This window comes from Odocoileus virginianus, chromosome 6 (assembly GCF_023699985.2).
Source record: "Odocoileus virginianus isolate 20LAN1187 ecotype Illinois chromosome 6, Ovbor_1.2, whole genome shotgun sequence".
NCBI classification, from domain to species: Eukaryota; Metazoa; Chordata; class Mammalia; order Artiodactyla; family Cervidae; genus Odocoileus; species Odocoileus virginianus.
In genome coordinates this window covers 73,065,733-73,174,202 of record NC_069679.1, presented here as the reverse complement: position 1 = coordinate 73,174,202, position 108,470 = coordinate 73,065,733, and the positions used below count along the sequence as shown (strand labels likewise).

The window sequence follows — 108,470 nt, the reverse complement described above, 5'->3', positions numbered from 1 at the left end:
TTCCAAAACTGGGCTCCTGATATTCCTCCCCAAGTCTGCTTCTTCTGTAGCCCTCCCTGTCTCAGTTCATGCAACTCCATCCTTCCAGGCCAAACACTTTGGAGCCATCATCAGTGATGCTTCTTTTTCTCTTGGTCCTTACATCCAATCTGTTATTAATAGTAAACCCCACTGGTTTCAACATTGACATATATCCAGGATCTGACACCACTTCCCACTTCTGTTGCTGTCACCCTGGTCCAAGCTATCTCATCTGAATTATTATCATCTAGATGATCACAAGAGCCTCCTAAGCCTTTGTTTCAACCCTTGCTCGCCATGCCTAGTTTATTCCTCACCCAGTAAAGAACGAGCCTTTTAAAACCAAGTCAGGTCACGTTGCACATAGCGTTCCAATGGGTCCTCATTTATCTCAGAGTAAAGGCCAATATTTTCACAGTTATCAACAAGGCCCTGTATATTGGCCTTCCATTCCTTACTAAGTTATTACATCTGTCCCCCTTTGCATGACTGTTAGCTCCACTTGGGCAGAGGATTTTGTTTGTTGTCACCACTCAGCCCATATTTGTTGAATGAATAAATGAATGAGTGTAGAAAAAGGACCACAGTGAGGAGAGGCTAGAGGATGGGGACCAGTCATGAGGTATTGGAACTGCCCAGGTGAAAACTTACGAGATGCGAAGTCAGGAAAACATAATGGGAATAATATGGCCGAATGTAGTTCAGAGCCATTTTTTCCCAAAATTTACCAGCCATAGTGACTGCATGTTGAGGATAAGAAGATGGGCAGGGGTCAAGGAGGCTCTCCAGCTTCTGGACAGAGCAAGAAGATAGGTGGCAGAGAGGAAAGGCAGAGGGCAGCCATGGAGTCTGGGTTTGAAAACATTGAGTTTAGGAAATGTTCACTAAGAATAACTATAACCAAACCCTTCTTCTTTTTGGAAGCTGTGCTGTGCTTTGTCACTCAGTCATATCTGACTCTGTGCGACCCCATGGACTGTAGCCCACCAGGCTCCTCTGTCTATGGGGATTCTCCAGGCAAGAATACGGGAGTGGACTGCCATGCCCTCCTCCATAGGATCTTCCCAACCCAGAGATCAAACCCAGGTCTCCTGCATTGTGAGCAGATTCTTTACCAGCTGAGCCACCAGGGAAGCCTATGACTGGAGTGGGTAGCCCATCCCTTCTCCAGGGGATCTTCCCAACCCAGGAATCGAACCAGGGTCTCCTGCCTTGCAGGCAGATTCTTTACCAGCTGAGCTACCGGAAAAGCCCCTTTTAACTGAAAATATACATGGTTTGTGTTATTGTTATTTAGTCCCTCTAAGTTAAAATATCAATTGTGCCAGTGTAGTGATCATTATCGCTTAGAAAGCAGCTAATGTATATGCAATGATCCACTTATGCTTATTAGATGATATGATTTAAAAAAATTTTTTTTCATATTATACAAATAGTGTATATTCATTGCCAAATGATCACAGGAAGTTAAATGTTTCTCCAAGAGGTGGTAAACCATCAAAACTGTTGGTAAAACTTGGCAATAGCAAATTCTTTCATTTATATTAATTTGGCAAATCAGTGGTTTTTGTTTTTAGTAATTTACAAGTGTCTTACTTATTCAAAGCCAGAATCTTCTAATTGACCTGAGAACCTAGCCTTCTTTCAGTGGCATTTTCCTCAAAATGGCACTGCAGCTGCCATTTGCCTCCTACCCTTCACCCTCTTGCTGACATGAAGTTGCCCTCAGAGAGCTTGTGTTGAGTGTCTGCCAGCTGCCCGCCAACTCCAAGTGGAGGCTGTGGTAAGTCTACCAACTAGAACCCCCTGGCTCCAGAAGAGCTGGGATTTCCTAAAGTATAAATTCCAAGCAAGCTTCAAGATGTAAATGGAAAGAAAGCAAAATCTCTCCTACCAGCATTTGTACTCGAGAAGCAATCAAGAGTGGAAATCTCTAGAGAAAAAAGAAATTCATTTAAATTTTCTAGGAAAGGATGAATCTGCTTAAAAGACAGAGAAGTCAGTCTCTTATGCAGGTCTTCTTATCTTTGGGGAGGGAGCTGAGGTGTGTTTGCATTAGAAAACTTGGAACCTTAGTAACTGAGAGCCATTCTTAACCTCAATTTCCCCGTCTACAAAATGGGAGAATTACACCAGCCATCAAGGTTGGTGTGAGATGTAATGACTTTACATATATGAATGTTTCATAAACTCCAAGTGCCTTATACCTGCTACCCAAAACCTCCTGCACACACATTAGCTCCTGATTCAAGTGCAGCGCACTTTGATATTCATGGGAATAAAACAGCTTTATGCAGTCTTTTCTAATATTGCTCCCTCATTCTCCCATACCTTCATCCCAGTCCTTATTGTGCTTTTTCTTCATAGCAGTTATCACGACCTGAAAATGTACTTATTTATTCTCTCTTCCCCTGCTAGATGTCCTGCTCTATGAGAGCAAGACTATGCTGTTTTACTCACCACAGACTGTCCAAGTGTCCAAAAGAAGTCTTGATGTACAGTATATGCTTAAAAAGCAGCTGTGAGAATGTTGAAAGATAAATGCATGATCCGACTCTTTCAGGAGCAGGATTGCATAGTGGTCAAACAGCATGTTCTCAAACTTCAGTTTGCTTGCTTTAGAGGCAGGTGCCCTAACACAGCACCGAGGACTTCTGATTAAGCAGGACTGGCGAGCCTACTGGATCTGCTATTTTTAACAAGTGCCCAGGGTGATTCTATTGCAGAAAGTCATTCTAAATCAAGATAAATCTTATTCTGACTCCAGCCTGACACTAACTGTATGACCTTAGGGAGGTAACTTCTTAATTCCTCTGAGCCTGTTTCCTTTATCTGTAAAATAGGACTGACAGCATTCCCACGGAGCTGTTATGAGAATTAAATCAGGTAATGGGTGTAAAGTTATTGGCACAATGCCAGTTATGCAACTGACTGCCACAATCATTACTATGGATTATTTTATTTTTATGTCCTGGCAGAATAAGAACTTTCTCCTGGGAGGCCTGCTCTTGGGAATGCCTTCAAAGTGTGGTTGGAACCAGCAGCATCATCACCTGGGAGCTGGCTGGGGATACAGAATCAATCGATGCCCCACTCCAGACCTGCTGACTCAGAATCTGCCTTTTAACAGGATTCAAGCTGATTTGTTTGCACAGTCAAGTTGGAGAAGCACCGCTCAAAGTCACAGGTCCTGTTTTCTCCTGTCTCTATTTTCAGAGTCTGCCAAGGAGGTGGGTGAGTGCCCAGAATCCCAGAGTCTGAATCCTTCCTCTAAGCGGAGAGGAGAAAGCCCCAGCTCCCTGGAGGTGTACCTCCAGCTGAGCCAGAGAAACTCTCTCGCAGAACCCTGACTACGGCGTCTGTGGAGCCAAGAGATGGATCCAAACTCCAGCTTGCTTTCGGGTCCAGCCCAATATCCGACAGAACCTTGTATGGAAGGTGGAAGAAGCCTGTCCCCCAGGGAGCAGAGCAGATGCTCCCCCTTTGCCTGGAGTCAGGTCCCCAGCTCCAGCCTCTCCGACCCTGACTGCTTTGGGGATGAGCACATCCAGGCAAAGAGGGCCAGAGTAGAGACCATCGTCCGAGGCATGTTCCTCTCCCCAACCCCTTTGGGGCCAGGCAGGGCCCCTGCCGGGGACAGCCTGAGCTGCCCAGAGAAGGCCCAGGGGCGGAAGAGGAAGCAGAGCCTTCCCGCGCAGCAAGGTCCCCTGGAGCCAGGCCCTGCCGGGAACCGGGGCTGCGGCAGGAAGGGGGGCCCTCGGGTGAGAGGACAGCTCCACCTGCTGAGGCAGCAGGTGAGACACCTGCAGGAACGCATCCTGCGGGCCGTGGAGCCCAGGGCCGCAGCTCAGGGCCCTCTGACGGCAGACCAGAGGAACGGCCCTGGGCCTGGGCCCTGGGGGGTGGACAGCGACCACCACCACTGCCCGGGGTCCATCGGGGACCTCTCCAGACTGGAGAAACACAGAGTGTCTGAGGTCCAGTACCTGCCTGAGGGGCCCAGGTTTCTTCCCTCTGAAGCATGGGCCTTGCTGGAGAGTCTGAAGAAAGAACTGACGGGGGCCATATCCCAGGCTGTGGACTCGGTGTTACAGAAGGTACTGGTGGATCCATCGGGGCACCTGACTCAGCTGGGCGGGAGGTTCCAGGGGCCTGTGCCAGACGGGAGGAATGAGTCCTCGCCTCCCGAGGGCGGTGCCCGTAAAGATCCGCTTCCTCTGGCAGCCTTGCCGAGGCGGGTCCAGCCACCAGCAGGGGCTCCGCTGGGAAGCTTAACGCTGGCCAAGTCTCTAGATCCTCCCAGGTACCCCACCTCTCCGAGAATGATCCCCAAACCCTATCAGGCTCCCCCAGCAGACTGTCCCTTGGCGGTTGCACCTGCCCACATCCAGGAGGAGCAGATTCTTGGCCAGCTACTGGGCCATGGGCCCGGGGGCCACTGGAGGGGCGGTCTTCCTCAGGACCCATCTGCCCGGAGCCAGCCCTCCTCGGAGGTGGCCCTGCAACCTTGGGGAGCTGCCAGACTGCGACCTTTGGCCTCGGGCCGGCAGCAGTGCCCCTGGCCCTTCACGTCCACCTGTTTGGAAAGACTGGCCCTCGTTCCCCCAGTGAAAATGGAGCCGGGTGGCCTGCAGGCTATCACGGACACGCTTCCTTTCTCTGCGGCCCACATATCCTTTTCGGGTAATCGGGGTTCTCATTTGTCCCAGCCCAGGGAGACAGGAACTCCAGACGCTGAGGGGAGGTTAGGGGACAAACAACTGCTTGGCACGGGGAACTGCTCTGTTCTCCTGGAGGAGAGGGGCATCTTCTTAATGTTCGTTCTGGGGCTTCCGTCCCCTGTGGCTCATAGCTGTTAGGTTCCTGAGAAAGTGGTGGCCATGTTCTGAGGTCCAAGGGTCTGGGAGGGTTCCTTCACCTTCTTCTGTAACATAGATTCTACCACTACTGAATTAATCCTTTGGGTCTGGAAGGGTTTTGTTTATTTTTAAACCCAAATGGGCTCCCAAAATATGACAGAAACACCCTGTGGAAGGAAGAGCCCCATCACTGAGATGTCAGCAGCTCATACACCTTGGCAGAACAGGTCAAAGCAATGGCCTTACCTGAGGCGTGGCTCCCGGAACCTCTTGTCTCTTCAGGCAAAAAGAGACATCTCCTTAATTGAGACATCTCATTAAATTGCATCTCCTTGTGTCTGTGGAGTCACACAAGCAGGGGTGAATAGTCATGCCCCCTCTACCTGCACCGACTAGATAACTCATGGGCAATACATGAGGGGCCAGAAACTTGCAGGGCCGATGGGAAAAGGGGAGATTTTCTTCAGGGACAAGACCTGAGGCCAGGTGAAAGGGGTAAGAAGACTTCAGTTTAAGGACTAGCTTCTAAGCTGCTGCTGAGCAGAGAGCTGGGTGCTGCATGAGTGTGGAGGGAGTGGGGGGTCCCCCGCCGGGCAGGCTGTGGGGCCCAGGCTGGTCTGCAGGGGGTCTGAATCTTACTGCATCATCTTTGCAGGCCTTAGGGAGAGCCCACTCAGAAGCAGACGTTTCTCCAGAGTAACCCTCCCTCAGGAATGTAAAAGTTGTTGAAGCAAGAGAAGTTGCTTGGGTAAACACTGGGTAAACGTGAAGTCTGATGAAAAATGTTAAGAGGAGAATGTATACAGTCCCACAGGCATCTAACCAAAGAGCCCTCTTTCAACCAGCATCTTGTGAGATTTAAGTTCCTGAGAACGTATTTTGGATGTGGCTTTTTTAGTGAGCCAAGCTCACGGTGCTGCTTCTCAGGGACAGCCTTAAATTGCATCTCCTTGTGCCTGTGGAGTCACACAAGCAGGAGTGAATAGTCAAGCCCCTTCTACCTGGCAAGCTGTGGTGAAGGCGGCAGGATGGGGTGGAACGCGCTCACGCCACACCAGGCTGGCTCTTGTGTCCTAAGCTATGAGCGCCACCTGCTGGTCACAAGTGTTGGCAACACTGCCCAAGCTTGGACACCCCCCGGGTTCTTTTCCTGGCAGGCAGGGAGCAACAGCCACAAACAAACCCAATGCTGAGAGCATCTCGCCAGCCACCAGTACCCCCTTCAGGCAGTAGACACGGAGAGATCACCGTAGACAGATTTTCTCGTCAGGTGAAAGCCCTGAGTGAGAGAAGCTATCTGTGCAGGCCTTTGACAAGAGGCCACTGATTAAGACCTGTCAGAGTCAGGTTGTGGACGAACCTCAAGAACTCAGTCCCCGAAGATTCTCCGCTGATCTTCCCCTGGGAAGGGTATTCTGCTATTTCAGAAAAGCACCTCCTGCGTGGCTGGCCCGGCCTCGTGAAATGAGGCTTGGGCTCCGAGAGCTTCAGGTGGTTTTGGGGGGCCACCCACAGGGCCTGGCTGCCTCGATCAGGTATTGGGCTGCCTTTGCAACGATTGAGGGTCCCCAGGAAGCATCCTGGCCCCAATTATTCCCTCATTCTAATATTATAGATTTATTCTTCTGGGGCCATGAAAGCCCAGAAGAGCAAGATGCTTACATATAAAAGAACTTTCCATTCACATGATGCCCCTGTGACCAGGTGGAACAGGTATGATGATGAGGCAATGATTAGTGACCACACACCTCCTGGGTGGCAGGCACTGGGACCGACAGTTCCCCTGTGCAATGCCACCTAGCCACAGTTCTGAAACTCAAAACGCTCTGAAAACCTCTGATTTCTTTCTCCTAAGGTCGATGGGAAATCCTCTTGGTTGCAAAACCTGCAAAGCACAGGTTTTGACCTGCGCTGCGTGCTAAGTCGCTTCAGTCGTGTCCGACTCTTTGTGACCCTATGGACTGTAGCCCACCAGGCTCCTCTGTCCATGGGGATTCTCCAGGCAAGAATACTGGAGTGAGTTGCCATGCCCTCCTCCAGGGGATCTTCCTGACCCAGGGATAGAACCCAGGTCTCCTGTGTCTCCTGCATTGGCAGGCAGGCTCTTTACCACCAGCGGTACCTGGGAAGCCCTACGTGTGCTGATAGGAGGCCTTTTATAGACTATCTCACTTAGCACAATTAGTCATTGATTTTGCTGTGGGAACTTTAAACTATCTGATTAGACAGCTGCCACAGACCCTGCTGTGGGCAGTGACTAACACATCATACACACACCATATTGCCTTGACAAGATAAATTCTGAAACCTGGCATCCATTTGGCCCACTGTTTCAGAGAAGGGGTTGTGATCCCGAGTTACCTCGCCATCCTCAAGTATCCACTTTAGATCAGTATCCGAGAGGGACAAAAGCAGGCTAAGTTGCTCAGAGTGAGACAGACACATGCAGAGCCAGGATTCAAAGCCAGCTCTGACTGCCAAGCGCATTTCAACCACTACACTCCACAGTTTAGAAATAGGGCCCAGCGAAGGTAAGCGGCTTGCCTAGGGTAATACAGGACTAGGTGGCAAAATCTATGATCTGAAGCTGGGTCTTTGAACTCCCAATCTGGGATTCTTTCCACAGCACTTATGAATGATAAGAAGTAGGACTAGTGAGGCAAGGGGCAGGGGCCTCCTGGACAGCGGCCTGGGTGCCTGGGCCAGCTATAGTTGAAATCAGTTGTCTGGTTTCCTTTGGGTAAACTGACATGTCCTACTGAGAAGCCTTCATTGTCCTAAAGCTACAGCTCTCAGGCTTCAGCTCCAAGGTCACCCTGAATGCTTCCCACACAGCCCTAGATTGTTCCTGGGAATGCTAAGTGTTCTAGTGTAAGACTCTTTATTTCCCTACCACCCTGGTGCTAGATTTTCATGCCACAGCCCCCTGCTCTTACTAAAGGGGGAGGGATCTGTTCCCAGAGTGAGAGGCATGGGTTGGAATAGAATCGCCATACTTAATCATGGATCAAAGTTGAAAATTCAATCACTCATTCCTTCATTCACCAAACATTTATTGAGCACCTACTCTGCTCCTAGCACCGGGCTAGGCACGTGGAATACAAAGATGAACGGGTAAGGCCCTTGCTCTCAAGGAGCTCACAGTCTAAATGGGGAGACAAACATGCAATAAAAACCCCAATCACATCATTCTTACAAAAAACGGCTTATACAAAGAGCATTGGCAGCCCAGGGTAAGGAAGGCCCAATTCAGCGAGGAAGGGTTTCACAGCACAGGGCCATCTGAGTTGAGGTGGGGAGGGTGTGGGGGAACTTCTGCCAGGCAAACGGAGGGAAGTGCAGCCCAGCAATTTGACCTTCTTGAGCCAAAGCAAACTGTGATCTGGTACTCAGTCTGGTTAGGTGCCTGTTGGCATCAACACCACAAACTCAATGATGAGGGCCAGAAAGGGGACCATATAGTTGACTCCTCTCATTTTACAGATGAGGAAACTGAGACAGAGAGGAGAAGTAAGTCTCTACTTGGGGTTTTGAAATGGTTTATCCGGGGGACAGCTGGCATCTCTTCCCACCCTATTGTGATAGCATGCATGCACGCGCACACACACACACAAAGTACAACAGATTGTATTTGCTATTACATATGCCATAGATCTTTAACACATCAAAATGTTTTTTTAAACTCTGCAACTTTACTGTACATAGATGGTATTCAGCATCTGGAAAGAAAGAAGTTTATCTGATCATACTTGCTAGAGAGAGAATAATGGAGCAAATACATCATTCAACCAGAAAAAAATTAAATAGAAACCATAAGGAACAGGACAATTTACCATTTGGATAATTTGACAAAATCATTTGATAAGCTGGTCTTAGTTTTCCTTGACCCTGGGCCAAATCCAGGAGGGCCTCAATCCTGGTCACTTGAAGAAGGCCAAACTAATGTTTTTCTTCACACGCTACCCCAGCTCCAACCTCCTGAAGGCTTACTTCCCTGATGTTCAGGTAAAGTCCTTCAACTGAGTTTCAGTCTCTGCAAAACTCCCAAGTGGCCGCAGGTGTTTCCCACATTGAGTCAAATCCTAGGTCATCATCTGCGCACTTTAGCTCCTCTTCTTGTGGCATTTTTGTCCTGGGCTGAGAAACTGAATAAACAGGGGTAACTTTGGGGGTGGGAAGGTTGGGTCTCTGAATCTAAGTTTCTGAGCTATAGTTAAGACCCAGAAACACTTGGGGAGGGAGGCAGGGTTACAGAACCAAGAGTAAATAGCATCTTTAGCCTAGTGTTCTTTGCTGGAGACACCATAAAAAAGAAAGGATATATCCAGAGTTGGACACTGTTGCTGTTAAATTTACCTTTGAACTTTAGTGTTTCAAAACTGAGTGAAGGTGCATACAAATCAATGTGACAATAAGAAAATCAAGCTCTGGGGGTTGGAACCAGGCCGTGCATGTTTTCATAGTTTCCAAGAGGGCCTCCTTTACCCTGGGTGTTGGCTTAGGGGCTGTGGATACTTTGTATCTCAATCATCCCCCCCACCCCACCCCCCCTTTTTTTTTGAGCTATTTCCCTCATATCCAATCGCTTGTTTCATCTCTGAACCAAGTTCTCATTTTTGATTCATTGTGCAACTCTGAGTTGCCAATACATAGTCCTCCGATCTATACCATCACCCCTTCCCTTGGCTCTTTACCTTGCAGAGCACACCAGCTGTGATGCAATCTACCTGGGTGGCTGCAGAAACTGGGACCACACTGATCTTGACTGTGGGCCCTCCCAAAGTCACATTTAAGGAGTGACAAACCTTTATAAGTCTAGGCTATAAGATACATTTGTTTTCTACTGGGCATTACAGCTAATTCAGATTTTTCCATGTATAACTGTATAGGCTTAGAAAATAGCTGTGACTTCTTTTTTTAAAGAAAGCCATGTTTAGTATGAATTGAAGCCACTCTTGCTAACCCCTGTGTTGAATTGGAAGCTGACAGTTCTGACTCTGAGCACCTTGTGACAAATGTCTGATTTCATGGATCCTGTTGTTTGCACAGTTCAACCGCTGCATCACCTCCCAGATGATCAAGTGGTTCAGCAACTTCCGTGAGTTTTATTACATACAGATGGAGAAATTTGCCCGGCAAGCGATTTCCGATGGTGTCACAAATCCCAAAATGCTGGTGGTTCTCCGCGACTCAGAACTTTTTCGAGCTCTCAATATGCACTACAACAAGGGAAACGACTTTGAGGTAAGACCATGCACTTGGGTCCCAGGAGGTCTGACGAGCGCCTTCCCTTTGTCACTGGAGTTTTAGAAAAGATCCCCGTCCATGTCTGTCCTTACGTCACTGAGAGCAGGGCAGCCTGGGACCCATCTCTGTACCATCCACAAAGATGATAGCCTCCGCATCTTCTCATAGGCAACAGGTAGATGCCACAAACTGAATCTCCAGCCAGTCTTTATTCAGAAACATGGGCTGAGGTCAGGTGTTATGCCATTTTAGACAATACTCTGTAATGACTGGGTTTGACACCCTGCAAACCTTCTTGGCTTTGCCCCAGGAGGCCCAGGATAAACACCGGGCTCTCGCTGCAGCGCCGCTTCTTGGCCAAGGTTTTCTTTACTGCAGTTTCGGCTCATCATTTGGTTCTTATCTTTATTCTCCCTTGAACAGTTTTATCTGTGGGCCTTCCACGGCAAGTCATCTCAAATCCTTTCTGGAAGTAATAGACAATACTTAAGCTGCTCAGTCCTTTGGGGGTCCCTATGAAGGCACGCTGGTGGCACCTTAGAGGTAAAGCATCGGTGAAGGGTGAGCAAGTGGCCCAAGGGTCATCGGTGAGAGCTTGTAATCTTCCTTGCGTGTGGCCAACAGCTCTGTTCGGCTGGCATCTTGTTCTGCGGTGCCCGGTGCATCTGGTTACTGAGCACACTGCCCTCTTCTCGAATTTCTCACGTGACTGTGCGGTAACAAAGAACAATGTATTGATGCCTCCAAGAAAGAGAATTGCTGGCATCCGCTGGTCAGATGCCCCATCAGAATATGTTCAGAAACCTAAGCCTACCTGTGGGGAAAATGGACCATGCCTCCTTTGAGAGGCAAGTGGGGGTCCGGGCATGTGGGTGGGGGACAGCACTGTGTCCTTCCATGTGGGGGTGGTCATCTGGCAGGCAGTGGGGGCAAGCCCCCAGCCAGGCTGGATTTGGAGGCCCTGTGGGATGTCCCATCGTTAATGTTGCCAGTTTGGGTGAGGTCCTGGAACATAGTCTTGAGCCCGCTCCACCCCCAAGCCAAATGGTTGGCTTTGGAAGCAGGAATGAAAAAAAAGTCCTTTGAATCCAGTCCCCAAAGAAGGTGGAATGAGGTACGACACTCGTAAGCTTGGGGGTCGGTTCTTTCCACATGAGGCACTAAAGAAAAGAATACTAAAAACCTCTTTTGAACCACAGATTTCATTTCAACCAGAGTCAGAATTTCCCACTTGCTAAAAATGTCACCCATTAACGGAATCAGCTGCTGCTACAGAGGGAGTGTCCCTAATCCATTTTTTCCCAGGGCTGTCTCAGCAGGATCATCATTTTAAGGTCTGTATTTGATGAGGGAGCAAGGGATTCCTGGGGCTGCAAAAGTCAGGGGCCAGTAAAGTGGGGGTGCTCTGATCAGCCTGCAACCCAAGGAACTGGCAGCGTCAGGCAGTGAGGTCTGGATGGCGCCAGGCTTCACAGCCTCATGTTTTTTCTTTCTCGTGGGTCTCTTTGGGAACGCAGGTCCCAGACTGCTTCTTGGAAATCGCCAGCTTGACATTACAGGAGTTCTTCAGGGCTGTCTCCACAGGCAAAGACGCAGATCCTTCCTGGAAGAAACCCATTTATAAAATTATTTCAAAACTGGACAGTGACATCCCAGAGATATTCAAATCTTCCAGCTATCCCCAGGAACTGTTTCGGAATTAAGATCCCACAAAGTGAGGAGTGACTGGCCTGGCTTTCCTGGGTTTGATTCTCAAATGGCAGTCAGTACATCTGTAGTCATATAAAGAGGGCATAAGGAGAAATCCCTCAAATAGGTACTATGACCATTTTTTGATCATTTATTTCCTTTTCCAGAATTACCAGAGGTTTAACATTAACTATAAAATATTGTAAAAGGAACACAATGGTTTGGAACCAGAACAATCTCCACTCCACTGTTTCCAGGTATCATGACCCTGGGAACCTGCAGGTGTCCCTGCATCTGTAAAACGAGGTTGTAAGGATAGAGAGATACATCTTAGAGAACTCTGTGAAATGTTTATTACTCACTACACAAATGTTCTTTTCTTCCCCCTTCAGCTTTCAAAGTTATCTTATTTGGATTCTTTTTTTTTTTTTTTTTTTTTTACAAATTGCTGTTTTTAGTTACTTATTTATCAAGCTTCACCTATGTGCAAGACACTTTCAAATACATTACCTTTAAGCTATTTATCCCGAAAAGTAGATTTTATCTTCATTTTAAAAATAGCCAAACAGAATCTTAGAACTGTGAGGTAAGTCGCCAAAGCCCAGGAGGCCAGGGCATTTGGGTCGGGAGGGATGGTCAGGTGCACGGAGGCACCCACGACCTTCTGACGCCAGGCTGCATGGGGACCACGTGGTGCTGCCGCCCGCGCTCTCACACAGGCCACCATCCCCGGTGAGCATCCAGCCCTGATGCGGACTGTCTTCTGACAACCCCTGCCTGGCACTTAGGAGTGCTTGTCACCCGGATGTCCACCGATCCTTTCAGCAAAGCCAACACAAACTTTATGCAGGACTTGAGAGTTGTTACACATTCACAGTCATCTGCTGGAAGTTTATCAGCAGTTAAATAACCCAAACTGTCTCTAGTCGACCAATGCAATGAATGCCTCAAGCTCCTATGTGCCGAAGAAACTGAACTTCAGGCCGTGAAAGCTAGAAAGGGCGTGAGGGCTCATCTGGCCCAGCTTGCTTAAATGAGGAAGGAGGAAACTGAAGCTCAGACATGAGGCTTGTGCACAGCCTCACAGATGATGAATGGCGTAACGGAGACAAATACGGCATCACACAGAAATGGAAACTCCCCTGCTCCATAAGGACCTTACAGCCCATGGTCAATCTTTCACAGATAAAGGAATTCAGGAAATCAACATTTTTTTTCTTTTCCCCCTGCTGGTCCAACACAAATGGTGACTTGCTCTGAGCATGTAAGTAAGACCTCTGGAATACTGGGTAATTGCAGCATCCCAGCTAGTCAGAATAAAGTCTTTGAAAGCATGCCAAAAGTGCACAGGCCAGGGCAGGCATCACTCAGAGCTCATTCCGATTAAGGGGTGTCTGTGATTTCATTAGCTTACTGCTTTCTCCTGTACAGAAATTACTATATCAACTACCCTACTTCCTTGACTTTTCAGGTCAGCTGGATCAGATAGGATGAAGTTTCTAAATTATTGCTAGATGTATCAACACAAAAAGGTAGTAAAGGTGACTTCCTTTTGAATTTTCTCTTACTCCAAACAGCCAAGAGGAAAAACAAAACCAAAAAAAAAAAAAAAAAAAGAAAAAAAGAAAAAAAAAATACTCAGCCCGAACCAGTCCTTTGGGGTTGTTTCAAGGTTATTTGTAAGTGTCCTTCAGTACATCCAACTGCTCTCAGATGATCTTTGCCCTATTTTCTCTCACAATGCTTCCTTTACAAAAATAAAAGACTCTGCCAACTCTAAGTTTTAAAAGTAAGCAAGCACTGAGCATCCCAAGCAAAGGCAATCAGTTATCTGTGTTTGCAGACAGGAGGAGAACCTGCTGTCCAGAGTGACATTACATAGTTATTTAAGACATTCATGGTAAGCAATTCCAAGTTCACATGACTGTCCAATGTGGAACAGCCACTTTCTGTCCCAAACCTGAAATTCATTATTGTGTGTTTTAAACACCAAGCCAAGCCACCTCCAGGGCAGTGAACCTTGAAATGTACAAGCTCAAATTGAAAACACGTGTGTACTGCAGTCTTTCCAGGAAGTGTTCTCTAACCACTGAGCTAAACACACAAGAATGTATAAATACATATTCTCTGCCAACAGAAGAATTTTCTATTTTATTATATTATTCTGTTTCTACCAAGAATGGAGGGAACACATTGGGAGTGTAAGCTGAGCTGGTTATTGTGTTCTTTTAGCAGTCATAATATTGCCAAAGGTCAATTGTCTGTTCACCTTTTCCTTCCCATTAAGGTGCACGTGGGTACTATTCTCTCCCAAATTAAACATACTCAGTGTCTAGTCAAATACTGCGTAACTGTCCAATCCTTCATTGATGGACAGTAGGGGCTGGACTGTGGTTTAAGATTATGGCACTACTGAGGGATTAATGTCCAATTATCAATTAAAAGCAGGCAGTTAATTGGCATTCCATGCAGAAAGAGGTTCATTAGGACCCTTTATTTCAAACATGGTTGCATTTAGCATACAGCTCCAAACCAGATTCATACAGTAAAGAGGCCAAAGGCATCTCCTAGGTATATAAGGGGTACCTGAACCATTTTCTTTCCATCAGAGAAAGTGTACACCTGGCAGAGATAGCACACCACTCTTTAAAAAAGTTGCATACCCCGTACCCACGGAGGTACATAGGTCTACTTTTTAAAATGTGTCTTTGTTTTCAATGATGTAGAATCTTGAGAAATTAATAATTTAAAATAAGGCTTCCATAACATAATTTTACATGTGTCTTTAAGAAAATTCATCTTTTAAAGTCAAATCCTTAAATTGCTGAAATTCTGGTGACTAGTTTCCTGGATGAAGTGTTATCCTAAATTGTTCATAATCTCTTTTTTAAAGTGAAGTATAGTTGATGTTTGTACATCAACTGGTGTACAGCAAAGTGTAAATGCTCATAATCACTGATTCCTTTTTTGTTTCAATAGTTTAGAAGCTTTGCTCTGTAAAGCAAATTGAACACAGTTTGATGATGCATGCGTCCAAAACAAAATAGAAATTTGAAAAATCCTTTTTTTTTTTTACACACACTCTATTAGGTACCTGTATAGATTTCATGTAATGTAAGATCATTTTCTCAGGACTGAGAAAATCAGAAAAGGTAATGAAATAAAGTGGTGAGGGAGAGCTAAAGTTACAGTTCTGTCACGCTGATGCTTCTGACAACATGGCAAGTATACTTCTGGTCAGATTTAAGTATATATAACACACACTGTAAGGAATGAGCTCTAGTTACCTATTTGAGATTATTGATAATTCATGCTGAGGTAGATCATGGTACTTAAAAAGATGTACTAAGTGCTCAGCTATAGAATAAGATAATTCAAGAAAAGGGCATTTTTAAAGGATAGACAATTCCTACAGACCAGAAGCTCTTTCAGATTATATAAACTTAAATAGTACAACCAAGTACCCAGGAGTTGATGCTCAATCATGTTGTTTTAGAAAATCAGATGTGAGGCCCCAGAGAACAAATGGGAATGTCTGATGAAACGCTGAGGACAGGTACAGATAATGAAAACAGTACAGGAATACCCACCCACCCACCTCCAAACTCCATCAGTTTCACATGTTCATACATTCCCTGAGGAACCTGCCTTCTCTTTCACCGAGTTCCTTGGGGTTGTTTCTCACAATCTTATCCTTCATACTCATAAACTCATGCTTTGCCACTCTGGAATTCTCCATGGTCACCCCTTAAACGTCAGATCCTAGCCTTCCCTTCAGTTCAGTTTAGTTGCTCAGTCGTGTCCGACTCTCTGCAATCCCATGGACTGCAGCATGCCAGGCCTCCCTGTCCATCACCAACTCCTGGATCTTACTCAAACTCATGTCCATCAAGTCAATGATGCCATCCAACCATCTCATCCTCTGTCATCCCCTTCTTCTCTTGCCTTCAATCTTTCCCAGCATCAGGGTCTTTTCAAGTGAGTCAGTTCTTTGCATCAGGTGGCCAAAGTATTGGAGTTTCGGCTTCAACATCAGTCCTTCCAATGACTATTCAGGATTGATTTCCTCTAGGATGGATTGGTTGGATCCCCTTGCAGTCCAAGGGACTCTCAAGAGTCTTCTCCAACACCAGAGTTCAAAAGCATCAATTCTTCCATGCTCAGCTTTCTCTATAGTCCAACTCACACATCCATACATGACTACTGGAAAATCACAGCTTTGACTAGACAAACCTTTGTTGGCAAAGTAATGTCTCTGCTTTTTAATATGCTGTCTAGGTTGGTCATAGTTTTTTTTCCAAGGAGTAAGTGCCTTTTAATTTCATGGCTGCAGTCACCATCTGCAGTGATTTTGGAGCCAAGAAAATAGTCCCTGACTGTTTCCATCATTTCCCCATCTATCTGCTATGAAGTAATGGGACCGGATGCCACAATCTTAGTTTTCTGTTGGTGAGCTTTAAGCCAACTTTTTCACTCTCCTCTTTCACCAACAGCCTCTTTAGTTCTTTGCTTTCTGCCATAAGGGTGGTGTCATCTGCATATCTGAGGTTATTGATATTTCTCCTGGCAATCTTGATTCCAGCTTGTGCTTCATCCAGCCCAGCATTTCTCATGATGTACTCTGCACGTAAGTTATATAAGCAGGGTGACAATATACAACCTTGACATACTCCTTTCCTGATTCGGAACCAGTCTATTGTTCCATGTCCAGTTCTAACTGTTGCTTCTTGACCTGCATATAGATTTCTCAGGAAGCAGGTCAGGTTGTCTGGTATTCCCATCTCTTTCAGAATTTTCTACAGTTTTGTCATGATCCATACAGTCAGAGGCTTTGGCACAGTCAATAAAGCAGAAGTAGATGTTTTTCTGGTATTCTCTTGCTTTTTAAATGATCCAGCAAATGTTGGCAATTTGATCTCTGGTTCCTTGCTTTTCTAAAACCAGCTTGAACATCTGGAAGTTCACAGTTTATGTACTGCTGAAACCTGGCTTGGAGAATTTTGAGCATTACTTTACTAGCATGTGAGATGAGTCCAATTGTGCAGTAGTTTGAGCATTCTTTGGCATTGCCTTTCTTTGGGATTGGAATGGAAACTGACCTTTTCCAGTCCCATGGCCACTGCTGAGTTTTCCAAATTTGCTGGCATATTGGGTACAGCATTTTCACAGTATCATCTTTCAGGATTTGAAATAGCTCAACTGTAATTCCATCACCTCCACTAGCTTTGTTCATAGTGATGCTTCCTAAGGCCCACTTGACTTCACATTCCAGGATGTCTGGCTCTAGGGGAGTGATCACACCATCTTGGTTGTCTGGGTCATGAAGATCTTTCCTGTACAGTTCTTCTGTGTATTCCTGCCACCTCTTCTTAATATCTTCTGCTTCTGTTAGGTCCATATCATTTCTGTCCTCTACTGCGCCCTCCTATTTTTCTCATATTTCTTCCACCCAGACTCCTATCTCCTTCATCACTGCTTCTCCTTAACCAAGTTTGGAAAGTAAACAAGCACTGGGTACCTTAGGCTAGAAAGCCAGTCTAAAGCCAGAATGTCTCATTTTCCTCCACTTTATTCTCAGTGATCTGATCTGCAGTGTCCCTACCTTCACTTTCCCCCTCAACCAACACCTTTCCGAAGAAGACTACTGTGGTTAGGGGCATGAGTTCTAGAGTGTCTTTTCTAGAGTGTCTGTCTGGCTCAAGCACCTACCAGCTATGATCTCTGTGAACTGTTTATTCCCTTGGCTTTAGCTTTCCCATTTGTAGAACAGAGATAATAAAAAAGTAACTACCTCAGTAAAACTGTTCTAAGTTTTAGGTAAAGTCATCCACATGAAATTCTCGGCACAATCCGAGTGTACAGTAGGTGCTCAGTAGCTACGTTCTTACTCAGCAGTCATAAACTGTTGGCAAAATCATGAATATGTACTCCTACCAGTGACAAATAATTATTTCTTAAGAATGGCGCTGATGTGTGACATTACTGACATTACAAAACATATTCTAAATTTTCTTTTCACTACAACCATGCAGTAACATGCACTGATTTAGGGGATGATAGCATAAAACATAGCTTTAAAGTGGTACCTCCTGAGAGGTAAATGAAATCCAGCTTTAAAAAAACCCTTGTGCTATGAACTTTATATGCATCCTCATTTACTCTTTGTAAAAACTGCATGCTGACATGCTGCTTACTAGACATATGACACGATCATTGCTATTTGCTAGTTGGTTGCTAATACATCAACTGGCTTTTCCTTTTTATAGGTCAATACATTGCTTTTTTGACATCCTTTTAACCATAAACTTTGTGACTGATGTACTGATAGCATTTCTAAAATTATCCTACTTGCTGTCTTTAGCACCTGCTTTTAAAGCTGTATCAATGTCCACTAGACAGTTCTTGGCTTATTTTCTAAATTAACTTCTGTACAGTTATTAAAAACATCTTTGAATTGTTCCACTTGTTAAAGAGGCTGTCTTACTGCTTTCTTGATTGGGTGGGTGGGTTAAGGGAGCATTTACTGACATAACCCTAGCTTTCCTTAATATTTCCTCTCTTAATATTTAAAATCTACATTTCCACAAAGATAAGCTTGCTTTCTTATTGAAAATAATCTGACGTCTCTTCTGGTTCTTTTCATTTTAGAGTCATTAAATTTGATTATTTTCTTCCTCTGCTCTTTTATGAATGTGGGTTGGTTCTTATTTTTTTTAGGATATTTAAGACTCTAGTTTTTTGCCTACAGTTTCTAAATAAACTGACTTTTTACAAATCAAGCTTTATGAGACAATTTGTTGTTGTTCAGTTGCTAAGTCATGTTTGACTCTTTGCAACCCCATGGACTGTAGCACACCAGGCTTCTCTGCCCTTCACTATCTCCTGGAGTTCGCTCAAGTTCATGTCCATTGAGTCAGTGATGCTATCTAACCATCTCATCCTCTGTTGCCCTCTCCTCCTTTTGCTGTCAATCTTTCCCAGAATCAGGGTCTTTTCCAGAGTCAGCCTTTTGCATCAGGTGGCCGAAGTACTGGAACTTCAGCTTCAGCATCAGTCCTTCCAAAGATTATTCAGGGTTGACTTCCCTTAGGATTGACTGCTTTGATCTCCTTACAGTCCAAGAGACTCTCAAGAGTCCTCTCCAGCACCAGGATTCAAAAGCATCAATTCTTCAGTGTTCAGCCTTTTTTATGGTCCAACTCGCATATCTGTGACTACTAGAAAAACCACACCTTTGACTATATGGACCTTGTCTGCAAAGTAATGTCTTTGCTTTCTAATACACTGTCTAGGTTTGTCACAGTTTTCCTTCAAGAAGCAGAATGTCTTTTAATTTCATGACTGCAGTCACTGTCCACAGTGATTTTGGAGCCCTCCTTCCCCACCCCCCAAATCTGTCATTGCTTCCCCCTTTCCCTATCTACTTGCCATGAAGTGCTGGGACTGGCTGCTATGATCTTAGTTTCTTGAATGTTGAGTTTCAAGCCAGCTTTTTCACTCTCCTCTTTCACTGTACTCAAGAGGTTCCTTAGTTCCTCTTCACTTTCTGCCATCAAAGTGATATCATCTGCATATCTGAGTTTGTTGATATTTCTCCTAGCAATCGATTCCAGCTTTGGATTCATCCAGCCCAGCATTCCACATGATGCGCTCTGCATTTAAGTTAAATAAGCAGGGTGACAATATACAGCCTTGCTGCACTCCTTTTCCAATTTTGAACCAGTTATTCTATGTAAGGTTCTAACTGGAGCTTCTTGACCTACATACAGGTTTCTCAAGAGACAGGTAAGGTGGTCTAATATCCTCATCTCTTTTAAGAATTTTCCAGTTTATTGTGATCCACATAGTCAAAGGCTTTAGCATAGTCAATGAAGCAAAAGGAGGTATTTTTCTGGAACTCTCTTGCTTTCTCTATGACAAAAGGATTATCAACTTGATGCTTTGCTGAACTCACAGTCTATTAAATCCCTAACAAATATCCCACAATTTTATAGGGCAGAATATATATATATAATTTTTTTTTAAAGAATATATTCTTTATAAATACCCCAAAGCTGCTTTTGTTCAAGATGATTATCTTGGTGTTTAGATACTTCATCCCTCATCATATACCCCATTACTTCATCAGGGCTGAGCTCACTGACTGAACCAACCAGAACAAACTCCAGAATTATTCTCTCCTATGGAACTCTTGCCAAAAAGAGTGTCAGAAATAACAGTTTCTATGGAAGAGAATGGGGTGCAGAGCACACATGTACACAGTTTTTGCTAGATTGTAGATTTATCTGCAAATCCTGGGAACAGAAAGCTTAACACTGGACTTACATTCCTAAACACCTTAGTTTTGCCATACTGGATGCAAAGATAATTAAAATTCCTATACCATGTAAATGGTAAATATGGTTATGTATCATTCAGCTCTGGAGACAGGAATTACCTAAACAACGTGAGGTAGAGTTTAATATGTTGACAATGCTGAAAATATGCTGTTAACAGTTTTCACGTGTTAAGAGAATCATGCCTATTCACTTCAAATATATCAGGGCATTTCTCTGGGAGGTGGACAGTCTTCTGTTTCAGGAATTAGAAAGACACACTATTTATTGAGCAAATCTCACATGTTCTAAAAATTGGCAGGAAAAGAACTTCCAAATATTCAGTCCTTTGTTGTGCCAGAATTGTTGAATTTGCCCCCAAAATGAAGATCAATAGCAGATTTTTATTCTTTGGGGTATACTTATCAGTTCACTCTCTTTAAATAAAAGTGATCACAATTTACCTCCTCAAAGCATAGTAACTGATACACACATCTGTATTGATGATCCCATGGGGAAAAAAAAAAGATCAAAAGCCATTTGAGGTTTCAAAAGCTATGTGGCAGCCCCCAGCAATACAAAGTTCTGAACTCAAGTTGGGGATGGGACTATAAGCAAAGTGATTTGTTCCATAGCCCTTAGCAGTTCTTCAGAATCCCTTGTGAAGTATTATATCATGATTATGGTAGTGGTTACACAAAGCTATACATGAAAAACTGCACAGAATTACACACACATACACACTTGAGTGCTTATAAAACTGGTGAAGTCTGAACAACCTCCGTGGAGTATATCAATGCTGATTTCTTGGTTCTGACACATAAACTCTGCTTATGTAAGAGTTATCATAGTGGAGACTGGGTAAAGGATGCATGAGGACTTTGCTGTGCTTTTTTTTTTTTTTTAACTTCCTATGAATCTATATAATTATTTCAAAATAAAAAGTAAAAAAAAAAAAGAAAAAAACCCTACATAGAATCAGAATCTTTAAGAAAGGGTTCTACTGAAGAAGTAATATATTCTAAGGAAGACGCATATAAAAGTTCATACCCGGCACAGATTGCAGTGCTTCTAAAGGGACACCATTTTCACTGTTAGGGTTTATTTGGTTTTGTTCTGTTCTGAGTACACAGATAATCAGAACTGTCAGCCAGCTCTGTTCTCTTTGGGATCAGAAAGTCACAAATAACAAACTGTCCTGCGTGCTCACCTCACTCCTCTGCTCAGGTCTCCTTCGCTGCAGGCAGATTCTTCACCATCCGAGACACCTGGGAAGCCCCTGTCTACAACATCCCTCAACAAATCACATCTTCCCTCTAAACATTCAAGTTTAAGTAACATTGTACAGCAACTCCTTTCTATCTGTTGTTAGGAAACTTCACCACAACTGTGAAAGTTTTGGCTTGTTTTCAGGCCCAGGGGCACATATGTGTTTTAGATTAAAACACACTTTAAACACTGGCTTTATTTGCTTCCAGTATAAGCCAGATTCTTCCTGTGCCTAAGCTGTTCCTTGGCTATATCAAGCACTTTTGGAAACTACATTAACTCTTTCAGGCTAAGTGGATTTTATTTTTCACTTTAGGAGTTTTTTTATTAACAAACAGCATTCCTACACCTCCAAATTCTTCCACACTTGCAAAGTTACTGACAAGGGCCTTTCGGAATTGTGATTAATAAAACTATCTTCAGACAGAGATAAATTAAAGTTTAAAATCTCCTTTGGCCTATCAGTTCTCAAGCTTGGCTACCCACTGGAACTACCTGGTGAACTTTAGCCTGAACTTCGGGAGTTTTAACAGACCCCTAGGGTAATTCTTACATGCAGTTCGATAACTACCGCTTTTAGCACACAACTCTTCACAAAGAACACTTCTCATATTTCATCATTCTTCCAAACATGCATAAAGAGTAACCACATGCTTCAGTGGTCATGGAATATAAGCAATTATCAATTATTCCACTTGAACTATACCAATTCTGGGCTTAGGGCCTCCTGTCAATACTCTTCCCTGACAATACACTTTGGGACTGCCTTTCGGATCCTGTGGAGGCCATACTGACCACACTCGGGTCCATATCTAATGAGAGCAGGAGGCTCATGTGAAAATTAGGAAATCCCTCACTCTCTATATATGCGCGTACTTTATTTTTTCAAGCCACTTTGAGCTCACAGAAAAATAGAGCAGAAGGTACAGAGATTGCCCATATATACTCCCTAACTCCATGTAAGCACAGGTTTCTCCATTATCAACAGTCCCACCAGAGTGGTGCATTTGTTACAAATGATGAATCTATGCCGATACATCTGCATCACAGTCTAATAAGCGTTCTCTTGGTGGTGTAAATCTCATGGGTTTGGGCAAGCATATAATGATATGTATTCACCATTATTGTATCATACAAAATAGTTTTGCTGCCCTAAAAATCCCTCCCTTCCCATTAACCCCTAGCAATCACATTAATCTTCAGTATCTCCATAATTTTACCTTTTTGAGAATGTCATATAGTTGGACTAATACAGTATGTGGCATTTTAGACTGGCTCGTTTCAATTAGCAACATGCATTTAAGTTTCCTCCATGTCTTTTGATGGGTTGATAAATTCAGTTCTTTTTACTGCTAAATAATGTTCCATTGTCTGGATGTACCTCAGTTTATTTATCCCCTCACCTACAGAAAGTTATTTGGTTGCTTCCAAATTTTGACAGTTATGGAACAGAGCTGCTATAAACAACCATGTGAAGGTTATTGTGTGGTTGCAGTTTTCAACTCCTTTGGGTAAATACCAAGGAGTGTGATTACTAGACCGTATGGTTAAGAACATGCTGACTTTTGTAAGAAACTGCCAAACAGTCTTCCTAAGTGGGGCTATACCATTTTGCATTGCTACCAGCAATGAATGAGAGTTCCTGTTGCTCCATGTCTTTGCCAGCACTCGATGATGTCAGTGTTCTTGAGTTTGGCCATTCTAATAGATGTGTAGTTGTGCTGCTGTTCTTCAGTCGCTGAGACGTGTCTGATTCTTTGCGACCCCAGGGAGTACAGCACACCAGGTTCCTCTGTCCCCCACAATTTCCTGAAGCTTGCTCAAATTTATATCCAATGCATCAGTGATGCTTTCTAATCATCTCATCCTCTGCCACTCAGTCTCTTTTTGCCTTCAATCTTTCCCAGGGCCTGTCCCAATGAGTCGGCTCTTAGCATCAGGTGGCCAAAATATTGGAGCTTCAGCTTCAGCAACGGTCCTTCCAATGAATATTCAGGATTTGATTTCTTTAGAATTGACTGGTTTGATCTCCTTGCAGTCAAGGGACTCTCCAGCACCATGATTTGAAAGCAGCAGTTCTCTGGTGCTCACCCTTTATGGTTCAGCTCTCACATCTGTATAGGACTATAAAAAACCAGAGCTTTGACTATATGGACCTATGTCAGCAAAGAGAAGTCTCTGCTTTTATTAATAATACTCTTTCTAGGTTTGTCATAGCTTTCCTTCCAAGGAGCAGGTGCCTTTTAATTTCATGGCTGCAGTCACTGTCTGCAGTGATTCTGGAGCCCAAGAAAAGAAAATCTGTCACTGCCCCACTTTTCCCCCTCCTATTTGCCATGAAGTGATGGGACCAGATACTATGATCTTCAAGCCAGTTCTTTCACTCTCCTCTTTCACCCTCAAGAGGCTCTTTATTTTTTTAAAAAAATTATTTATTTGGCTGTGCCAGGTCTTAGTTTTGGCATATAGGATCTAGTTCCCTGACCAGGGATCGAACCCAGGCCCCCTGCATTGGGAGCACAGAGTCTTAGCCACTGGACCACCAGGGAAATCCCTCAAGAGGCTCTTTAATTCTTCACTTTCTGTCATTAGAGTGGCATCATCTGCGTATCTGAGATTGTTGATATTTCTCCTGGCAATCCTGATTTTAGCTTATGATTCATTCATTCTGGCTTTTCCTATGATGTATTCTGCATGTAAGTTAAACAAGCAGGGTGACAATATACAGCCTTATCGTACTCCAACCAGTGAGTTGTTCCATGTCTGGTTCTAATTGTTGTTTCTTGACCCACATACCTCATTGTTTTAACCTGCATTCCCTAGCACAAGACGTAAAACATCTTTTCATATGCTTATCATCTGTTTATCTTCTTTGGTGAGGTGCCAAGGTTTCTGGCCCATTTTTAAATCGGGTTGTTTTCTTATTGTTGAGTTTTAAGAGCTATTTTTTATTTTGGATAATAGTTCTTTACCAGATATATGCAGTTTGCAAGTATTTTCTCCCAGTCTGTGGCCTTTTTATTCTCTTGACCATGTCTTTCACAGAACAGAAATTTTAATTTGAATGAAGTCTAAATTATCGATTCTTTCTTTCATGGGTTATGCCTTTGATCTAAAAAGTCATCACCAAAGCCAAGACCATCTATCTTTTCTCCTATGTTCTCTTCTAGAAGAATTACAGTTTTGTGTTTTACAATTAGGTCTGTGATCCACTTGGAGTTAATTTTTGTGAAGGGTGTAAGTGTATCTATTTATTTATTTGCATGTCAATGCTGTTTCAGCACTGTCTGTTGAAAATACCATCTTCGCTCCATTACATTGCCTTTGCTCCTTTGACAAAGATCAGCTGATTATATGTTCATGCAGGTCTATTTAGGGCTCTCAATTCTGTTCCATTTATTTATTTTTGTCTGTTCCTTCATGAATACCACAGTCTTAAAGTCCAGCTTCAAGTAAGTAGTACTAGTCTTTGAGTTTTGTTCAATACTGTTAGCTATTCCAGATCTTTTGCCTGTCTGTATAAACTTTAGAATCAGTTTGTGGACATCCACAAAAAAATTTGCTGATTTTGACTGGGATTGCACTGAATCTATAGATCAATTTGGAAAGAGCTGACATCCGTTAAAAAATTTTTTTCTTTCTTCCTTTATTTTTGGCTATGCTAGGTCTTCATTGCTGTGAGCAGGCTTTTTTCTCTAGCTGCAGGGAGCAGGGGCTACTCTCTAGTTGTGGTACACGGGCTTCTCATTGCAGTGGCTTCTCTTGCGGAGCACTGGCTCTAGGGTACACAGGCTCAGCAGTGTGGCTCACGGGCTCCGGAGCACTAGCTCAGTATTTGAGACACACATGCTTAGTTGTCCCGCAACATGTGGAATCTTCCTAGATCAGGGATCGAATCCGTGTCCCCAGGATTGACAGGCGGATTCTTAACCACTGGACAACAGGGAAACCCAAGAATTGAGATCTTGACAATATTGAGTCTTCCTATCCATGAACATGGAATATCAGCATTTATTTACCAGCGTTAGCTTTCTTCATATAGATCTTGTACATGTCATGTCAGATTTATACCACGTATTTCATTTTGGGGGGGTGTTAATGTAAATGGTATTGTTTTAAATTTCAAATTCTACGTGTTTATTGCTGGTACACAGGAAAGCAACTGACTTTTATATATCAATCTTGTGTACCCTGCAACCTTGCTATAATTGCTTCTTAGTTCCAGGAGTTTGTTGATTCAGATTTTCTACAGAAACAACCACATCTTCTATACACAAAGTTTTCTTTCTTTCTTCCCAATGTATAGACATTTTGTTTCCTTGCCTTACTGCATTAACTAGGACATCAGATAAAATCTTGAAAAGTGCTGGTGTGAGGGGACATCCTTGTCTTGCTCATGGATCTTAGTGGGAAAGCTTCAAGTTTCTCATCATTAAGTATGATGAAACATGTTCGTTTGTAGGGTTTTCACATTCTTTATAAAGTTAAGGAAGTCCCCCTGTATCCCTTGTTAACTGAGGGTTTTATCTTAAATGGGTGTTGGAATCTGTTAGATGCTTCTACCACATCTATTCATATGTGTTGAACCAGCCTTGCACAGCTGATGTATTTCCCACTTGGTCATAGTATATAATTCTTCTCCTACATTGTTGGATTTGCTAATGTTTTGTTGAGGATTTCTGTATTTCATGTGAGAGAGCTGTAGTCTGCAGTTTTCTTGTAATGTCTTTGGTTTTGATATTAGGATAATACTGGCCTCATAATGTTAAGAAGCATTTCCTCTGTTTCTGTCATTTGGAAGAGATCAGAAGGAAGTGATGTGTCTGACAAAATTCCCAGTGAATTCATCTGAACCTGGTGCTTTCTGGTTTGGAAGGCTAATAATTATTGATTTTTAAAATACTGGGTTGGCCAAAAAGTTCCTTTGGGTTTTTCTGTACAGTCATGTGGAAAAACACAAACAAACCTTTTGGACAAACCAATAGATACTGCACAGGTCTATTCAAATTTATACCTTCTTGCATGACTTTTAGCTGAGTGTGCCTTTCAAGTGATTGATCTGTTTCATCTAGATGTCAAACCTGTGGGCAAAGGGTTGTTCACAGTATTCCTTTGTTATCCTTTTAATGTCCATTGAATCTGTAGTGACATCCTCTTTCATTTCTGGTATTAGTAACTTGTGTTAAGGAACATTCTTTGAAAAAGATTTGTAAGGGCACAGTATAAAAACCTACACTTTCCAGGATTATTCAAACTTGTATTTTTTTAAATGTGTGATGTGAAAGAATATCTTTACAGCCCCTATGTGTCCAGCTGTTTTAATTCCAAAGGGAGCAGAAAAATATTCGAAAAAAGAACTTCATGATTAAGGGAGATTATTTTCTCAATTGAAAATTTAATTTCCCCACCATTAAAACACATCACTCAAAAGCTTACTAATTTTGAACATGGCTACTTCTTAGAGCCTATTTTGCTTACCTATATCAATTCCAAATTGATTCAAAAGGCAGATGTCAAATGAGAGTAGTATATAAAACTAAGATTCTAAAATACCCCCCAAAAGTATTTCTTTTGAAACCCTGGACATTAAGTTAGGACTTTCTCTAAAACACACACATATATTAGGAAGGCATGAAAAAAAATTGTTTCCTTGTACCCCAGTAATTCAATTACTTTTTTATCTGGAAAACAGGAAATTATACCCCTAAAACGGGCATTTACAAGGATGTTCAATGCAACATTGTTATGACAGTAAAAACTGTCACAAATAAGGGAAAATATAATAAGCTGTTATATACATATAATTGGATATATATGTGTATATATGTCATACACATATATATACATATTGTGTATGTGTATATGACATAGTGGGTCTGTAAAACAATGTGTAAAGGATATCACTCATTCAAAAAATAAAAATATATCCTTACAGATACACATATATTTGTTGTTGTTCAGTTAATAGTTCATGTACAATTGTCTGCAATCCCGTGGACTGCAGCAAGCCAGGGTCCTCTGTCCTCCACTATCTCCTGGAGTTCACTCAAATTCATGTCCATTGAGCTGGTGATGCCATCCAACTATCTCATCCTCTGCCGCCTCTTCTCCTTTTGCCTTCAATCTTTCCTAGCATCATGGTCTTTTGCAATGAGTTGGCTCTTCACATCAGGTGGCCAAATATTGGAGTTTCAGCTTCAGCATCAGTCCTTCCAACGAATATTCAGAGTTTGATTTCATTTAGGATTGACTGGTTTGATCTCCTTGCATGCCAAGGGACTCTCAAGAGTCTCCTCCAGCACCACAATTTGAAAGCATCAATTCTTTTGTGCTTAGTCTTCTTTACAGTCCAACTATCACATCTGTACAGGACTACTGGAAAAACTGTAGCTTTGACGATATGGACCTTTGTCAGTAAAATGATGTCTTTGCTTTTTAATACGCTGTCTAGATTTGTTATAGCTTTCCTTCCAAGAAGCAGGTGTCTTTTAACTTCCTGGCTGCAATCACTGTCCACAGTGACTTTGGAACCCAAGAAAATAAAATGTCACTGCTTCTACTTTTGACCCTTTTATCTGCCATGAAGTGATGGGGCTGGATGCCATGATCTTAGTTTTTTTAATGTTGAGTTTCAAGCCAGCCTTTTCTCTTTCACCCTCATCAAGAAGCTCTTCAGTTCCTCTTCACTTTCGGTCATTAGAGTGGAATCATCTGCATATCTGAGGTTGTTGATATTTCTTCCAGCAGTCTTGATTCCAGCTTGTGATTCCTCCAGCCCAGCATTTCACAATGTACTATGCATATAAGTTAAACAAGCAGGGTGACCATATATAGTCTTGTTGTACTCCTTTCCCAATTTGGAACCAATCCGTTGTTCCATGTCTAGTTCTTACTCTTGCTTCTTGACCCACATACAGGTTCTTCAAGAGACAAGTAAGGATCTGGTATTCCCATCTCTTTTAAGAATTTTCCAGTTTGTTGTGACCCACACCATCAAATACTAGGATAGTCAATGATGCGGAAGTAGACATTTTTTTTTTTTTAATTATCTTGCTTTTCCTATGATTCAACAGGTGTTGGCAATTTGATCTCTGGTTCCTCTGCCTTCTCTAAATCCAGTTTGTACATGTGGAAGTTCTCAGTTCACATACTGTTGAAGCCTAGCTTGAAGGATTTTGAGCATTAGCTTGCTATCATGTGAAATAAGTGAAATTGTACAGTGGCTTGAATATTCTTTGGCACTGCTCTTCTTTGGGACTGGAATGAAAACTGACCTTTTCCAGTCCTATGGCCACTGCTGAGTTTTCCAGATTTGCTGACAAATTGAGAGCAGCACTTTAACAGCATCATCTTTAGGACTTGAAATTCCTAAATTCTATCTCAGCTAGAATTCCATCACCTCCACTAGTTTTTTGTTCACAGTATTGCTTCCTAAGGCCCACTTGACTTCACACTCCAGGGTGTCTGGCTCTAGGTGAGTGACCACACCATCATGGTTATCTGGGTCATTAAGATGCACAGAAAATGGTTTGGAAAGCCACATTCCAAAATGATAACAGTAACTACTTCTAAGACTTTAAGGTGTTTGTTGCTCAATGGAGGATTTTAGTGTTATCTCTGATACACTTTTAAAAATAACGAGGTTATATTTTATGGCTGAAGAGAATTTGGAAAAGATAATGCCCCAAAACATACTTAAGAAATCAAACATATCAAAAGTATACCCACCTTGACAGGGACAGGTGCCAAAGAAGCTGTAATGACATGCATCCTCTTCCCTCAGTGGAAATAGTAGAATGCAATGGAGAATTAAGAGAACATTCTGGTTCAAATTTGCATCCAAGTATGGCTGCTTAGCTATTTCACTTAACCAAAGGGAATTCTTGCTGTCTTCTTTCTCTGGGACAGGAGTGTGTGCCCACTATTTAACTGTGCACACATAAGGTGCTTACCTGCATCTTGATAAATGGAGTCATTTGAAGGATGTTAGCCAAGGAGGGGGGCAATTCACATGCTTCCACGTCACAGCAAGAAATGGACAAAAATCAACCCACTGCAAATTCAGCATCAGTATATTATGTATGTGTTACCATCTGGCTCAAGGAAAACAGAACTGCTCACTCCAAAATATCAGTTAAAAGGTGTTCGTCAAAATATTTTTATACCATCTATGTGATATAACTTGATGTTTCCTTTCCTATAGATATCTTCTTTAGTGCCTTGCAGGATTCACCATCCATTATGGTATATGTCCCAAAATGATGGCTGAAGTATGTGACTTCCAGATGAGATTTGTTTTACATCTACTGTATTGTCCCCATGGTACTTTGAAAAGACTACTTCACACAAAGATCCAGATTTCCACTTCACCTTCATCTGGTAACCTACTTTACTTAAGGTAGGTTAAGGTTAAGGTCTACTTAAGGTAGACCTACATCGGGTCTACCTTACTTCATGGCAACCAGGGCTGGGGAAGAACTATCGCAGTAAAACAAGGCAAGCACTCTGCAACATGCTAGGCCCCACCATGCCCTACTGCCTCTCCAATGCTAAGGCTGATGGCCAGGTGCCTGCATCACTCTGCTCCCATTGCTGCTTTTGTCACAGTGGGGTTAGGAAGAAAATGCTTGTACTTACATTCCTACCAAATGTGGGAAAGCTAATGGTACAGAATATCAGATGTTTCAAGAAAAATGGGAAAGAGGGTATTTTTCGGTAAGAATAAAGAATATTTTGACAGGTCCAATAGCAAAACAGTATGTTTCTGATGAAAGAATAGAACTTAGCATGCCATTATAAAACTACTGGCCAATTCCCTCACTTATGGTATCTTCCTGTCCATAGTAGGCATTTGAATATCTGATGTCTGATTTATATAATACTTATGCATATGTCACCAACCAAAAGATACAGAGGCAGTGAAGAAGCAAACAAATATTGGAGTTTTGTGAATTACATGCATTTTTACTGATATGAATTAACTTCATATTTAAAATACACCATGCTATCAATTGTAAATATGCTAATTGAAAAAAACAAAAAATAAAAATAAATAAATATGCTTGCTGAGCACCAACTATACCTAACAGGTACTGCATATTCAGTGTTATAAGGATGAAGATGAATAAAACAGTTCTTACACTCAAGGAGCTTGTACTTGGGGAGTGGGAACGGATGGGGGAAAGGAACAGAGAGGTATATAAGTTACTCTCCTAGAAAGGCAAAGTAAGAGAAGATCATGGAACAAATATTAGTAGAAGCAAAGTCCTATGAGAGCTGGAGGGAGCAAGACAGGAAAGCTTCAGGAAGAAGGCGGCATGTGTGCTGGGCCTTAAGACAGTTACAATTTCTAGAGTAAGATAAAAAGGAGGCAGTAAACCAAGAAGTTTTAGGGACTGCTGAGGGGAAGTCACACAGTCACCTGCAGTGTAGTGTGTATGTGGCAAGAAAAGTGGGAAAATAAGCTGGAGAGGTAGTTTGGATGATGTTGTTGACAGACTTCATTGCCAAGCTGAATGCATCTGTCCTTAGTAAGGCAGGTAATAAGGAACTTCTCAGTGAAGGAATAACACTTGTCATTGGAGCCAAAGCAAATAGGCTAGTTGCATAATGTAAGCAATTATAAAGTACAGAAAACATACTTACTCCTATAAGAAACAGACCAGGAAAACTAAGATTTAGCCTTCTTTTGCCATCAAGTAACTGAGCAAGTCATTTCTCTTCTTTCAGCCTCAGAAGCCTCATCTGTAAAATGAAGGAACTTGACAAGGAGGAACTTTTAAGGTCTCTTCAACGTCTTATCTAAATATCAACAATTTCAACTTGGCAGCCTTCAAGTATGAAATGACAGGTAGGCGGTGTGGGCTGAAGCACTTACCAAAAAACCAAACAAGAAACAAAATTTTCCTGGTGCTAATATATTGAAGATCTCACATAAAAATCCAGTTTTCTCACTTCTCGGGAAACCCCAGAAAAATCTGGCAACACAAGACCCAAGTTCCCAGGTGGCCACGGCCTGCTGTGGCCAAGCGGGTGTTGTGCACCCTGTGACAGGACCTACCTTGTTCTCCAGTTTGCCACAATCTCCACCCTCTGCCTCACACATGTTACCTGTCCGACTCTGAATGAGTGACCAATGCCATACAGATAGGAGACATCCCCTCTATTTATTCACTCTACAGATAAATGAGCCATGCACTGAGTTAGATGCTGTAAAAGAAAAAAAAAAAATTAGACATGCCAAGAAGTAGGAACTCACTGTCAGAAACAACAGACCTGAGAGTGGCATTTCAAGTCATAGTGGAAGAAATTATTTTAATTCTTCAAATATCATAGGAAAGGGAGCTATAATCTGCATCAGTACTGTCAAACCTAAGAATGTGAGTATCTGGTAGAAAATTCAAGCTTGGGTATAGGAGTCAAAGTCAAGTCTCGTCAACTACAAAGTAAACCATTAAGTCTACGGCTCTTCATAGTCTCACAAGTGCAAATTCCTGCTGGCAGGCGGAAGGCTGTCCATAACTCAGTCCTGAGGATGCTCCCTGACTACAGCCTGATATGAAGACAATAGAGCCTGAGAACTGAGTTCAGATCAGCTACGGAGGTGCAGAAGCATAAATACCTAGGTAAGACGAGAGTGAACTATGGTCTAAACTCTGTTTTGTGTGGACCAGTAACCCATCAGTCTCTGGCCACTCTAAGCCCTCAAAGACACACTGGGGCTCTTTACTCTGTCAGAATTCTATACTGTAGGGTTTTCCAGGAAACAAGATTTACCTTTTTCATTTCGTTACTGTCACTTCCCTTGACAGTTCATCGCTGTGATATGCTGTGCTGGCCCTTAAGCACCTGTCACCCTCAAGGATACCTATGTAAACGAAGCCGTAACTAGTACTCCTTCATTGCTAGAAACCAGGCAAGTACAGGAGTGGTGTAATGATAACAGTATATAAAAGTCACAATTTATAACAGCGAAAGACAGCTTAAGTATCCATCAACAGAGACCTGGTGAGCTACATTATGATAAAGACATAAAACATTCTACAGCCATAAAAGAGAATGGGATGGAATGCTATTGATTCCATCCATTAACAGCATTTATGAATGCTATCAATAAACAGGAAAACAAACTACTGATAACACATATAACAACCGGGATAAATGTCAAGGGAATTACAGCAAGTGAAAAAGGCCAAAAAACCAATCCCCAAAGGTTACATACTATATGATTTCATTTACAGAACATTCTTTAAATGGTAAAATTATAGAAATAGAGAACATATTAGTGGTTGCCTAGGGTCAGAGGTGGCGGCAGGAGTGAGAGAAAGATGGAGGTCAATACACAAACCTACACATGTGATAAAACTGTATAAAGACAGATCCATAAAATACATACATATTCTGTGCCATTTACCTGTAAAGAACAGAAATACAGGTAAATTTCTAAAAATTGTCAGTGAAGCTCCTTACAATTAGAAGGTACCTTTAGAAGATTGAGGAGGAGGAAAGAGAAGAGACGGAGAAGGGGGAGAGGAGAGTAGGAGTCGGGTGAGAATGGGACTGTTCCCGTGTGACCAGAAGACCTCCTAGACACTGTAACAAAAAACAACACGGCAGTGTGGGTAGCACTCTACCGTTTGGGTAAAGCGAAATTAATTGCTTAGCCACAGAATTTTTCTGAAAGGACACAAAAGAAAGTCAACATTGGTTGTCCCTGTAGACAGGAGAGTGGGAGGTTGAGGACGAGGATGGAAAGAAGATGTCACTATACATACTCTCAAACCTTCTGAATTTTATAACATATGACTGTATTACTTGTTCATAAAAAATTACTACTTTCTTTTTGAATATGTGACAAGGCAAATCAATGCTTCAGCGCCTTCACCTTTGTTCACATGTGTGGTCTGGCAACAGCTTTCCATTAGTACTCATCCCTTCCTGGGTTGGAAAGATCCCCTGGAGAAGGGAAAGGCTACCCACTCCAGTATTCTGGCCTGGAGAATTCCATGGACTGTATAGTCCATGGGGTCACAAAAAGTTGGACACAACCAGTGACTTTCACTTCCACTTTCCTCCTGAGTACTTACTAATTATTAGCCTTTGCACCTTAGTGATTCCTTTAAACAAACCTCCATACTGGTTCTAAAGATCAGTTTCAGTGGTTACCTGAAAATGCTTCTAAATTATTACTCTTCCAACCTCACTCACTGCACTTTCATATGGCCTAGCTCAGTTATGGTAGCTAACTATAAAAGGTGACAATTATCTTCAAGCCAAGTGAAAAATTTTAATTTTAAAAGCACATGTGAAAGAACAAGTCAAAAAATGATGATATTGGCCAGTTACCAATTTTTGAGCTTGGTGCTGTGCCAAGCAGTTTTACAAGCATTATCTAGTTTGCTCCTCACAGAAACCTTTGATGAGTGAGTTTCATTTATTTTTACTTTCTAACTTGATTAAGTAAATAACTTAAGAGTACACAGCTTTCAAGAAAGGAACCTGAATGTGTATTAGGATCAGTCAAGGCTAGAAATGAGGAATCATTTTTCTCTAGCCTAGTAAAATTCATCTCAGTTTTGGTAACTTTGAACTCTAAAATCCAGTCTGAAACATCTGAATGGTCTCTTTATAGCTGACAACTGCTGTTTTTACAGTCCTAGTAGTAAGCTGACTCCAGATGTCTATTATAACCAAAATATCTGTACCTTGCATAGCTAGAAGATAAAATACTTTACAAAAGAAGCGGAGGTGCCTTCAAAGAAATAAATTTTTAGTCACTCCAATTCAGAATGTAATACTTGGTCTTCAAATGAAACGGAGCTTACTTTGATCTGGCCAATCAACAATCAGGATTTTCACAAGGAACATGAACACAGTCAGTAAATTTAAGATCCAGCCAGTAAATTTTAAGATTTTATCTTTATCCAAAAGAAAAAAACCTTCTGAATTAACCACTGATATCTTAACCAAATAAAAAACTTCTAGAAAACTATGTGAATCAAATAAGTGTCAACAAGCAGACTACCCAACAGCTTTCAGTTTCTGTAATCAAGTTTGAACATGCCAGCTTATCCCTAAATAAATGATTCCCAAATAGAAAGATTTCTGCATCTCATCCACGTTCCTTGCACAAGGAGTTTACAGGTAGAATTCAACTGCTGAAGAGAGAGGTTTTGCATTTAGTTTAAAAGATCTGAAGCATTAAAAGATAACCAGGACTTTTCCAACATCAGACTATTTTGTATTAAGGTAAGTACCAATTTTAAATAAACTTAATATGCTTAAAATAAAAAATTAAAAAAAAACATACCAAGCAGCTTCCTGAGCTAAGGAAAACAATGTTCGTAAAATGCTAGCAAATAAATGCAACCAAAGTTCAGTCCTTTGTATTCCAAGGGCATCTCTTAATAAACTTTAAATATTTGTGTTCTAAGGTAACTTGTGCTCACACCAAACTTCTCTAACATAGTCCTGATCTTTCTCTTCTATTCTGCTTCAAGTGATACAGTAAATTTAAGAATTTCTTACCAGTTCCGTATCAGACTAGCAAACTCAAACATCAACAGACTAATACTTGCTTTTTGGTGCCTGATCTTTCTCTTATTAATCCTGTTCACTGGGTTATATTATACCAATTTCCTAAAGCAGGAAACATTCTATGTTCAACACCTAACAGTAATATTAATCAGTACCTTCTGAAAATCAGTAGAGGTTATTTCTGACCCTGTTCACTTTTCCCTACCACTTCTTGGCACAAGATCGCAGACACAAAGCCATGGCTACAAGCAAGAACATGATGGATTTAAAGTGATTCGTGAGTGATTACCACTTCTCATTTCACTGGCATTCTGAATGCTGTCAGAACATTAAAAGGTTAAGAAACTGAAGGAAAGCATCTTCTATAAGAACATATATATACCTACCTCCTGAACTAAAGAATACATTCTAGAAATTTTGTTTTTGTTGAAAACAGACATTTGGTAGATTCAATAATTAGTAAGTTGGTCTTTGTATAAACAATAGTTCTGTTGACCATCTTGTGACGTACCTTCACTCAACATAATAAAGGTGGCTGATAAAAGATCACTACATAGAAATGTACCATCGGCCAGTAAGCAACCAAAGTAGTTTCTCAAATACTACCAACACCAGAAGTTACTTAATGTAGCAAATTACACATTCAATATTGATTTGTTAATAACATAAAAGCCTCTTACGTTAAACATTCAGAATTGTAGGAAAGATGAAAAAGTATAGAGATTCATCAGAATTTCCCACTAGTCCTCAGTGCTATGAAGTTCTTGAACCCAAAATAATACTATTAATATTTGAATGGCAATATCATCTCTATTCACACAACATTTAATGTAGGTAATAAAACTAAAAGGTTTTTTGGTTTTTTAGACAAAGGTAAACATTTCAAAATATTCAAGCCTTCTGTAAACAGATGTGCAGCTTGCTGAGTTAGATTAGAGAGTGGAAATGACACTTGAGAAAGAAGTCTCTTCTCGGTCTTCTCTCATGCTGGAAACTTTTTTTTCTTTACAGAATAAAAAAGGGAAAGGAGCTCCTTTTCCGATTTTAAACAGGAATGATACTTGGGTTTTAGCTCTATGTAATTTCTAGGCTCCACCTGGTACCATTCACAAGAGATAAAATTTTAAGCAGAAGGCCATGCTTTCCAATAATGAGCAATCTGGCAAGAACCTAAAAACTTGACAGACTTAAAGGCTGCCTGCCAGAGCGCTCTGCATTGCCATATTCCTGTCCTGCAATCCTGACTTAAAAAAACAACAATTCAAGTTCAGTAGTCAGGCAACAAGCTCCAAAGCTTCATAGAGTCCATCAGTTTTGTCCACCCAGGAGTCAAAGTCAGATTAGAGAAAAATCGAAACATTAGAGAACATGAAGGGAGAAAGTAAAAAGAGGAAGGAAAAGAAAATAGGGAGGAAAAGAGAAAGGATAAAAAAAAAAAAACCCAACAACAATAAAACATGATACAGAACAGATGTGCTCCAGGGGAACAGACAAATATTTGAAATTGCCTCTATCAGTCTTCAAGACACAAAGACAGAAAAACAAATCAGCTATAAAACAAAGATAAGTGTTGTGAACATTGCTGAGCCTTGTGTTTACAACATGCGTTATGGAATCATAGATGCGAACGAGGTTTTTAAGACGTTCAACTAGCATGTAATCAGAACACACCATATTAAAAAAGCAATAAAAATAAAATTAAGAAAACAAGAGAAAGGGGCTCATGCTGTATAGCCCATGAATCTCATGGCTTTATCATGAAAGTTTATTTTTTTTTAATCCTAGTACAATCAGCTACCAGTTACATACAGTAAAAAACAAAAACAGCCACAAAGCAATGATGATAGAGATAGTCTGTGACAACTGTACAGTGGAGGAAACACTTGTCTTTTGGAGTCCTCCAGCAGATCTCCACCTGGCTTCAGCAGTTATGCTATCACTCCCTCCCTCCCCAAAGTAGTTAAAAAGAAAAATTAATGTCTTGCTCAAGTAGAGCAAGACTCTAATACCTCTTGGGGACACTGGAGAACTTTAAAAAACTAAAGCAGTAGAAACAAAACAAAAACTGAAACGTGGGAGCAAGGGGACACACAACGAAGCTCCATGAGGTCGTGGCTTCAGATCACCTCAACGCGAACCACCTGCAAAGAAAAGAAAAGGCTGTCACGGCAGGAAGGAACAGACAGAAAATTCAGCAGACCTCAGTCTCTCATCATGCCACTCCTTCCCAAATCTACAGAATTCAAGCTTATCTTAAGTCTTGTATTTTTATAAGTAAGCCAGGTTGCAGAAAATTGCTTCCTTTTCTAACGCCCTGTACTATAAATGCTGGCAACTGGCACATACTTACTCTTGGAACCAGAAAATAAGAAGAGAAGCATTTTTAGCAAAGCATGCTATCTTCTTTATCTCAAACTCTTCAAAACAACACACAGTAGGCTATTTATATGACCGTGTACCCTTACCTTAGAGGAGTAATGACTCCATTCAAAAACTAAGTTTCATATATATTTGGTTCGATTGAGGGCTTTTTCAGCCAGGTGACCACTTTCATCTGTGATCTTCTCCCAGTCAGTCTGTCCGACCACAAAACCTATGGCCCTTTTCCTATCTGCATCCTTCTTTTCTTCCAGGTCTGCCCATCTCACCTAAAAAGAAAACAGTGTTAGGCTGGGCTTTAGGAAAAAATAAATATGCAGAGTCTCTTAGCTTTCTGAATAGTTTAATGGGTAGGATAAGTAATCTGAGGCCAGGGGTTTAAAAAATTAGAAGTTAACTGGAGAACTGAAGACAGTCATACATCTTAAGTTACAGAAAGAAAACTTTAGTCAATCACAGTCCTAGCCACACCAGCTACTGAACAGGTCAGCCCTGTCCCCTCTACCTCCTATCACCCTTTTTCCATTCACAAGCCTCATTTTTTACCTGAAGTAAAATATAATGCACTAACTTCTGCCTAGTCTCCCTACCTTCATTCTCACTTCCTCTGGTCCACTCTGCCACAGCTTTAAATCCTTGCCCAACCTAGAGAATAAAATCTAAGCGCACAGGCCCCTCTGGATCTGGCCCTGTCCTCCTGCAGCATCTCTGGGCAGTACCCATGACACTTTACAGATGTGTGCTCAGTCGCTAGCTGTGTCTGACTCTTTGCAAACCCATGGACCGTAGCTCACCAGTTACAAAAGTACTTTCAGCTCTCAGAGCACACTGGGCCATTCCCATCTCTGTAAACCTACATATACTAGACTCTCTTCCTGAAATGTCTTTGCTCTAACCTGATCCACCTAGCATGAATCTAGTCATCAAACCCTGCTTTATCCCTCTTGTCCTTTGCCAATCAAATAATCATTGCTTTCCTGGAGTTACTTCCAGATTTGACATGTCTAGTTCTGAACTTTCACATTATATTGCAATTATCCACTGACAGATCTCCCTTCCCTAACAGACCATAAACATCCTAGATCAAAGACTGAGTCTCATCTCCACATAATAAAAGAAAACAGGGAGCTGATATCATTACTTTTACTGATGAGATAGAGAGACCAAGAGATAGACTCAGTTGATATCATTTATGGCAAGATTATCCCTACAAATATATGAATCAGGGATATTTTCTATTGGTATTCTGATATTTTTAAAATATGGATTTGTATGTACTATAGTAATACTTTTAAAAATATAAGCAGATTTAACCTGTAAAAGATAAAATACTTATAACTGTGCTTTGCACTTGCCTAGTACCAAAGTCTGCAGAGATGGTATTTTAAATATGGCTTGTGGTTTGTTGTGACTGTGATCTATAACAAGGAGAGGGAACCACAGCACGTTCATCCACGCTGTACCTGGAAATGTGCAACTGCTCTGAGAGGTAAAACGACCCTCCCTATTACTGTCTATAGGAATGGTAATCAAAGGCCTGGCTTCTTTTTTATTTCTTCCCCTGATAATTGCTCTTATCAACCACTGGCTAAAGACAATACACAGAGTTAACAGCTGTGGGTGAAAATTGGTAATACCGGACTCTTTTTAGGGTAGATTTATTTGTGGGCAGAAAACCTATGGCTCAATTTCCTTCATGGGGCTTAATAAAAAACCTAATAAATAATGTGGGTTTCTGAATACCAAGATCTCTGGGCTTTCTGCTCATTAATGCTGATGTATTTATTCTGACAAATTTATGTACCCTCTCTTCAGTTCTCCTTGGGATCAAGGGTACACATTTTAGCAAAAGATGACTATGGTTAATGGGGATGAAGAATGGATGGATGGACAGACAGATGAATTGTGGCCATTGAACAAAGAAACAGACTGAAAACAGTCCACAGGACATCCTCAGCACAGAATTAAATACACTAATCAATCTTGCCCTGCGTAAACTAAGTTGTTTTAAATGTGAAGTTTAAATTCTAAGTCTTTAAAACTCAGAAAAAATAAAGAATATGGAATTAGAAAGAAAAGTAGTTATATTTTAAAAAAGCAATATGTTTCAGCACAAATGCCCAAAATTTTAAAGCTGAAATGAAAGTATTACGAGGCCGCAGTTGCACAGACCTGACACACAGACATACAATTCTGTAAAAGGAATGAATGATTACAAAAAAAAAGTAAGCAGCAGAATAATGACTTGCAACTAAGAATGGCTTTGTAAATGTCAAGCCTCCTAACCTTCCTAGAGAGGTACTTTTATTGAGATTTACAATCTCAATTTTTTGCCATTTACCTTAGCTATCAAGAAAAAAAAAAAAAAAGAAGGTATAGTAAAGAACACTCTTGACCAATACTCAGAAGTTTACCTGTGTATATTTTATCCACTGTCACCAAAAATATCTCTAAAACATTTGAGTTCTCAAACAAAACTCGGGAAATGTTCACTTTTCTACACTTATCAAAGAAACACAAATTAAAGTCATTTTATACAAAACTAAGCAAGTGGAAAAAATTTTTTTAAATTATATTTTAAATCCTAACCATTTTGGTAAAACTCTAGTTTGATCAATTCTACAGAGCTACCTTTGTGTTTCAGTGTAAATCCCAGGAATCTACCCAATATTTATAAAAAGCTGTATTCTAGAAATCAAGCGACTCCGGGAAAGGAATGAGTAATGAGTCCTGCATTCCATGCTACCTGCAGGATTTCCTTGTGCTCAGAAGTTGATTTTGGAAAATGGTTTGAATGTTAAAAACAATTTGAAATGAGGAAGGCAGGCAGGGAGGGGAGTGAAAAGGGGAGCCACTTAATGAACTAGGATGTGTACAGCTCACACTTTTGTCCACTCAGCTTACAGAGTAAATTATATGGGACACTCCCTATTGAAGAGAGTAATAGTTACCTAACTAAAAATGAACTAGAGAAAAGTATTTCTCACTTGAGATTATTCACTGTTACACCAAATTATTATTCCCAAGAGCGAGCTATGTCTGCTTCTGTTGCCCCAACCTTAAAACTGGAATAAGGGGTATCAGGACACGTAGTCCCTGGGTGGAGCTGGACCACCCAGATACAGAAGGCCACTCACTAATTAGGCCTCAAGACACACAAACAAGGGCAGCCCCAGGGACTGTCTGCACTGTTTGAAACCTGGAGTCCCCTGTAATGGTATCCACTGTAATGAAGTGGCATTTTTCATTCTCTTACAATAAACATCCTTTTATTATTAAAGTACTGAGGGGATTCATAAAAAAAGAAATGATGTGTAAAGATAAAGAAATGATAAACAACTTCATTCTTACTTGGCGAAATGCAAAATGAGATACCATTTTTCACCTATCAGATTGTCAAAAGTTAAAAAGTTCAGTAATAGCACTGCTGGTGCAAGTGCGGAAAACACAGGCATTTACTTACATGTGGGTGTAAAAACAGGTGCAACCTTTTTGGGACACAATCTCATAATAGCCGTCAGAATGATACATCATATTCTATGAGTTTGCAGCTTTAAGGCTAAAAATACACCCTAGAGATACACTGTCAAAAGGTTGCCAAGACAAACGCATCCAACTTACACTACAGTATTACATTAGCAATAAAATGAAAACAGAATAAGCATCCACTGATAAGGAAATGGATAAATAACTGATTATTCAACCAATGATGGTACACTAGGCAGCCATTTAAAAAGAAGGGTAGGGAATTCCCTGGCGGTCCAGCAGTTAGGACTCAGCGCTTTCACTGCCAAGGGCCCAGGTTTCAATCCCTGGACAGGAAACTGCTGTGTGGTGCAGCCAAAAATAAAATAAAAAAAATGGTAGGTCTGTATATACTTAAAAGAAAGATCAAGACAGACTAGCTGGAAAAGCTTTATGTGGATCATGTACAATATTATACCTCTTTATTGTGTTTTAAAGGATGCATACAAATACACATTTATTGAACTTGCCATCTGTGTGGAAGACCTATTCAACATCTTGGCTTCATTATTACGCTATCATAGCTAAGCTTCTTCAGAAACTTATCTACATTTGCTGTTCTGCACTTCCGCATTTCCTATTCTTCAAATCTGCTCGATATTGGCTTCTCTCCTCAACTCTCTTAAGAAAGCTTGACTTTTTTTTTTGATCACACATCAACAATCACCATGCTACCAAATTCAATGGTGAGTTCTCTCTTCTCAGTTTACTTGTCTTCTCTGTATCATTTAACAATGGACTATTCCTTCCTTCTTAAAACAGTTACCTCTATCTGTACTTCTAAATTTTGCAGTCCTGAGTCCTACTACCACTTCTAACTTCACTGGTACCTCACTGAACTTCTGAGTTTTCACTCTCAAACTTAAGTGTCCCCTACTTTACGCTAACTCAGTAAATGGCACCACATACCTGGAATACTTATGGCCAGAATCCTGAAAAGTCACCTTTGATCCCAACCATCCTGGACCCTCTACATCTGATCCATTAAGAAGTCCCACAGATTCTCTTCAATACTCTACTTCACACCTGACTCTCGTGCTCCATGACAAAATGGCACAAGCAGTCATTCCAAACTCCTTTAAGGCTGATAACGTGCTAACCATGTGAGGCTCTGTCCTCCATTATTTAAATTATTTTGTACATTTTGATCGGATAATTTGTAAGGTCTCTTTTATAAATGTGTAATACGGTGCAGTATAAACCAAACTACTCTAAAAAATAGCATCCGTATTTATCTGACTTTAACTTTCTAAAACCAGATGTCTGAACAGGCCTTTAACTGTTGGTGATCACTCATGGTCTCTCACCCTCTTCTTCCCAGGCTCAGAAGCACGAGTGTCATAATCATCAGGGAGCTGAAGATAGTCCTCCATCCTGCTGGCAATAGCCTCCCAGTCACGTTTCCTTTTTGTGCCAGTTCTCAAGCCATCCAGCTTGTCTGAGGGACAAACACAGAGCCGCAGCATTAAGGGGGAGTGTGAGCTTGCACACGACACACACACAAGGGGAGAGAAGACTGGAGCACCGTCGGCGGGCACGTCCGCATTCCTGAGAGCAGCACCGCTTGCAGATCCAAGCTCTCCTCTTGGCTGAGATAATATCAAGTTCTGTGCAATTTCCACTCTTTATCTGGTGTTCATACCGGCAGTCTTTACATTACTATGCTGGTTTAAGTAACAAGTATGGGCAGAGCAAGAGAAGACACTTGTTTCCTGGCCTCTCTTATCCTCCCCACCCACCTAAAATCACACTTCAGCTCTCATGTTCTGACAAAAAGCAATGCTGAGTTTTTCCAAAAGCAATTTCTTCCATTCTTTTTCGTTCTTGTTTCTTTAACACAACATTAACACCACCCATTCAATCTGCAATCCTGTGTGTTATCGTGTTTTATGAAAAACAGGTAGTACAAGAACTTAATGAGCCAAGCTAATGTCTGGGAAAGTTTCAGATGAACAGTTTCTTGGGATTTTGACCACTGTGACAGGATTTGCCATAAGTTAATGTTTACGGGTAAGTCAATCATACAAACCACCACTTTCTTTGGTTATACTTTAAAGTGCTGCTGACTATTCTGAGGTTGAGGGCTAGTCAGCCAAAGTGGCTGGATCTGAATTTTCTTTCTGAATCCTCAATCTGAGAGGCTTTCCAAAGGTCCCAAACTTAAATCAATTAAATTAACAGGGATTGCTGATTCAGAAATTATGAGATATGAGTTTAGGTGTCTTCAAGAACACATGATGGAAATGTGTATGGTCTTTTTTATTGGTTGTTAGTTGTGATCTTGAATTCTACATGTGAAATATTATGAGTTTTATATATATATATATATATATATATACACACACACACATATATATGTACATATATATATATATATAAACTACACTGAAGCACTAAACTTTTGGATCATCTACAGTTATAAAAATACACTATTATTAAGTAGGTCAATAAAGGAAAAGCTACACACTTCAGAAACATACAATAACCACACTCCATTTAACTCCATAATGGTGAAGAGTATATATAATAGAAACTTTTTAGGCATCAAGGCAGACAGAACCTTAAATAAAAGTACAATGGAAGCAGAAGGCAAGGTGAGTTTACGCTTCAAATGTAAAAGTTACACACACAACTAATTGTGCATACCATACAGATCTCAAAAACCAGTAAGATTTTGTATACTTGTCAAAGCTTTTATTTCCTAAGCCCCACCCCCATAAAAGCAATATTATTGAAAAATCAGCAAGGCAAACTACAACACTTTACAAAACTCAAGAAATTTTTATCATATCACTTTGGCAAATTTTTAACATGGATGAATGCAACAGAAACAGTCTTCTAACCTCCTCTGTAAATCACATGCTATACCAAGGGGCTCTAACCTACATGTATAGGACAAGCCATATTACACAAGATCTTACAGGTGACACCTTGATTGCACAGGGACATAGAATATGGTATTAGAAAAACCAACGAAGCCCCACAAACAGTAAAACTGTTCTCAGTTGAATAGTATAAAGTATCAGCCGCTCCAACACTTATTGAACAAACATCAAAGGATTTCCAAACTTAATAAGAGCAACTTCGACATTAACATACTTCAAAGGAAAATTTCATATTTCAATTCCAAGAACAGAACATGGTCAGGCAGCAATTACAGAAGGACAATGTGAAAACTACAAGAACTCTTCCTCATATGCTGGGTGTATGACAGGAGTTACACACCAGGAGTTCCTGGTTCCATATTTGCAATATGGAAGTTCAGAAGAGCATGTATTTCTAGTCTGAACACCCTTGTTTGTAATGTTTAATTTGAAATTTTATTGTGCACAACAAGTTTAAAGTTTCCTTCTTGGAGCTGAAGAAAGGTTCATACCTCCTCCACATGGCATCCTGGAAACTCACACACACAGATGTATGGCATAAGGTGAAGGAAGAGGAATCTGGGGCATTTGTTAGTTACAGAAGACGACTGGTATCCAATACACTCATACTAATGATTTTCAGAGGTTTGAATTTCAAAAGATGAAGTTTTAAGATGAAGATGAAAGTTTAAATATCCAACTCGGCAGGTCGCAGAATTTTACCATATCTTCAAAACAGTATATTATATATAGCACAACAGAAAAAGAATTTTAGATACGTCTATACGTTTTCTAAACATAAATGATATTTCTGAAAATTTGCTCATGGTGAACACACAAGGGTTACATGCCTATACAAAATAATAATCACATTCCAACTGGAAAGAGATGAAACTGCCTGACATGTAGAAGGCCAGTCCACAGTAACTCAGTAACGGAGACAAATGACAGTGAGATGAGGAAAGCAAAAGTAAGCTACATGAAGAAACCCAAATTAGGATGACAACAGTCTCAAGTATGCTTTTGGTTTTTCACTGTTTGAGAAACCAAAATCATGTCAGTGGAATTTAAGCAGCTTGAATGCTGAATCCTAGCATTTGATGTGGCATATAACACCCACCCTTGCCTTAGGTGCTTGTGTCCCAGCTGGAAAAGAAAGTGCTACTGAGAGTGGGTCACAGTCAGTCTTCAACAGCTCCATGACAGCCAAGCCAGATGCAACTCAGGCTAGTTCTGATTTTTCCTAAAATCACACTGCTTCTGCTTTCACACACACACACACAGAGGCTGAACTGAATACTATACTTAATGAACACAGATCAAGACTCAACAATAAGATTTAACAGCTGCTTGAAAGATTACAAGTAAGTGAATATTTTCTCATTGACCAATTCATTTCTCCGTTATAGATTCAACTTGTCTAGCTCAATACATGATACTACGAAAGCTCAACATGTGTCCATCCAGCATAATCATGTTACCAAGAGATATTTAAGAAATGTTGGTAAAGTACTCAGAAAAATAAAGTTGTACCTGGTAGTCAAATCTATTGAATTTGTTATGGTAAGGAAGGTGACATAAAAGAACAGAGCCTCGTGCTTCAGGCTCTTCTTCTTCTCAATTGGCTCCATGGACCAATATCAAAGAAGTACTTTCAGGAAGGCTCACACTCCTTCCTCGACAGATGATTTAACTCTCAAGATAACAAAGTGGCGCAAGAGGCGAGTCATTATATGGAACATCACTGTCACAAACAAAAAGCCAGCTGCAAACATTTAAGAACTTATTTCCTAGATTCATTACTAGATCTTCAGTGCCTTTAACTGAAATGGTTTATTTAACAACTCTATTTCTGGAATTGTCTTTAAAATGGTCTGCATCTGTGGGACTTCTCTGGCAGTCCAATGATTGAGACTTGGGCTCCCAACACAGGCAGTGCAGATCTGATCCCTGGTCAGGGGGCTAAGATCCCACACGCTTCACAGCCAAAAAAAAAAAAAAAAAACCTAAAATGGAGTAATTTGTATTAAATGTATTTTCTGAGAAGCAAATAGCAGACAGGCCAGAATTTTTTTCTGGAAAGTGATATCAAGATTAATGTCATATTATCATGTGTCATATGGATAATCCATTAATGTCATATGGATAATCATCATAACTAAATTACATTTTCCTTTCTCTTTAGATATTAGAAAGGAAAATAAGAGTGTGGACCAGCTCAAGTTAAAAGAAGCATTATCCTAGATAATGTATTACAAAGGCCTCTTAAAGATTATATGCTTAGCTAAAACATTGTAAAATTCCCATATCTCTTTAATTACCATTTCTCTTTGCCCCAAAAGATAATCACTACTTAAGAGAAGCAGGAAAGAGGAAAATGATCTTAGTCTTATAGGTTATTCTATAAGTACAGAACTTCAGATTTAAACTAATGTTAAAACAAACATATCTAAAGCATTATTATTTAAAACTAATTTGTGATTATTATTTTCCTACATACTTAACTGCATTTAAGTACTTTCGAATGCTTCAAAAGTTCAAGGAAGGAGATAGTTGGTTATTATTAAAATGGATTTCCCACAGAGGAAGGATGAATGGAAGAATATGTCAATAACCACATAAAATTTTCACATTCCATACACTAGAAAAAAATTCTAGACTTTGCAATAAAGCATCTATCCCAACAATACGGTAATACTACTGTTTACAGAATTATCTTTTAACATTAGATCTGGTCAACATCAATGGCTCACATGATCAACTGGGCAAAATAAAAGGCACAGTCTGTGCAACTGTGTATAAAATGCATCCCTCTGATGTCAGAAACACAGTCAGTATATCCCAAACAGTGAAGCAGCTAAATTATTCAAATTGTTCTATAAATTTAAGGTATGTTTCTATGGTTACTTCAGCTCCGGGGGTTACAGCATAATTACAGAAGAGAAATGCAGAGACCAACAGTCATACTTCATACAGTAGCATGGTCCATCTTTTCTTATATCACCAGCTTAAATTATTTACTAATACATATTAATCAACATATTAAATGGTTCTCTTTAGGTGAGATTTAAAAAAGTTCTGTAATATTACTATGAAATACTGGTGGAAAATCCACTAGATATATGTGATTTTCTACTTGACAAAGAATCCCACGTTAAGCAACTCCAATTTTTTATTTAAACAATAATTTTCACCAGTTTACCTTGCAACCTTCACTAAAGACCAGCTGGAGGAAAATTTAAATGGAATCTTACACACCAGGCTCCTCAAAAACCTAAATTATATATCTACCTCCCCCACTTATAAACTTTTATTAAACAAAGAAAATAACTTTTAATTAATTTTTAAACTTCAATTATTTATTATTTTTACTACCACTATTATTCAAAATATTCATAATCAAGTTCAATTTTGAACTTCAGTTAAATATTCTTTTATAAAGGTAGAAATCTCATCTACACCAACATTTCTGATTAATATAAATGAATGGATTTTAGAAGTGACAATATTTTATTACTAAATTTATCACATATTTGCATTTACTCTATCACAAGATATAAATGAAAGTCAGCAAAACAGACTGAGGATGTAGTAAGGTAGGCCTAAAATCTTTGTTTAAGCAGAGATTTGGGGGAATTTGTTCTTCTTACAGCAGAAAGATCTATGACCATTACCATCAGGTATCACATATAAAAACAGGAAAAAGGAAATACCCACCTAGCTTTGCCTCAGATGTGTCCATCTCCCATTTGCTTTTCGGAATGTAACCCTAAATCGTACACAGAGAGAAGCTCGAAGGGTTAGAAAGAGACACATACATGCATATCACTTTTGAATTGGAAAAGCATTACAACTGGGAACGGATTCAGTTTCCACTCACTATTCATAAATATATCCTTAGGGAAAACAGTCTCATTATCTCTGAAGAAACTGAATTACCAAATTCACAAACTTCACTACCCAGATTTTAGGACAGGCACTTTAGAATAGTCTCATGAAGGCGCTTTGAGGCAACTACGGTTCGGGACACACAACTGTAGTCTGAACAACAGCTGTATAGCAAATACAGTAAGAATGCATGGTAGTCACTAAGTTAAATAACATCATTCAGAGTAGCGGAAAACTTATAATACTAGCCAGGTTATTTCCAAATACAATTGCTATTATCAAGTGATAGTAGCCATGAGGTCCAAGGAGTATTCTTCAAGACAGTCACTCTGTATTCCAGTGTAATTTTAGATAGAAGAGAGGAGGAAACTGGGAATCACTGAACACCATTATTAAGTTCAACCTCATTTTAAAATGATTCAATCCATTTACCAGTTAGATCTTAAAAAGACTAATTTTACTGAATCTATTTCAAAGTATTACTTTTTCATCAATTGGAAGCTAGATTATTATTTCTGATGTTTTTTAAAAATTACACTTTTTCTATTATATGAAAAACCAGAAATCTCCACAAGCAATTTACGTCTTATTTAGTAAAATAACTGAGTGGTTTATTTCAAAGTCCTACAAAGATTTGCAAATTTCCCAATGTACCTATTTAACTATGCAGTAAAGCCTTTCAGTTTATTCGCCTAGCAAATGTATGCCTTTTCCATATAATTCACTGATTTATAATTAATTTCCATATAAGTCACTGAAGTAAAACAGGTTTCACTTCATTTGGACTCTGTTCTTCTCTATTAGATCTTTACAGACAGAACTTTAATAATAGGACTTACTATATAGGACAGATTCATCAAAGGTGTCAGCATCTTCTTTTAAGAATTAGTGTATCTTTCTACTACTGGGAATGCTGAGGTTCATAGAACAGACTGACACACAGGTAAAGCTGGAAAGTATGTTGAACAGTTCATGACAATAGCTTCTGTGTAAGAGTTTACTAGAGCATTATCAATCTTCCAGGAAATCAACAGGTTTTATACATTTGTAGTCTTTAAGCCAGACTAATAATTCAACTTCAACTAATCAGGTAGAATTTCAGATTATAAGTTATATTATCTTTTCAAATACATTTTCAAGAACAAACGAAGACAAAGGTTGAAGTGATGGTGCTAAAAGTTTGGTACTGATGGAATCTGTACTGTTATATCTCAAAAATCATCTGAAAACCTTTAGTGTCACTAGAATAATATATTTTAAAATTCTGAGTCATAGCTACAAGGTTCATTGAGGCATTAAAGAAGACAAAATATCATACCAATAATTCCCCCCAAAGGAGTCTCTTGACCAAGAAAAGCATGGATTTCACACAGCTGTAGTAATCAGTACAGAGCAGAAAACAAAGTTGAGTGAAAATTCCATTAAAATGGTCTGAATGACAAGATACTTGCTCTTAACCCTTTTATTAAAATTTTCCAAGAATCTTTTACTCCTGGAATAGAACCCAAGAATAGGAGATCTGGATTCTGCATTTTGAAAAAAGGTTAAGAGAAGTTTTATAACATAAAGGTTAAGCAGAATGAGTACGTTAAGCTCTCCCTGCTGGAACTACCCTTTTCTTCCTTAAAACTTAAATCATTTTCTCACTCTATGAAACATTAGGTTACTTGGAAATAAAAGAGATAATTCAGCAGGGTAGAGTTCTAAAGTTTCAATGCCATGTTTCTGGTGAAAAAAATACTGTATTACAGTGTGTTTCACTTTAAAAAATAATAATACATTCAATTAAAAGTTCCAAGTTTTGACCTACACCTAAGCAAGTTAGATGTTATGAACCATATTCTGAACTGAAATCTCTACAAAGGAAGACAGAGTTTCAGAGAGCTGACATTATAGATTTCTCATATGATGACTTTCTAGTACGCACGCTGCAAGTAACTAAATTTGTCATTAGCCATATTCCAGGACAGCGTGGACCTTTAAGTGAATTTTCTACCTACACCTTAGGTCATGTATGTTAAGATACAATCTAATTAAATAAAAAGACTTTGTTTAAAGGAAAAAAAAAACATACTGAGACTCAAATGCCATTAACTTTAAAGCTTATTTTTTAATCCACATACGAAATCTAGGAATGTAGAGGTTGACACCATCTCTATGCAAACACACAGTTTCTATCCAGAGTCCTCTATAACACACATGGGTTAATGAAACCACTTCTTAGCATGTATTCTCTAGGGGGAAGAATCAGGGTTCTCACTTTGTACATTTTCAGAAGAATAAGAAAAGCAACTTTAGCAAGGGCTGAAGTATTAAATAAAACAAATAATATTTTGAATTAAAAAAGCAACACTATTTCAAGGCATTGCTAATCTCTGTACCGCATTAGCAAACACTGAAAATAACATAAGTCTGGAAGTCGCATACTCTTGAATGACAGGGTAAGGCAGACATCACAACAGAGGTGTGATCAAAAGCATTTACAGCAGGTACACGGGAATTCTGAATTCACACTTACGTAAGCCTTTAATTAGCCTAAGCAAAATGCATTGCCTACACAGTCAAATCATTTTCCCCATCACTTAATAGGATAAAATGTGGAAGAACAAATCCAGGAGTCAGTGGCAACCCTCTGCCTCCTCATTCAATAAGTTCTTCTGCCTCAGTTTATAGAAACTCAGTTATGAGCTCTTATAGCAAAGAAGAGACAATTATGCGTAAGTTGGATAGGCTGTACCATGTATTTGCTGGAATGTAAAAATGCTCTTTCATATGTAATTGATTTTCTTAAAAAGTATATTCCCCTAGAGCCACCCACAAATAGTTGAGTGAATACAAGGGTACGTTTCTTAGCATTCTTAAAATTTTCTTGTTAACAACACAGTAGAGGGTTCTTTTCCTTTGGTCGGGGTAAAAATAAAAAGTATCCAAAAGTCTCCGTGAAGATGATTCTGGAAACTTTTACCATTAAGGTGCATATCAACAATAGTAATCTGACCACAGAGATGAATTTAAACCCTTAAGAATTTTAATAAAGAGACACTTTGTTCAAAGTGGTTGTTCTGTCTCCTACCAGTTCGCTTTCCTCTTCCTCTGCATCTTTCTTTTCATCCTTCTGTTCTTCAATATTTGCATCAAAATCTTCCATCTCCACCTACAGCACCACAATCATCACACATAAAGTAGACTGAGTTAACATTCCCGAAAATGTTGAGCCCCTCACTGAGATCTGAAACGAGCACAGCTGCCCAGAGCAAGATGCACAGACTCACAGTTACATACTAAGAAATTTCTAATACCCTACACTTTGAAACAGAACTGACAGACAACATGATATTCCTGCCTTTCATTTTCCTGGGATATCTATCTATCTTCATAATTCCCTGTGAAGTTGAATATAATGATCTAAGTTGATGGTTATCTGTTCTGAATGACTATAGATTACTAGATTTCTTTTGAAAACCTTTAGCAAGTATTTTTTCAATCACATAAAACATGTATAATTCAAACCTCAAAATGTAAGAAAGAGTATAGTAAAAAGTCATGATGAGAGCTTGGCCCAGAATAGTAGTAATGCAAGTAGAGAGTAGATAGACTACAGAAGTATTTATAAGATAAAACTGACAAAAGCTTAGTCTGTATAGACTGACTACATGGTGGAAGGATAGAGTCAAACAGCGATATAAAGGGAGTCAAAAATAATGGAGAGTAAAAATGTCAGGGTTTAAGCAACTAAGTGATTGATGGGTCTAGCTACTAAAAAAGAGATTATTAGAAAAGGAACAGGTTTGGATGAATTACACATTGAATAGATTGAGTTTGACGTATTTTAAGGTAATAGTAATTCTGGTACAAATTTTGGTACAAAATTTGGAAAATAATAGTAGAATTGTAAAAATCACCCACTTACTGTTAAGATACTGATAAAATTCATTCCAAGCTTTACAATATTAAGGGCATATAAGTGGCAATTCAAGGTACCAGAAAGACTATACAGAATGTGCAGACTGAAAGCTCTAAAGAATTTCAACATTTACGGACTGGATAGCAAGAGAAGCCAGGAAAGGAGACTGAAAAGGAGACTTGCATCATGACCTGAGATGCAAGAAGAAAATCAGGAGAGGGCAGACTCACAGAAGTGGAGAAAAAATGTTTTCAAGAAGGTGGACATAGTCACATGTGGCTGCAAAATTACACAACAGGGGAAGTGAGACGTGTTCATTGTCATGGAACTCTCAGGTGAGACAGTCTCTAGAGAATGGCTGGGACAGGAGTCAGAAGGAAATGGGTTGACAAGTGGCATGAGAGGCAAAAACACATAAAAATACAGTGGAAACACTGAGTATCGATAACTCTCATTCACAGGAAGAAGTCAAATAAAGCAGAGGTATATAACTGATTAAAAGAGAAAGATCTCTCCTTTTCCATGATAAAGATTTATTTCAACAAACAAATAATAGATTTAGATAAGAATTATCAATCTATGAAAATCTGTCAGGGAACAGGATATTAACAGTTTCAAAGTATCTCCCTACAGATCACTTATTACAAAGAGAAAAATGTAGAAAACTTTGAAGATATCACAAAACCAAGTGATCAACATTTTAATCAACAATAACAAAATAAGTTGACATCATATGACTCCTGATATGATGCATCACGTCACTTATGTAGCATTCCTGCTAACGTTTAACCTAAAGCTAATCATGACAAACCCACAATGAGGGGAGCTAACAAAACAGTTAACTGACCAATATGCTTCTTTGTCTTTCATGACTGTGACATAGTTGAGCAACCATTTTTTAAAGGATTGGGTCCTGGATTTTAAGAAACTGCTATACAGCACATTACAGAAACAACTGGCAAAATATGAATATGGTCTGTACATGAAAGAATTCAGGAAATTTATATTACCTAATACAGGATCTTATCAAATGTTAAATTTCTTGAATTTGCTAACTGAGATTTCTACTTCTGTAAGAGAATGCCCTTGCTCTTGGGAGGTATCTTCTGAAATATTTAGGGGATAAGGGTTTACGAGGTCTGCATTTTTACTCTCAAATGGTTTCACAGTAATAGGAATAGTACTAACAGTAACAACAAGAAGAAACAGAAGAAATCTAAGAGAAAAATGTAACAAAATATTAACAATCAGTGAATCTCAATGAAAGTCATGCAGGTGTTCTTATACTAACCATGCAGCTTTTCTGTAATTTAAAATTTTTTCAAAGTAAAAACGGTGGAGGAAAAGGTGGCTTCTGCGCTGCTTTTGAGCCAAAGGACACTCACCTCTTCAATAGCGGCATCTTGCAACAAAGAACGAATGTCCAGACGCATCATATGGCGAGGTGCAGCTTCCCAGTGATCAGCCATCTAATTGAGAGATTCAGGAGCTCAAGTTATCTCTGGAAGCTACTCAAAGAAAGACCAAGAGACCATGCTATGCCCTCTATGTTTTCTTAAAAATAATAATAATAATAATAGTCACCTTATTTATTTCTTTAAGCTTTCGTCCATGAATATTCCTCTTGCCACAAGTCTGGTTATCTGCACTCATTTCAGCCAAATATACCTAAGAAGAAATGAATAATGATTAAGCAAACAAATGCAAGGCTTACTTGATAATACAAAATACTCTGAAGTTCTTTTAAATCTATACCTCAAACCCCTTGGTTTTTGCTGCACTCCAAAACTGGTCAAAATGTCTAACTCTGTCATTGATGGCGTCCAGGATGATGAAAGGGAAAAAACCATCATCCAGAGTCTTTTTGAAAGTTTTGAACATGCTGGTACGGTAGGTTTCCTCCATCTCAGCTTCATATTCATATTCCATTACCTAAGATTCCCCACAAAAGAGATACACAGTTAGTAAAAGCAAGAATCACCTTAAATCTCTTCCCTGGTTAGCATTTGGATAAAGACAACTTTCCTTCTTTCTCATGTGTAGTCTTTTCCTTCACACCTGAGCACTAAAGTTTGTGTTCAAAAAAGTCAATAATTTCTCTCTGAACATGCTTTCAATACTATTTATGAATTAGGATGTAATCTGAGAGGAATATACCATACCTTCTTTTTCACTTTCTTTCCAGAATCTGGATCTTTTTCTTCTTTTTCTACTTCAGTGATGAAGTAATCATCCAGGCTTAGAACTCTGGGTGCAGGTCCTCCAAATTCTACCTCCTTATCCTAAAAATCAGATATTCAAGAAAGTTAAAGAGAATTTATGGAATAAATTAATAAATGTGCACAAAGTTTTTTCTTATGGCTAAATACCATGCAATCTTCTTATGGTTTCAAATCAAGCTGGGGCAAAAGTATCTGCCTAAGCAGATCAAAATGAGACAGTACCTACCAGATGGGCCAACTAGAGCAGAACAAACAGGAAATACCTGTGTCAACATCACGCTGCTTGTTAAGAAGGCAAGTGGCTAACAAAAGCAAGTGATGCTTTCACTTTTCCATACTCACTCGAATAAGTTTTGCAACATGTGTCTTTCCACTGCCTGGTAATCCTCTCATTATAACAACAATCTGAAACACATTTAAAAAAAAAATCACTTAGTTTTTTTTCCCACAATGAATTGATCTTAGCGTTAACAATGACCTAATATTCTCCAGGAGAGACCATACCATAGGGCATGAAATAAACCTTGATACATTTGAGAGGACAGGAATAATACAAAGCATACCCCTGACCACAATGGAAAGAAATTTAGAAGTTTGGGAAATGCACAAGCATGTAAAAATGAAACACCATACTCTTAAATAACCAATAGATCAAAGAAGAAATCAAAACAACAATCAAAAAATACTTTGAGATTAATAAAAATGAAGACACAACATAAGAAAACGGAAGAACAAACTAAACGTAAAGCAAGAAGGAGGAAGGAAATAATATTAGAGCAAAGGTTATTAAAATAGAGAACAGAAAATTAAAGAAAAATCAATGGAACCAAAAGGTAGTTCTCTGAAAAGAGCAACAAAATTGACAAACCTTTAGAGAAACTGAGAAAAAAAGAGATAGGATTCAAATTACTAGAATCAGAAAAAAAGAGAGGACATGAGTGCCAACCTTACAAAAATTTTAAAAGGGTTATAAAGGACTACTATGAGCAACTGCATACCAACAAACTAGATAACTCAAGACAAAATGGACAAATTCTTAAGAGACACATAAGCTACTGAAATGATCTCAAGAAGAACAGATAACCTGAACAAACCTATGACAAGTGAAGAGACTTAATTAACAGTCAAAATACTGCCAACAAGAAACATCCAGGCCCAGATGGCTTCCTCACTGAATTCCAACAAACATTTAAAGAAAAATATCAACTCTTCACAAACACTTTCAGAAAAAAAAAGAATAGGAAGGAACAACTCCCAACTTATTTTATGAGGCCAGTATTTCAAACCAGCACATAATCTGATACCAAAACCAGACAAAGACATCACAAGAAAATCAGGTATCTCTTATAAATATGGATATAAAACTTCACAACAAAATATTACCAAATTGAATCCAGCAACATATAAAAAGAATTACACAACATGACCAAGTAGGATTTATCCTAGAGATACCAATTAATATCTAAAATCTGTTAATGTAACAATACATTATATCAATACAATAAAAAGCAAAAAAATCCCAATGCAGAGAAAGCGTTTAACAAAATCCAACATCCTTTCACGATAAGAACATTTACCAAATTAGAAATGGAAGGGAACCTCCTCAACTTGATAAAGGACATCAAATGAAAATGCACAGCTAGCAGAGTACTTAATGGTGAAAGACTGAAAATTTTCCTTCTAAGTTCAGGAATAAAACAGGAATGCCCACTCTTACCATATCGATTCAACTCTGAACAACTAGGCAAGAAAAAGAAAAGAGGCATCCAGACTGAAAAGTAAGAAGTAAAATTATCTCCATCTGCAAGATTATATCATCTCACATACAGGAAAACTTCCAAGGAATCCACTAAAAATCTATCAGAACCAACAAATGAGTTCAACAATGTTGAGCAATATACAATCAATATACAAAAACCAACTGTATTTCAATACAGCTGAGCAAGCCAGGAATGGAATTAAGCCATCCATATCTCTATTTTTTGGTGGCCCTGCCATGTGGCTTGCAGGACCTCAGTTCCCCAACCAGGGACTGAACCTGGGCCACAGCAGTCAAAATCACTGAATCCTAACCACAGGGCACTTGAGCCATCTACATGAATAACATTACACATGAATGGATTTAAGCAATCCAATTAAGAAGCAAAAATTATCAGACTGCTAAAAAACATGATCTAAACTATATGCTATCTATAAGGAACATATCTCAGATTGAAAGACACAAACAGATTTAAATTAAAAGGATGGAAAAAGGTATCAGCAACCACAGGAAAGCTGCAGTAACTATACCAATAACAGATAAAATAGACTTTAAAACAGTGACATACATACATGCCTGGAGTCAAACCTCTGATAGAAATCCCAGTATCAGTTTATGTAAATGGAATCTAATTATTTTGCAACACAGGATAAATGTAAGAATGTGTGTGTGTGTGTGTATATATATATATATATATATATATATGTACCTATATATATATACGGAGGTCACCAGGAAAGTAAGTCTAAACTAACCAAGTTCTCCTAATTCTTCCTTTTAAGTTCCACATGCCGTAAGACCAAATCCTCTTTTCCCTTCTTCAAAGTGCAATTAATTGAGTTCTTAATTATTTTTTATAATTTTCAACACTTAAAAAATTTTTTTAATTAGAGGATAATCAACACTTTCTTTTTGCCAAGCAATTAAGCTCTAATTTCTTAGATTCTAAAGGGTAGGCAGTTCATGAGATTTTACGATGATTTGGAGATGGCAAGAGTCCCTGAATCTGATGTTAATACTATGTCACACATGGCAACAACCTAAATGTTAACTGATGGATGGATGGATAAAGAAGATACATACACACAACGGAGCACTACTCAGCTATGAAAAATGAAATGACGCCATGGATGGACCTAGAGACTATTACTAAGTGAAGTCAGAAACAGAAAGAAATATCATTATTATATGACTTATGTGTGGCATCTAAAATATGACACAAATGAATTTACCTACAGTACAGAAACAGACACACATACATAGAGAACAGACCTGTGGTTGCCAAGGTAGGGAATGGGGGAAGATAGCTTGAAGTCTGGGATTAGCAGATGCAAACTATTATATATAGACGAGATAAACAATAAGGTCCTACTGTATAGCACAGAGGACTATGTTCAATATCCTGTGATTAAACCATAATGGAAAAGAATATGAAAATATGTATCTAGACATGTAACTGAATCACTTTGCTATACAGAAGAAATTAACACAACCTTGCATATCAACTATACTCCAATAAAATAAATTTTGAAAAATTTAAAAAAAAATGCCATGTCACAGAAAAGTATAGAAATTCCGTTCAGGATACTAAAAAGATCTCTTATCACCTTCTGATTTGCAATAAAACTAGTCAATCACATAGGACTCACTCTCTCAGGTCTGCTCTCTCGGCCAGGTGGTTTCAGAATATCATCCACATTCTTAGATTCGGGTTTCTTCTCAACCCGTGGAGCTGGAGGTGGCTGGTGGCTTATTGAAGGAGCTGGCAGGGGCATTCGCTCCTCTGGGTAACTTCTTCGTTCTCCTAGGATGCCAGCAGTTGAACAAGAAAACTATTTATAAAATTTTAATGCTCTCCACTCCTCCTAATATATATATATGAGAACGAGTCACCAGCTTAGGAAAACTTATTCATATAAATAGGTATGAATTTCTAGTTTAAATAAGTCTAATTTATAACAGTGAAAAACTAAAAGCAATCTAAGTGTTCAAAAATAAAGTCTTACATCTTATTCACTTTATGAACTATCATAGAGCCATTAATATAATAGATTTACATACAGAAAAATGTATATAGTATCAATGAGAATAGGCACAATAAAGAAACTGTATGAAGACTTTCTTTACAACTTCATTAATATGTATGTGAAGAGAGAATGAGAGGAAATATACAAAATTACAATGGCTGTGGTATGGTAGGTAGGTGGTAGGATTATAAGTGATTTTGTTTCTGTCTTCCAAAATTTCTTTAATAATGTAAAAAAAGCAATTTACATTTTATTTCATCAATTACATGACTCTTTTTGGTGATACTTTTGCCATCTCTAAGAAATCTGTGAGTGTATTTCACTCTGAAAGTTTAAACCCACAGCTACAATCAAAAGCATCTCCTGCAGTTTTCAATTCTCAGCATCTTTATCATTAGTAAGGCACTAATCTACCTCCAAACATGGATGGTCCTTCATAGGCTGGTCGGTCAGACTTGCGATCATAGGAAGGCCTATCAAACCCTCCTCTTCTGGATGAGGAATGGTCTTTTTTGTCTCGATATGACTGAGTCCTAGAAAGTTTAACAGGAAGTGCTTTGGTAAATAAAAAACATATGGCGGTCTCTTATAACGCAACACCACTATATACCCAATTTTCTCTATGGGTAGTTGCCATTCATAGTCAATATTTGTATTTTTATTTTGCTTTTCCATTTAGATCTGCCTTGCATACACACATCCACAGAGCTCACAACAGCAATAATTGTTTGCCTATTAACTAAGGAAAGACTACAGCTTTGTTGACAATACTCTTTCCTTTCTCCATCTCCCATTTAACTCTCTGAAATTCAAGCTTGCAAAACTAAAGAATCAAGTCTCCTGAAAATTGGTACTCTTCCCTCTCCAAATTATACATACACATGCATGAGAAAAATACATCATTTACTAAATTTCCCTTAACTACACTTACTTTTGCTGAACTTAAGTATATAGTAATTTGCACACCCAACAAAGATATTTTGGCATACCTATCATCTCTAGGTCGGCGTTCTCTGTCAAACCGATCCCGGTCATAGTCAATAACACCACGATCCCGGTCTCGATCTCTATGTGTCTCCCGATCCCTTTTGAAATCTCGATGATCTGCCATGACATTGCTTTGACGATCAAAATAAGGCTCACGATCTCTCTCTCTATCATAACGATCTCGTTGACCTGCATGCTCTGGAAAAACAATTAAAGTTAAGAACTACATGCCTTTTTTCTGAAATAAAAGCAGAAAAGTACAAATCTAAAGTTAGAACTAATATAAATTGTTGCCCTAAATTCAACTTATGAATCCTTTAGCTATACTAAAGAGAGGCCCAGATAATCTTACCAAAAGGAAAATCATATGATAAATAGGTCCAAAAAGGTTAAAAAATACTGATCTCCCTGGGACCTCTACCTGTTTCAAAAGATGATCTTTCAGGTAGTGGATCTGGACGCAGAGTTATTCTTTCTCCATAGGGTATCTGTTCAACTTTATTAGTGGATATGTCTGGTAAACAAAAACAAGGATAAAAGCACCTTAAGAGTGAAGCTTAAGGAAGCCAAAGTCGAAGCTAACAATTCCTCTAGAATCCCAAATACAAGTTTGCCATTTTTACTTACCTCGGCCATGGCCATAATCAACAGTCTGCTGCACTGGTGGTGGTTTGGACATGGGTGGCATACCCATAGGCATTGGGCCAGGAGGCGGGATGGAAGGGTGAACAGGTGGGGGTGGTAACACTGGAGCAGATGGCATTGCTGCAGGTTCAGATTTAAATTCCGAATTCAGTCCCTGCTCATCATTTGTATCCCAGAGGCCATAGAAAGAATCTTCATCCCAGCGTTCTTGTTCCACAGCTGAAGTCTGTGGCTTTATCACTGGAGGAGGAGGTGGTGGCGGAGGAGGCGGGGGTGGCGGTGGCGGTATTGGGATAGGTGGCCTTGTCACAGGAACAGATGATCTTGCTGGTGGAGCAGGCGGTCTTACAATTGAACCTGGTGGCTTACCCATAGGAGGCGGTGGTCTGTAGGACCCTGGAGGCTGGAGAACAGGGTAAATGGCTCAATGAAGGAGCATACCACCATACGTTCACATATCAGTAGAAATCTGGTTCTCACTCCATTGAACTTATTCAAACTTCAAAACTTTCTGTACTTTAAAATACATCATCAGGGAGACACTGTATGCAAATCACATATCTGATAAAGGAGAATATTTTTATATTGAGAATATAAAAATCTTTTATAAGACAATAAAAAAATATGACCATAAGATTTGCATATATTTTTCCGAAGAAGATGTATGAATGGCCAATATGCCCATGAAAATATGCTTAATTTAACATCATTAGTCATTAGAGAAATGCAAATTAAAACCACAATGAAGTACTATTTCATACCCAACAGAATGGCTACAATTGATAAAACAGGCAATAACAAATGATGGCAAGGATGTAAAGAAACACGAAGATACTTAGGACTTTCGGTAAGAATGTAAAATGGCGCAGCCACTTTGGAAAAGGTAGATTAGCTCTCACCTGGGACCTGGGGTAGGAATGAGGATTAACTGCAAACTAGCACAAGGGATTTTACTGGGGTGATGAAAATGTTATACAACTGGATTATGGTGATGGCTGCACAACTTAGTAAATCTACTAAGTATCACTGAATTACACACTTTAAAATGGGCAAATTAGATGTATGTAAATTATACCTCAATTAGGTTGGTTTTAAAAACAGGGGGAAAAAAAAAAACTGCCCTTAAAACCCTTCTCTCTCCCTCTGCAATGAACCACCCTCTTTTTCTTCTTCCAGAAAATTTAGGATGGTAGTCAATTTGAATTGGCTGACCTCAAACCTACTGAATTTCTGTGAGAGAGGTTCTGGCATTGGTTTAAAACAAACAAAACTAAACCTCTATGTGTAATTCTCATATTCACCAGTTGGTTTAAGAATCTCTGCTATAAACTCTCTTTCCACTCTAGTGACCTATCTCCTCCACAAAAATAGTGAACTTCCAGTGAGAGAAACAAACTCTAGCTAGCTCCCTCACTTCTATCCAGTTCACCTGGTTGACAACAGCTGCCTGTGGCAACACACGACATCAGTGACGGAAAATGACAAAACAAAGAAACCAAACGGACATTGAGTATTCTGACAAGCACCGGATGTCAAATGAAATGTGTATTATGGAAATAGTAGAATCTCTGGGCAGACAGGTCCTATCTGCTTAATACTGAAACCCAACTGTCAAATTTTATTTTAATTTTTGCAAGTAATCTCTGATTTAAATACTCTTTATCCATTTAGTTATGTGTTTCTGCTTTGTTTGTTCTATTGACAAACACACTGACAGTTACTTCAGGCCTTGGAAAGTCAATAATGCACATTACTTACATATTTACTCATACACAGGCTGGGCTTTAAAAACAAACATTCTGAGTAGCAAAATTACATTTTGGCTAATATGTTAGGAATATTATTTAACAAGAGGCCAATACAGGCTAGAGTTAAAGACAAACAACTACTACCTAAAGATAAATTTTAGATTATGGCACTTTAAACTGTGTTAGAAAATGCCTTTATATGACAAAGCTCCTCTATCCGGAGCACAGCTGTCCAGACATGCTGTGCATATCTTAGGAACTCTGGACTATAAGTAAAAAGTGTTTTCTTCATAGTACCTAGTGATAGCAACACATACATGTGTGAAAAGCAAAATACCCCTACAGCATTTACATTAGAAAGGATTAATATCTATACCATAAATTCATAAGAAAAACCTGAGGAGTCAAATAGATAACAAAAACAGGATTTTTTTTTTACAAGAAATGTAATTAACAAATATTGGAAAATATTTATGTTCACTAATTATCAAAACTACCAAACATATTGTAACATTTTATTAAACCATTCAATCTACCAAAAATATTAAGTAGCTGATGATTGCAAGGCTACAACATAGCTTTAGAGAGCTGTTGGCTACATTACAGGAATCATTAAACATGTCCTTGTTCTTTAGTTATTAAAAGGATCCACTTTAGGAATTTAAAAGTACTTTTAAGAAGATACCTAAAATAAGAATTTGAAGCATAATGCATTGTGGTTTGCAGAAAAAAAAAATGCAGATATAAACTAATATATACATAGGATGGGTAAACAACAAGGTACTACTGTGCAGCACAGAGAACTATTCAGAAATAAATGCAAAAGAAACTAAAGAGACGATAGCAAAAATCAACAAAGCTAAAAGCTGGTTTTTTGAAAAAATAAACAAAATTGACAAACCGTTAGCAAGACTCATTAAGAAACAAAGGGAGAACCAAATTAACAAAATTAGAAATGAAAATGGAGAGATCACGACAGACAACACTGAAATACAAAGGATCATAAAAGACTACCACCAGCAGCTCTATGCCAATAAAATGGACAACTTGGAAGAAATAGACAAATTCTTAGAAAAGTATAACTTTCCAAAACTGAACCAGAAAGAAATAGACGATCTTAACAGACCCATCACAAGCAAGGAAATCGAAACTGTAATCAGAAATCTTCCAGGAAACAAAAGCCCAGGACCAGATGGCTTAAACAAGAAAAAAGTCAAATAAATAACCTAACTCTACACCTAAAGCAACTAGAGAAGGAAGAAATGAAGAACCCCAGGGTTAGTAAAAGGAAAGAAATCTTAAAAATTAGGGCAGAAATAAATGCAAAAGTAACTAGAGAGACCATAGCAAAAATCAACAAAGCTAAAAGCTAGTTTAAAAAAAAAAAAAAAAAAACAAAATTGACAAATATTGGATAATATTTATGTTCACTAATTATCAAAACTACCAAACATATTGTAACATTTTATTAAACCATTCAATCTACCAAAAATATTAAGTAGCTGATGATTGCAAGGCTACAACATAGCTTTAGAGAGCTGTTGGCTACATTACAGGAATCATTAAACGTGTCCTTGTTCTTTAGTCATTAAAAGGATCCACTTTAGGAATTTAAAAGTACTTTTAAGAAGATACCTAAAATAAGAATTTGAAGCATAATGCATTGTGGTTTGTAGAAACAAAGAATGCAGATGTAAACTTATATATAGAATGGGTAAACAGCAAGGTACTACTGGACAGCACAGAGAACTACTCAATATCCCGGGACAAACCACAACACAAAAGAAAATTGTAAAATGTATGTATATATGTGTATACATTTATATACACATATATACATACATATATATACGAATCACTTTGCTATACAGCATAAATTAACACAAGATTGTAAATCAACTATACTTCAATAAAAAAATACTAAAACTATTATGAATCTGATACAAAGACATTCATTAACATTGCATTAGTAAAAGAGTAGAAACAAAGGTCTAACAGAAACAGAATAGTTTTAATAAACTATTATGCATCAAAAATATAAAGCATGTAGCAAAACATTAAAATGCTTATGATTTATATCAAGTAAATAAAGCAGAAACGTGGATTTATAATCTAGAGTTTCTACTGTTTGCTAAGAGATACAAATATAAAAAACATAGTTCCTATCCTTATAAAGAATAGGCAAAATAAGACAGAAGGCAAGACAGACAAGAAAACAGACAATCAAAACACAGGACAATAAGGGTTCTGGCAGAGAACGTAATCACATGAGTCTTTAACATAACTTCACTGCCTGAATTGGGGCATCATGTTCGATCCCTTCCCTTAGCTAAGGACTAGTAGTCTGAAGAGGTAGGGAGACTAGGAAGCTCACATGAGCAGGGCTCCCAGGGAATCCCTGCACTGTCCAGATGAAAAACAGGACTATTTGAACAAGAAGGATTACCAAGAAAATTCTACAGTTTTATGAACACAGAGCCATATACACAGTTCGGATGTGCTTGGTGTACTTAAACTGTAAGGGGAAAAGCAATTCTGTCACACTTGCGACCATACTTGTAACATTCTCAAAGGTCCATTACCATTAGTGTTTTTCACTTTTCCAAACTTTTCATTTTTTACAGAGGAAAATTATATTTATTGTAAAACAATACCAACAAAAAAAATCAAACGACACACAAACATACAAAGTAAGAATCATTTCATTTTTCTGAGTATATTATTTTCTCATACCGGATACAATCCAGGTCTTGAAGGTGTATTCTGCAATCTTGAATCCTGGGGTGGTAGATGGTCAGGCATTTGTGGCTCAGAACCATAGTCTTTCATCTTTTGAAGCTGTTCTTTCTGCTCTCTGTAAACAAATAAAATTACCATTGTATTTAAGGCATGTGTTCTCCATTCCTAAGTAACCATAATTAATATCAAAAAACAAAAAAGGAAAACTAAAAACCTTGTTTCAAACTCTCTACAGTACCCATAAAACATCTCCAGGGTAGTACTTTTTTGTCTTTACGAGCTAACTTATCAGTCATCTACAACCTATAAATAATGATAAGTTACTGAAGACCCAGAAGGGATCAATTCTAGAACCTGCCTCTTTAGTCTATTTTAGTATCTCACCTACTTGTCATGTTTTTCATTCATCCAACCAAAATCTCTTGCTGATTTTTTTTGGTTCAATAGTCTTTAGGTAAGTGGTTGAAAAAATGGTGGCACATGGGCCAAATGTATTTAGATATATATGAATACACAAAAAGGCTTTTTACAATTTGGCTTTCATTATCAGTTTTAAAAATCTGTGCTAGTTGAAACTATTTACAAAGCAAAAAAATACATATTTTTCGATATAAATTCAAATTTTAAAGCAATTTGGAAGCACTGGGCCTACATTCCCACATGCAAGCAATCAGCTCAGTGGAGTGGTGGCTGCCCTCCTTAGATGAAGAATTTTGCTACAATCCTCACACTCAGTAGAGTTATACTGGCCCACTTTCACTCATTTTAGTTACCTGTCTGGTTCTTGTGGGCATTTTAGTTTAAGGCCCCTCTTGTATATGGTGAGAATAACCGTTAGCCTATACCTTTAAAAACAACACTTCATGTTCCTAAAGAGTAATAGGTAACTCTTCAAGATTCTCTTTAAATGGCTGGTCAAATTCCTTTCACTTTGTCTTACACCCACAATGAACACATACAACACCTACCACAACCTCTTTAGACCTTTTACAATTTTCTTCCTACCATTTTTCAAAGTGTAATGACCCAAGTGAACAAAAAGTAAGGGTCAAATGTAAGAAAAAGATGACTTCCTGCCTCATGTAACTCATATTATGACTTTCCTGACACAACATGGCTGACTTGTATTCAACTGTGACCATTATTGTCCATCACTTCACATATTTTGTTTAATTATGTGGCCTAGAAAGAGCTTTTTAAAAGGAATGATGAAGTAACTCTTATCCAGCACTTCTATACAAAGCAATAATGGATGAAAAGGAAATTTCAAAAAGGAAAGAAACCTTGGTAGCTTAGTAACATCAATCAGCTTAGTGTTCTCCATAAATAAAAAAGACTTTAGAGTTGGACAGACTTCAAATTCTAGGTTTACCAATTCTAGTAGCCAAGTGGTACTCTCTTGAGTCTTAGTGAAGTGAGAATACTACTACTTATCTTTGCAGTCCTTTGAGATAAGGATTTGAAAAAGGAGGATTGAGACAGTAACATAGTAAATTATCAGTACAGTACCAGCACACAGTAGGTGTTAAAGGTATCCATAATTCAAAAGTGAAAATAGTAGTAGCTAAGTGTTCCATAACATGCTTTCTACATCTTCATGAGCAATCTGGAAGTCAAATCCCTTAAAGCGTGTCTTCTGTAGACCACAGAAATTTGTTGTGTTGCCTGAGGCATCTTTCATTTTATATGTATTTTTCCTCATCATACTTTCCCAGTCATAAAGCTTCAGCTATAATTTTAATTGGCATAATCCACAAATATAGACCAGAATTGAAAAATGAAAGAAACACAATACACTAGAATATATAAAAAACTAACCATTAGTTTATTTTTGCAAAACTTTGCTAATTCCTAAGAAATTATTCAAAAAGTAATTTCTCATTGTAATCTGTCAGTGACTCCTAAATTCTACTCTCAAGATATAGCTGGTATACGGATTACATGAATCAACACATACAAAGCACTTAGTACAGTCCCTGGTATATAGCAAATGTGCAGTAAATGTTAACCTTTATCGTTACTGCTACTAATGGGAAGTGCTACGTAGATACCTATACACAGGTGATTGTTAATCAAGAAATCTAAGTTCTATTCTCCATTTCACAAAGAAAATATTTGATTATATAGAAACAAGCAACAACCTCAAGCAGAGATAGCTGCTTCTGGTTATAATGAAAGATAAAACATTCCCAAAAGAATCAATGGTTAGACAAATCTGAGGCTGCTTCCAGGTAAACCATTCTTAGCTTCAAAGAGAAAAAATATAAACCCTTCCACCACTTTCTGAAGTTATACCAAAGATTAGTGAATATGAAGTCTATCAGATCTAGTAACAAAGAGGGGGAAATAAAGGATTTTACATATGAGCTCTGTGAAACCCAGAGTACCAGAGAGTTGAAGTCTGAACTTGACATAATCACAGGCATGACATGTCAGCAACATATCTATAAAAGTCAAGAATGGCTACCAAATTTTCCTTTTTCAGAACATAAGTTTATAATTAACACAGTTCCTAAATACCCATCCTACCCTAAAACAGCACTCAATGACTAGAAATTAAAATAATGTGGTTAGGACTTGAAGTAAAATGATTCCATTCAAATATATCACATCGTTTTAAAAAGAGCAGTATGCATGTGGCTTGTTCTAGAAGAAATGATCTTAAGTAGTCAACTTACCGAAGCATTTTCAGTTCTTGTGCAGCTTTCAGAATGATTTCATGCTGCCTCTGACTGAGAACCATTACCCCTCCAAGGCCTTGGTCAGAGTCTAAGTTTGCATCCGACCCCATCATTTCAGAAGAATGATGTGAGGGCATATGTTCCGCCATGGGGGAATGTCTATCCACATCAGATGGGTACCATCTGTCTGACAATCGTTCTCTTTCCCAGTCCATTCTGTCAGGAATATAATCTCGCTTTTCCCGCCAGGTATCTCCTCTTTCTGGATACTCTCGGATCCTCAACTCACCCCTATCACGGAAATCTCGATCATACCCATGGTCTCGGTTTCTTTCTTCTCTCCATCTATCATCCCGGTATCTATCCATAGGTGGGAGAGGTGGGAGGGGTGGTAAAGGTGGAAGAGATGGAATATCTCGTTCACGAAACTGCGATTCTTGTTCATCCAGTGGTCTCCCATAATCTCTGTCCCACTCATTATCCAAATTTCTATCATACATATCCATAGGTCTTCCGATGCGGTCCACATCCCTGTCCATGTCCCTGTCCATTTCCCTGTTGTAGTCCTCGTCCATATCCTGATCTCTCTCCCAATCATCCCACCAAGGGCCTCGTCTATCTCCATCATGAGATCGAGATGGGGCTGAAAACCTGTCCTCTCTGTTATACGGATCTAGAGTATCATCTTGATAGTCATGTTCACATTCTCTCCAATATCTCTCTCTATCCCAATCATCAAGTCTTTCTCGTTCCATTGGAGCATTTCTACCATCTAACGGGAACTCTTCATGCCCTCTCTCTTCTCCGTGGTTCCAAGGAGCCCTAGGAGGCTCATCTCGGTGATACGGATACATTTTTTCCCCACCATCTCCTGGTTCTGGTCTAAATGGACCTCTGTCACGACCAAATTCTGGTCTTCCCAGACCCCTCTCCCGACCACCAGGCCCTCGAGGTAGTCCCCTCTCCCTGCTCCCAGCTCTTCGGGGTGGCACTCTCTCTCTACTCCCAGGTCTTCGAGGGGGTCCTCTCTCCTGACTGCCAGCCCTCCGGGGTGGTCCCCTTTCCCGGCTGCCAGCTCTACCTCTGTCCTGGCTGCCTTGCAGACCACCTGGCACTTTCTCCCGACTGCTTCCTGGCCTCACCAGCCCTCTGTCCCGGCTACCTTCTCCTCTACTCATCTTCTCTCGACTGTCTTCTCTTCTACCCATCATTTTATCACGGAAGTCTTCTTGCTTGACCAACCCTGGGCCGTGGCTGATTGCCTGGCCTCGATCTCTACTGACTAGTCCTTTATCCCGTGTGTCTTCCATTCTGCTTTGCCCAGGACCTCTGTAAGATGAGCTGCTGCCTTGATTGCCTTCTAACCTATTGTCTCTGTTATCTGGCCGAGGTAGCCCTTTATCTTGGTTGTTTTCTGAATGGGGCAGACCAATACCCAAAGGTTTAAAATCATTATCTGCAGTTAGTGATGATGATGTTGCTACTGCTGTTCCTCCCTCCATCCCCCCTGTTTTTGAGGGAAAAGTAGATTGAGAAGGTACAGCTTTATTTGCAAGGGGTACAGGCTGAGTAACAGCTTGGGCTTTGTCCATTTGAGTCTCCATACTTTGAGAATTCTGGTCCCAATCAGAAGGCTCTATGGGCCCTTCCGAGACTTCGCTTTTAGGTGGCTCTTGCTGAGAGTCGCTTAGATTCTCATTTGACTGAGCCACCTTCGCATCCTTTACATCTGCAGCAATGGGAAATGTAGCTGATTGCATTTTAAAATTCTTCTGCTGGTTACTACTGGTGTCTGCTAATGGTTCTTTGTTTCCTGGTTCTGCTTGTGACTTAGGCTGCTGCTGATGTTGCTGTCCAAAAGTTGGTTTGGGGCCTTTCCACTGTGGTCCACTCTGTCGAGGACTGAGGGATGTATTGGGGGTAATATAGAACTGAGATGCTGGCCCCCGGGGAATCATTCCCCATTTGCTTTTAGTGCCCTCTGCTGGGTGACCTTCATATCTGGGTCTTGGCCCATCGGGACGATTTCCTTCAAAACGAGGCCCTTTGGGTCTCGGTCCTTCACACCTTGACCCTAAATCCTCAAATCTTCGAGGACCATCAAATCTACAAGTAAAACAAAAGATATTACTCAAGACAGTAAAGTGAAAAAAAATTTTTTTCCATGTAAAAATATTTAAGGCAATCTTGCCTTAGAATTTTTTTTACAAAAATGACTGTTAGTCATTAAACAAATCCTGAGATACCAATATCTTAGAACCATTAATGTTAAGGTGGCAGAGCTCAGAAGGTCTTAGGACAAATCTCCTGCAGCAAGTCACTGATATACTGAATTGTTAAAAAGCAATGATTAATATTGTACCTTAATAGACAGAAAAGTCCACTCATTTCAAACAGGGGAAAAAAAAAAGTCCCATAGCTAATTCTGAGAGTACTTTTAGTTAAATTATAACTAAAAACTAAAAATGAAACAATTAGCAACGTAACATAGGATGAGTATAAATACTGTTGGAGCTAACATTATCATCTTGACTGACAAAAGTTTAAAAACAGCAGCCAGCTATGTCCTAAAAGCATGCCCCAACATTTAAAAATCTGGACCAAGATATTCTGCTATGGACCCACTTGCACATTTGATAAATATTTAGCATATATCCTCTTCAAGTACTACGCTAAGTCCAAGAGATACAAGAATAAAATGTGTTCTTTGTCCTCAAAGGGATTACAACCAAAGAGACAGAATCTAAGTGTAAATAACTGACAAAAGATGCAATGACTAACATCTATCTGCATTTAATAAGGACAAGAGAGGAGAGAATGGTCAATTCTACGAGAGTGAAGGTAGTGCTATCCAATAAAGGCTTTCTATAACAGAAGATGCTTTAGTTAACTCTTGAGAAACAAATTCTCAGAGACCAGGTTAACAGAGAGGACTGGAGATGATGCAAGTGGGTGGCAAGGACATCCCAGGCTAAGGAAGCACTATGAGGAAAAGCAGAGAAACATACCAGCACAGCACGTTTGGAAGTGCAAATAGTCTGGCACGGCTGAAGGAAGAGGAGACGAAGTCTAGGAGAGCCGGGAGAGAAGGAGCAGGAAAGCAGCACACTGAGAGATAAGGCAAAGAGACAGGCCAGGGCCAGCTTCCAGGAGATCCTGTGCACCTCGGGGCCACAGACTACCGGTACTCCTCCAATACGCATTTCCATTCTTCCTACTCTAATGGAACCTCTCCATTTTTAGCAAGACATAAGGATAGCCAGACTAAAGACTCTCTTTCCCAAACTCTCTTGCAGGGAGAACTTGCAGCCATGTTCTGGCCAATGAGCTGAGAGTGAAAATGATTTACACATCCTTCTGGGTGGTAAACTTAAAGGGAAAAACAGTCTTCTCTTCACCATATTCTCTTTTTCATGCTGGCTGTCATACGGTGGTGAGGCATCCTGAACCATGTAGATATGGACCACATACTAAGAGATGGTAAAGTAACAAATGAGAAGGAATCTGGATTCTTGACACTAGAGTCACCATGTAAGTCCTAAAAGAGAACAAACCTCCAACTTGTTAAAGCCATGTGACTTTGGATCTCTATTGTAACAGACTAATTAATTCAGCTGGGTTAGGAGTTAGAGGGCTTCCCAGGTGGCGTGGGTGCTAAAGAACCTGCCTGCCAATGTAGGAGACATAAGAGATGCAGGAAGATCCCTGGAGGAGGAAATGGCAATCCACTCCAGTATTCTTGCCATGCAAGAATCCTCGTGGACTGCAGTGTCCATGGGGTCACAGAGTTGGACATGATTGAAGTGACTGCGCTTGCAAAAAGAGTTAGAAATTACCTTAAGCACTCAGAGACACTAAATATCTTATTTTTAAAAGATTGCTCCAGCAGAAAAGTAACAGATGGATAAGTGGGAAAAGTTGACGGTAAACTGTCTCTACAGTCTAAGTGAAGGTGAAGTCTGTTCTAAGACGGTAACTGCTATGAGGATGAAAAGGAGAGATAAAAGTGAGAAATGTGAAGGATGGTAAAGCTGATAAATTTTCTAACAGGTGCAATTTAAAATACTGGAAAAGGAAGAACTAGGATGGTTCCAAGGTTTCTGGCTGAGGTGACAGTAATGCCTTTCATAACTCTAAAGAGAAATAGAAGGGTTTTTCTTTCATTTGTTAGGGAAATAAATGAGTAATAAATTCAGTTTCAGCAATATATTGACTTCCTATCCCTGTGACATTAGGCTTTGCTGACCTGGAAGTCTTAGTTTCAAAGGGAGGAATGCCTCTATTGGGGGACACAACAATGACTCTATTAAAGTTTCAGTTCAGACTGCCATCTGGCCACTTTGGGTTCTGAATCGACAGGCAAAGAAGGCAGTTATTACTGTACTGGCTGGGGTGAGTAATACTGTCTTTCAAGGGGAAACTGGGTACTTTTTATACAATGAGGGTGAGGGTATGTCTGGAATGGAGGAAATGCTCCAGGACACTCCTTACTACCTTCTATGTCCTATGACTAAAGTCAAGACAAAACTACAATTACTCAATCCAGGCAGGGCTGAGAATACCTTAGACCTTTCAAGAATGAAAGTTTGGGACACTTCACCAGGCAGGGAACCTGGACAAGCTGAGGTGCTTGCTGAGAGCAAAGAGAATATGGATTAAGTAGAGAAAGAAGGTAGTTATAAACACCAATTGAAATTACATGACCAGCCTTTCAGCAGCTGAAGAGCTGGGCAGATGGCTCGGAGAAGGACGTCCGATGTCATTGTCCTCCCAGCTTTTCGATCCTCCCCCGAAGCCCCTCAATAAAATGGTTTGATTCCAAAAAAAAAAAAAGAAATTACATGACCAGTTGCAGAAATACGGGCTGTGATAGAGTAGTTCTTCCTTAACGTTTGCTATGAAATGTTTCAATATATACATATTTATTAGTCAGATATTTCTGATTGATTCTTCTTCCTAATCATCTAACGTAAGATGTATTAGTACTGCTGCTGCTGCTAAGTCGCTTCAGTCGTGTCCGACTCTGTGCCACCCCACAGACGGAAGCCCACCAGGCTCCCCCGTCCCTGGGATTCTCCAGGCAAGAACACTGGAGTGGGTTGCCACTGCCTTCTCCATGTATTAGTACTGGCCAGCTTTGTATCTCAGAATTTCAGTCACAGACTATCAAAGAGGAGATGTGAGCCAGCTAGGGAGAACGACGTCCATTTCCCCCCCAAAAAAAAAAACCAGAGACTTTATAATCTTTTCTGGGAAAATGGTTAGAAAGTTGTTGGTTATCCAGGGATAAATATTTCATGTTAGATACAAATCCCCCCCACCCCGTGACCCACCCTAACCAGAAACACAGAAGCAAGAGAACTCTGGGAAATTTACTTCAGCCCAGTCAAGCTGACACAGAGTCATCACAAGGAATTTTAAAATGCATAAACTCACTATCAACAGAGAGAAGGGGCCACTGGCAGATGAGAACTTTGTTTTTAAACTCTGGACGACAAAGAACAAACATGAGTGCTAACACATGGAGCTGCAGTTCAGAGTGCTGGGATCAAAACGGGGCTGGCTTGCCCACAGAAACCCAGGGAGAGTCAGGGTTCTCAGATGCCAAGGATGACGGGGAAAAGGCTAGGTAAGACTTGGGGCTAAAATGATGTAAATTAAAATCCATGTTCTAAAGCATCGACCAGCCATTCCCTGGGCTTGAACTGTCTCTAAATGCCTGAGTTTGAGGGTCCCCTAGCATTAGCACACAATCCTCTGGCCTATCTCCTACAGCAAAGTCTGACAACTGATGAGCCCCCTCCACATGCATAAACAGCACCCCATCAGTTTCACTGTCTCCCTCTCTTAAGTATAAATGGACAATTAAAGATCACAATATATTTGAGGAATGGCTCCAAAATGAAAGGAAGAGAATATGGATCTGGAAGAAAGAGCAATAATGCAAAAAAGCGGAAGAGAACTTAAAAAAAAAAAAAAAAAAACTCTCAAGTTAGTATCCTCAGAGAGAATTCTTCAGATATAGTATCAGTAAATCAAGAACAATTTGCTATATATAAAAAAGGATCAGAACCAGAAGAACTATAGAAATTAATTCTCAAAATAGGCAATAAAAGGACCAGAAGTATCTCAGAAAGTTTAACAAAATGAGAGAGAACAGAAAGAAATATAGCAGGTTCAAAATACTACAAATGAGGAGTTCCAGGAAAACAGAAAACAAGAGAAAAAATAAAAAATAAATGAAGAAATAGGACAAAGAAATTTCCCAGAGTTAGACTCTAATTTCCAGATGGAAAGGGCCCAGTTCACTAAGTATCCAGTACAGTTAATAATACTGAACAAATAAAAACCACTATAAAATATTAAAATAATGAAGATTAAATAAAAATTTCCTAGTAGTAGGGAGAAACCATCTAAAAAGGAAATGAATCAGAACAGCACAACAGTTATACTAGGTAACAAAAAGAGAATGCTTGCTGACCCTAAACACTGATCCTAAATTAGGTTCAACTTCAATGGACATGAGTTTGAGTAAACTCTGGGAGTTGGTGACAGACGGGGAGGCCTGTTGTGCTGCAGTCCATGGGGTCACAAAGAGTCGGACACGACTGAGCAACTGAACTGAAAACTATTAAATAGTATGGCACTGGTACAAAAACAAACATACATATCAATGGAACAGAAGAGAGAGCCCAAAAACAAACCCAGGCACATGCAGTCAACTAATTCATGACAAAGGAGCCAAGAATATACAATGCAGATAGGATAGTCTCTTAAATAAATGTTACTGAGAACAGACAACCACATGCAAAAGAATGAAACTGGACTACAACCATATATTATACACAAAAATTAACTCAAAATGGATGAAAGACAAGTGTAAGACCTGAAATCATGAAACTTCTAGAAGAAACAAAAGGCAGCAGGCTCCTTGACACGGGTCTTGGCAATGATTTTTTGATTCTAAACATCAAAAGCAAAGAAACGAAAGCAGGACTACATCAAAAAGTAGGACTGCATCAAACTAAAACGCTTCTGCACAGTGAAGCAAACCATCAATAAAATGAAAGGGCAGCCTACTTAATGGTAGAAAATATTTCCAAATCATGTATCTGATGGGCTTCCTTGATGGCTCAGCTGGTAAAGAGTCTGCCTGCAAAGCGGGAGATTTGGGTTTGATCCCCTGGTCTGCAAGATCCCCTACAGAAGGAAATGGTAACCCACTCCAGTGTTCTTGCCTGGGAAATTCCATGAATGGAGGAGCCTGACAGACTACAGTTCATGGAATCCCGAAGAGTTGGACACGACTGAGCAAGTTCATGTATCTGATAAGGGGCTAATTCCAAAATATAAAAAGAACTCATACAACTCAATAGCAAAATATGAGACAACCTGATTTTAAAATGAGCAGAAGATCTAAACAGACATTTTTCCAAAGCAGACACACAGATGGCCAAGAGGTACATGAAAAGATGCCCTATACCAGTAATGGAAATGCAAATCAAAACCACAATGAGATGCTACTTCACACTTGTTAGAAAGGCTATTATCAAGAAGACTAGAAATAACAAGTGTTGGTAAGGATACAGAGAAAAGGGAACCCTTGTGCACTGTTGGTGGGAATGTAAACTGGTGTAGCTACTATGGAAAACAGTATGGAGGCTCTTCGAAAAGCTAAAAATAGAATTATCATATGACCCAGCAATTCCATTTCTGGGTATTTATTGGAGAAGAAAACGAAAAAACTAACTCAAAAAGATACATGCCCCCCTCCCCTGGTCCCCCCCTCATCACCCACCTTGTTCACTGCAGCATTACTTACAATAGCCAAGATATGGAAACAACTTACGTGTCCCACTGATGAAAAGAACGGACAAAGAAGATGTAGCATATACTGGATGGAATGTTACAAGAATAAAATCTTGCCATTTGTGACAATATAAATGGACCACCAGGGAATTATGCTAACTAAGTTAAATAAGTCAGAGAAAGGCATACCATATGACCTCTCTTAGATGCGGAATCCTAGAAAACAAATTTAATTAATTAAAAAACCAAGCTCTTAGATACAGAGAACACATTGATAGTTGCCAGAGGTGGGGTGTGGGAGGTGGGAGAAATGGGTAAACTTTTTATTTTCTTTTGTTTTTTAGTTTAAATAAATTAAAATAAAATATATTCAACTTCAAATTATATACTCAAATTATTAATCAAGTGTGAGGTTAGATTAAAACATTAGATTAGATTAGGTTAGATGAGGTTAGATTTTCAGGCATACAAGAGTTCAGGGAACTTACTTCCAACCCACAATTTTTTAGTTAACTGAACAAGCACTCCAGGAAAAGGAGGCACTAAACCACAAAGAGAAAGCCATGAGACTCAACAAACCGTGAATCCAATCTAGAATAAGAGTCAAAGGAAATGATGGAATAACAGCCACATGCCAGATCTTCAGAGCAGCCAACCAACCCAGGTAAAAGCAAGAGGATGCACAAATTTGGGAGAGAGCTCTCAAGAGAAAAAGATGTTGCTTTTGGGACTGGAGTTAACAGGATTATTTTAAAGATGTTGCAAGAAGAACAGCAACTGGAAATTCAAAAAAAAAAAAAGGTTATTACACTAAAGAAAATGTAATCACAGTATACTGCTTACCTCTATGAACAACATTACTTACTGATTTATTTAAAAATAATGATATAACTATGTTGAGCAGAAGGGGTTACAGAATACTATAAGAATTAAATTTTACCTATCAGAACAGGAAGTAAATAAGTAGTATCTAAAACATATAAATGAAAAAAAATAAAGGGGGGGGCGGGAAGGGGTGGGAAAATAAATAAATAAAACGTATAAATGACAAAAGGAACAGCACATTCTTTAGTAATATGAGGTAATTACCAAAAGAAACAGCTGAAGAATTAGAAGCTGTCGTTAGCTTCTAAACACATCGAGGGTGGTTTCGAGCAGTGGGCAGTTATTTCTCTTGATTTTAAAAAAAATCATATGTATGTATCATTTTGATTAAAAATGTATTTCTTTAACAGACACACACAGAGTGTAAGCTTTAACCAGGAAAAGGGCTTCTTCTGAGGCCACAAGAAGAATGATTGCAACTTAAGTAGTGGTAAGGCAGAGAAGAAAGTTTCATTGGGCCTGTAAGCCTTGATTCTCTCTCTGGGGCAGGGAGCAAAATTAAGGATACAAAGAGAAACAGTTTGCTGAGACAAAGAAGGCAGCATTAGCACAGAATATCTATGCAAAATAGTGAAGGCTGGACGCAGCTATTGTTGGACAAAGGGGAAAGGAGCTGACCAAATGCTTGTCAAAGGTACACCGCAGGGAAGTCCAGGTTAGGATGCCACATTTCCAACTTTGATCCCTGGTCGGGGAACTAATATCCCACAAGCTACATGGCCCAGCCAGAAAAACAGTATGTCTCAATGCTAAGGACAGAGACCACATATTTATGAAGGAAAAAAGGATGCCATTTCAGGCTTTGTGATGATTTGGTTCCTTTTCTTGAAGCTACATTCATTAATTTATTAAAGTGCCTAGAATAACATGTTAGGCCATTAAAAAGGTGTAAAATCATCTGTTCTGTATTCAATCCAGGAATTATTAGTTCCTATCAGTGGTAAGAGAAGACTATACACAATATACAAATCAGTATAAGAACATTCTTTAATATGTTAGGTAGTATTATAATCAACTTCAGAATATGAATGAACTACTTTCTAACTAATCTGTGAACACCCTAAGAATTTTACCCATAACTGAGATATTTGACATATGCAACATTTACTGAACACCTACTAATTATCAAGTATTGTGTTAGTGCTGTAAATAAATTGATACCTAACCGCAAGGAGTTCAGAGTCCATAAGAAGAATGAGACAAGTAAATCAACAATCAGAACAGAATTTGATAAATATGGGGCATACTGGTCTCCCTCACTGAAGTAATCCCAATGTCTGACTCACTGAAGGTTCTCAACACATTAACTGCAGAAGTCCCATCCCCAGGGCAGGAAAAATAGGAATCGATAAAGCAAAAGACGACAGAAAAGGGATCACAAACAAAGAGCAGGGCACGTGCAAAGGATAAAGGAAGCAGGAAGCACTAAAAGGTGTGAAGATAAAGAAATGAACAAGGCAGAAAAATTGTAAAAGGTAATGAAATCACTTCTGTAAACCTCATGCCTGCATATATAATACAGTGAAAGGGGAGGGTGTTTTGCTTTCACACAAAATTGCTGACCAGCAGCCAAGGATCATCATTTTATTTTTATTTTGGCGGTCAGAAATATGTTAAACCAACTGAAACATACTTACAACACTACATACAAATGGCAACCACTAATAGTTATAAATACTGCACCTGAAATGTTTCAAAGTTGAAGGATGTTACAAAATGCAAACTATCAAAACCTTTTCGATTTATAAAAGAACTTTTCAGCCCTTGGAATAAATGTATTAAAAGTTACTCATATTAAACATATGTACAAAAATAAGCCATCTTCACAGCAACACAATGAAATACTATGACCTTTTTAACATATAAAAACATATCGGAAGTAAAGTACAAACACAGTATACATGTGCTCAATACAATCACACAAAACACACACATTGTACACTGGCTAGATGAAATGAAAAATAGACAGACATCTGGTGTTTAAATATTTTGAAAATTTTTGCTTGTATAGTTAGGTATTTCAGAAACTTCTAAAAGATAAATTTAATCCTGTTTTTTTCCCTCTTAGCTTCATTTGTAAGCATTTCTCTATGTCATTAAACATTTACTGTAAACATTAAAGAAAATCCTTAAAACTAGGCATGAGACCATTAGAACTAGGAACAAATATTTCAAAATGTGATACAAAAAATACAATCCAAATTGGGTACAAAAACTTAAGAGGGATACAGAAGTATAAATACACTTAAACAAGATAATAATGTCTGATTATCACAATATTTATATAAACACACTCACATCAGCAGATCATGGAAATCACAAGATGCTAAATTCTGGAATCGAATGCCTGCCCTTCTGGTTTTCACGTGAAATGTCATTTTCTAATATGTATAACTAAGATTTTCAAATCAAAATTCCAAAGAGAACTAAACATTATAAACAGAAACAGCCATGAAAAATGGAAGCATTAAGAAAAAGTATGGTATTAATAGTCCCTTGCTAATCCTAGTAAGACAGCTACAGAATGGAAGAGGTCATAATTTCAATCCTAAAACTAACCACAAGTGGGTAAAACTGATCAGAAACCTTGATATTATAAAAATGTCAGTTCTTCCTCAATATCATTAATAGAATCTATATGATGTTCATCAAAATTCCAGAAGTTTTTTTTTTTTTTTTTAAGTGAAAAGCTACTTATAGGGGAAATAGAAAGGACCAAGCATAGTCAAGATAATCTAGATCAGGGGTCAGCAAGCTATGGCCCATGGGTCAAACCCAGTTAAGAGTAATTTTTAAAATATTTTATAGGCTAAAGAAAGGAACAAAGAAAAATGTTTGAAAGAGACTAAATATGGACCACAAAGCCTAAAAACATTTACCATCCGGCCCTTTACAGAAACAGTTTGGTCACCCCTGATCTAGAAACACAGAACTGGAGGACTTACACTAAGAGAGATCAGGATTCATCATGAAGCTATAAAAATTAAAACTGTATGACACTGGTGGAAGGACAGACAGACAAACCAAAGAAAGAGAGTCCAGAGACAAATCCACACATATATTCACTTATGATGGAGACACTGCAAAGTAGTAAGAAAAAGATGCTTTTTTTCAATAGATGGTACTGGGGTCAACTTGACAGTCATATGGAAAACAATGAAATTTATACCCTGCCTCATACCATATGGTAAACCAAAAAAAAACCTATATGGATCGTTGATTTTAAAATAAAAAGTAAAACAATAAAAGACAAAAGACAATAACGTATTTATGACCTTGGAGTAAGCAAAGATTTCTTAAACAAGACATGAAAAAGCACAAATCATAAAGAAAAGATCAGTAAATCAGACTACTAAATTAAAAAACCTAGAATATCTATTAATCAAAAGATACCATTAACTCTTAGGGTTCATTTTGGCTCACTGGATCCAATTTTAGTTTTTAAATTTTTTTTAAACAGTTCTGTTTTTAAGGATTGATAAGTTCATGACTTTATCTCTTACAGGCCTTCCTAAGAACAGAGAGAAAATTCACCTTTTGAAAAACAGAACAAAGCTTATCTTGCAATTACCATATAGGTCCATTGAATTCTTTCATAAATCTAAGATATATTATGGGATCTTCAGTAACTTTTTTTTCTATATAATGAAATATTTTGTGATTTTCTTATCCTAGAATTCATTATTATTCATTATTACTTATCAATTACCCCCAACTATGCTAAAGGTTAAAATATGAAGACAACAAAAGAATGACAGAATTGTGAAATAAGCTGTCACCCCTCCTGTATTGCCCAAAATATTGCAGTCTGCTTTTAGGCTTCATTGAGCACAATTGAGAATTGGGAAATTTTCATATCCTGACAAAGAAAAGTGTCAGAGAAAGTTGTGTCAAAATTATTAGATGAATTAAAGATAAATGCAGAGACAGCTATACTCTAGGTTCTAATAAAAATGTGAAATTAATCATACAAGCGAATCTCTTAAGAGTCCTTAGATGACAATATTCTAGATGAATATTCTCAAACTCAAGAGAGGATGAGTGAACAATGTATTTCTAAGGACAGAAAGGAAATATGGCACTGTCATCCAGCTATTAAACAGAAAAAGACTTCCTCATGTATCTTTGGCAAGAACCTAGACCATTTTGCTTTGCTAAAAGAATACATGACAGAATTATTTCATCTTCTATAATGTCTGTGTGCCAAAATTTACTGGATGCAAGAATTTTTAGTCTTTTAAAGTTTTATTAAAATTTCTAGTAAGTTGTTTTCCTTATCCCTTTATTTTTACTTCTGTAAGTTATTTATAGAGTTACTTTTAAATTAAAAAAAATAAAAAGGTTCCACTGGACCATCTAAATGGTATAGTGAAGACTACTACTTTTCTAGTAGTAGTAGTTTTCTTATCTGAAGGATAAGAACGCAAAAAGTGCTGCAGAGTGAGAAATAGTCAAGACAATTTAGACAGGATACACAAAGAACTGATATCTAGTCTATATAAAGAACTCCTACAAACCGGTAAGAAAAAAAAACCAACAGAAAAATAGGGAAAAGACTTGAACCAGCATTTCACAAGAGGAAATCCAACTGAATGGTAATCAAATAGAAGTCAATTTCATTCATCATCAGGGAAATATAAATTAAATCCATATTACAGTATCACTAGACACCCACCAAGACTGCTAAAATTTTAAAGTTCAATAATACCAAGTGTTGAGGAGGGTATAAAAAAATTGCAGTACATAAAAATAAATGAAAAAAAAAAAATTTGCAGTACAGAAACACTGATGATGAGAGTATAAACTGACACAACCACTTTGGAAAACTGACCGTATTTATCAAAGTAGAATATTATTCATACTCCTATGACAAAGCAATTCTAATCCTTGGTGTACACATCTAAACAAAATTAAGTACAAACACACATGCACACATACACACGTGTGTATCTAAAGGGACATATATAGCACCAAAGGCACAATGCAGTGTTATGCCAGAAAACTCAAATGACCATCAAATTAGAATGGATGAACAGACTGTGGTACATTCACACAATAAAACCCCGTACAGGAACGAGGATGACCACCACCGACGAATCTCACAACAATATAATGTCAAGGAAAAGGTGCCAGACTTAAAAGAGTACATACAGCATGAGTCCATTTACCAAAATACAAAGTTCAGAAATAGGCAAAAATAACCATTCACGTAAAAAGTTGGTATAGTGGTTACCTTGGGATAAGGAAAAATGGGAAGGGGCATGAGCAAGACTTGTCACTTCAGTTCAGACGATCAGTCATGTCCGACTCTTTGCAACCCCACTGACTGCAGCACGCCAGGCTTCCCTGTCCATCAACTCCTCCTGGGAGTTTACTCAAACTCATGTCCATTGAGTCAGTGATGCCACCCAACCATCTCATCCTGTCGTCCCCTTCTCCTCCTGCCTTCAATCTTTCCCAGCATCAGGGTCTTTTCAAATGAGTCACTTCACATCAGGTGGCCAAAGTACTGGAGTTTCAGCTTCGGCATCAGTCCTTCCAATGACTATTCAGGACTGATGCCCTTTAGGATGGACTGGTTTGACCTCCCTGCAGCCCAAGGGACTCTCAAGAGTATTCTCCAACACCACAGTTCAAAAGCATCAATTCTTCCATGCTCAGCTTTCATTATAGCCCAACTCTCACATCCATACCTTACTACTGGAAGAACCATAGCCTTGACTAGATGGACCTTTGTTGGCAAAGTAATGTCTCTGCTTTTTAATATGCTACCTAGGTTGGTCATAACTTTTCTTCCAAGGAGTAAGCGTCTTTTAATTTCATGGCTGCAGTCACCATCTGCAGTAACTTTGGAGCTCCAAAAAATCAAGTTTGTCACTGTTTCCACCGTTTCCCCATCTACTTGCCATGAAGTGATGGAACCAGATGCCATGATCTTAGTTTTCTGAATGTTAAGCTTTGAGCCAACTTTTTCACTCTCCTCTTTCACTTTCATCAAGAGGCGCTTTAGTTCTTCTTCGCTTTCTGCCATAAGGGTGGTGTCATCTGCATATTTGAGGTTATTGATATTTCTCCTGGCAATCTTGATTCCAGCTTGTGCTTCCTCCAGCCCATCATTTCTCATGATGTACTCTGCATATAAGTTAAATAAGCAGGGTGACAATATACAGCCTTGACGTACTCCTCTTCCTATTTGGAACAAGTCTGTTGTTCCATGTCCAGTTCTAACTGTTGCTTCCTGACCTGCACACAGGTTTCTCAAGAGGCAGGTCAGGTGGTCAATTGTATTCCCATCTCTTTAAGAATTTTCCACAGTTTATGGTGAGCCACACAGTCAAAGGCTTTGGCATAGTCAATAAAGCAGAAATAGATGTTTTTCTGGAATTTTCTTGCTTTTTCAATAATCCAACGAACGCTGGCAATTTGATCTCTGGTTCCTCTGCCTTTTCTAAAACCAGCTTGAACATCTGGAAGTTCATGGTTCACATACTGTTGAAGCCTGGCTTGGAGAATTTTCAGCATTACTTTACTAGCATGTGAGATGACTGCAATTGTGCAGTAGTTTGAGCATTCTTTGGCACTGTCTTTCTTTGGACTGGAATGAAAACTGATCTTTTCTAGTCCTGTGGCCACTGCTGAGTTTTCCAAATTTGCTGGCATATTGAGTGCATCACTTTCACATCATCTTTTAGGATTTGAAATAGCTCAACTGGAATTCCATCACCTCCACTAGCTTTATTCATAGTGATGCTTCCTAAGGCCCACTTGACTTCGCATTCCAGGATGTCTGGCTCTAGGTGAGTGATCATACCATTGTGATTATCTGGGTTGTGAAGATCTTTTTTGTATAGTTCTGTGTATTCTTGCCACCTTTTCTTACTACCTTCTGTTTTTGTTAGGTCCATACCATCTCTGTCCTTTATTAAGCCCATCTTTGCATGAAAAGTTCCCTTAGTACCCCTAATTTTCTCGAAGAGATCTCTAGTCTTTCCCATTCTATTGTTTTCCTCTATTTCTTTGCACTGATCACTGAGGAAGACTTTCATATCTCTCATTACAATTCTTTGGAATTTGCATTCAAAGGGGTATAGCTTTCCTTTTCTCCTTTGCTTTTTGCTTCTCTTCTTTTCACAGCTATTTGTAAGGCCTCCTCAGACAGCCATTTTGCTTTTTTGCATTTCTTTTTCTAGGGGATGGTCATGATTCCTGTCTCCCGTACAGTCACAGACCTCCATCCATAGTTCAGGCACTCTGTCTATCAGATCTAATCCCTTGAATCTATTTCTCACTTCTACTGTATAATCGTAAGGGATTTGATTTAGGTCATATCTGAACGGTCTAGTGGTTTTCCCTACTTTCTTCAGTTTACATCTGAATTTGGCAATAAGAAATTCATGATATGAGTCACAATCAGCTCCCGGTCTTGTTTTTGCTGACTGTATAGAGCTTCTCCATCTTTGGCTGCAAACAACACAATCAATCTGATTTCGGTATTGACCATCTGGTGATGTCCATGTGTAGAGTTTTCTCTTGTGTTGTTGGAAGAAGTGTTTGTTATAACCAGTGCGTTCACTTAGCAAAACTCTTATTAGCCTTCGCCCTGCTTCATTCTGTACTTCAAGGCCAAATCTGCATGTTACTCCAGGTGTTTCTTGACTTCCTACTTTTCCATTCCAATCCCCTATAATGAAAAGGACATCTTTTTGGGGTGTTAGTTCTAGAGGGTCTTGTAGGTCTTCAAAGAACTGTTCAACTTCAGCTCCTTCAGCATTACTGGTTGGGGCACAGATTTGGATTACCATGACAGTGACTGATTTGCCTTGGAAACGAAGAGAGATCATTTTGTCGTTTTTGAGGCTGCATGAGACACTCTTAATTTTTATTTCTTGATTTCTATTTCATGAACAGCCTAGCTATTCATGAAAATTTACTAAGGTATACATTTATGATTTTGTACATCTCTGTATGTTACTCTTCAATAAAATAGTTTTATTACTGAAACTAAAAGACCCTTGGAAACTAACATCTACTAACATCACAGTTTACTGGAGCAGGGGTAGTCTTCTACAAGACCTGGTGAATTCAATGATACATACACACATATACAGTTTCAAAAAGCTGCCTCAGATGCTCAACAATGTGGTATGCTATTTACATACAATGCAGTTATGTTACTCGACTTCTGCTAAACCTTCAGTTTTTAAAAAGCAGTCTAAATCCAGATTTTTCAGAAAACTGTGAACAGGATTAAGGTAGAAAATGTGAGCAGCATCTAATTCAGGGACAAAAAATGCCATTCTTATCAAAGCTACAGGTGGAAAAGAGCTGGCAAAGGGTTTCTCATACCTAAAAGCAATGTAACCTCCATTCACCAAGATTTCAGCAAACTGGAATGCAGGCCCAAACCTAACTAGACAAAATGTAAAGTCTTGGAAAAAAGAAAAAAGACAAAAAACTGTACAAGTTCAGGGTGAGAGAGAACTGGTTTAAGAACAGTAAGATGAAAAAGACCTGGGAGGCCAAACTGATGTTATGCTCAACACGAGTCAACACCACGAGAGTACTGAACCCCCACCAGAAAAAGCAGTATGTTCAGCTATATAAGTACACTCTTTATGTCAAAGTCAGTAACAAGCCTATGGTCTGCTCCATCTGAAGTACATGTTCATTCTGAAGCAGACTGACAAACCAAGAGCTCTTCAGAGGACCATAAACAGTAAAGCAGGAGAAAGCTAGGGACCATGAACATTACAGCAGAAAGCTAGAACCAATGTTAGTGTGACGAGAAGAGAACTTCAGCTTATGTGATGGCAGAGCAGAATGGCTAAGGCCGGTGGACGGAGACAAGCGGACGGTCTTTAAACAATGGCAAGCATACCCTGCAGAACAGGGTAAGCCACTGTGTACTGCACCACACAGGCAGATCTAGAATCAACATGTAGAAGTCAAACTAACATATTTATGCTCAATGTAAGAAATAAAATCTCCAGAAAACTGTCAACACCGTATAGGGCAGTGCTGCTTACTGCAGTGGCAATGCTGGAGCAGAGTCCATCAACTGCTTGTCACAGGAAGAGCAACGGACTTAAGAGTGGATCAGAAAGCCTTGGATCCCTAACGCCATCTCAGCCATTTACTTGCTATGACATCCGAGGCAATTTATATATAACCTCTCCAAATCTCAGCTCCCTTTACCCATTTACTTCATAAGATGACGGAGAAGAACAAATAAGGTAACGTGCAAGACCCAGGATGACAAACTAAAACGCAACACCAAGGTGAGTTGCTATAGAGGGAAAATTACACTAGATAATTGATAAGATCCTCCTAGTGCTGAAATTATTAACTGTATCTTAAGGCAAGAAAAAAACGTAAAATAGGTCCAAAATTTACAAAATTAAGATTTTGGTAGGCAGAAGAGAAAAAACATTAGCATGCCAGAAAGAAAGGGAGAAGGAAACCTATGTTGTATAGGAACAACGTAGGTTACAAGAATGTCACACAACAAGTCAGTTACCAGATCTAAAAGGTAATGCTCTCAATCCAGGAGTTAAGTAGGATTCAAATCAAGATGAAACACATGCCAAATAAACCAAGACTACAAATGCACTTCTAATCACTGACAGGATGAACATCACTGAATCACAGCATTAAACACAGTGCTTAACTAGCACTCTTGCTCGTGGGACCCTCTAAACTCAGCCCCCACTGTTGGATGCACGTTCACCTCCCCCACTTCATGATCCTGAGCAAGATACCGAATCCTCTCCAGCCCTAGTTTGTAAAGGGTAAACGTAGGGATAAACCTGTCAAGTTCACAGGCTATCAAGAAGACTCCACGGGATAATATATGTAATGCCTCTGACAAGGCTTCTGGTTCTCAGAGGAATTCATGTCAATTGCCTCTAATTAGCTTTCATTTTTGGATGGAGTTTTGTTTTCTGAATATAAACTTGGCGAATAAATAAAAGACATATTTTGTTTTCAAATATTGAATTTAGGTAATGTAGATCCATCGACACTGAGATGGAAAACTAACCAATACTGATAAGTGAAAAATCAAGTTACAAAATAATATTACTTAGTATGATTCAATTTTTTATGACATATGTTTTAAAAATTATGTCCAGATGGTAGAATTAGGTGACATTTACTTTTTTCAATACTTTCCTATTCTGTCTAAATTTTGTGTAAGGAGCATATATTTCCAGTACAATTTTCAACTGGAAAAAATTCTGATTGAAAATGCTTTTCTATAAGAAAATTATCATTGAGGCCAACTTTGGGGAAAAATATTTCTACAAATTTGGAAAAATAAATTTAACCCCTTTTAAAAGGTAAAAGAAGAAATTTAGAAACTACTGGTAAATATTTTCTGTGCTTTTCTAAATAAAAATGTGGTTCAGACAAGAGAAAAACATCTCTTAAATAGAGGAAAATATAAAGGATAAAATTTCCATGGGGGCAGGGATTTTATCTGTTATGTTATATTCACTGCTAGAAGCACAGAGCAGAAACTTAATATTTGCTGAACAAATGGATAAAAGTCCTGTTTACCCTTAAATTTCACTGCCTATTTCACTAGACACTTACTCATTTTTATCTGCAACAGCTAGCACATCATCTCACAAAGAGAAGTTACCTATCCATTTATTTGTCAAATCAACAAAGAGTAAAAAAGATCAATAAATAAATAATGATTTTGAAGCTGAAAGTCAAAGTCACTAAGAAATTGGTAAGTATTACTTTAAAACCACTACATTCATCCTGGAATAAAATCTCTACATACAGGATAGAAGCAGCGACATCAAGGAAAGGCAGTATGTTGCCATTTCTAGATTTCATTATGCCATGTCTCAAGAGTGAACAATACTAACATTATTCATTGTAAACCAGGAATGTATATAAAAGTACAAACAGAATGTAAAAGCCTACTCAACCTACACCAGCAAAACAGCCATCATCCACCCCTTACCACTTCCCACCCCCTCCCCAAATAAAAAGGCAGACCTACCTTGGGCCTCTTGGACCTTCCAAGTAACTGCTTCTAGGAGGATCTGGAAGCAGTCCACCTGACCTCCCTGGCATATCCTTGACTGCGGTGAGTGGCTGAGATGGAGCAGCTGAAGACTCCCCAAGTCCTGGCTCGGATGAGAACGCACTGTACGGCAGAGAAGACTTGCTCAGAGGAGCTTTGGAATTCACTTGGTCTGATGGGCCAAGGGCTGACTGCAGTGGAGGATGGTAAACCGAGGGTGGGGCTGAACCAAAAGACACAGGGGTGGGCAGCAGTGCTGGTCGAGGTTTCTCGGGAACTTGTGAGTTTTGAGAGCTGGAGGCGGGTGGAACTGGGGCTGCTGTCAAGGGAGGAGGCATCCCCTGGGGAACTCCAGGAGGAGGGATTCCTGGAGGAGGTGTGGCTGAAGAGAGCGGGGCAAGGGGCATGACAGGGGGAGGTGCGGTCGAAGACAGAGAAGGCGGTGGAAGGACTGGCGGCGGCCCTGCCGAGGACAGGGAAGGCGGGGGGAGGACGGGCGGTGGCCCCGCGGAAGAAAGAGACGGAGGCATCACAGGTGGGGGCACAGAGCTCGGTAGAGACGGTGGCATCACGGGTGGAGGCATGCCAGGTGGTGGGACTGACGTTGGCAGGGCTGGGGGCATCACTGGCGGTGGCAGCAACGGCGGCAATACCGGCGGGGGCATCGTTGGTGGGGGCGGAGGCATCTGAGAATAGGGGACAAACGGGGGCGGCATGGACATGTTCCCCATGTACTGGTTCTTCACGTTCTGAAGTGCGCTGACTTTGTCCTGGAGATAGGTCTGAGTGGCTTTCATGTGTCCCTGCCACGTTTTCCACTGCTTCTCATACTCCTGGAGCTGATCTTTGTGAGGGTAGGAGTGGAGCTGCTCCTCCCACAGCTGAAACTCCCGCTCCCATTCTTGGTAGAGGCGTTGGAACTGCTGCTGCTGCATCTCGTAGTGCCGCATCTGCACGTCTACGGACATGGTCTACAACAGAGGGGTGCAACTGACTCTTAGACATTCACAGGAGAGAAGTGATTTTAAGCTGAAATATCGAGGAGTCGAGGGCGCCTGAAGCCTTAGGAGCACAGCACTAAAGAACGCTAAGGATAAGCTTGTTAAATCCCTTCAATAAGACCCAGAGGGATCGGGTGGAGAGGGAGGTGGGAGGGGGGACCGGGATGGGGAATACATGCAAATCCATGGCTAATTCATTTCAATGTATGACAAAAACTACTGTAATGATGTAAAGTAATTAGCCTCCAACTAATAAAAATAAATGGAAAAAAAAAATCCCTTCAATAGTGACCATTCACCTTTCTCCTTTTAACTTAATTATGTAAGTTATCACAGAGTCGGAAAAAAAATCAACTGCACTTCCCTGCTGGCGCAGTGGGTAAGAAATCTGCCTGCCAACGCAGGGGATCCAAGCTTGATCCCTGGTCAGGGAAGATCCCATATGCCCACAACAAAGCCCACGTGCCACAACTACTGAGACCGTGCTCTAGATCCCACGCGCCACAACTACTGAGCGCTCGCGCTGCAACTGCTGAAACCCACGCGCCTAGAGCCTGTGCTCTGCAACGAGAGAAGCCACCGCAATGAGAAGCCCGTGCATCGCAACTAGAGTAGCCTCCACCCTCTGTCACTAGAGAAAGCCTGCACAGCAACAAAGACCCAGCACAGCCAAAAATAAAGAGATTTTTTAAAAATAAAAGGATATGCTTTAAAAAAAAAATCAACTAAACACTAAAGCAAATGCCTATCTCAGCAGTATTTTCAAGTTTTTAATATTACTATAGATCCTTTTAATATTATAACTGAAAATGATCTGTTATAGACATGTTTATACCTCAAAGATATAAGACATACAAGGATCTAAGTCACTTCATCTTTTGTGGTGTATTTTTTGTGGTGTATTTGCATCGACTTTCTGGGGTGGTTGCTTTGATCCTGTTGGTAGATTTTCGCTTGCATTTTCTTAGGCAAAACACAGGTTAACTTGAAGCAACATATGAAGTTCTGGTTCTTTCTGTTGGGGGGGGGCATAGTTACCTGACCAGGAATTGAATCTACACTCTCAGCAGTGAAAGCTCAGAGTCCTAACCACTGGACTGCCAGGGAATTCCCTGTGTTTTTTTAAACTGAAGTCTAGTTAATTGACAATACTGTGTATCAGGTGCATGGCTATATATATATATATGTATATAATATATACACACACACACTCTTTTTCAAAATCTTTTCCATTATAGGTTACTATAAGACAGTGAATATAATTTCCTGTGCTCTACACTAAGTCCTTAGTGTTTACCTATTTTACAGACAGTAGTAGTGTGTTACCTTTTAAAATCCACAAGGGACAAATGTGACAATTACGTGGGCACTCCAGGGGGAACATCTGATCCTCTTCCTCTGTCACACCTGAACCTCTTCCATGAGAAACAAACCCCTTCAACGCCTGGGATGACTCCCCCGTGCACCGGGGAAGCGCTCACCTGGATGTGCGGGGGATGCTGTATGGTCTGCTGGTACTGCTGCAGGATCTGCTGCAGCTGAGTGTGCTTCTGCATGATCCCCTGGTACTGGAAGCCAACTCGATGCTGCTGGTGCTGCTGCCAGTGCGCGGCTGCAGCCTGCAACTGCTTTAGCCTGGCGTCTTCTTCCGGGTCCTCAGACTGAAGGTGAAAGAGGGGATATGCTTTTTTCTAAGTCATAAACAGCAACCAAGTTACAAGAAACCTGAATATGTAATAAAGTATTATGCTATAATAGTATGGTATCATAAAGTCCAGAATCCCTGCAACTCTGGCTGAGAAAAGCTATTCGATCTTTAGATAAAATACTTAGCTCTGTTAAAATCTTAAGTGTCTTATCCTGTGATCATGAATACTAACACAAAGGAATTTACAAATCCCACAGTCTTTGCTAGAATAATCACCTCACTGTTCCTAAACAGGATAACCATTTCCCCAGCAGAAAGTAATCCACAGTTAGTGTCCTTTCCACTATATGAGAAACCTCTTTTTCACCATTAGTCACTTTTCACCAGCTGACTACAGTGTAATCATTATGTTTCATTAATGTTTCCACATAAGGCTCTTGGGAGAACAAAGACCTTTGGACCAATGTGAGGACTTTCCATGTGCCAGTCAGTAGGTTAAGCTTCACGGATTATCACTCACATTTAATGCTTCACTGGCTCTATAAAAAAGCTACAATTTAAATATGCCCATTTTGTAGATGAGGATATTGAAGCATAGAATGGTGAACTAACTTGCTCAGAGTCACCACCCGTAAGAAGCAGTGCCTGGACTACAGCCCAGGCAGTTTGACAATATAGCTGAATCTCTTACATTATTGCCCTGTGCCGTCAACATAAAAACATCCACCCTGGCATCCCTTTACTGCTTAGATGCTCAATTCAGAAGAGTGTCTAATTCTTCAGTTTCACTTAAACCATGAAAAAACTGTTCTTTTCTAAATCCCTTGAGGCATACATCTGATTATTCCACAGAAGAAATTTTACATGAACTTAAAAAAAAATGAAAAAAAAAAATATCCATTTAAAACAAAGGTATACGTACATACATACATACACACATACATACGAAACAGAAGAAAAGCTGAACAATTTAAAAATACCAAGTAATTAACTTCATGGTTACCTGGGGCTCCTCGGGTGGGAGAGGAGGTGCTACATCTTCATTAGTGGGTGGTAACGGGGGCTCCTCAGATGCAGGGGGTTCTGGTACTTGGCTGGTGGCAGGTAGAGTAACGTCTTCTTTCACTGGCTCAGCTGCATCCTTTGCTACGACAGGACCCTTTTTGTGTCCTGGCAAATGCACTTTTGTCCTCTGCTGCAAACTAAGCAGGTGCTGTCGATACCAATACTGCTGCTGTTCCTACAAGAGAAGCCATTTTTTTTTTTTTAAGAATTTTAGTTGACAATCCTATATATCTGCAATTTGGTTTTGACAGAGAGCTACATCTGTGTCTGTGTTCACGTACTTATACATAATAAAAGGTAAAGCTGAATTGAAAAAGGCAAATAAACAAGATCTTTCCATTTTCCCCCCAAATGTATATAATTAAGTTAAACCAGGAGAAGGGGCAACAGAGGATGTGATGGTTGGATGGCATCACCGACTCAATGGACGTGAGTTTGGGTAAACTCCGGGAGTTGGTGATGGACAGGGAGGCCTGGCATGCTACGGTTCATGGGGTCGCAGAGAGTCGGACACGACTGAGCGATTGAACTGAACTGAAGTTAAACCATATATATTAATTCAATATACTTCTCTACTGTCTTAAAAACAAACAAACAAACAAACAAACATGCTTTTGGAGGTGAAAGCAGTCTTTTTCACAGAGTAAATCCTTCTAGTATTCACAGCTACTTGTTTTTAACTTGCCTTTTAGTTTGTTCAGTTTTATCCATAGTGGTCTCATGATTAACGAATATAACCAAAGAGTCCTACCTCTTTCTCAGTCTTCTCTTTTGCATTGTCCTTCCCTCTTTTAAGCCCCTGCTGTATCATTAATCTTTTTAATTTTTTTTACTTATTTTTGGCTGTGCCGGGTCTGTGTTGCTAAGCAGGCTTTTCTGCAGCTGCAGTGCGTGGACCTCTCGCTGTGGTGACTTCTCCGGTTGTGGAGCACAGGCTCTAGTAGTTGAAGCACAGAGGCTCAGGAGTTGTGGTTCCCGGGCTCTAGAGCGGTCTCAACAGCTGTGACGCACGGGCTTAGCTGTTCCGTGACACGTGGGATCTAACTAGACCAGGGACTGAAGTTGTGGCCCCTGCACTGGCAGGCAGATTCTTCACCACTGAGCCACCAGGGGAGCCCTGTATCATTAATCTTGCCACACCACAGGATATATTCTTTCAGAATGCTTTCTGTATATTTTAAAAGTTTCACTCTGTCTTCCAATATTACTGTAATTTGATTTTCTGTATGCTTATGTCGTGCTTCCACTTTCTAAAAACTACAACAGTAAGTTTAATGTGGAAAAAAATTAGAAGATACAGTCTATCGTCATTATTCATGGATTCTGTATTTGTGAATTGCCTATTTGCTAAAATTTATCCCTAACTCCAAAATCAATGCTCAGGGAACTTTCACAGTCACTTGTGGACATTCAGAGATGGGCAAAAAAATTGAGTTACCTGAGCTGTGTGTTCCCAGCTGAGGCAGAAAATGGCCATGCCTGGCCTTTTTGTTGAGCTCTTGTATTGTAAATGAGTGTTCTTTTCAAGGTCTCTTTAAAGCCACATTTTTCATATTTCTGTACTTTTTGTTGAGGATTTTCCTATTTAAAATGCACCCCCCGCCCCCCCACCGCCAAGCACAGCGCTGAACTGCTGTCTACTGTCCTAAGTGCAAGAAGACTGTGGTGTGCCTTATGGAGAAAATGCACTTGTCCTGGATAAGCTTCCTTCAGGCGTGTGCTATAGTGCTGTCGGCTGCTGAGTTCAATGTTCATGAACCAACAGTATACATTAAACACGATGTCTAAACAGAAACACATATGAAACAAAATTATGTACTGACTGGTTGATGGAATCAACCACGTGACCAAAGGCCCACAGACACCTAACCCTGTATTTCCCAACTAGGAGCAATGGTTCAGATTTCACTAATTCAGTGTTCTTGAAAACTTAATAAAACATAAAACATCTCAAATAAAGAGACTCAACTACAAATAAGTAAACAAATAATAATTAAAATCAACTTAAAAAACTCAGCACTCAGAAATAACTACAGGATCTTCATTTTCCCAGTGTTACATAATTCCCACGGTTACAAGGTTGTATAAGGGGGAAAAAAGCTGTCATAACACTAAAATATTCACTAATGAACTGCCCTATATACTTCCATAATTAACAACAGCATATACTTCTATTACAATTATAAAGACGCAGGGTTTTATGAAAATGATACTGGAGGGGAGGATGGAGCAGTACTACCAGTTAACAACCAGAAAGAATTCTTTTAACAGGAACTGCAAGAGTATGAACATCAAAGGTTGGAAAAAAGTCCCTAGAAAAATGTATAAATCCCTAAAATATTTTTTCAACATAGCCAAAAACAAATGACGACAGTATAGTGCTGTCATACAATTTTGTCACAAAAATTACAGTACAGAAACCTGATCTTTATTCTTTGTTCTTTATAAACTCTAAGATTCAGCTATTCTTTACAATTTTTGAGCTTTATTTTTCAAGACTGTGTCCCAAATCAAGGGTTTTTTTTTACTTTTTACAATAAACTTTTGGTTCTGTGTTAAACGGATTCATGTTACTTGAATTCACTGGGATTCATTATCTTTGGATAACCAGAATTTCCTATATTGTTATTATTTTATTGTATATCCTCTCTAATTTTCCACACGAAAATATACATTATATTCTTTTCTCACTAAACATACTGTTATCAGTTTTTTCAATCACAGAATGTAATTTTCTTGGGAGAGATAGGTCTCATGCTTTTCTCATATCCTACTGGTGTTTAAGCACACTGCTGGAGCACACAGTAGAAAGTAAGTGACTGCTGATCAGCTAAACACTTCTCTTCTAGGCTACTAATTTCCATGATCCGAAACTTGCTGCAATCCATTAGGAAGAATAAATGTCATCTCACTAACTCCATCTTGAAGTCTGGGTCACAACTAGATTTTTTTTCTTTTTGATTATCATACACATAATCATCAGCTCCTGGAATATAATTACTTTTACATGAAAAAAAAAATCACACTGCCATGACAGTCAACAATAATGTGGTATTAAAACATTTTTAACTTTCTTCCATTATTCTATGAAAATACTGAAAAACAGACTTATCTTTTGGCTTTAAAAAATTTAATAAACTCTTTCAAGTAGAAGTTAAAAGTTTCCCTTTTTAAAGTTGCTTTGAAAGCATTACCAAAAGATACAAAGATGCAAACCATCTTTCCTAAAACTAGAAGCCAGTGGCTATAGATATGAAGATTCTTCAGGTCTAGATCCTTTATCAATCTGCACCAACCTTATTTTCATGCTTTCTATCTTTGTCTTAGGCCTAGTCTAAGGTTAAGAACATTGTAAGGAACTCAAGTACTTGTTGGTTTATGGATAGCATGCACTGCAGGTCTATTTCCATTTAATACGAACCCAATAAGCAGAAGCCAGTTCTAATTCAATCCTAGGACAAGGTTCTGGCACATCTTTAAAGCTCTACAAATGAATGATGATGAAATCATTCAGAAATGTCCTCAGTGATCCCAGAGAAGGCTGCTTGCTTTATCTCTATTTAAGAAACGAATAAAAACGTGCCTGGACTTGATAATGAAGCTGAAATAGTAGCCAGTTCTTCTGAATATCCCATTGTATCAGACAACTTCATTTCATATAGGATGTTAGGTCATTCGTAGAGGAAAAACATAGTACATGTCACATTCAAAAAGAGACTGAATGGAGTTAAAAAGTAAGGATGTATTCATCACAAATACCATTACCAAAAAGATGCTAATTAATTCAGCAAGTACTCACTGACTACTTGCTACCAGTACAGTAAGGAACCAGATACTGAGTGATTCTCCAAGTAGGGAAATATAAAGGAGGAGGAACAGAGAGAGAATGAATGAATGAAAATATGTGTATATGTATGTGATGCTTTAAAGATTAATTCTGAAAAGTTGCCTTTCCTATCCAGGTTGATTAGCATAAATGCCTGTAACACTAAATATTCAATGCCATATCCTAAAGCAAGTGGTTTGGGGAGAGGAGACTTGGTAAAATGATGAAATGGATTTCCATTTTAAAAATTTACTTAAAATATATTTATTTACAGTATTTTTAAAGTTCATACTCTATTTCAGGAATTAAGGTCACCAGATAATCATCACCCCATTTTAGGGAAAAAACAAAAAACTCCTTTACTTTCCTCTTCCTCCAGCTCCTGCCCACATTCTCTCTCTCCTTCAGTCAAACTTCTTGAAAGAGTTGTCTATACTCACCATCCCCATTTCCTCACCTTCCATCACTCCTCAAATCAATGCAATATGGCTTCAGTCACTATGAAACTGCTCCTGCCAAGGTCAACAATAATCTACATGTCAGTAAATGCAAAAGATAACTCACAGTCTTCATCTTGCTTGACCTCTCAGCAATGACACAATTGACCACTCTCTCCTCCTAGAAACAGTCCTCCTCTCATTTCTATGGCACTTCGCTGTCCTGATTTTCCATCTACTTATTCGGCCTCTCTTCCTAGTGGTTCCCTTAGATACTGCGGTTCTGCAGGGCTAGGCTCAATGTCCTTTAAACTTGATTCTTGCTCTAAACACACTCCTCAGGAGACTTCATCCATTTCTGTGCCTTCAAATATCATTTTTACGCTGATGACTCACAAGTCCATCACGTCTCTCAGATCTGGCTCCTAGAATCCAAACCCATACCTAACTTCCAACCGGACATCTCCATTTGGAAGCTTTTATCTCAAGGATCTTAAACTCAGTATATCTAAAACTTAAACTCATCATTTTCTTTTCATCCCCAGACCTGCTGTTCCCTTTCCTGTAGGCTATTAGTATGTGGAACCATCATCCACCCAGTTTCCTATCTCAGAAACCCAGGAAGCATCCCTGATGCCACCCTCTCCACTACTACTCAATCTCCAATTGGATTCTAGCACCTAAATATTTCTCCAGTCTTTCCACTTCTCTCCACCTTTTCCATCACCATCCAAGTCCAAGCCACTGTTAACTCCTGCCTGGAGCACCCTCTAGATCACTCTAGTTCTTTTCAACTCCACTCTCCCCAAAGCAGAATGAACTTTCAAAAGGCCAATCTGGCACATTGGCCCATATAAAACCCTTCAATGGCTTCCTACTACCCTTAAGATGAAGTCTCACCTTGACCTTTCAGTCAACCTTACTGAACTTAATTCTTTGAACTCCTATCTGGTTATTTCCTAACCCTTCTTCAGATTTCATTTAAATACTACTTGTAAAGGGAGAGCTCTTCAATGAGGTTAGAGCTCCCAGCTATACTCAATCATTCAAAAAATATTTATTATTCATCTACTCTGTGTTAGACCCTGAGCAAGGCACTGTGACTACAATGGTGAACTTAAAAAAGCTCACCTTTTCCTATTCCTATGGCACTGTCTAGTGATATTTTCTATTTTATAATTCCTCAGCACTTTATACTTCTCTTAATTACTTTTTAAATGTCTTTTTCTCCCACTGGAATAAATCCAATGAGAGGAGGTACCTTGCCTATTTTGATCACCATCTCATCTCCAGTACTAAGCACAGTTCTTGGCACACAGTTGTTAACAAATATTTGAATACTAAATAATGACTAAAAACTCTAATCAAAGTCAACGATTTTACCTAAGTTTTTAGAATAAAAAAATACATTACAATTCATGAAAAAATAAAAGACCAGTATGCATTTTACCTAGCCACTTCATTCAACTGAGAGAAAAGTTAATTCTTCAAAAAATCATATTCCATTAAATCAACACTTCATGATGAAAATTAGAAATTAAATGGAAGACTATCAAGCATTTATCCTTTATATGCTAACTGCATTTCCAATCAAATAGCCCTAGTTTATGAGTGATAAAATTTTTCTTTATGAAATGCCTGATGGTAAATGTAGAAGAAATGGCAGAAAAAAATCACCACATTGTGACCTCTAATTAAGAAATGATTTACTCAAAGACCATCAATGGATGAAGCACTAGATGAAACATTAGATGCAGTATTTACGGGAAGCTTTACAGCGGAGGAACTGGACTGTCACGCCCTGAGCAATCTTGGCACCACTATGGGACAATCAGGTATTGAGTGCCTCCTGATGGGATGCCAAAGAAGTACACAGCGCTCCCTAGTTACAAAGTCCCCTTGCCAAAAGGTGAACTTAAACCGAAGAGGGTTTCATGGTTAATGTCTAGTTTACAAAACGCATGGGAGAGAGGAACCAGCCAAACAACACTATGAGACAACCGACAAACTCAGAACGTGGGACATTCTCTAGGACAACCAACATAGATTTTTCATCAAGATCAATGGCAGGAGCAGAAAAAGAAACTAGGAGAGACTGATCTAAATCAGGGTGTTCTTAAGGGAGAGTGATTTTGCCCCTAGGATATTTGGCAACATCCAGAAATATTTTTGGTTTTCACAACCAGGTGCTGCTAGTGGCATCTAGCAGGGAGAGGCTGCTAAACATCCTGCAATGCACAATACAGCGCTACAACAAAATTATTCTGCACAAAAATGCCTCAACTGAATCCCAATTTGAACAAGCCCTCAAAACATTATTGAGTCCAGTTGGGAATTTTAACATGGATAAATCCAAGGAATTATTTTGATTAGTATGATGAGACAATAGGGGAAATGTAAATAGGTCAAGTATTAGATGTTTGATAGAAACCTGTTAATTTTGTCAGGTGTTATAATGTGTGTTTACCTTAGAAAAAAGTCCTTTAAAAAAAAAAGATGTCAATTAATAAAAGTGCAGGAAAGAAATGACATGAGATCTAAGAGTCATGTAAAACTATTTCAGCAAGAACCACAATAAAGGCCTAGGTAAAGCATACATGGCAAAATCTTGATACTTGTTGAATCTGAGTGATGGGTATGGGGGGGGGAGATCATAGTATTTTCTCTACTTTTGTGCATTTTTAAAATCTTTCACCATAAAAAAATTGATGACATACTCCAAAAACAAACTATGAATCAACAAAGAAGGGTTAATTGTCAGAGACTGGCACTGTCATGAAGAAAATGTTTGTTATCTAATGAACCAAAGTATCCTAAGTCTAGATCATGAAAACTCTTGTATCTTACTCAACACATCTTTGTGGGAAGCCGACAATTTGCAAGGCACTGTCCTAGGTGCTACAGGGGATAAAAAGGTGAACCTAGAGAAGAGACTTTTGGACACGGGGAAAGGAGAGGGTGGGACAAATTGAGAGAGTAGCACACTTTATCATACACACATTATCATACGTAAAACAGACAGCTAGTGGTAAGTTACTGTTTAACACGGGAAGCTCAACCCAGTGCTCCTAACAACCTAGAGAGGTGGGTTGGGGTGGGGAGTGGAGGGAATTTCAAGAGGGAGGGGACATATGTATACTTATGGCTGATTCACATTGCTGCATGGCAGAAACCAACACAACATTATAAAGCAATTATCCTTCAATTAAAAATAAAAATTATAAAAAAAAAGGTGAGACAGTCTCTTTCTGCAAAGGACTTATAATTTGAACAGAACAGAACCAAACCACATGGGTAAGCTGAGGCACGGCTTCATAGACAGCCTGATATCAGAGGGCTGAAGAAGTTGGGACGAATTCTAGAGAGAGGTTTAAAAAAAAAAAAACCACCTTAAGAGGCTTAGCAAGGGCCTTCTTGTTCTGATCCATTCACACCTCTCAAATCTCATCTTCCACCACTTTCTGGCTGTCATCAAAGAATTTGAGGCACTGAATAGTCAAAGCACTAAAGATGCTCACCACAGACAAGGGTACAAAAGCAGTGTTCATGTTTATATTAAGGACTGGCTTGATCCGCCCCTACCACTATCAAAAAACCCCCAATTTGTTTGTCTTTCTAAAAGGCCAGAAAAAGTCTAGTAGAGATGAGAATATAAATGTCATATTTTGTCTTGGGCTACCTCTGAGAATGGTTGGCAAAAACAACAACAACCAAAAAAAAAAACCTGGAAATTTCAGAGAGGGGTGGTAAAGGAGGAGAAATCTGTCTCTATAATAGAGGAATCTGAGCAAACAACCTGATGGGATGGTACTAATTTGGTGTAAGCTAACAGACTCTCTCACTCTAACGTTTTACCCCAGCATCTCAGCTGTTTTCTCCTGATGATGTGCCAAGCACAACATATTACTTACTTAAAACAACTCCATTTCTTTTCTTAATTTCTAATGCCAAACCACTGTAAAATTAGAATACTGCATTCCCATCTTTCGGAAATCTATTATGCAAATCTGAGTTTGTAGATTAAAAGATTCTCTTTTCATTAGGGAATCTAGGTAGATTAGGAATTGCTAAAAGTGTCTATTTTAAGAAATCAAATGATTTCTTCCACTTCGTTTTTCTTAAGAAATGAATTCATTTATTACTGCTACTCTATCAATCTTTGACATGGAACCATCACTTCAAACAGAAGTTGAGAAGAGCTCTCTCAAGAATGGAGAGATGTCATGAAAACTTTTTTTTTTTTTAACAACTTGGCCAAATTCCAAGGCTGTTACTCTGGAGTAAATGGTAACAATAATGCAATGCAGCAAATTGGTCACGTCTTAAAACTATCTTTAAGTGATGTGAGAAAAGAGAGTTATGGGTATAGACTCCCAAAAAGGTCAAATATGTAGACTTCCCTAGGTATGGCATACATATCTATGAACACAATTAGGATGTTCCTGATTAGAACAAGATTCCCATCCTTCATTTGCTGAGATTAACTCAGGAAATTGACAGCTATTAGTGGCCCTTAACTTTCTTTTAAAGGAGCTAACTGGTCATAAGATTTATATTCATTTCAAGTGTCAGCCCTTTGAGAAGCTCCTTTTACTCTGCCTCTCAAATACAATTTTAAGTTACAATTCGGTGGGGGGGGGGGGGGCGGGGGGAGACCCTTTGCAACAGCAACAAAACCTAAAAGGCTGGTTAAAGGAAATCAAAGAAAGCATCTGGGAACTAACTCGATCCACCCAATTACTCTGATGTCTAGAAACATCCTCAAACACTGTTCTTCTAATAACCCACGTTTAGCAGATAAAAAGGCTGGGGTGTCAGATCCCCGGCTTTTGTGAAATCCTTTGGAGTGTAGATTTGCTCGATATCGTTGTGGGAGGGGGGAGGGAATCAGGCCAAGCACTAGGCATTGACCCCGGGGCCAGCTCACTTAGGGCCCTCGAGGTGAGAGACTCAAGTCTGGGCGGGAGCTTTCTTACCTGCGGAGTCATCGTAGAGGGGTCTGGCTCGGGGGCGGCTTGCTGCTGTTCAGCGCTCGTGTTCTTGGCCCCACTCTCCAAAGGTTCTTGCTGGACAGTTGTCTTATTCCCAGGAGGGGCGGACGGCGGTGGCGGGGCCAGCAGCTGGGGTTTAGAATGGCCCTGGGAAGGGCGGGAAGGAGATGCCTGAGACGAGGGCAAATAGGACTGCGAATGGCTCAGGTAGGACTGCGAGGAGGACGAAGAGGAGGAGTAGGACGGCGTGGGCGCCAGGTAGGACGGGGACGGCGGGGACTGGGAAGGGGACGGCTGGGCTGGGGGCAGGTAGGGCTGAGAGGAGGCCGGGGGGTAGAACGAGGGCGGCGGCTGAGGCGGGGGCAGGTAGGGCTGGGACGGGGGCAGGTAGGACCCCGGCGGCGCCGGCGGCGACTCCGGGGGCGAATCCAGCTCCATGGGGACCAGACCGGGAGGCCCGTCTCGGTGGTGGTGGAGCATCTGATGCTTGTACTGCTGCTGCTTCTGATAGCTGAGGGCCGGCCCGGGCGGCGGGGGCATCGGCGGCGGCGGCGGCTGCCAGTCCCCGTAGCCGCCCCCCGGCATCCCCGGCGGGGGCGGCAGCGGGGGCGGCGGGAGGTGATGGGGCTGCAGCACGCACTGCATCTGCTTCTGGTGCATCTGCTGCAGCTGCTGGAGCTGAGCCAAGTGCTGCTCGCGGAAGCTCATGAAGCCGGAGGAGGAGGGAGCGGCGGGAGTCGTCGAGCTCGAGTACCCGGGCCCCGGCGAGGCCTCAGGAAGCGCCACCGGAGGCGGCGGCGGGACCGGCGGTGGCGGCGGGTAGTGGCTGCTCCCGCCATAGCGGCCCCAATTCGGATACATATCGGGAGAAGAAGGGCGCGGCGCTCGTCCCGGCGCCGTTACTCGTCGCAACCGACCCTCCAGGAGCTGCGGCGGCGATAGCCGGAACTCGCGGCGCCTACAGGCCCCGGAGCGTGTAAACCGAGCGCGCCAGTGCGCCGGCGCTACCGAGCTGGGCCCGCGACCGGGAAGGTTGGAGGGGGGACGTACGAGCGCGACTACGCCTGCGCAGTGGCCACAGAGCGGAGAACAAAGGCGAGATAGAGCGGCCCCGTCATCAGCGACTCTCGGTTGCCATCTTTCTTCCGGTTAGGATAATGTCGGGGCGAGTAGAAGATTACCGTAGAACCATAGAGTCTCCACGCTGAAAACGGTGGTAGAGATCCTATCGCTCTACGGGTTCATTTTTGAATGGAGAAAAAAAAAAGGGTTCCATTCACAATAGCAACGATCGCAACAACAGCAACAATAAAAAACAAAAAAAAAACCCAACCTGTGAAGCAGGTAGGACTAACACTAAAAAGAAATATGTAGAACCTATATAAAGGAAACTACAGAACCGTAGCGAATCATATCCGAATGGAATAAAATTAGACTTGAAATAATGGAGAGGTTTACCATGGTTCTGAATGAAAAGAAGAAAAAGTATAAAGATGTCAGTTCTCAAATTAAGTGCATAGGCTTCAGTCAGTTCTAACAAAAAATCCAGTTGGGAACAAATCTGTGAAGATGTATTCTGAAGACAGAATGTAAATCTTCACTAATTCCTGCAGGTATTGTAAAAGCGGAGAAGGGGAATTCTTTAGAATAATTCAATGCAGAAAAATTTACTTCGGAGAATATCAGCCAAGGGGAAGAGTGTAAATGCCAGATAACAAGATTGTCCAGAGAGGACTAGATTGGATTTAGAAAATAATCGAGTCTCATGGAAGACTAAACAGGAACTCCTTTGGCTTGAATGAATCACTGAAAAACAAAACTGATACACCCTGAATTCTGAAAAACAAAACAGAAAACTGTGAGACTGTTAAGTGTGTCCATGTGTCAGTTGTGCGCCCCTTAAAGATTTGACATTGCTTCCATCCCAGCGACCCAGATCTTCACCTCTCTTAGGAGGTGAATGTGAGTAGAAAGTAGGGCAACTAAGTATCCTTCAGAAGAAAGAGCATTTCATTCTCAAATAGAAATTTAGTTGTGTTCCTTTTAATTGTTACTGAAATATAAAGTGCATACCTAAAATTACAAATCATACATACAGCTTAGTGAATTTTCACAAACCAATCACACTTGTGTTGAGATCAAGAGACAGAACATTACCCAATTCAGAAACCCACTTACTTGTAGTTTTCATATTTTCAATTGAAATTCTCCTTGAAAACTATAGAAATAAATGTAATTTCCTGTAGAACAGGCTTAAGGAGAAAGATTTGTATGAGTAATGAGAAAATCATCTCATTAGATGCAGAAAAAGAATGTGATAAATTTCAATGTCCATTTATGGTTTTTTGTTTTTGGGGTTTTTTTTTTGGCTGCCTTGCGGCCCACTGTGTGCAGACTTTCTCTAGTTGCAAGCAGTGGCTCCTCTCTAGTTGCCGTGCACAGGCTTCTTGCAGTGTCTTCTCCTGTTGCGGAGCCTTAACTTTAGGTGTGCGGGCACACAGCTGTGTCACACGGGCTTCGTTGCCACGCTGCATGTGGGATCTTCCCTGACCAGGGACCAAATCACTGTTCCCTGCATTGGCAGGCAGATTCTTAACCACTGAACCACCAGGGAAGTTCTCCATTTATGACTTTTTAAAAAATATTTACTTAATTAATTTGGCTGCATCAGGTCATAGGTGCAGCATGCAGGATCTTTAGGTGTGGCATGTGGGATCTAGTTTCCTGATCAGAGATGGAACCCGGGTCCCCTGCGTGGGAAGCACAGTATGTTAGCCACTGAACCACCAGGGAAGTCCCATCCATTTATAATTTTTAAAAAGGTTTGCAAGTCAGAAATAAAAGGAAACTTCCTTGATCTTATACACAGAATACTTACTAAGAAAACTACAGCAGACATCACAATGCTGAAGAGTTGAAAGTTTTCCCACTGAGGTCAAGAACAAATGTTCACTACTATCACATCTGTTATGGGTTGAAGTTTGTTCCTCCTCCCCCATCCCCAAAAGATTTTTAGGTCCTCACCCCCAGCACCTCAGAATGTAACCTTATTTGGAAATAGGTTTGTCGCAGATGTAGTTTATTAAGATGACGTCATACTGGAGTAGGATGGGCCCCCATCTAAAGTGTCCTTATAAGATGGCCATTTGAAGACAGTACACAGAATGCCATGTGATGCTGAAGGCAGAAATGGAGTCATGCAGCTGCAAGCCAAGGGATGGAACAGGTGGAACATACACTGCAAGTGGGAGTGTAAATTGGGATGACCACTCTGAAATACTGCTTGGCACTATCTAGTAAAGCTGAACAGCCTCAGAGTCTATGACCTGGGAATCCCACTCCAACAAAGGATATAACCAACAGAAATGCATACATATATATATATGTATGTGTGTGTTCACTAAAAGACATGTACAATAATATTCATAACAAACACTATTTGTAATGACTGAAAACTGAAAAGCAACACAAATGTCCACCTGCACTAGAATAGACAATCAAATTTGTATATTTATATGATGGAATACAAAACACCAAAGAGAATGAATGATCCAAAACTACGTGAAACAACTCAGATGAATCTCACAAAGTTGAGCAAAAGAAGCTAGACAGAAAAGAATATATACTGTATGTTTGCACATATATACATTTAAAAATAGGCAAAATTGATATATAGTGTTGGAATTTAGGACAGTGGAGGGACAGTGACTTAAAGGGGACAGAAAGGGGCTTGCTGATGCTGATTCTTCATCTGGGTGCTGGTTGCATATCTAGGTTGGGTTTATGAGCAATTCATCAAGCTATACTATTTTTTGTTTGAACACTTTCCTGTTTGTGTAATTCAATAATGTACCTACAGGAAGACTGTGAAAGATGGAAGTTCCAAGGACTATTTACTATAAAATTGACTTTACAGATTGTTCAAAAGTAGGCAAAATGAAATCATAATGTTGAAGTGAAGGTAGTGCCTTTGGGGAGAAGGAAAATCTTAGTGACTGGGACCGGTCACCAGTAGGGTTTTTTGTTTTGTATTTAATATTTACTTATTCATTTGGCTGCATCTGGTTTTAGTGTCAGCAGATGGGATCTTCCTTGCTGCATGCAGAATCTTTTTGTCGCAGTACGTGGGCTTCTCCAGTTACAGGGTGACTTGTGGGATCTTGTTTCCCCAACCAGGGATCAAACCCACATCCCCTGCATTGGAAGGCAGATTTGTAACCACTGGACTGCTGGGGAAGTCCCGTAGGTAGGACTTTAAAGGGCTGACAATGTTCTGATTCTTGAACCAAGTGGTAATTATGCAAACGTTTCCTTTGTTAAAACTTCAGTTCAGTTCAGTTGGTCAGTCTTCTGACTCTTTGCGACTGCATGAGTTGCAGCACGCCAGGCCTCCCTGTCCATCACCAACTCCTGGAGTTTACTCAAACTCATGCCCATCGAGTCGGTGATGCCATCCAGCCGTCTCATCCTCTGTCATCCCCTTCTCCTCCTGCCCCCAATCCCTCCCAGCATCAGGGTCTTTTTCAATGAGTCGGCTTTTCGCATGAGGTGGCCAAAGTATTGGAGTTTCAGCTTCAGCATCAGTCCTTCCAATGACCTGGGACTTATCTCCTTCAGGATGGACTGGTTGGATCTCCTAGCAGTCCAAGGGACTCTCAAGAGTCTTCTCCAACACCACAGTTCAAAAGCATCAATTTTTCGGCGCTCAGCTTTCTTCACAGTCCAACTCTCACATCCATACATGACCACTGGAAAAACTTAGTGAGATGTAAATGTATCCTTTGCCGCTTTCTGATTGTGTGTTTTATTACACACAATTTTTAAGTTTTCAAAAGAGTGGGAAGGAGAAGAAAAGTGATGATAGTAGTAAACTGAGAAAGATGAGATTAGATGGAGAAAGGTGAAAACCTTTCTCTTGGCCTTTTCCTTTCCTACCTGGCATGGTAGGTTCTTGCTGTCAGGCCATCTATCCAGAACCCCTTCCTCAACAGGGGTCTTTCGTCTCCTCCTCAAGGGGAAACAGCACTGAGGTTTAAAACAGGTCCTTCCACATTTCCCTCATTGTTTTGAGAAAAATTTCAGCATTGTTCTAGGTGCTATAGGAAATCCTATCCCCTACATTCTTACTCTAGGGGAACTAACGTATAGTTGGCCATTCCAGTCTTGTAGCTTACACAATTAATTTTCAGAAGTCACAGCAAGAAAATTCTTTAAAAGAAGCCTCATTGTTTGTATGACACTCTTCTCATGATGTTTTGGTAGCATTGATTTCACGTATGACCTACCTCAAGCCCATTTTTTAGAGACTAGTTTTACTAATCTAGAATGCAAAAAGTAAAGAACAATAAAAACATGGTGGTAGTGGTTTAGTTGCTAGGTCGTGTCCGACTCTTATGACCCCATGACCCGCCAGGCTTCTCTGTCCATGGGATTTTTCATGCAAGGATATTGGAATGGGTTGCTATTTTCTTCTCCAGGGGATCTTCCCGACCCAGAGATCGACCCCTGGCCTCCTGCAATCCAACCCCAAGCCCATCTTTTAGAAACTAATTTTTCTAATCTAGAATACAAAAACTAAAGGGCCATAAAAACACAATCTTATTCAAAATGAAGTAAGGGATGAATTAAAGCACAAATCACATGGAAGGTTGTGTGTGGGAGACTCTAGAGGAAGTCAGCTGTCAATTGTCAAGGCTGTCAAAATCACGGCACGAGTCTTCTCTGGATTAGCTGCACTTCTCTCCTTATGTTTCATTCTTGCTGTTACTAGGGAGTCTTGGGTGAGGACTGAGATGAGGAGGTAACATTTGATTGGTTAGTGGCTTGAAGCCATATTCTGATTGGCTAGTGGCTTGCGTATTATTTTGTGTAATAGAAATCCAAATGCACCTTGTACCATTCTAAACAACAGGATCTAGAGGCAAATTATCTGCTATTGGATCCATGCACCCTTAAGATTTGGGAAGGATAGTGTGTATTCTCAGGGTAACCTGGTCATACATAACCTTGACAATAGGAGTACTTCTTCCCCTTCTTATAACCATGATGTTATGCTTTCACTTTATTCTAAAAAAAAAAAAAAAAATAGGTGTCCATGTGTGTGTGCTTCAGTCATGTCTGACTCTTTGCCTGCCAGGGTCCTCTGTCCGTAGGATTCTCCAGACAAGAATACTGGAGTGGGCTTCCAGGCCCTCCTCCAGGGGATCTTCCTGACCCAGGGATCGAACCCCTGTCTCTTATGTCTTCTACCTTGGCAGGCAGGTTCTTTACCAGTAGTGCCACCTGCCAAAGCCCCATAAGTGTTTATAAGTCATCTCAATTGCATGTGGTCAGTCCTTCATTTCCAATAGATCTACACAGTTTAGGAGAGCCTGTAACTTATATCTGTTACACTTCTTTGGATGTTGTCCATACAACAGCAGCTAAAACTTTAAAAGAAACGTGTTTGGAAAGATATTGTAGAAGGCACAGAATAGACAAGAAGGCCATTACAACTAGGTCTAGGAGCAAAAAGCCAAGCCAGGAGCTATCCAACTATTAAAGCTCTGAATACTGTACAAAACAAGGTTAAACTCTTTTTTTCCCCCTTCAGCTACTCAATGTCTTCTCAGATCTATGGGGTGGTGAAAGGAAGGATCTGGAAGAAGGAGCCTCCAGTTCTCTCTTCAGCCTCTATGGTGAAAAGATTGGGTATTCTGATACAAATCCTAATACAACTGCACACAATTTGGGAAAGTGTTAACATCCCAAGAAAAAAAGTCTAGGTACAGTTAGGAGGAGTGGATATGAGCATACAAAAGCAAGAAATACCCACTCCCCTGGTGGAAGGGCCTCCATTTGCAGGCAAATGGACTCAAAGTACAGGCATGAAAAGAATATTAGCATTATCAATCAAATGCAAAAAGAACACCACCGAAAAGATCTTCAGAGAGAATGAACTCAAGCTTTCTGAGCAAGGGTAAACTAGGGGTGATTTTTAAATGTGTATAATATTAATATATTAATTAAGTAGTCTAGACTTCTGTAGCAATGAGGAACTGAAGTATAGTAGGTTAAACAAAAGTTCATTTTCACTCATAGAACAATTCAGAGGTAAGCAGTCCATAGTTGTCATCTTCAGCTTAAAGCTTCCATCTCTGGGTTCAAAGTGGCTGCTCTGGCTCCTGCCAGCAAATCTGCCTCTAGTCTATGGGGAGGTAGAATGGGTTAGGTTCAGTTTAGTCGCTCAGTCCTGTCCAACTCTTTGCGACCCCATGAAACGCAGCATGCCAGGCCTCCCTGTCCATCACCAACTCCCAGAGTCCACCCAAACCCATGTCCATTGAGTTGGTGATGCCATCCAATCATCTCATCCTCTGTCGTCCCCTTCTCCTCCTGCCCTCAATCTTTCCCAGCATCAGGGTCTTTTCAAATAAGTCAGCTCTTCACATCACGTGGCTAAAGTATTGGAGTTTCAGCTTCAACATCAGTCCTACCAATGAACACCCAAGATTGATCTCCTTTAGGATGGACTGGTTGGATCTCTTTGCAGTCCAAGGGACTCTCAAGAGTCTTCTCCAACATCACAGTTCAAAAGCATCAGTTCTTCAGCACTCAGCTTTCTAGAATGGGTTAGTGGAGCATAGCTTTTGAGGAGCTTGCCTTTTAAGGTCATAATCCAGAAGAGATACTTAGACCTAGCTGTCACTCCCTCAGCATTAGTAAGTTCTTGATCACTTCTTATCCCAGGACTTTGCCATCTTGCTACTCCTGTGGCAAGTGTATCCCTGTTTGTGTTTATGTACGATTTCTAATCTTGCTATAGCTGTTCAACTCTCCATGTCTTGAGATCTAAATTCCCCAAGGGGGAATGAACCCCCTGCCAATCTATATGTTAGATGTTTGTGGGTAAGATGCCCTACCCTCGACTCAATTAACAGTAGTTGACTTTGCTGATTATTGTCATGGTCCATGTGTGGGTTGGAAGAGAATTTCCAGACACGAGGCAGAGTGAGAGGAGAATAAAGTTTATTAGAGTAGGAGAGCCAAACCCTCTTGCAGGCTAGCAGCCAACTTTTATAGCCTCAAGACAGAGAAAATTCCTACTGGAATGTGGCATTAGGTGATTAGTTAGGATGCTATAAGGTGGATAACAAGGTGGGTATTTTACATAATATGGGATCAGGAAATTGGCTAGCTTAGATCCAGAGGATCATGGCAACAGTTGCTATGGGGCTTGGTCTGTTCCAGAGACTTTTATTGTGTGACCTTGGTACAGGGCTCCACACCTGTGACCTTGGTGTAGAGCTCCACCATCATGAAGTACCAATTTGGCAATTAATATTGAAGGTGATTGCTCTGTAGGTGTACTATTCATGCTAGCTTTCTGTTCAATACACAGATGGATAACACACTGAACAATTTAGACTCAAAGTTCTTTTACCATGTCAGTCTCAAAAAGTTTATCACAATTGGTACCCAGAATACAGGATTAGCCCTTATCTTTGCTGGAATAGTTCCACTTCTACTATCTTATATTTTCATTAGCTATCTCAATCTTTTATTTTTACAGCCCTCTCATTCTTAATTTTTAATATATTTGTTCACCAACTGTCTTGAGCTTCCTGTCCCTTGGCTGATTCCCCTTTTCCCAATCAACACTCTTCTCGCAGTTTCACTTCCTATTAATTCTTTTTTAAAAATAATTTTTAAGTGTATTTATCTTTGACTGTGCTGGGTATTCACTGTTGTGCACGGGTCTTCCCTAGTTGCAGTGAGCGAAAGCTACTTCTCTGGTGGTGATACTCAGGCCTCTCATTGCAGTGGCTTTCTCGTTGCTGAGCACAGGCTCTAGGTTGGGTAGGCTTCAGTAGCTGCAGCACGTGGGCTCTCGAGCACAGGCTCAACAGCTGTGGTGCACCAGCTTAGATGCTCAGCCGCATGTGGGATCCTTGCTGACCAGGGATCGAACCCATGTCTCCCTCACTGGCAGGCAGACTCTTTACCACTGAGCCCCCAGGGAAGCCCCCTGTGTCAATTCTGGAACCTGTGTTATATCCATTCAACCTCCCTTGCATGCATCCTCAACTCTTTTTTTCTACTGTCATGCTTGCCCTGTAAACTCTCAAGTGTAGTTCATTCCACCGATCCAGAAGGATTTTGTTAAATACGTCTGTGGAAACTACATAACACACAATTGGTGCCACTACTAATTCAGGTTCTGCAGTTCTGCCTGGGCATTCAACATTACTTTGCCATTTATGTGTCACTGGCATCTCTCATTCACCACATGGCTATTTCAATTCTTCACCACTACCCCAAGCTTTGCCTCTCAATAAATGGCCTTGTTTTCAACATCACAGAGTTGAGATCAACATGATCAACATGTGATGTTTTCGACATCACAAAGTGGAGAAAGTTGAGATCAGTAGGCACAAACTCCTACTTCTTCTCACACACCCACCCACTAATTTTTCCTGCCTCCTAG

At 39.8% G+C, this 108,470-nt stretch overlaps 2 protein-coding genes and 1 non-coding gene across 4 annotated transcripts; 1 reads left to right on the top strand and 2 right to left on the bottom strand.

Annotated features, from left to right (window-relative positions):
- The first annotated feature begins 3,382 nt into the window (after positions 1-3,382).
- PROX2 (prospero homeobox 2) lies at positions 3,383-12,244 on the top strand. The gene is made up of 4 exons (XM_020906910.2): positions 3,383-4,691; positions 8,778-8,885; positions 9,930-10,124; positions 11,645-12,244. Exons 1-4 carry the CDS (start codon positions 3,396-3,398, stop codon positions 11,828-11,830), a joined length of 1,785 nt encoding a protein of 594 aa, XP_020762569.2. The 5' UTR covers positions 3,383-3,395; the 3' UTR covers positions 11,831-12,244.
- An 11,632-nt stretch (positions 12,245-23,876) lies between these two features.
- On the bottom strand, positions 23,877-23,949 carry TRNAG-CCC (transfer RNA glycine (anticodon CCC)). The gene has a single exon. It is a non-coding gene; the product is annotated as a tRNA-Gly (tRNA).
- A 12,711-nt stretch (positions 23,950-36,660) lies between these two features.
- Positions 36,661-100,046, bottom strand: YLPM1 (YLP motif containing 1). 2 transcript variants are annotated; one of them, XM_020906909.2, is made up of 21 exons: positions 98,990-100,045; positions 89,689-89,925; positions 88,519-88,698; positions 86,013-87,007; positions 66,302-68,410; positions 63,618-63,738; positions 59,119-59,539; positions 58,913-59,005; positions 58,494-58,689; positions 57,919-58,037; positions 57,127-57,281; positions 54,061-54,123; positions 53,659-53,778; positions 53,252-53,428; positions 53,081-53,164; positions 52,882-52,965; positions 50,666-50,746; positions 47,422-47,473; positions 42,148-42,278; positions 37,402-37,584; positions 36,661-37,077 (listed from the first exon to the last, which is right to left on the bottom strand). In XM_020906909.2, exons 1-20 carry the CDS (start codon positions 99,863-99,865, stop codon positions 37,438-37,440), a joined length of 6,441 nt encoding a protein of 2,146 aa, XP_020762568.2. In that variant the 5' UTR covers positions 99,866-100,045; the 3' UTR covers positions 36,661-37,077; positions 37,402-37,437. The 2 variants fall into 2 exon arrangements, with proteins under 2 accessions (XP_020762568.2, XP_070325735.1); XM_070469634.1 differs by lacking the exons at positions 36,661-37,077; positions 37,402-37,584; positions 47,422-47,473 and having other exon boundaries at positions 42,174-42,278; positions 98,990-100,046.
- Between the last annotated feature and the right edge of the window lie 8,424 nt (positions 100,047-108,470).

Bases quoted from the DNA above. Each gene is read 5' to 3' on its own strand.
- PROX2 (XM_020906910.2), top strand. From the start codon at position 3,396: ATGGATCCAAACTCCAGCTTGCTTTCGGGTCCAGCCCAATATCCGACA. The intron at 8,886-9,929 runs GTAAAGTCCTTC...TTGTTTGCACAG, and splicing joins CTTACTTCCCTGATGTTCAG to TTCAACCGCTGCATCACCTC. The intron at 10,125-11,644 runs GTAAGACCATGC...TTGGGAACGCAG, and splicing joins ACAAGGGAAACGACTTTGAG to GTCCCAGACTGCTTCTTGGA.
- YLPM1 (XM_020906909.2), bottom strand. From the start codon at position 99,865: ATGTATCCGAATTGGGGCCGCTATGGCGGGAGCAGCCACTACCCGCCG. The intron at 89,926-98,989 runs GTAAGAAAGCTC...CTTCTCTTGTAG, and splicing joins CCTCTACGATGACTCCGCAG to GAACAGCAGCAGTATTGGTA. The intron at 53,165-53,251 runs GTATAGATTTAA...ATTTCTTCTTAG, and splicing joins CAAAAACCAAGGGGTTTGAG to GTATATTTGGCTGAAATGAG.